A 144,179-nucleotide genomic window follows, 5' to 3' on the forward strand; every position below is an offset into this window, starting at 1 on the left:
TAAGGTATAGGAAGAACTATTTTATCAAAGTTCTTTAAGGCAATAGACAGAAAAAAAATGCATAAGGCTTAATGTAATACGTAAGAATTGCTATTTATAGACTTTATGATTCTGGTGTAAAAAGTTAAAAAAAAACAACAGGGATCCCTGGGTGGCGCAGCGGTTTGGCGCCTGCCTTTGGCCCAGGGCGCGATCCTGGAGACCCGGGATCGAATCCCACGTCGGGCTCCCGGTGCATGGAGCCTGCTTCTCCTTCTGCTTGTGTCTCTGCCTCTCTCTCTCTCTCTCTGTGTGACTATCATAAATAAATAAAAATTTAAAAAAAAATAAAATAAAAATAAAAAAATAAAAAAAAACAACAAACATTATTAAAATTAGTTAATGCACTTAGGAAAATCCCAGGCTACCAGGTCAATATACAATAGCAATCATTGCTCTGTATACCAGCAGAAAAAATTAATGAAAGTAGATATTTTTAAATTATATAATTTCAAATAGTACCAAGTATATCAAACACATATGATAAATCTAAGAAAACACGGGAAAGGCCTCTATAAATAAGCCTGTAAAATGTTATTGATAGAAAAATACGAAGGGCTGTGTTTTACTTATGGATTAGATAACATGATAGTGTAAAGATGACAATTTTTCTCAAGATATTCTGCATATTAACAGCCATATTAATCAGATTCCAGCAAAATTGTGTGTGTGTGTGTATGTGTGTGTGTGCGTCTATACATAACCAAGTTGATCTTGAAAAGGCATAGACTGGAAAGACCTATTTTTATAGCTATCAAAAGTTATTTCAGAGCTCTTTTGCCTGCAGTCTTATCTCAAAATGGCACCTCACTGAGGCATTCACATAGAAAATGTGTTGCTTTATGTAACTCAAATTTACATTTGTGACAGAACTTTGATGTTCTGGCCTATTAAAAAGCTCAACGACTTTTGGTAGTTTAACTTAGATGATTATTTCAATTCAAATAATCATCTCTAAATCTCTAAAATATAACATTGTAGTTTCCTTTAATAAATCAATTTGTGCCTAATTTTTTCATCAATTTTTAAACTACCTTAACCTTCACTTTATCAGCTTTATAAATAAATACAAATTTAATATAGCTGGCATTTAGTTATTAATATAGAAATTAAAATAGTGTAGTATTGACATAGATATACAAAAATTAGACTAATAGGATATAGAAAATTAGAATAATGCATACATGGACAGTTTACAACAAAATTATACTGTGCAGAAGAAACAAAATAATCTTTACAATAAAAATCATGCTGCATTAATTTGATATGCCTATTAAAAATATCTTGACCCCTACTTTACCCTCTATTAACATGGAGATTTTTAGTTATAAAAAGACAACATTAAAACAGTATGATGCTAAGTAATATACTGGGCAAAAGTATTTGTAATATGACAAAGTGCAAGTCTTCTGAATATTTAAAGGACTCCTACTTAATCAAAAAGAAGAAGAAAGAAAGAAGAAAGAAGAAAGAAAGAAAGGAAAGAAAGAAAGAAAGAAAGAAAGAAAGAAAGAAAGAAAGAAAAGAAAGAAGAAAGAAAGAACAAAAGAAAGATAGATGATAGATGATAGATAGATGATGATGATGATAGATAGATGATAGATGATAGATAGAAAAAGAGGGCTTTTACAAATCAATAAGAAAGGAAGAGAAAACAATTAATCTACTAATCAAACAAATTATCAACCCAATAACAAAATGGATAAAAGATAGAGGCATTTTCCCAAGAAAATATCCAAATAGCCCAATTATATAAAATCATGTCCAACCTCTGGAAGTATAAATTGAGAAACCTCTAGGAAAGGTAGTCCAGTTGCATCCACTAACGTTGGACATTTTTTCTCATTTGATGCAGCAATTCTACTCTACAGTTTATAAACAACAGAATTGTGTACATATATGCAGCAAAACATGTTTGCAAAAATGTTAGTAGGAGAATTATTTAATAGCCTGGAACTGGCAGCAAGAGTTGTGGATAAATTGTAGCAGCTTCACAAAATGAATACTATACAGTAACGAAAAAGAATTAACTATCCCTATCCACAACATGAATGAAAAGACAAATATCTTTGAGTTAAAGTCAATTGGCCATAAACAAATTGATTCCAAATTTTATTTATATAAAGTTATAAAACAGGAAGAACTAATATGAAGTTTGAAAACAGAATAAGAGTAACCTTTTGGATTATGGTAGGGTATTCATTAGGAAGGGGGCAGAAGGGAAGCTGCTAAGACGTTAATGGTCTCTCTCACTTTCTTTCTTTATTGGGTTACACAGTTAATCAAGCTATACATTTTTCATTTGTAAAATTTTTTGTATGCATGATATTTAAAATTTTTAGATCAAATACATTTAGTAATTTTTGGTAAATGTGTTAAAATTTAATATGTTATAGAATTTTTGCAAACCATATACTAACTTGTATTTTCTCTCTAAAAATATAGTACATTATGTACCATTTCTCAAATTTACTTCTAAAAATACATATTGGGAAGTTTTCATTTGTGTGCAGCATTATTTAATATGGCATATCAAGCTCTTTATGATCTCATTTTTACTAACTTTCTCAATCTCTATTTTATATATTTCTTGGTTATTCCCTATATGTAAACCCCACTCATTACATGTGTTCTTCAAATAAACTAAGCTATGTCTTTGTCCCATACTTTCCCATACAAATGATTCCTTTGTCTGAAATATTTCTACCTACAACATAGGTAAGCCCTAAGTAATTGCAAGGCTCAAATTGTTATCTCCTTCAGAAAGACTATCATAATTCACCTAATCTATGTTAAATGTTCTCTTTTTCTTCTCATAGTAACCTGACCTTATTCTGTCATAGCACTTATGATCTTGACTTGAAAACTAGAATATGAACACCATGAAAATATCTCATCCTTCTTTGTATTTGAGGCATCTATCACAGTTGGCACACAATAAATGTCAAATTGGTAAATTTATTACAAATTGAAATCAAAGAAATTATAACCTTCCTCTGAATTTAAAAAGTGGAAAAATAGAGATCCTTCCAAAGCACTGTGACTTTTCCAGTAGGCATATGTTACTAGAGGGTCTCAGAGTCTGTCAAAAACTAGATTTTGAGATTCCAACAACACTGCACTTTCATCTTCACCATTTTTGTAGAAAGCAACACAGTGCATTTGATCGTATGGAGACATTCACTTTATCTCTGCACTGATGCAGCATTTCTTTGGCAGTGGTAGCAAATATTTCCAGCTGCAGATTTCCTTACAGATAAGGATTTAAATATTTTCTATGAGTCTGTGTTTTTGTCAAATTGCTCTGTCAGCACATGAATGAATGTGAAATATACTTAGGTAAAGCAGCACACCAATGAGAGATCAGATGGCTGGTTTTCTGCTCTGTATTTGGTATGCTTTATTTGATTTAATACATGTGAGGAGCTTAGAACAATGACTGGCATGTAATAAAGGCCAGGTAAATTATCATCATTTTCTTATTGTACAGTTAGGAATTTGTCTTTTTCTATTGTGAAAACGACTTTGAAAAAGCATAAACACACAGTGTATGTTTGGCAAGTGGAAGTTATACCGAAATGAAGAATAGTTAGGTAATAAATTGAGCATCAGCACTGCAATGATCTCAATGAAGAATGAATGATGAACCTTAAATTAACACCAGTCTCTTCTTATTGCCATTGTACTAATGTGTGCAAAAGTTTATGTGTGCCTGGCAAACTGGAATGGATATAACTTAGCTGATAATGCCTCCCCCACCTCCTCTTAAATTCTCTGCTATAGTTGTAATGAAACTTTTTGTTCCAATGCTCAGGTGCCATTGACTGATTATAAATATGAGAAAATAATAAATCACACAGTTCTAAGGTTGAAATGGCGCTTTCTTAAAATGAAAGATTAAAAAGTGCCAATATCTCTGAAAACTGTGAAATATGTAGCTTTTCATAGCCTCAGGGTCATCCTAAAGAGTGCAAATTAGTTGGGAAGTATTATATGCCTGTGAACAATTTTCTCCAAAAAGTGAGGAGTCTGATATTATCTACATCAAAGAACTCTTAAAAGGGACCTTTCTATTCTTCTGTAATGATCTATAGACCCTTTTAACATAGCATATATTAAGAATCTTTAATTCAGAAAACTTAGTTATGAACTATACAAACCATACCAACACAAATACTCTATTTAAGCATGATATCAGGTCTTTATCTCCAAAAGAGGACTGGAAAATGTTAGTTCAGTTTCCAGTTTTCAGTAAAATATTTACTCTACCAAATAAAATGGATGGGATTAATGACACATGGGTATATATTATGGATTAGAAAAATATGTTTTTATTAAAAATGGTCTCAGATGATCTATATTCATTAGTATTCTCCTATTACAAAAATTACGTTTTAGACAATCTGTTTCTTTTATACCAGGAACTGCAATTAATTATCAATGTTTTTTACAGTGGTTAATTTATGCTTCTGCAATTGATAGAATTAATTATATGATTATATGATTTAATTTTAGAGCTGAAAGGTGTGCTATAATTTTATTCATTGCTAATGTTATTTTATAGTATTAGTTTCCTATGGCTGCTAAAAGACAATACTAAATATCAAGTGGATTAAAGTGAGAAATTATTTATTGTTCCACAGTTCTGGAGGCTATTGAGAAGTCAGAAAACTAGAAGATAGAAGCATGCTCCCTCTGAGAGTCTGGATAGACTTTTGCTGGCTTCTTTCTAGCTTCTGGTGGTCTTGGGCAAACCTTAGCATTCCTTAGCGTACAGTTGTGCCAGTTTAATCTGTTCCTTTATTTTTGCAAGACATTCTCCTTGTATGTCTTCACATGGTTTCACAATGCTTCTCACTTCCCCTGTCCCAACTTCTCCTTTTAGTGAAGACACCAGTTACATTGGATTCGGGCTCACACTAATGAATTTATTTTAACTTGATTAGCTCTGTATCGACCCTATTTCCAAATAAGATCACATTTTGAGGTACTAGGGGTTAGGACTTCAACATATCTTTTCTTGGGAGACAGAATTTAACCCATAATAACTGATGTCAATGTCATTTGAAGATGTGGACATTGATTGAGTTGTTTCCATTTAAAAGAAGCTGGGGGTAGGAAGCTTCTATATAGAATGTCAAATATAGTTCTTTTAGATTAAAATTGGATAATAACACATTTCAAATTTAAGAAAGTTTTCATATTCTCTCATTAATTTTTTTAATTGTTAAGAAGAAAAGCAAAACCTACTCTAACCTGTGTAATATAATCTATCCAGACATAGGGGCATGAATAAGCTGGCTAGGTTCTCTTGAATGCATGTTTAATGACATCAAAAAGGTACATATGTCATGAAAAGATTGTAATTCAGTTCCCAAAGATTATCCAAATTTTGGTTGAAATTTAAGATTTATTTATTTATTTGAGAGGGTGAGGGGTGGAGGGAGAGAAAGACAGAGAATCTCAAGCAGACTTCCCACTAAGATTGGAGCCCAATTTGGGGCTTAATCCCAAGACCCTGACATTATGACCTGAGTCAAACCAAGAGTCAGAAGCTTAACCAACTGGACCATGCAGGCACCCCTGAACTTTAATATTTTTGATATAATATAGTGATGTAGATGTTTTATTCTTTGAGATTTGTATTTTTTTATAAAAATATTCATATTTTTATTGTTTTTATTATAAAAACTATTGGTCAATTTGTAATATAATCTTTCTTAATCTGTTGGCTCAAATTTATATGCATTTCTGTCAAAAGCCATTTGGTACACACAAATTTATTCTCAAGCTTTAGCATAAAGGGTGAGTGTTAAAAATATTGAATAAAGTTTTTCAGGGCAATCGTTCTGTTAAGGTTTTCAATAATCCTAAATAAAAGGTATTTTTAATTGATTTATTGGTATCATCTACAAAATGAGTTAATTTCACTCTACTTCATAGAAACAGATGGAGCGATCTACAACTTGGGAGCTATCTTATAAAACCATGCTGTTACTGCAGCAAGAGAAAGCTGGAAAGGATCAGATGAGTACAAATTTATTATTCTCAAAAGAAAACACCTATCATGAAATTCTGTAAATTCTATAAGAAGTACATTGATAAACAAGGCCATGTTTAAGAGAGGTAATCTCTTACAAAAGGTGGGATATGGGATGCCTAAGTGGTTCAGTGATTGAGCGTCTGCCTTTGGCTTAGGTCATGATCTCAGGGACCTGGGATCGAGTCCTGCATTGGGCTTCCCACATGGATCCAGCTTCTCCTTCTGCCTAAGTCTCTGCCTCTCTCTGTGTCTCTCATGAATAAATAAATAGGATCTTTTGGGGCGAAAAGGTGGGTTATGATGCAATTTAAGGAATGCTGAAGAAAGAATTGAGTATGACATATCTAGTAATATGTATTTGGGTTATCAGATATGGAATATTGAGGGAAATATGGATCATATTTATCATGGTAATTCCTGTAGATGTGAAAGCTGCATTACATTTTTAAGTAATGATTTGAATAGTTATATAGGTTTTATGGAAGGGAAATTTTATTGAGAACCAACTATATGAAGTTTCTCAGCATCTCGACTGAACTTCATAAATATTCTTGGATTGATTATTAATATTTTAAACTTAAATTTCCCCAATTCTAACATCCAGGCTTTTTCATTATGCTATCCTACCTCACCCTTAAAATCTCTGCTTTGTGAATTTGTTCATATTTGTATTCATATGGGATGGTCTGCTTCAGAAGAGAGTTTTTTATGTGAATAGTAAAGCTGAATGAACTCCTGATAGGAATGCTCTCCAAGTGATTCAAACATAAGAGAACACATAGGGAAACAATGTTTCCAAAGGAAACTCACATTCTCATCCAAGACACATGTTCTTACTCCACATTTTTGGAACTGAAAACCTAATATTCTAAAATTTTCCAGAAAATTCCCATTTACACAAGCATTTTAGGTATAAAGTTTGATTACCATAGATTAAAGGATATGATCATATTATTTTAATTATTTTTACATTTGGATCCATCATCAGATCTAGGATTCAGTGTCACCAGAAATATTTGTAAAAATTTTCAACCTGAGGGTGACACAAAATAATGAGAAATAGAATAGAACTCATGGAAAATGGAGAGTTGATTAAAATGTTAAGAATGTAAGAAACCCAAATTCTAGGTACATAAGAATGAAATATTAAGACATAAAATATTATCTTTCCAACATGTTGGGTATATTTGATTATCACAAAAAGAAACTTTTAACGTAGTCAACAATTACCTTTCTAATTTTATAGATACATAAAACTGAAATCTAAAGTCTAGGCTATCAGATAGTTTAAGTGGCAGAATTTTGGTTCAAATTCAGCTCTATTTTCATAAACTTATGGTAATTCAATTATTTCTGTGCCCGACTTAATGAGAACTGTATGCCAAAAACCTAAGTGAAGATAAAAGGCATAATTGTATTTTCCTAGAGACATGGACCATAGGTTTCATAAGATTCTCAAATGGGTCTGAAAACCAAAAAAGCTTTTTCGCAGTAAATTTCTTAGGCATCAATGAGGAATCTTAGTTGAAACAAACAAATGGTTATAATTTATGTAAATTAGGGGTTTTCAAATTCCTGTCGATTCCTATGGTTATACTGAGATGCTGTTTTAGTGATTTTCTTTGAATTTCACTTTGGATATTTATTTTTAACTCTCCTAAAAGCTGCAATAACACATAATTAGCACACAGATGTGTTGCATGTGAAATTTTAATAATTTGCATCAATCAAAACATTAACTTGTAGTGCTGATTAATAAAATTTCTTAAGTCATCACTCATTGAAAATTATTCCAAGATTATAATGCAAGGTATCATCACAATTTACATGCCTGAGTCAGGTTTTATGGCTATTATACCACCTCCCACTCAAAAAAAAAAAAAAAAACCCACAAAAGAAAGCCTTTATAAATCAGTTACCTGATAAGGTAAAATCTTGTAGAACTAACACTGCAGCCTCAAAGTGTAGCTAATCAGCAGTTTATTAGATTGCTGGATTATTATATTACCCAGGTTATAACACTTTTATCTTCTACTCAAGTAGAAGGCACTATATTCCAGCTGCATGGAAAGGAGAGGAAATATGGAATCCACAGTGTTATTGACTGAAATTCATATGTTGAAATCCAAACACCCAGTACCTCAGAATATGACCCTATTTGGAGATATGGTCTTCAGAGAGATAATCAAGTTAAAATGACCTCATTAGTGTTGGCTCCCAATCCATTATAATTGGCATCCATATAAAAAGGACAAATTTGGAGACAGGTAAGCATATGCGAAGGATCTCATGTGAATACCAAGGAGAAGATCAGGGTGATGCATCCCCAAACTAGGGGACACTTAGAATTGTTAGCAAATCACCAGAAACTAGGAGAAAGGAATGGAAGAGATTTTCCCTCATCAACAGAGGGACTTACCTGCTGACACTTTGATCTCAGACTTATAGCTTCCAGACCATGATACAGTAACTTTTCCTTGTTTGAGCAACCCACTTTGTGGTATTTAATGAAGATCACTCCAGCAAACCAATACGAAAAACTCTTCACAGAGTCTTCTTTTCCCCCTAAGTTTTTATTTAAATTCAAATTAGTTAACATACAGTGTAGTACTGGTTTCAGGAGTAGAATTTAGTGGTTTATCACTTACCTATAACACTCAGTGATCATTCAGACGAGATCGGGCGCATTCAGGGTGGTATGGCCGTAGACTGATCATTCAGATCCATTTTGAGACTTAACTGTATCCTTACTGAATGTAAGAGTCCACATTCAATGGCTAATTGTTGTTGCCAATTTCTTAGGAAATTGAGGGTTTTGTGGCTTAAACTGAGTTACTCTTTATTTATCCAGGGTTGATAGTGCTTTCATAGGCCTAATAAATCAGTTACAATTTGTCTTTTTTTATTTTTATTTTATTTATTTATTTATTTATTTATTTATTTATTTATTTATTTATTTACAAGAGACAGAGAAAGAGAGGCAAAGGCACAGGAAGAGGGAGAAGCAGGCTTCCTGCAAGGAGCCGGATGTGGGACTAGATCCTGGACTCTAGGAATATGCCCTTAGTGGAAGGCAGATGCTAAACCGCTGAGCCACCCAAGCGTCCCAGTATAATTTGTTTTTTTATGTGCATTCTCTACTTTCAAATTTTTTACTTAGCATCTACTCCCCAATTTTTGAAGCCCTTAGAACATTTTTTTTTTATTTTAGTGGGTTTGCAGAAGGAGAGGTCATAAATTCAAAAGTTCCCTCTTATATCTATAACTGAAAGTTTCTTTAATTGGCTTGAAATGAAACAATTATAATCTGAGCATGTAAAGTAAACACCCAATAAAATATTTGTTTTACACTTAATGGTATTTTTTTACTGAAAAGGAGATGACTCTGCAAGAAAAATTTAACACTACTAAACTGTGTGTGGATTTCATGAAAAAAACCTTTGAATCTAATGATGTTGAGAATTATCGTTTCACTCTCAAGTACACATTTATTTTTCTTTTATAACATATTTATATATACACATACCTGAGTTAAGGGCACAAAGTGTGTAGATTTCTCAAAAATTATGGTATCTTTAGCCTTTGCCATAGCCTTTAGCTGTTAACCTTAACCTTTACCATTCATAACAACAGTCAGAATTAAATCAGAAATGGAACCAGGAAACTTGAAAATAATAAGTGCACATATATTTTTCTTCTTACAAGTGCCAATGGTTTTGCACTGATGGAATTTGATATTATTGGATAACAGTTTAGACCATTGTATATGGTCTTCATTGTATATGAAGGGCTTGTCTGTAAAATAAATGATGAAAGCATCGTTCATTCATTCATTCATTCATTCAATAATCTTTAGTAATGGACAAAATTACTAAACTTATGAGTTTTTGTGGAATGTCTCACTAATGTTCAACTGCACACACTTATAAAATGGCTGACTGAGATTAAGTCTACATACTATGGTTGTGGAATAGTTTTCCCTTCAGTCAGTGGACTGACCAAGAATTACTAACCAAGACACTAGAATAGACAGTCTTTAAATTATTATCAAATCAATGTGTGCTTACTTATCAAATGTGTTGCAAACTCTCAAAATAGGATTTTGTCCTGCTGAGCTGCCAGATAGTCCTTCTGACCCATATAGGGGAGGCTGTTTGTGCCTTGGAGACCTTTTGGTCTCCCTATTTATGTCTGATGGAACTTAAGTATCCATAAATCTGATTTTCCTTGAATGATTTCCTGCATTGTATTAGTTTGTATAATTTCTGGGCATCATATCTTAAAAGTTGACTATTGTTTTTCTTTAAATATCTGAAAACTATAGTGTTTGTGTCTATCTTGGTTCATATTAGGATAAACCAAAATATGTTTTCAAAAGATATTTTCATTCTAATTTTTTTGTGGTTATCAAATTAGATGCAGACTCTGTGTCCCTACTTAGCCACATGTGTGTCTTTGGTGAATATCTTTAAATGATTGCTGAGCTTGTAATAAGCGTAGTTGTAATGATCCTATTCCAATGCATAATTCCAAAAGAATTATGCATAACCAGGTCATAACAAGGGCTAAGTATATGGCATAAGAAAATTACTCAATGACAGAAGAACCTTCAAGCTAAAGCCAAACCCTTTATTAGTTTTTTTTGTTTATAGAATGTGGTCATCATGGCTCATGTGAACTCTGTAGAGAACTGCTTAAAACTTATGAGCTGGGAGCTGCAATGTAAGCTAGCTATCCATGTTTCATGTGTGTATGCATGGATCTATCTATCTGTCAACCTAACAACGTATCATCTATCCACTTATTTTTCTGCAATATCATCTGTTCCAGAAGTGAACTGTAACTATTACCAATGGGTCTTGTTTAACAAGACTTATGAAGATACTTAAAATCTGTGATTTATTTTAAGGATATTTTCTGTTATGTTGTAGATGTTAAATTGTTCCTTTGCATCTTATCCCTTAAGAATTATGCAGTTTTATTTATTTTTATTTTTTAAAAGATTTTTTTATGTATTGATTTATGAGAGACACAGAGAGAGGCAGAGACATAGGTAGAGGGAGAAGCAAGCTCCCTGCAGGAAGCCTGATGCGGGACTCGATTCCAAGGTCCCAGTATCACAACCTGGGGCAAAGGCAGATGCTCAACCACTGAGCTACTCATAATGCCCTGCATTATGCAGTTTTAGAGTTGATATTTTTTAATTTGAAAGTGGAAAAAATAAGAATGAAACCATTACCTATTGCTCATCCTTACTTACCCTAAATTACCAGTCTTGATCTCTCCATCTGACTGACCTTTATTGAGCTTTTAGAATTTTATTTTCTCAGGAATCTCCTTTATAAATTATTCTTTTTCTGCCACATAAAGTTCATTCCTTTATCTTCTTTACAACCATCATGTCCAATGGAACTCTGTTTACTCAATTGATTGATGATTACTGATTTGCTTTTAAAAATCTCAAGCTAGGACAGTGACAGTTCTAATGATTTATTTTCTCTAGTACCTGGAATAATGCTGCAGTTGGAATAGACAATAAATGAGTATTTGTTGAATAATATTTCTTGTATATGATTAGTCTAGCTGGATTTAATTATAAGAGAAAAGTAATGAAAGTCATCCAACTCCTTTCTTGTTTTTTAAAACAAAACATTGACTAGGCTTCAGATTTCATAAAATAAGAAAAAGAAATAATGCAATTCTTTAAACTTCTTAATGTATAGATACATTTTGAAGATAAAAGATTCATTGGATAATTAAAACAATACCATCTAGATTTCATTCGCTATTCCCCCAAATATAACATTTTGTACTATTTCTCTTCAATAATTTATATATTCCTAAAGGCATTTATATTTTATTTTTCCCTTCTTCTATGATTATCTGCCGCTCATTCACATCTATCCTAAGTCATGCATTCTAAGTGGATGGAGAGATCTTATTACTCAGAAAACCTAATTCAGGTTTATTAAAATTTGAACATTTTTATAAGTTATTAGTTTATTATTATTATCATTTAAAACTTGTCCAATTTTCTAAAATTTACATTTTACCATATAAAAATAAAGAACACAAAGTAAAAACTTCTTAAAAATAAAAATGTAGTCAATTTTCCCTCATTCTGAATCTGCATAAATTAAATATCCATTTAATTTTTATTAGTGTTCTACCTCACTTCCTCTGTTTTTGCATATTAAAACCTCTTGTATATTTTACAGTGTCTTATTAAATGACATTTTATAATGACATTTTATAATGTATCAGATGGGTGTGTGTGGACACATATTTATTTGCTCCTTTCTACGCTCACAACAGCTTTTATGTGATACTATATGTAAGCAAAAATGTACATAGCTACTATCCCAGTTATTCTATTAAACCATCTGAAACATCACCAGACAATAAAAGGCTTTTTAAAAATCCATATATTTTAAAGAGCCTTAAAAATATTTTCTGGGAAATCAAGATCTACTTTCATGTAAATTATTAATGTCATTAATATAGGTCAGATATATAACTTTTTAAACTTAAAATGTGTACATAGTTGAAGTATCATGACTAAATGAAGTTAAATCATAAACACTTGTGAAAAATATGCAGGTCAGCCCAAAAATTACTCTGTATGGGAATCTCATACCTTCAGTAACAGTCTATTTTTGGCGTTAAAAACCAGTTCGGTCACAATGTAAGTGGGATGACTGAAGGCTTCGGTAATGGGCTATAAAATCTTTCCCATCTAGGTCACTGATTGATTTGAGACTGTCACCAAGGTAGGTAGAAAAACAGTAACTGCTGCCATATAACAACTGTCAAATCATGTGAAATAAAAATATGGTCTCAATTCCAGTAGACATATTTCCCATTTACCTATCCAACACATGCCCTCACATGTGCAGGGATGGACACACACATGTATTTGCAATGCACACATGGGCACACAGCCTTCTTGTGTTGCTTTAGAGCAGAGTAAAATTATAAAATTATTTTAGGGTGATTCTGTTCCCTGAAATCATAAGACAGAATAAAAAAAAAAGTTTTTCTAATTTTGTCCAAGCAGTATTGTCAATTTCTGTTTTAGAATTAAAGTGGGGTGCTTCACTAAAGGAAATCTTAGCTCTGATTTTTATCTTTTGGTAAGGTATAGTTAAAGTGAAGTAAATTCCCTTGTTCCTTTACTATAGGGCTCTCCAATGCTATTAAATATTTGGAAGAAGCTACATTTTGTCTGAATGATTCTACCAAATAAAAACAAAAAAAGAATTTAGTTTGATCAGCAAAGAATGTAGAAATTTACTTAAGTAGTAAAGAATGTGGCTGTCTGACTTTGGTATTATGTTACACCTCATGGTTCAGGCATCTTGTTTGCCTTAAATGGTTTCACAAGCAGGAGGGTTGACCCAGAGCAGATTTCGCAGTGGCTGCACAGAGCGCAACTAAACAGCAGATTTAATGAGGTTGGAATTTCACACAATGCCTTATTCAAAGAATCCAGGCGGTGGGGAGAGCAGTTGTGGGGAATTGCAGTTGCCTATAACTTTGCATCAAAAAGTAAAACCTTTCTCCACAAACAGTTTATAAAAGATCAAAAATAAATGCCAATTGCATTTAGCTTTAAGGTTCAAACTTCAGGCGGGTGTGGGGCGGGGGCGGGGAGGGGGTTGGGGAGAGACGGAGGCTTCTGTCTTTTCTCTTTTAGAATTAAAGAATTTGGTTCATGAACCAAAATACAGATCTATATTTACTTCTCTAAAGTCAGGAAGGATCAAAATGTTTCCTGATCTATGTTGACATGCTGAAAGGCTTCCTTTTGTTTTCCCACTTAGTGCTTTTGCTTCCCTACCACCTTTATTTCATTTCTTGGTCGCTTGTGTGTCTCCCTGCTCAATTTAGAATTCCTTGAAGACATGCATTCCTGTAAACACTTAAGAAATGTAGAATGAATGTTGAATGAAAATAAATATAACTCCTTCATATACTTTATGTTACACTGAGACAAAATTTCAGACATTTTCACTCTATCATTCCCTTAAGGAGCATCGATGAAAGATTTTAATACATAGCTCGTCTTTCTACAAAGCTAATCACCAATCTTAATTTTGCAAATTTAATATTCAGTTCTATGAAATTTACCCTCCCTTTTCCCCATTGAAAAATTGTCCCAAGTTGGTCATTTTTATAACTCAGTATTTTAGACCTGGAAATAAAACTACAGTAACACAAGCTGACCACCTTGGCCTCTAGGTTATTGGTGTTAGGAATGAGAACATCCTCCTCTTAGATTAGAAGTGTGTGGCTCTAAGCATTTGTATGTAAGTATTGTCTGACCTTGAATCACACTCTCTCAAAAAAAATCATATGAACCAGAGGGGGTTGAGGTAAGGGTAAGAAGTAGAATGATCATAAAATTTATTATCTAGATTTGGGCAGTTTTGTTTGCTAAAAAAATAAAGAATAAATAAAGAGAGAGAAGGAAAAGAAAAAGGAGAAGGGGGAGGGTGAGGGAAGAGGAGGAAGAAAAAGAGAAAGACAAATTGGGCAAGAGGCCTGAAACAACAGGTAAAACAAACTTTCTCCAGGAAACCAAACCAGAGCATCCTGGGTAGAAGAAATGATCCAGTGAACAACGCTATGCCCATTCCAGTCGATTTCTAGTTTGTTTTTCCAATGTTTGCCTTTTTAATGTTTATATAAAGCCTTTATTCAGGCTTGACTGGAAGTATTGAATGGCTATTTCATTTTTTTCAGAAAGATTTTTTTTCCCCTAGTTGGTGTCATTGAATGGTGGTCCTCAAATTGGGATTAGACAATTTCAATGGAGTCAATTTATAGCTCCTTACCTTCTTACAGTGATGTTTTCCTAGCATGGCATAGATTGTTTTCCCTTAAATTCTTTTCCTTAATATAATAACTATGTACCAAAAAAAAAGACAAAAGCTTCCACTTATTCATCCCATGAGACATTATGAATTATTATTGTTGTCATGGATGCCTTCATTAAGGCACCTTAATCCCACTATGGAAGCTTTTATTTTTCCCTCTTTTATACCTACTTCTGTTAAGAAAGGACTAGGAACTAAATTGTCATACATTCCTCTACTTGTAGAATGTTCTTAAATCACACACACACACGCACATATATATATATATATATATATATATACAGTAGATTATAGGTAGTGAGATTGATGACAACTTTCATTTAATGGCCTCATCTCTGACAAATCCTTACCATTTTTAAAGACTGCATTATTCTTGAGAATATATATGCTTAGAGTAAAGCAGTGAGCTTCAGCAGGAAACAATAAACTCTTTAAAATTGCTTTCATTCACATATTTAATGTAAACATTTTTAAAAAGTTATTTCAATCCCTATCCCTAAAATCATGAGGAGGAAAGAAAAGAATCTATAAGTATTTGACATAATACAGATTACTTAGTCTAATATTTTTAAATGTAACTAGAATACAATTTTAGATACCACACTTGTCAAATTATAATGGATAATAGTTGTAAGTAATGAAATATTTATCTTGGATGTGATATGTTTTATTCAATGATAGAATTAAATCTTATCAAACACTATCTTGAAATATTTATTAATTATAATAATTGTTCATTTTACTTACTTTAGTTAATACATATTAAAATTTTTCTACTTGCCATTAATAAACTTCCAATACCAATTTTAGACTGTTTTTCAGTGGTATATCATTTCCTCCATCAAATATACAGAAAATTCTTGATCATGAAATCTAATTAAATAATGTACTTATTATCATTTAATTTTTCTCAGAAAGCTGAATATCAGAGTTGAACACAAGCATGAACATACTTTATAGAATGATATATTTATTATATCCTTTGTTTCTTCATCTATAATTTTTGTTTTTTGTTATGTGAAATTATTACAAGTAATGAGAGATAGCATAAAATTCATCTAACTTGAATTAATTATATAAATTCACATCATTTTCATTTTATTTAATAATTTTTACTCATTTATCTTTATAGAATAAGTTTTGGAATTTATTTACTTCTCTCTTTTCTATATGTTCCTTAAATGCATACTAACAGGTGCATTTCAGTTAAAAAGACAAAATTTTTCCTCATACAAAATGTCTTGTTTGGCTGATGTATATGCCAAGGAGGATAAGCATCGCCTCTACAGTTATGATTTCAAAGACAAGTGCCGGCAGCTCTTTCAGCCCAGGAACCCAGTCCCTTTATTTTGGTAAAACCACCTTTTTTGAACTGAAGACCTCTTAAGAATTCTTTCTTGGCCATCAGCTCTGAGTCCACCACTTCAACCCATACCAAAAGCAAGAAGAAAAACTAGGAGCTAAGGTATTTCATGCACGGGGTTTGTAAAGAAGGAGATAATTGTCGCTACTCGCATGACCTCTCTGACAGTCCTTATGGTGTAGTGTGCAAGTATTTTCAGCGAGGCTACTGTATTTACGGAGACCGCTGCAGATATGAACATAGCAAGCTATTGAAACATGAAGAAGTGACTGCTGCAGATCTAACTGCAAAATCATCTCTTGCTGCTTCCTCAAGTCTCTCATCGGGAGTTGGACCAGTTGTTGAAATGAATACGGGTGAAGCAGAGTCCAGAAATTCAAACTTTGCTACTGTCGGCGCAGGTTCAGAAGACTGGGTGAATGCCATTGAGTTTGTTCCCGGGCAGCCCTACTGTGGCCGTACTGCCCCTTCCTGCACTGAAGCGCCCCCACAGGGCTCTGTGACCAAGGAAGAATCAGAGAAAGAACAGACAGCAGTGGAAACCAAGAAGCAGCTTTGCCCCTATGCTGCAGTGGGAGAGTGCCGGTATGGGGAGAACTGTGTGTATCTCCACGGAGACTCGTGTGACATGTGTGGGCTGCAGGTCCTCCATCCAATGCGTGCCGCCCAGAGATCACAACATATAAAATCTTGCATTGAGTCCCATGAGAAGGACATGGAGCTCTCATTTGCTGTCCAGCGCAGTAAGGACATGGTGTGTGGGATCTGCATGGTCTATGAGAAAGCCAACCCCAGTGAGCGTCGCTTTGGGATTCTCTCCAACTGCAACCACACTTACTGTCTCAAGTGTATTCGCAAGTGGAGGAGTGTGAAGCAATTTGAGAGCAAGATCATAAAGTCCTGCCCCGAATGCCGGATCACATCTAACTTTGTCATTCCAAGTGAGTACTGGGTGGAGGAGAAAGAAGAGAAGCAGAAACTCATTCAGAAATACAAGGAGGCAATGAGCAACAAGGTGTGCAGGTATTTTGATGAAGGACGTGGGAGCTGCCCATTTGGAGGGAACTGTTTTTACAAGCATGGTACCCTGATGGCCGTAGAGAGGAGCCACAGAGACAGAAAGTGGGAACATCAAGCAGATACCGGGCCCAACAAAGGAACCACTTCTGGGAGCTCATTGAGGAAAGAGAGAACAGCAACCCCTTTGACAACGAAGTAGAGGAGGTTGTCACCTTTGAGCTGGGTGAGATGTTGCTTATGCTTTTGGTTGCAGGTGGGGACGACGACCTGACAGACTCTGAAGACGAGTGGGACTTGTTTCATGATGAGCTAGAAGATTTTTATGACTTGGATCTATAGCAGCTTTGCGTGGCGTGTGAACTGGTCTGCTGAGCCTCAGACAGTAGCTGTCCCCTGTGCTGGTGTGGCAGTGCCCGTGTCTCTCCTAGGCAGGCCTATCAACTCCAGGTGCTATCGTGATTATTTTTACCCAGGACCTGTCTTCTCAATCCCTCACCTTCCCCCAAGGAGTGTGTCGTTTTTCTCTGTTTAAAAAAAAGTTACAAAAATAAACCTTAAAGCTAGTTGTTTTTGTAACATGAAAAAAAAAAAGACATGTCCCTAAAGTGAGCTAAATTAGGAAACTCCGGCAGCCTGGGTGGCTCAGCGGTTTAGTGCCACCTTCAGCTCAGGGCATGATCCTGGAGACCGGGGATCAAGTCCCACGTCAGGCTCCCCGCCTGGAGCCTACTTCTCCCTCTGCCGATGTCTCTGCCTTTCTCTGTGTGTGTCTCTCATGAATAAATAAATAAAATATTTTTTAAATAAATAAATAAATAGGAAACTCCTATCTTAGACAAAACAAACAAAAAGTTTAAAACACATGAAAAATAATATTTTATTAGAAAAATTTCCTTGCATAAAGTGTCACAGTATTTCAGTGTTCCCAATCAACCAAGTCTAAGAATCTTATGTGAATCAAAGTGTCTATTAGAAAAAAAAATGCTACTAGTTTTAATAATGATGACTTGATGAATCTTGGAAAGTAGGGGTTTAAAATGGGTGGTAAGACCACCTAAAAAGGAAGTTGGCATTGCCTATACCGTTCTAAGTTTGAGCATTCAAAATGGTTTAGAATTTTACTCCTATGTACGCAACCCAGAGAGATACTTGCATATGAACTGTGAGAGATCTGTGTGAGAATATCATAATGGCAAAATCACGGAAACTAATCCAAATGCCCACCATGGAAGACTGGATGAAAAAACCATGCGTTACTCATACATTGGCACGTACTATAGTAGTCAAAATAAATGAACTATTACATTGTTCCATGACATGAATGAATCGAAGCAATGAACAAATTCCGGGTAAAACTTGTTTGAACTCCTTTACAGAAATGGAGAAAGCAAATGACGTAAAGGACTGGATCACCAAAAGACAAAACAGCATAAAAAACAATCTGTACAAGTAATTGGTTTCAAATTTCTGATTTTCAATATAAGTGAAAGAATTGCTAATTGAATTACCTGTTGGAATAGGTATGCAAGTCATACTTGACTTGAACTACCCCAGTAGTTTTGACTTGACTACACCATGGGATTTTTTTTTAATGTAGATGGCATTAAAGAACTGAGTATATCTTTGCAAAATAATAAAGTACTTTAAATTGGAATACTCTCAGTTTTCCAAAGTTGAGTCTGCTAAGATCATTGCAGCTGATCATGATCAAGGTGGAAAATATGATTATATGAATGATCATGTTTACCAGCTTTATGTATAATATTTTAGACTGTGGTCAGTTTCACAGAATTTATTTAACCCAGATTAGAACATTTTATTTTAACGCATTTGCAAACATTTTTGTTCACACACCGTGCAGCTCATAGTACAGACTAGTAGTTTGAAATGTTTCTTTATGAGATAAATTTAAATGTACATATAAACCAACACACCCATCCCCGTATACAAATATTGGAATCTTTTCATTCAAGTAAATATGTTCATTAAACCCTTGAGCTATCTGTTATTAAGAACAGAAATAATTTAATCTATTTAAGAACTATCGGAACTCTGACTACTGGGTGTGAAACAACATTTATTTTTCAACAGATGAAAATGAGTAATAAAATTCAGAATGAATTTCAGTTAATAAACATTTATTTGCTTATGGATGGAGAGCAATATGCATTGCAGAAAAGCAAGCACATAATTTAATTCCTCCCTCACTCTTTTGCCCAAAATTTATTATTTTTTACCAAATTGTAAAATAAAATGCTATAATACTATGAATATGCCATAGGTGTCATCATCTCTTTGGTTCTGGGCAGAACGAGCCCCAGGCAAGATTGTGAAAGAAAAGATTGGCATTGACATCACCAGACCTACTTTAGGCAGTTTTTTCCTCCTCTTCAGGTTACTTTTCTTTGCATCCTTAAGGAACTCCATATATTCGTGAAATTCCCTGACCCCTGCCAATTAAATCTGCTCTCAGCAAAGGGCTGTCTCTCTTGTTCATCCCTCACTGTCAATTTAAGGAAAGGTATTACTTTACCAGAGTTCTTGACATTTTAAAACATCCTTCTAATTGTGGAATCAGTGGTTTTGTTCCCAGGAAAGGCAGATCAACTCCTTAAGTGGACTTGTCTTCTAATGTAAAAGTCAAATCTGCCCTGGCTTTGTTGGGGTGGCAGAGGGGAGGAAACTTATCAAAAAGTCATTTCTATAAGCAAGCATGGCTGATTGAAAGATTAATGTCCAATTAGTGATTCCAGGGGAGTTACCAATGAAACATTCTGACCACTCAGTCGATGATGGCAGTTACTGTATACAGGGCTTGTTGTTGTTTGCAAATCTATTCTTAGCTTTATGACCAGTGAAACACATTGTTCAAACTGATCCCTGTCAACGTTAATTGTTTCACACTAGAGTAGCTCATCGGCTGCTATCACTTCCCAGGTGTTAATATTGATTCAAGCTCACTCCATTGTCTCCTGGAAACCTTTCTTCTTCCCACATCAGATAGGATTATTTGTCCTCTTTCACTTTGTTGTAGAGCAAATTTTTAACATTCAATGGTTTTCTGTGCCCACCATGTGATCAAAATTACAACCGAGAGCCTCTTTGGATTGTTGGCATTGACAACACCAATTCTTTAACTTACATCCTTTCTTAATTTTGTTACATTATAAATTTCATAAAGGCAACATTTAGCTAAGTTCCAAAGGGTATATATAGGGAGTATCCATTATATAAGTTGTCAAGGATTTTAGCAACAGATTTTCCTAAAAATAGAAGAAAGGAAACTATATACTTTTTGATTAAGACACTGTTTTAATTTAAAAAATGTGTCTGAAGAAGAAATTCTTCTGGTTCCCACCATAACTCATTCTAAACATAAGCAGGGATGGAGTCTGGGGGTTGCAAAGGATTATAGGAATCACATGTAATATTCAAAAACCGATCCACCAGGAGGGATGTTAAATAAATTTCAGAAGGATATATAGAAAAAAATCATATAAAATATTTTTTTCTGATTTCATATTTATATTATTGATAAGGGAAAAATGTGTGCAAGCTAACTAATATATGAGTATTCTTATATGGAGGTAAATGTGAATTGCCATCATGTGTAAGTACCTGTTCCCCCACACCCTCTCTCCCTTTCACTTTCTCTTTCTCTGTCTCTCTCTCTTCTTTCATCAGGGATTGCAAACTAAAGTACTACTTTTGGGGATTTTTTTTCCAAGAGGAGGAGAAGATTTGCATTTCTTCTTACTTTGTTTAATTCTTTTAGTAGATACATGCAAACATAACTAGTGACTCACAGCATGAAGTTCAAATACTATAACCATTTACTTCTTTTTCTTGATTTATATTATGAGGTTGGCTTTGAACTTGTGATCTAAAAGCAAAAAACTTTATATTGTATTATCAATATACTAAAGCATTCAAGTCTCTGTAAATAATATTTATGAAATTGTATTAGAGTATGTGAAAATCTGTTGCATTTAAATTATTTATTTTAATATACTTTCAGAAATTAATTAAGTACTGAATGTTCTAGCACATAACCTCTAGTACATAACCTATGTACTCAATATAAAATTATTAAAGAAGCAACATAATTAAATATCCGTTCATTAAGGAGATTACAGAGGGCACCAACAACGTAAAGGATTGTAGTAAATAAGGTTATGTTAAACAAACAAACAAACAATAAGACTAGTGCAATTATCATTATAAGCAGCGCTGGGCATGCAACAAATTTTTTTAACATGTCTACTAAAATTTACTTAAAGGTTGCTATGTTGATGGATAATTATGCCCCACCTCCCCATTCACTGCTGACCTTCTCCCCAGGGCCTGACTCCATGATGAAGATTCATGATGTGTTTGAACTTGTCAGTTTCGATTGTAAGAAAATTTTGTTTTTCCCAAATCTATCCTAACTGACTTTGGTAAATTATAAAGCTATAACAAAACTGGGGCATGGTTCAGTGCTTTTTAAATTTCAGTGAGTTTGGACTTCTATATTTGTGCAACTTGTATTTCACTGCATCAAGGAATCAACATTCTTCTTGAGAGATGCCAAGTTAAGAAGGTGGCATGCTGTCTTCTCATTTAAAGTCCATGCATACAGTAGGCTTGAAGAAAACCTACTTTCCTCTAGGAAATTGTGTGTCTGAAGAACTGACTTTTTAATTATGTATACGGATACCAACTATGTTCCTTGCTGTCACAATCTTCTTCCTATACATTTCTAGAATCTCTCTTTTAAGAGGTTTTGGAAACATTTGTGGAATACTAAGCATGTGGTAGAGTTGATCTCTTCATAGAGAAGATGGAAGATGAAGCACATATGGGTACTTGAATAATAGATTCAGAGCACCAACAGTTCAAGCAATATTTAATAATTTAAGTAATACATAAATGCAGATCTTTGAACAAAACAATAATGGTACACCTAGAGAATATCTTACTAAAGGAGATTTTTATGGTAATACAATCTACTCAAATGTATTGAACCTAAATATATATATATATAATATTTAATCAAATAGTTTTTCTTTCATTGTTCATGTGTACATGTATATGTAGATATTAATTTTGGAGCCCTCGTTGGTATGATTGCATTATGATGGCTATTATTTTAATTTTCAAATTATGGACTTATAAATAAATGCGTTTTTTGAAAGTCAAGTATATTCATTTGCTAGAGTGCCATCACAAGGTACCATGAACTGGGTGACTTAAATAACAGAAATTTTATTATCTCAGAATTCTAGTGACTAGGAGTCCAAAATCAAGGTATTGAGAATGATGGTTTCTTTTCAAGGCTGTGGAGATAGGATCTGCTCTACACTCTCTCCTTGGTATATAGATGGCTGTCATTTCATCATATCTCTTCACATCATCTTCCCTTTATGTGTGTCTCTGTGTATAAATTTCCCCTTTTTATAACAACACCTCTATAAAAACCCTACCTTCAAACAAGGTCACATTGAGATACAGGGATTTAGGACTTCAAGTTATGAATTTTGAGAGGATATAATTCAACTCATAACCAATTTATGAGGTATACTTTACATAGAGTAAAATGGACGTTTTTAAAGATCAAATAAAAAGTAATCACCCACAATCAAGATACAGAATTGTTCCATCATCCCAAATATTTCCCTATTGATAGTTAACACTTCTCATAATTTGTGGCAACTGTTGATTTGTGTTCTGTCCTATACTCTAGTCCATGTAAGAGTATCATGAAAATGAAATTATATAGCTATTTGTATCTGACTTCTTTCACTAAGCATAATGTTTTTAGATTCATCCGTATAGTTACATGAATCAGTAGATTATTCTTTTCTATTGGTAAGCAGTAGCAATTGTACGGATGCACCCCAATTTGTTTACTCTTTAATTTATTAGTGGACCTATGGATTGTTTCTAGTTTATTTTTTATTTTTTTGGCTATTCTAAATAAAGCTTTATAAACATTTCTGTATAGGTCTTTATGTGGGATTGTTCTTTTTTATTAAGCTTTTTGGGTGAGGTCGCTCAGTCATATGGTAAGTATACAGTTAATTTTCTAAGAAACCACTATACTGTTTTCCAAAAGTGTGATGGTGTTTAGCATGTTCCCCAGTAAATATAAATGTACTAATTGTTTTGCACCCTGACCAACAATTTATATCATATGCGTTTTGCTTATTTGATAATTTTAGTCATTTAGTGTGTTACTATGGCTTTAATTTAAATCTTTCAATGATTAATAAACACTCTTTCATGTCCTTATTTATCAATTGTATTTCTTTTGTGAAAGCTCTTTGCAAATCTTTTGCTCATTTTCTTTAGTGCTGTTTGTTTTCTTATTATTGAGTTGTAAGATTTCTTTTTACTTCCTGTCCTAAATCATTCACCACATATAACTTCTGTGAATGTATTTTCAAGTCATTGGCCATTTTCCATTTCTTTTGCAGTGTCCTTCAAAGAGAATATTTTAATTTTGGTGAAATGAAATTTATCAAAATTTGTCTTTTATGGTTTGTGTTTTTTGTGTCCTGTCTAAAAAAATTTGCTAAACATTTTCCTCTACATTTTCTCCTGGAATTTTTATAATTTTAGGGTTCACATGTAGTCTTGAATTAATTTTAATTAATCTCATAGGGTATGGAATAAGGTAATGATGAAAAATAATATTTATTCATTTTTAAATTCATTTTTGATTATGGTTATCCAAATGTTTCAGTAACATTTATTGAAAATATATTTTTCCATTAAATTACCTAGGCAACTTTGTTGAAAATCAATCAATGATATATTTGTAGTTCTCTTCCTAGAAGTACTATTCTGTTTTATTGCCCTATAGGCTTATTATTACACAAACAACACATTGTTTTAATTAGTGTAAGTTAAAAATAGGTTTTAAGATAGTGTGCCTTTTCCATCTTTCTTTAATTGATCTATATATTCACACACCATAAAAATCACAATTTTAATGAGCTATCATTCGATTCACAAGCTTGTACAGCTATCACCATTTCCTAATTCTAGAAAATTTTCATCATTCCAAAAAGAAACTCTGTATCCATTAGAAGATACTTCCCATTCTTCCTCCTCCTTTGTCCTCAGTGTGAGAGCTGGATCAATAGGGCCACTACTCTGGCGACTCAGGGGATGAGGCCCCTGACCCCACAGAATGAGAAGGTGTGCCCACTACCCTAGTAGGCCCAGAGGACAGAAACATCTAGTCACAGAGATTATTCTCAGTCCTTGAAACCTAATGGAATTGCTTTGCTGGATTTCAGACTTGCTTGTGACTCTTATTTTCCTTCTAGTTTTTCAGTTTTGGAATAAGAATGTCTATACTATGCTTGTTCCACCATTGTATTTAGGAAGCTGAGAACTTGTTTTCTCGATTTCACAGATCCACAAATAGAGAGGAGTTCTATGTGATGATGGACCATACAAAAAGTCACACATACCTGATTTCAATGATTTAGAATATGAGACTTGGCACTTTTTGGATTGATTATATTTAGGTAAGATTTTTGGACTTCAATTTTTTTAAGTCATTATTTTTTATTATTTTCTAAAGATTTTATTTATTTATTCATGACAGACACACAGAGAGAAGCAGAGACACAGGCAGAGGGAGGAGAAGCAGGCTCCATGCAAGGAGCCTGATGAGGGACTTGGTCTTGGAAATCTGGGATCAGGCCCTGAGCCAAAGACAGACGCTCAACTGCTGAGCCACCCAGGTGTCCCTTGGACTTAAAATTGATACTGACTGGAATAGAGTTAACACTTCTGGGGTTATTGGTATGGGGTGAATGTATTTTGCATACGGGATGCACACGAATTTTGGAAGTGGGTGGGATATTATGAGTTTGTGTCCCCCAAAAGGATATGCTGAAGTTCTAACATGCAATACCTGTGAATATAACTTTATTTAGAAACAGGGTCTTTGCAGATGTAGTCAAGTGAAGATGATGTTATACTGAATTAGGATAGGCTCTAATCCACTGACTAATGTCCTTATAAGACAAGGGTAGTTTGGACACAGACACCAGTAGAGAAGTTCACAAGAATATGGAGAGAAATGTTGGAGTGATGTATATACAAGCCAAAGAACACCAATGATTCCTGGCAACCTTGAGAATCTAGAAGAGGGAAGGAAGGTCCTTCTCTAGAGTTTTTAGAGGGAATATGGTCCTGCTTACACTTGGATTTTAGACTTTGTTGTCTTCCAGAATTGAGAGAGAATATATTTCTGTTTCAAGTCATTCAGTTCATGGTAGTTTGTTTCAGGAGAACATGGAAACCAATACAGATAGTTACTTGTATTTTAAAGTTATTAAAAATGAGAGAAAAATTCATGTTTGTCATTTGTAGTACTCTTTATTCATTCTTGTAAATAAATATCCATTTCTATTTGATGTTATATTTCTTATCCTTGAATAATTAAAATATTTCTTGTACTGTAAGTCTGTTAGCAATGAATTCCCTATGCTTTTTTTAATATCTGAAAAAAAGTGTTTCACATTTGTACATTTATTTTTTGGAAGATATTATTACAGGGCATAGAATAATGGAGATAGAATTTTTAGTTGACATTTTCCTTTTACTCTTTTTTTTTTCTTTGAGTATTTAAGAGGTATTGCTCCATTGTCTTCTGGATGGCTTCATTTATGATGAAAATTATGCTGTATTTTTATAGTTTTTGGTTGCCTTCAAAACTTTACATTTTGTTAACACTTTGTTGCTATGTCTAAGGGAATTTCTTTTGTCTTTTTTTTCTGTTTCTTGCTTTTTTCTTCTGCATTTATTTTGCACATAGTTCTATGAGCTACTTAGGTCTGTGGTTTGTAGTCATTTATTATACAGGAAAATGTTTGAGCACTGTCTTTACAAACATTTCTTCTGTTCTAGTTTTTGTTCTCTTTTCTCTTAGAGACTTTATGCCTATGTCAACAGTTTGATATCATAACACAGCTCTTGAATATTGTTATATTTTTACTGATATTTTTCTTCTCTGTGTTTCATATTGTATAATTTTTATTAGCCTATCTTCAAGTCTGTTCACTGATTTTTTTTTCAACTATATATGGTCTGTTGAGGATTCATCAAATGAATTCTTAATCTTTTTGGATTATTATATTATAAACTCTTTTCTTAAATTTTTTAAATTCTTAATCTTGATAACATATTTTATACCTAGTATTTCCATTTGACTTTTTCTATAATTTATATCACTCTCTTATAATTGCAAATTTGTTTATGCATATTTTATTTCTTTTTTATTAAATCCTTTAACATGCTAATCATTGTTATTTTAAGGATCCAGTCTAATAGATACTGTATTTGAGTATCCTATGAGTCTGGAATTCTCAATTGCTTTATTTCATGGTTAGAGTTTATGAGGCTTTTTATTTATTTATTTTTTTTGTGTGTGTGTGTATCCCATAACTTTATTGTTTAAGAAATGTCAAGTGCAGAAAGATAGTAGAAATTAAGGTCAAGTGTAATAATAGGGATCCCAGGTCCTCTGTCAAGCCATCAATATGGAGAGTTGGCAATTTGAGGTAGGTTTGGGATTTGTGGTTGCAATTTACTTTTAAGATTTATTTATTTATTTGAGTGACAGAGTGTAAACAGAGGGAGGGGCAGAGGGAGAGAGAATTCTCGAGCACACTCTCCAATGAATGCAGAGCCCAACATGGAGCTTGATTCCAGGGCCCTGAGATCATGACTTGAGCAGAAATCAAGAGTCAGATTAACTGACGGAACCAGCTGTCCCCCTTGTGGTAGCAGTCGTATCTTTGATATACTACAGGCTTCAAATTCCTCCTGTGGTTGGGTTTCTCTTTGTGTTTATATTCTAATCTCAGGATTCAGCAGTTCCTGTACCTTTGTGCCACAGATAGAGTCTTTCTCCATACTCTTACCCTCTTCATCAGTAGCCTTCTGTTGCTTGTTACACATACTAGGTTCACAATGGGGGAAGTTATTTTGTCCCAGCCTCAATCTGGACCTTCTTAGCATTACTGTCCTTTCCTACTATGGCATCCATCCAAAATCCACTTTGTATTTCTAGTGTGTTTCTGAGAAGAGATTGTTTTATGACTCCTCCCCAATGATTAAAGACCCTTGTTTTACACTCAAGGAGAATAATTGACACAGGAGTTCTTCTTAGCCACCTCCAATTATAATTGGATTTACTTCCTCTCCTCAGGAGTAGCATATCTTTGGGCCCTAGTACAAGGAAGTTTTGTTACCCTTCCTCTACTGGTCTGAAGACCTTGCTTTATATTTCAAAAGATCCCCAAGGCAGGGAATGTGTGGTACCTAGACCCCAGTGATAGCCAGTCACTTTCTTCATACCTGTGCCTGTAATGAAGACTCCCTGTAGTCTCTAGCCCTGCCATAGATCTTTCTTATCAACACAGAAGCCCATTGAAGGGAGATTGAATGTCCATGCAAAATATCTTCAGGACTTCTAATTATTTTAAACTAGTATATTAGCTCTTACTTAGTATTTAAGATTTCGTTATAATTTTAGCTGATTTAATTATTATTATGAAGGCCTCTCCCCCCACTCCCCACCCCAGCTGTCAAAACTTTTAAAATTAATATATCTCATTCATCTTTGGAGAGACTTGTCAGTCTTTGGAATTCAGCTATTGTGGTGGTCTTGTAACCTCGACCTACTGAAAGTTTTAATAGAAAGTACACTTTTGTAAATTATTTATTTCATTGTAAAGATTTTCTCTTGTGTCTTTCTACAACCTAAGTGAGAGGAGAAGTCCAATGACTTTTTAATTATTTTATATTTACTATAACCTGAAGTACAAACAATAAAAAATCACATCAAATATTAACCAGCCAGTTAAAAAGCCACTTACTTGAACTTGGAAGAGTGTTTTATTTATAAGATAAGGACATTCAAACAAGGAAAAATCTTCAATCATCAAAACTGACAAGAAATAAAAAACTATAGAAATAAGTTACAACCTTCAGAAAATTGTCTTAGCTTATGTCGTAAAAAATTAAAAATTCAGCAATATTATGATTTGTGTCTATACTCTTACAATTGCTGTTAATCACATTCTATTCCATTTTCTTATGTGCTGCCAGAGTGATGTTTCCAAATTAAAAATATGATTATGTCATCTCCTTGCTTCCAATTTTCAGTAGCTCCTCATTGCTCGTAGAACAAAGACATATCTCTATATCATGTCTCTTAAGACCCTATCAGGCCTAGGGGCTGTATATATTTCTGATGTAATCTGTTTCCATTCTTCTCATCACATTTCACACTCTGGTCATATTGACTTTATTTTAGTTTTTAGAATGCACCTGTTCCTTTTTTCCTTTGGACTTTCACAGATGCATTTTTCTCTAAATTAATCCATCCTCTTCCAGCCCTCATATAATCCTCACTAACTCTTTTTATACCATTATAAGTTAGTGTAGAAGTGACTTTTTCTAAGTAGGTTTCCTCAACCCCTAAAAGATCTAAAAGTTGGATGAGATCTTCTACCATAGGGTTCCATAACATTCTTCAATTCATCTATTATGACCGTTTATGTTATTATTGTTGTTATTGCTTGTTTGTTTATCTGTGTTACACTATCATAAGCAATGGAAAGTCTCTCCAGTGTATTCTAGAATTTTCCAGACAGTAGACAAGTCCTAGAAATATACTATGCATTTGCTGAAAGTGAATGAGTGAATGTTCTTCCTATTTGCTCATATGCTGCCTTTTTTTAAGCCATAAAATATTGAACAATTTTACCTTTGCTCTGATATTCCAGATGAAATCCTTTTCTTCAAAATCCATTGTTAGCTTTTTTTTTCCCTCAAAATTTACTCATTTTTCCCTTACTCTAGGGCTTGGTGAGTAATGTTAGTGGGCAAATGTGTTTAAAGAAAAACTAGGACTTAAAAAAAGGGTGACATCAGAATTGAATCTCTTTAAAACTATTCTCATATCTCAGTGAATGGAGTGACTCATTTCCATCAAATTGTGCTATAGAAATAAAAATGAACAAGTTGACTTCATATTTGAACACATTTGAACAAAGGGATGGCTTTGTTTCAAAAGGCTTACTCATCATTTCACATTTGCAGGGTGTATGTGTACATGTGCTTAACCCACAGCAACTTCCAATGAGGTTGAGTAATTCTATCCAAATTTGTTCTTCAACCATGGAGTATACCTGTTGAAAAGAAGTCTAATTTGTGGTTCTGCTCATCATGTTGAAATGAAGTATTGGCCTATTCATTTTTTAAAATAAGATCAGATTTCAGTGAAAATCATGTTTATGCATTAGAGGAAAATAATTGGTCTCAAGATTAACCATAAACAATTGAAAAATTATGTTCCTAAGGTATTTATAGATTTTTGACATGTTTAAATATGATCCAAGTTTCTTAGAGCTGCATATCAAAAACACATAAAAGCTATATTTTAAGATTATATAATTTAGAGAAAAAGGCACTGATACTACAAAGTGACTCAAGAAAATTTCATTATGCACAACACATGTTTGTTTTTTAGTAAGTTATGATATTCACAAAGGTGGATGTGTGTTTTCTACACTCCCTAAGACTCATCTCACTACTAGTGAAAGGAGATCTCAGATTTATTTCTATTCACACATACAGTCATTTACTAATCACATAATAACAAAAAACTGCTACCACACAGCCTGTTCTTTAATCTTGATACAATCCAATTCTTTACAATTGCATGTGCTCTGACAACACCTTGCATAAAAGATTCAGTTGAGTCAGCTATGGCAAGATCCTGGAAGCAGGCTTAGATTATCTTTCTAGTCAGCACAAGGCAACCAGAAATCTTCCAACCTTATGTTTGGACAGAAGACTGTTACTAATAAAATATTAGCTACCACCCCTAAGAGTGAAGATTCTAGGCCTGCATAGATTCTTAATTTACACCCTATTTATATAAATTTTAATAGAGCCTTGAAAATACATTATTCAATCCCCATACCTCAAGTATCTTTAATTTCACCAGGAGACTCTATTTCTGTTATTCAATATGTTAGTTAATGGAATGTTTTACCAATAAAACCTGTTTCTGCTCTAATGTTAGCTGATATTTCTAGAGTAAGTATTTTCTGTTTGGGAAACTGACTATAATTAGAACTATCTGCACTTTCTGCATCAGTGTAAAAGATAGTATGCTAGCTTGATAACATTTTTTTTTGAGTTGTGAATTCATTTGCACAAGACTTTGAGATGAATTCATAAGGAAGTGGGGAGAACTTCCCTTTTTCCAATTTTATTTAATGTGTGTGTTTTGTAAAGTACTATTCTATTTTAAATTTTACATTCACTTTTGTAATTACCTTAAACTTTGATGAAGGAAGTACCTACTTAATTGTAGCCATTTTCATTTTCAGGAGATTGAGTGTGATCCTTCAGGGACTGCCTAACTAAGATTTATGGTGCTCTGCTTTGAGAGTGGAGCAATTAAGTCTATTTTTGTTTTATAGTCAAATGAGCAAAGAAAGCTTCATTTTAGGGAATTTGATACTAAGTATATCGATTAAGTATGCCATTAGAAAGAGTCATTGTGTTTATAATATCAAAATTTCTGTATGTGAAAATACATACTATATAATCTTGTTTGAATATGGGCATATTTAGATTTCCTTTAAAATGATTAATTCACTAACCAAGCAAGATTTGCTGAATCCTTCCCATGAAGTGGGTGGACTCAGATCCTGGGCAAGAAAAAAATTAATTTTCAAATTTGCTAAGAGAGATTGAAAAAGATTGAGAGAAAGGGAGCAGAGACAACAGAAAGATGGAGAGACCAAGAGACAGAGAGAGAGAAGAGGTAGGAGTGGGGAGAGGACAAAGAGAGAAATTGTAAAACTGGTGAACAAAATGTGTTCAAGCTAATACAAATAGGAGTTGAGGAAAGAATAGATATTCCAGGTATCATTGGAAGAAAGAATTGACGTGGTCAAATTCACCCAGTTGTTCATAGAAGAATCTTAAATGTAGTCTTGATTCCTAGATTGTAAACAGCATCTGGAGTCATTTGATTTAGTTATAAACATTTATCTTCAAAAATAAGTTTGTTCTGTGTAATAGTACTAATAAAAAGTCCTGGATGATTTTTCTCCATATTTTATGGATGGTTATCTAGATGTAACCAGGTGATTAAGTTCTGGACAATGATGTATATGTGAAAATGCAAGTGTTTGGGGAAAGCAGTTTTCTAAGAATTGATAATTCAGGTGTAAAGTCCCTCTTCTTAATCATTTCCTTTTCTTTCTCTCTTAGGCTTGGGTATCTTATGTAATGACTGGCCATTATGGTGACCAGAAGGTACAACCACAAGTTAGAATGGCAAAGAACAGAGATGGAGGTAAACTCTCTGAAGACAACTGATGCCCATATCAGCTTGGCTGCTCATCTTCAGACTTGCTGAAGACTGCTCATCTTCAGACAAGGAATTAGGTGGTATTGTCATAGTGATATTTTTCAAAAGAAGCAAAAGATAAGTTAATCCTTTTTTCCAATAGTAAAGTCTGGTTTCAAATTCTATTTCTTCAGGATTTCTAAATGGACCAGCAAGTCTTGAACTATATTACCAGCCTCCTACTTTTATTTTTCCATTTCACTCCAAAGCAACAGCATTTTCAATAAGTGCTTGTGATTGTGTTCATGTCAGAATGCAAACAGTTTATATGGAGTTAATAACATCCCCTTGCCTGCTGATAGCTGAATATTCTTTTGATACAATTAAGTGATGCTTTCATAAGAAGGGTTTCAAAATTTAAAAAAAAAAGGAAAAAAGTAAAATAAGTTGATTTTAAATCATGTGAAAGAGTAATGTGGAGGGCAGGAAAGAGGTGAGAAAATATTAGTTGCTAGGGATTTGAGAATAATAAATGTAAGAATCACAGAAAATAGTTCAGAATAAGTGAAGTTTGTGAGGGATGGAGGGCATCAGGGGTCAGGTTCAGATTCATAGCCATGACTTAGACCAGTGTGAAATGGTCAAATTAGTCAAGGACCTTAGCTTCCTGGCTTCTGCCACACTACTCAGAGTAGTCAAAAGCACACAGGTATAAAGGGTAAAACTATTTTTTTTTTTTGTTTAGGTTATCAGAAGCATTACTTTGTTTTCTTAGGAACCAGCATGAAGAAAAACATATTAAAGAGGAATTTATGTGTGATATCTTGCCATCCAGAGAATTCCTACAGAGAATTCTGTAAACCCCCCCGCCTTTTTTCTGAAATCTTACCTATTTTCTCATAAAAATGGTTGATCTTTCAAACCAGAGAAATTAAATGAGTTTTGTTGTACACTAAACTCACTAAGAATTAATTTGTAAGGCTAATGGCTTTGGGGAAACAAAATGTACCTCTCTTTAAATAATAATAAAAAGATCTTCAAAAATAAAAATAAAACAACAAGTTTCCTTTTGCCCTGACAAAGAATATAAATTCAAAAACATTTTTAAAATAGTAGATACTGGGCAGCCCAGGTGGCTCAGTGGTTTAGCGCCGCCTTCAGCCCAGGGTGTGATCCTGGAGACCCTGGATCAAGTCCCAAGTCGGGCTCTCTCTATGGAGACTGCTTCTCCCTCTGCCTGTGTTTCTGCCTCTCTTTCTCTCTCTCTCTCTCTCTCTCTCTCTCTCTGTCTCATGAATAAATAAATAAAATCTTTAAAAAAAATAAATCTTAAAAGGAATATTCAAATTAATGTTTGTGTTAATAGAGATGGAATCAAAAGGGTCCTGAGACTTGATATTCTTTATATAAGGGAGCTATAGACATCAAAGAAAAGGAATGGTCCTAAGTTACAGTGTATAAAAGAGTTACAAGAACTTTGTCAATCACTCCCTTGTCTTGAAAGAAATTCTGGAAAGGCCACACATCTTGTGACTTTTGTATAGAAGTGCTAATATGCCGTTATAAACCACTAAAGACTTTTCACTCTGTCTTATTAAAGAAAAAAGTGAAGGAAAGAAAAAGAAATATTAAAAGCTTAATAAATATAACTGGATAAATTATATTACAGGTGTGAGAAAAGAGCTGAGAATCAGTGGGATATAACGAATGGCTAAAATATCCACGATTTATAATAAGATTACCTGGTTCAAATTCTACCTTAGTTATTATCCACACATGTCTCTAAGACTTGACCTTTTCTTTCCTGAAATGGAGTTGACACGAGTTGTAATGAGGTCTAGATGTGATAATATATAATGTGCCTAGGATGTTGCCTGCCATACATTGTTTAATAAATGTTATGATTTATCATCATTATCTATTATTCATATTTCATTATTAGCTGACGCTAATGGAATGATAAAATACATAAAATATGTGACTATAAATTATTATACCAACTTGGAATACCTTTTGGATTTTAGCAGGATTCACAAAATTTGAATATTAGGTGAAATGGTTATCAAAAAGATCTCTGAGAGGGGCACCTGGGTGGCTCAGTCGATTAAGCATCTGGATCCTGATTTTGATCTCAGGGTTCTGAGATCAGCCCTGAGTGGGGCTCCATACTCAGCAGGGAGTCTGCTTGAGATTTTCTATCTCCTTCCCCCTATTCATGTGTGTGCGTGTGCATGCATGTGGCACATGCTCTCACTCTCTCTAAATAGATAAATCTTTAAAAACTTTTAAAAATGATCTTTGACATATCTCCAATAATCTTTCATTGTACAGCCATCGCCATGTAGCATGTCACTTCTTGTGAGATCAAGAACTCACTGTTCAGCCTTAAAAGTAAGGTACATAAAAACAGTTTTATAGGCTTACCATATTTCCAAGGTGTAATTGGAAAAATGCAGGAGTGAATCTGGATTAGGGGTCCCTAAAGCTCAATGATGGATGAAAAACAGGTATGTATGGTCACAATCTCTGACTATGCCTCTGAAAGGATCACAAATCCCAGGGGTCCACAGACATCCTACTGTGGATGGCCAGGGAAAGACCAGAGCAAAGCTGAGGAAAGAAACTTCTGTTTTTAAAATACTAGAGGCCTCTGCATGCCCTTACCAAATAGAATCCCATGCTAGTCTTTTTTTTTTTTTTTTTTTTTAACTTTTATTCCCATCCCCTCCATTCCACAGTTACATTTCTCCTTAAGGATATAAAGATTAGTGAAAAATAGAGCAAGTTCTTCAACACTATATAATTGGGTAGGTACCACTGGTACAGAATAAGCCTGGAAGAGATAAACTATAAACTTAGAGCAGCCCAGATGAGTTTTTCCATTGATTCTTCTGTTAATTCAACATTTGTGCTAATTGCAGAAACTAGTGTGAAGCCTCCTAGGAGCCATAAAACCTATGCTATTTTTCCATACAAAAACTTCATCAGCTCTTAAATGACTAAACCAAGCAATCCTTATAGGATTCAGAATTGAGAAGGAACCCCAAGAGGCCCACAAAGAATTTATTGGTGTTCCTATGGATGTCCAGTAAGTCTGATAGTTTATCTGGGATATTTGCAAAAGTTGTCAGAGATCTCTCAGGATCCATAAAACTCAGATTTGCATAGATCACTCCTTTGCAAATTAAAGGGTGAGAGTGGCTCCCTGTGAACTTTTGCAGTATACCGAGCTCCAGCTACATGGGGTTTCACTTGCAGTAGGAATTAATGGATTTTTCTCTGATTATGTATATTGCTCTTTTTGAAGAAGGTTACACTGAAAGATTACTCGTAACACAAAGGTGTAACTTGGAAAATTATGTGGCTTTACAGAGGAAGAATAAAAAGAGAACTCAATGACCTTAAAGAAATAAAGTTGAGGAATAAGGTGATTTTTGAAAGAAACAACATTATCAACCTGCATTGAAAAAGAATATTTCAATTCATCCCAGTAATAAATTAATGTGTTTAATTTTTCTTCATATAAAATGCCTATTGTTTCTTAAAGCTATTAAGTTAATCGAACACTTTAATTTTACTTTTAAAGTGAATACTGTTAATGTTTAAAAAGAATTCATCAATTGAATATTAAATATTAAAGCTTCAAAAAGTGTCATTTATAAAATATATGTAAATATTATTCATAAAATAAATATAGATAAATGTGGACTAACAATAGACCTATGGTTCTACTCCAAATTTACAGGGGATTTTTAATCTGAAGCACAACTTAATTAATAAAGCTCCTAATCAAAATCTTTAAACTCTAAATATCATGAAGCTGCAACATTTTCTATTTAGGCTATAAACCTTCATATTCAAGGATCTTGTGTGATCTGTCTATGATGCTATTTATAAGCATGAAACACAGTACTGCTTTTTATCCAGAGGCATTATGGACAATGCTTGATCTTGCATGAAAATCCCATTATATGAAATCCTATTAATGATATATAAAAATCTTACAGTATAATTTTCCATCATATTAGTGATACATCATATCACATTATAGTTTTCTTGTCACTAATATTGTGTTTATGCCTTTAGCTAGAGCTAAAAAGGGAATTATTAATAAATTGTAACAAGAACTTTTCAATTGTCACATTGTTCTACATGTCTCTTTACATTCTAACAGAGTTACCTTCAAAGTAGAGAAAAAAAATGCATGTAAGTTTGTTTGACATATTATGCATGACTAACTCATCCTAATGTCCAAATAAAAGCTGTAAAATCAAGATGAAAACCAAAACTTAAAAATCTATGACCTCATAGTTAATGACTGAGAGTACCAATGAGATTAAGCAGTAAAATTAGCATTGCTCTCTAAAAGATTTTTTTATAATCAGAAATGTGCTGTTTACAATTTTTCCCCATTCTCCACTTTTTCTAGGCTCTTTTTTCTTCTGTTGATTCCCTGCTCTATCTCCTATTTTTCAAAGTCCTATTCCAACTTCATAGTTGAAGTTTTAATATGAACTTTCCCATATAATACTGTACAAGCAGTATTGACTTTGTGTGTTTTTATTTATCCTCTTTAATCTCATCATTCTAATTAATTTCACTCATCTTAGTGGTTGTGATTTGCCTTACTGAGAATACAATTAAGGGCTTTCTGACTCTAGTTTAAAACATTCTAAAGAATTCTGGGAAAGTGTGAGGGGGCATACCATATTCTGATCATAGAAATAGATAAGTCCACATGTTTTGTGGCTAACCCAAATATTTAAGGGTGGCACTTGTGATCTTGTCAGGTTCTGGCTAGTAATTTAGCATTCTTTTGTTTATTTCCTAATTAGAATGATATTAAATACTCAATATGGTGAAAAATCATACTAGTGCTCAAGAAATTTTTAAAAATGAAGTATGTGTACCAATTTCCGTCCATGTCACAATTCTTCATTTTTAGGTTATTTCTTTTCATCTTCATTTATTTCAAAACAACATAGAACTTGATCTAAGACTATGAAAAACATTTACCAAGTTAAAAACTATCCAAATCAAGGAAAATAAATTTATCATTAAGTTTAGTTAGTTGATTTATTGTTTGGATTTTTTGATATAGCTATATGGATAGATTAAAAACATGTTCTAAATTTGTTGTAGATAGAGTTACAAAGTCTCTTGCCTCATAGAGAAGATTAGGTTACCCTGTCTCAATACCTATGAACATGGTAGATCTTTCTCTAACCTCATCTGTAAAACAAGGGCAGCATAGGTATCTATTACACAGAATTTTTGTAAGGATTGAATTAATGTATGTTAGTCTTATAGAACCCTGCCTGGTTATATAATATATGCTCAATTAATATCTGCTGTTTTTGAAGGCATTGATAACACTTAACATAAAACATACATAAATTCATGGGCTTTATTTGCATAGTGACCACTTTAAAAAATTTGAGTCAACATGGAGATGAAAATGCCATGTAAGAGAAGTTACAGAGAAATATAAAAAAGGGCATAGGGTTCTCTGAATGAAGTTAAGAGGGTAAATTAGTGCATCCCCAGTGAGCTGATTGTAATTCAAAACCCCTTTTTAGTTATGCTTCTGGAGAGAAAATGCAAAAGTGAAACTTAATGCACTGTATTGTTTTCTTCCTTTCTACAATTCAATTCAGGCTTTTCTCTCCTGTGGTTTTGACAAAATGATGCTGAGTAATTTTTCAATTTTATTTTATTCTTGACCCTCTCAGAAACATTTACCTAGGATCTTAGTTTTATTTGTCATTCTATATCGTATCTTGTTAATGTTAGAAATGAGAAGTAAGCTGTCTATGCCACAGGATCCCATCGTTAATAACCATGAAATGTTATGAGCAGAAACACTGTCACATCAGCACTTCAAAAGTGAAAGGCCTAATAGTAAACAATCCCTCAATAACATGCAAATTCTTGTTTTTTAAAAAATTGTCAATGTTCCATTTGTAACCTTATTCTCCAATAAGAATCTGATTGAAGCTTAAAATTCTTTAAAACTGAATTTTAGCAATAGTTACTATAAGTTCAATATTTATTCTTTTACTTATCAGTGGGGGCTTCAAACAACTAATCAGCATATCGTATAAGGATCAATTTAAGAACATTAATTAATATAAATGACATTTCATAGAATAAAGGACCATCAAGACAGTCACGGTAGTTACTAAGCAGAATCCATGTGGGTGGCGTGAAAGGAGCATATAATTCAGAGTGTAGAGAAGCAGGTGGGAGTAAAGTGTATCATGTTACTTTGTAAGCAAAACAGAACATGCCCTTCAGTCACTGTTTCTCTTCTGCTAGAAGCTAATATTGCTCAATTTTTTGACCTCCCTTGTATTTCTAACTATCAACTTTAATGCAGCCACATAAGCAAATAGATAGTCATATACTCCAGCCTTTATAACATCTGGAGGTTCTGGTAAATATTAACCCAATAAGCAGATAAAGAAATGGTATACATATTATTTTATCACTAGCTGCTGGTGTATGTGTGTGTGTGTGTGTGTGTGTGTGTGTGTGTGTGTGTGTGAAGGGAGAGTACATCATTTGTTATAATGTGTTATTTGCTAATATATTTATAAAAGAGTATTAGAATGAGTCATTATTCTCTGGAAACCAGATTCTCCCCAGAGACTTCCTCTCTTTGGGTAAGTTAGCTGCTTGCCCGTTAACCATTTCAGGGCGCTGATGAGTCATGTCTATAAATAACACTCACCACTGCATCCTAGTCAAACTTCCAAACATATAGAGAACACTAAGGAAGGAAAAAGAAAAGGTGCTGCGATTTACATATTTCGGAATGTTTCCGTTTAAAAAACTCTCTCAACCTAGCTTCAGGACTTCCCTTTAAGATCCATGAGCCAGCCACAGGGTCTCTGAGGATGAGTTCATTGTCTTTCAAGCCACAGCAAACTTGAGCAAAGTGTGCTTGAAAACACAAATGTACTCTCATGAATAAATAAATAAAATATTAAAAAAAAAAAAAGAAAACACAAATGTAGACATTTACCTCTGGGACCTTTCTGGCCAGTGCTGATGGAGTCCATGTCTAGCTTCCTGGACACGGAATTGACTGCCATGGGTGGTGACATAGTTTAGAGATACTTGGCATCAATGAAGTCTGTGTGCTATATTCTAAAATGATATAACAGCCTTAGAATTTTTTTTAATTTTTTTTTAAATTTTATTTATTTATGATAGTCAGAGAGAGAGAGAGAGAGGCAGAGACATAGGCAGAGGGAGAAGCAGACTCCATGCACCGGGAGCCCGACGTGGGATTCGATCCCGGGTCTCCAGGATCGCGCCCTGGGCCAAAGGCAGGCGCTAAACCGCTGCACCACCCAGGGATCCCCACCTTAGAATTTTTTTTAAAGCCTCTTAGTTCCTTCCCCCTGTAGTTATTTTATTTTTTTATTTTTATTTTTTTCCCCTGTAGTTATTTTAGACTTAGACTTAAATATATAGAAAATTTCTCCAGGCCTGGCTATAGATCAGTCTTTCTATGTGAAATTAAAGTACATAGTAAATCCTCTGTTTCACTCATTTTCTGATCCTCCTTTCTACCCATAACCAAATTAAGCTTTTAAGTGTGCTTGGAAAATCATCTTGGGTAGAACTTTTTTTTTTTTTGTATGTTTTTCTCCAAAATACCTGGCCCGCTAGTCATTTTTGTGGATGACAGGTAAACAAAATTATCTAATGGTTAGAAGCTACTGAAAGGTATTTCATCACAGAGAAGAAGGCTCTGTTGTATAAAAGTTCTTTTTTGTTCCTCGGACATCACCTCCACCCACAGGAAATAATTGCTGAGGATTTCCTACTTGATTATGTCATTCTATCTTCCCTCCTGTGTTCACTGGAAAAGAGGAAGGAGCCAGCTGGCTCCATATTATTTGCATCATAATGATCAAATAGTTGGAAAACTTCATCTAAAGTAACAATCAATATCATTATAATAGTATTTGCTATCTGATATGCATGTGTATAATAGATGTATGGATTGGATTTGATTTATGCCAGGGCCATTAAGTTCAATCAGGAAATATAATAGCAACATCATATATAAGAAGCCTGGACTGGGTGAATAGATTGGGAATCTGAATTTTAATAGGAACTGGTTGCCCAATTAGGAGACAGGTGCTGAGATGGAAATACATTCAACTAGATCAATGCCTTTGGAATCGTTTTTGAAAACATTACTGGTTAGTTCTTTTGATAGTTATAAAGTTATGGGTTTTATGTTTGTCTACTAATATGGATGGACATATATGTACAATGTGTATACATCATCATATTTCACAGAACCATATATAATAGTAGTTTGATTTTTAAAACAGTAATAGCAACAAAGATGAATTGAGCTATCTCTAAAGTTATATATTCATCTTTCATCATTATATCATGTTGGTGAAGAGCACAGGCTTTGGAATTGGGTTCAAGCATTACTTCAGAAAGGAATCCATCAGTTGAGGCTGATTCTAGAGACCAGAAAGCTCACAAACCTGAGGCAAACTAACCAAGTGTAAAATTACATTCAGGGGTAGAGGAAAGTGGTGAACTAAATAACACTTCATCAAAATAGGGTTGCTTCCTGTAAATCATCAATGCTTCATTTGATTTGCCATTCAGTTGATGGGGTACAGTCTGATATTCAAAATTTTTTTTTCGGGAAAAGTCAGATAAGTTGGTTGTATCTGAAATATGTAGAATCAGAAATTAAGCATTTATTCAACAATATAATTACACATTTAGCTCTTAGCTCTGAGGTTTTCCTTCCTTAAATTTTACGTATGCAGAATGAAGGCATTAATGTTTAACCCATGGCATTTTCGTGAATATAAATCAGTTAAAAATTGTTTTTGGCATCTAGTAAGTGTTCATTAAAGTTAGCAATTATTATCCTAACTAAAGTATTATTATGTTCAAAATGTATAATTTATTCAAGAAGTACTTTCTGTCTATTACTTTTCAGGTGTTATGAAAATTTCCAGATGAACAGAAGAAACTGTGGAACCAGCTTCTTTTCTTTATTGAAAGAAAGGATATTGAGTTGCTGCATATCAATTGGGACCCCGATTTGTGTTTGTCTTAACTTTCTTATAGAGTAACCTCATTTAGGATCTGCAAACTGAAGTTTCACAGAGATGCGCTGGTAAATGTTTAACAACTGGCTGTCCAAAATGAGAAGGAGAGGCTCTCTGCTCCTCCCCATTGGACAGACAGCCACATCTTCTGGTGCAGTGCCAGCCGCATCCCCCAGACACTATGGTGAGGGTCGGAGTGAATAAATTAGGCCGTATTGAGCGCCTGGTCACCAGGGCTGCTTTTAACTCTGGCAAAGTGGATATTGTCGCCATCAATGACCCCTTCATTGATCTCAGCTACATGATGTACATGTTCCAGTATGATTCTACCCATGGCAAATTCCACGGCACAGTCAAGGCTGAGAACGGGAAACTTGTCATCAACAGAAAGTCCATCTCCATCTTCCAGGAGCGAGATCCCGCCAACGTCAAATGGGGTGATGCTGGTGCTGTGTATGTTGTGGAGTCCACTGGGGTCTTCACCACCATGGAGAAGGCTGGGGCTCACTTGATGACCCCAAGAGGGTCATCATCTTTGCTCTTTCTGCTGATGCCCCCATGTTTATGATGGGCGTGAACCATGAGAAGTATGACAACTCCCTCAAGATTGTCAGCAATGCCTCCTGCACCACCAACTGCTTGGCTCCTCTAGCCAAAGTCATCCATGACCACTTCGGCATCATGGAGGGCCTCATGACCACCGTCCTTGCCCTCACTGCCACCCAGAAGACAGTGGATGGCCCCTCTGGGAAGCTGTGGTGTGATGGCCGAGGGGCTGCCCAGAACATCATCCCTGTTTCTACTGGCACTGCCAAGGCTGTAGGCAAGGTCATCCCTGAGCTGAACGGGAAGCTCACTGGCACGGCCTTCCGTGTCCCCACCCCCAACCTGTCAGTTGTGGATCTGACCTGAGGACCAGGTTGTCTCCTGTGACTTCAACAGTGACACCAACTCTTCCACCTTTGACGCTGGGGCTGGCATTGCCCTCAATGACCACTTCATCAAGCTCATTTCCTGGTATGACAATGAATTCGGCTACAGCAACCGGGTGGTGGACCTGATGGTCCACATGGCCTCCAAGGAGTAAGAGCCTCCTGGACCACCAGCCCCAACAAGAACAAGAGGAAGAGAAAGGTCCTCAGCCGCTGGGGAGTCCCTGCCCCAACTTAATCCCCCAACACACTGAAAATCTCCTGACCTCCAATTTACATCCTAGACCAGAGGAAGGGGAGGGGCTCGAGGAGCCCTACTTTGTCATGTACCATCAATAAAGTATACTGTACCCAGCCAAAAACAAAAACAAAAACAAAAAACAAAACAAACAAACAAAAAATGAGAAGGAGAGCAAGACAGTGAGTATGAGAGCAGTTAAGAAGTCCAAAATTATAGAAGCTGCCAGTTTCCATGGTGTAAATACTCCTCCTGTATAAAATCTGAGCTGATTTTAAGTTACCAGAACAAGGTCACTGAACACAGATTTGAGAAGAAATCCTACAAATCACTTTGGGATGGCTACAGTATACCCTTAAATATAAAGCTTGCAAGTGATGCTCAGCAGCAATTTGAAAGAGAGCAATTTTTATGTTCATGATAAGGCTTGAACTCCCAACAGAAGTGACTTGCCAAAAATCAAACAGAACTTTTACAAGACACAATAACATCAAGTAGAGTTTAAAATGACCTCATATGGAAACTAAAAATAAATAAGAAAATAATTTGTTTTGGACTAGAAGGAGAAATGCAAAATAATTATAAAGATGATATATTTTAACAGGCATGCTTCCAACAACTTTGTAAATGCTAACTGATTTGAATATTAATTCACTTGAAAAAGTAACTCATTAAAATGAAGAGTCGTAGAATATAATCCACTTTGAAAAAAAATAGCCATGTTCTACCAAAGATTCGAAGTGATTTTGCTGTGTGGGAAATTAGAGACCAGATCTGTAAGATGGGAGTTGTAGTCGTCCTCAAGAAGAATAAGAGTCTGAATGAGGAAAATTATGAGCACAGAAGGAAATTAAATTATTTTAACTGTAAATAATATAATAAATACAACGTGAAATAAATAACAATAAAATAATATCACAATGAAAACAGTGGTAATTTATAAAGCACGCATGTCTAGACTGCTTTGCAAGTATTTTTTCAGTGGTTCATATTTTCATTCATATTTTGAGCACTTTACTATGTGATAGGTACTGAGTTCATTCACAAAACTGACAGCACGGTGAGTGGGAGAGATCACGCTTCCTTAGAGCCCTTAGTATAATTGAGAGCTTATATTCTTTGCAATTTAGGGTTTGGAATGTTAGCAAGTGTACCCAAAAAAATCCCCAAAACTTGTCGGCTTTTAAATAAGTGTATATCTTATATTGGCCCAAATTCTAACATGGATTTTCTTTTTCAGCAAATGATCTATGCCACAAGGTTATTTAAGAAATCAGGAAAATTCCACCATATGGCTCCTATCCTCTGATCCTAAACGTTCTTTCCATCAGCAGATGGAGAAAAAGAGGTATTTGTGGGTCATGCCAGGGGATATTAAAGGGCAGTTATGGGAAAGACACATATAACCTGCACTCACACCCCTAATGGCCATATCCAGTTGCAAAGGAGGTTGAGGGAAGCCATCCACCTGCGATCTCAGAGGAAAGAAAAATGAATTTGATGTAACCAAAGTCCTGGCATATGCTCAGTTTCTCAGTTAATGCTTACAACCATCCTGTGTGTAGATAAAATGTTTGCATCCATTTTACAGATGGAGAAACAAACTTAAAAAGAAAAGATTAAATAACTTGCCCAAGTTAACATACTTTTTTATGTCAAAGCTGGGATTTGATACCAGGTCATGATTTTACTACAGAGGATCAACATGTGGAGGGTTTTTGTTCTTGTTTGAGTTCTTTCATTGTGCTTTGTTTTAAACATTTTGGGAAAAATAATTTTGGTGACTTGAATCAATTTTTTTTCCAAGAAAACAAACTCCTCAACATTGAGAATTAGCTCCACTCTCAGGAAACCAAGACCAAATTACATAAAAACATTTGCCTACCCTTTATTTTCCAATATGGAGATTTTACACAGATAGTAGAAATTTTTTTGATAAAATCTCAGGGATACACTTTATACAAAACATACTCTTCCAAGTAGAATGTCACTTGCAATTAGTATCAGTAAGACATAAAATGCTTCCAAGGATGCAGCCATAAACTTTAGTGATAAATACAGAATGATTGTTTTATTGTGGTTCAGAGAGGTATTTGACATACCATTCTGCTGTCTTTGGAAACTAATAAAATATAGTTTGAGAAGGAGAGTAAATAATTACAGATTTTTAAGCTCACATTTCATATGCTACCCAGCTCATGCCAATCTGAAAGTCACTAATTTTATTTAAGTCTATGTAGTGAAATTCCATTTGTCTTTGAGTTGTCATTCAGCTCTCTATGACAAATTCTTAAAATACCTTCCCAGAGCATGTAGAACTTGATGAAATATCCTTAAACCATTTTAAGCAGTTAATAGAGATAAGAATATTGTGAAAACATTTATTTTATTTATCTATTTAATTTTATCAGAAAAATGTTAATTTACAAGCAGGTATATTCACATACACCAAGTGGTAACTGCAGTAAAGGAATTTTACACTGTAATAATCACATACTTTTATTAAGCTTTTAGACTTACTGGAAGTGTATTTTCTTTCTACTTTGATAGGATGGCAATAGGCACTTTAGATCTCAGATCAATAGATAGAAATATTTATTTTACACAGAGAGAAGCAAGGAGATTCTATATTGTTTTAAGATTCATTTTGCTGTGTCATATGAACTTATTTAGAAGCCTCCTTGTCAGCAAAAATATTTTGCTTCAAACTAAGACAAAATGTGTTTCTCTTTCGAGAAAGCATCTTAAGTAGAGCAAAACTTCAAAGCAGCATGTTAGAATTATTTTTATGACTAAAAGCTTTAATGTTCAAAAAAAAAAAAAAAAAAGAGAGAGAGGGTATAAAGACAGGAGATTTAAACTTCCAAGCAATGGAATTCCATACCTGAAATTTCCTACAAAAACTACTAGCTGACTAAAGATGGTACCATTGTCTAGAATTTAGCACCGGGAAGAAAATAAGCTAGATTCAAGCATTTATAGTTTATACATATGTCTATTTAAAGGACTTCCAACCCCATAGCCCTTTGTTGTTGTCAGGAAAGAAATGGAAAATCCAGTTACAATCATCTACTTGGTCTATCATTATTTAGGATGAAAACACAGTTTAGTCATTCACTAACTCAGAATTCTCTCTTTTTTAGCAACTTAATACAGTATCATGAAACAACTGCCCCAGACGGTTTATAACAAGACTCTGTGCCAAAAATACATCACTTGTAAGGAAAACAGGAAACAGCAAAGAGAAAGTCAACTTTAACCAGTTTTCTGAGTCACCTCTTCCTGTGGATTCATCTGTCACAAAACTCCACGTATTTAGAAGGTTTTAAAGTGTGAATTAGAGGAAGAGTTAGAGCCTGAGAGGGCTGTTAATTGATCTAAGCCACCAGCTCTTATAAGGACTAGCTCTAGGACAAATGATAAAGTGGTGAATGGCTCTTATACACCATCTCATCTCTCCTTTCTGTGCTCAAATCCCTGCTTTCTGGGCATCCAGAGGCCTCATGTCTTTATCTGGCTTCCCAGGACCTCATTCTTTATTTACCAAAATCAGTGCAGTTAGGTAATGGAGTAATTTAGTCAATTAACATGATAAACTAGTGCCAAGATCAAGCACAATTTGAGATTTTTTGAAAGATTCTTTGGCGTTACACAAACTATTTTGGAACTACTTCAAGAAAGATGGTCAATTGATAATAGTAACCAAAAATAACAATCTGAATGTGTTCAGCATTTACTATGTCCAAGGGGTGAGCTACTTGTCTTAGATCATCTGATTAAAGCATTATAGCAACAAAACAAAACTGTTAGGTAATTATTATACATATATTTAAATTACATATGCAAAAATATATTTTAGTACAGGAGGAGACTGAGATTTGAACACAAGTAATATTCCAGAAGATTCCTAGCTGATACCTACTGAGGCAGGGAGTCAAGTACAGGCTGGTTTGGTCTCAGAGTCTGTCATTGTGTTGATCTATGTGGTTATTCATGGGGATTTGCTTGAGTATCATATCAGAAGTCCCAGGGAGTGCTCTCCAAATTCACAGATATGAATGAAAATCTCCTGACTCATGTCATTGGTGTGGCAGTCACGTATGTCACAAAAATTTCCCAGATGACTTAAATACACACTCTGATTGAGGACTCACATACATGGGGTTATTGGTATGTGAAGACATAGGTGAATACTCGTGTCATTTATTTATTTATTTATTTATTTATTTATTTATTTATTTATTTTTACTCGTGTCATTTAATGAAGACTTTCTTTCTTTCTTTCTTTCTTTCTTTCTTTCTTTCTTTCTTTTCTTTTTCTTTTCTTTTCTTTTCTTTTTTTCTTTTCTTTCTTTTCTTTTCTTTCTTTTCTTTTCTTCTTTTCACAAAAGAAAGAGTAACTGGGTGACAAATCCTACAATTCAAGTACTAGACATGCCTCCCTCCTGCAGGTACAGCCCATTTCAGGCAGTGCTGGAAATTTTGAGAGTTTCTCTGGATAAATTTCAAGTGCAGCAGGGGAGAGGCACTATAGGACCCATTTCAGACAGATTTTTCAGTGCAGATGAAAAACTCTGTGCTCCAAAGTGATTGAACTTGTCTTTCACTCTTCAAACCCAATGTTTCCATCATAATCCTTTGCTAACAACACTTGCCAGCTACATGGTTCTAATAACATGGTACCTGAAGTAGGAAATCTAGTTCTCATTCTTGCCCTACCCTTGTTTCTCTCCTCTTCCTTCACCTCCTGCTCCCCTTTCTTCTCCTTCTGCTTCTTCCAGCTTCTCTATTTGAGGGGTGACAGGGACTCTGGGGTTCTATTCTGGAAGGCTATATCAAAACAGCCGTGGCTATAGCTGAGACACTCCAATTTGAAGAGTCTTGGACAACTCTCCCTTGCTCCCAATTCCAGCTCTACTGCCCTGGGTATCCAACAAAAATTGTCATCATTTTTAGTATTCTTATTATTTTCTAGATGGGCTGCAAGTGCAGTTTTATCTTTGCAGCTGTTTTTCTGATATCAAGTGAGCTCTGTTGCTGATTCCCTTACATGCTATGTTTTATTAGTTCATTGGATAATTTGATGAGGAGCAGTGGGAAGTGCAATGAATTATTCTGTTCCAGGCTAGTTATAGAGCATCAAGAAGCCTTAATGCCAACTGATTTAGGCTCCAGAGAAGGCCTCTCAGTCCCCCTTACCTCCTTAGGGTCACTCAGTCTCATGGGATGGTGGGGACTTAGCCCATGTCTTCATATCCTCTTAAGTGCCTTCGAAGTGGAGACATGCACCCCAGACTACTGTAGACCTTCTGCCAGAGCCCTACATAAGGGTGCAAAACAGAAACTAGTCAAGATGCTAAAGAACATTCAATTGTAAGGTCATAGGTCATAGTTTTTTAAAAGATCTTATTTATTTATTCATAAGAGACAGAGAGAGAGAGAGGCAGAGACACACACAGGCAGAGGGTGAGGCAGGCTCCATGCAGGGAGCCCAATGTGGGACTCGCTCCCAGGGCTCCTGGATCATGCCCTGGGCGAAAGGCAGCACTCAACTGCTGAGCCACCAGGGATCCCCGAGGTCAAAGTTCATATTTGTATGCTGCATCCAACCACAACAATAATGGATTGAGCTTCTAGGAATAATAACATTTTAAAACACTTGTCCATCTTTTACACCCCACTCTTTTCCTAATTGTTCCTTTTCCTTTTCTTGTTCAGGCAGGAGGGGCCAGTAGGGTGACGATGTGAAGGATGTGAAAGTACCTACTTCCCTCTGGACTGCTCAAATATAAGTCGAGGCCTAAGGGTCAAAACTGTTTGCCATTGCTCAGCACCTTGGGGTAGAAACAAATGTTTTCAAAAATATGAGGGCACTAGAGATTTAGGCAATGGGGAAAAGATTTTTGGGTCAAAAAATAAGAATGCTTCGTGACTTGACCACCCAGAATCAGATGATAGAATGTTAACTACGGATGATGACAGTGGATAAGAGAGTACCTCAGGCCACATGTCCTTCTATCCAATTCAAGCATTCTCTATTTTCATAGGAAATCCTCAGTAAAGACAGGGAAATCCTTAACTGGCTGATGAAAAGTTACCAAGACCCAATGACATAAAAAAAAAATTAGTTAAATTATACATTATCATACAAAGTTACATCGCATACATGCTTGTTTTTCAGACTGAGGTTGTTATTAGAAGACTGCTGTTGTTGATAATGACATCACTGAAAAGATATACTCACCACCATATGCAGTAAGAGTGTACAGGTGGCAGTGATGAGCTTAAACTACATGTAAGTTAGAATCCAATAAGCTCTGGGGCCTTGGAATAATTTGAATATTATCCAGGAATCTTTGCAAGCATGTTTGTTTGCTGCTAAAAAATTTTCCATTAGGACAATATCATCCAAGATTTTCAATTATAAAACTTTCAGTATAATGGATTGTCATAATATAGTGTCATAATTCAGAATTAAAATTATTTTAAAACAACTATTTCATGTAGATCATATTTGTGTAAGAGAATAATCCATTTTTCTAGCATTTATGCATAAGGTGTGAGCAAATATGCAAACATGCAAACAAAATAAATATAATTTATGAATGTCAACACATTATTTACACTTAAAATGCAGTAGACTGCAGAGAAGAAATATGAATGAGAATTTGAGTTACTTAGAAGACAGTCATTTAAATTACCAAATCACTCTGTTACAGGAAATTTAGCTTAATTATTTAAGAAATAGGTCACCATTCTATTTCTTATTGTGGCATTATGCATCATAATGGACTGAATGATTTTCTTTCAGCTTTTTTTCATATTATTTTGTGTGACTGGCTTTCATTGACTATGCATAAAGGACATTTAATAATTTCATATATATTACAGATTCCTAGTTAATTAAATATGTACAATATAAATTGACTAGAAATATAAATATACCTTTCCAGTTTATTTTAGATTACCACCTTCAAGGTATTATAAGTATATTTTTCCCAATGAGTTAATGAGGCAGAATGATATACTGATGTGAAGAACACATTAGGGACTTTTTTCTTAACTTGATTTGGATAAAGTATCAGAGTAAAAAAGAAAAGTTACTTACAAGTTTCCAATTGACATTTAAATTCTCTATTATGCTATCTTCATTTTCATATCTCTCCATCATGTTGTATTAATTGGACAGCTTCTCTAAAATATGGGCCACCTCTTACTTACGTTAGAATTGCCAGCATCCACTACAGTGAGTGGCACGTAGCAGGTATGCTATAATAGCTCTATTTTCTACATGAGCCTCAACAAAATCTTTGCATTGAAATAACAATTATAATATATTGCATTGCCATGACAGAAGGAATACATGAAGCAGTATATTAATTTAAATACTTTCAATTTATAAAACAATACTAATCTTATTAGATTTCATTATGTAGATTCTATCTATCCTTTAAGATGAAGTTGAAAACATCTATTCTCTCTGAAGTTGTTCTGATTACCCAATTTTACAATTATTTCTTCCTTTCCCATGCTCCAATTTTCTTTTTTTTAGACAATGATTTTAAAATAGGCTAATGCAAAAAAAAAAAAAAGTAGGCTAATGCCATTTTAGAAACAAGACCTTAGTCCAATACACACATTATGTGGAGGAAGAGGCTGAGGCCCAGAGAAACACATGGGAAGAAATGAAATCTTTTGACTTGGGTGACTGCTCTTTCTATGATTGTACATGATTAGGAACTGATTGACAGATCATGTTAAAAACATCTCAATCTCTTTATCTGTAAAATCAGCGGACATTAAAAGAGACTGTCTAGAGAATGTTGTGTTTCAGGACTGATCACAATATGTATGCCATATTGATTCTGTAACACAATTGTTCATTCCTATAGCTGTTACAAATAAATTATACACCAGGGGAAACTGCCTTCAGAAAAAATGCATCTATATTAGCAGATGGCATTCTTCCATTTCATAAGGAAAATGAAGCCGTCAGGCATGACCAGCTTTAACCCTACTCCCTCAAGGAAATAAACAGCAGTACTCTTTCCTATGATACTAAGGTAAGGGGAAAAATCTTCATGTTTGTTTCAGATAGAGTTTTCATTCTCGGTCTTTAACCAAATCCTTTTTTATCTTCTCTGGTACTTTGTTCCATAATTCGTAATTCATCCCCATTTTCTATTGAATTTTCACCTTTTCCCTCCCTAATACAACATTTCCTATAAAAACCCTTACTTATTTCTTCTAAATAAGATTTCTTGACCTGAGGTTGCCTATTGCTAGCATCATCTCTTCCTCTTTCTTGCCTCTTGAAAAGTTTCTTTTTCCCAACTTGATGCTTACTATCTAACCCATTGCTTTTAGGCATTGTATCCAGGTGTTGCAGGATGTTATTTGATTTAATGTGACAATCTGATTGGATCATGAGTGCCCAAATATTTGGCTAAATATGATTGCTGGGTGTGTCTTTGTTTCCAGACAGAATCAGCATTTGTATTGGTAAACTCAGTAAAGAGGTTTACACTCTGTGGCATCTTCCAATCCTTTGGGGATCTGAATAGAACAAAAATGTAGAGGCAGAAAGAATTCATCCTTTCTTGCCTGGTTGTTTGAACTGAGACATCAGTCTTCTACTGTTCTTGAGCCTCCTGGTTATCAGTCTTTCCTATCTGGGCTGGAATCTATATCATTGGCTCCCCAGGTTCTTCGTCCTTTGAACTAGGACTTAATTACCTTATGGGATCTCCTGGGCCTTCAGCTCGCAGACAGCAGATGGTGGACTTTTCAGCCTCTATAATTGTCCAAACCAATTTCTTACAATACATATCTTTATACATACACACACATATACATACACACACACAACTATTGTTTCTGTTTCCCTAGAGAACTCTGACTGATATGCTGAAATGCAGGGTCTGAAATTTATATGCAAGTGTAGAGCTTTAAAGTTCAAGCTTCAGTGGCTTCATAATAAATTTGCTTTTGTCTCCATGCTTATGTCTCTTTCACCAACTATCAAGAATGCTCTCATTAGGGTCACCAAATACTTGTCGATGTTAAGAGAGAAGGAACACTTGAAAACTTGTTTGAATGAATTTGTAATTATATATTCAAATTCAATACCTATCCCATAGGGCGTCAAAGGTGTTGATTTTTGTCATCTAGAGTCAGTACTAATTCAGCTTGACAGCCATCTGATTCTCATTCCATGGGAAGTAATCTTTTCTCCTGCTCACCCAAAACTTTCCTAAGGTTTGGGTTCTTATGTTTATGTTCATTATTCTGAAATTCAGAATGATCTCAGCGTGGGTCTGTGTATATACATAATGCTCTACAGTTGGTGGCTTCTTACCATACAAACATTCAGAAATATATCTAGCTCTTGGAAATTTTCTTCTAGTTCACATTAATTATTTTTTCTTAAAATTTGGAAATAATATGAGGCATTTTATAAGTACATAAATATGTGCAAATATGTGTACACAAAATTATTTATATACATTTATTAAAACATATGAAAAAATGACAAAAACAATTAACTTTGATAATCTTTGGGGAGATTTGTATGAGTGAGGAGAGAATAAAGGGAAACATTTACTTTCAGTTTTTTCTTAAACAACTTGTTAAATCATTGAAATTGAGTATACTGGACATATTTAAACTGTATGCTTAGGTAAGTTTTGACATGTGTACAACCATGAAACAATCACCATAAACAAGATAATGAACATATCCATTCTTTCTAGCAGTTTCCTCCAGCCTCTTTATAATGTCTCCCTCTTTTTCCTCCCATCCACTTCTATTCCAAGGTTATTACTGATCTGTCTCCATCTATTAGTTTGTATTTTCTAGTATTTTATGTAAATGAAATCATAGAGTATATATTCTTTCCTGTCTGGCTTCTTCCAGGTCATTTAATAATTTTGAGATTCACCATGTTACATCAATAGTTAATAGTTCATTAGTTACTCGGCTGAAATTTTTATTAGTATTGCCCATAGTACAGATCAATTTTGAAAGAATTGTCATCTTAATATTTGATCAATGTCCGTATTTAGCCTTTCCTTAAAATTCTAGTGGTGATGGGGCACCTTGGTGGCTCAGTCAGTTCAGTTCCACTCTTGATTTCAGTTCAGGTCATGATCTTGGACTCCTGGGATCCAGCCCCACCTCATAGAGCTCTGTGCTCACTGGGGAGTCTGCTTGAGATTCTCTCTCCTTCTACCTCAGCCCTTGCCCCTGCTTGCACTCTCTCTCTCTCTCTCAAATAAATAAATAAACAAATAAAATTCTAATGGCAATGATTTTTAGTTTGCAGTACATAGGTCTGACACATCTTTTGCCAGACATATCCCTAATTATTTCATGTTTTTATGTGAAGAAATATTATTTTATATATCAATTTTTGATTATCTTTGATAATAAATTGAAGTTTAATTTATTTATGTATATTGATCTTATATCATATCCTGTAACTTGCTAAACTCTCTTATTATATTTGGTAACTTTAAGTTCCACTGTATTTTTACATATATGAACATGTAGTCTTCAAATAAAGAGAATTCCTTTAAAACCTGGATAAATTCTATTTTTTTCTTTTTTACCTTATTTCACTGGCTACAATCTTCAGTATAATATTGCAAAGAGACAGTGAAATCAGGCATGTTCTTCTTATTTCTGGTTTTAGAGTAAAAGCATTCGATTACTCACAATTATGTCTTTTTTTTTTGTGAAAGTTTTTTATCAGGATGAAAGATCTCCACTCTATTTCTAACTTCCAGAAAGTATTAAAAGGAGTGGATGTTAAATTTTGTGGCATACTTGCTCTACTTTTATTGAGATGGTTATTTTTGAAATTATAATTTGTTAAAATGGGGGGCTATTAATTGCTTTTTAACTGTGAAACCAATTCTACTTTTCTTCTCTTGATTACAATCTATTATCATCTTTCTTATTGTTGAATTTAATTTGTTAACATTTAGTTTAAAATTTTTGTATCAAGAGGAGTCTTTATTTATAGTTTCTTTTGATATGTTTGCCTTCTTTTAGTAAGATGGTTGCTTCACAGAATGAGTTGTGAAGTATTTTCTTCTCAACATTTCTCGAAGAGTTTGCTCAGAATTGCTACTATTTCTTCTTTTAATTTTATTGAATTGTCCATTAAAACCAATCAGATCTGGGTTTTTCTTTTTGGAGTATCTTTAATAACAAATTCAATTACAGATATTAATTATTCAAAATATTTCTGAGATTGGTGGTTTGCTTCTTTCAAGATATTTTTCCATTTATTCCACATTGTCATATATGTTAGCATAAAATTATTTACAATACTTATCTATTATTAAAAAGCTAATAGATAATAATTTTACAATATTATCTATTAACTTTTTAATAACTGAAGAGTCTGTAGTTATATTATTTCTCTAATTATTGCTGTTGATAATATGAATCTTCTCTCTTTTTTCATGATCCCTCTCACTCAAGCATTATAAATGTATTGATCTTCTCAAGGAATCGATTTGGCTTCATTTTTTCCCATTGTTTATCTGTTTTCCATATCACTGATTTTTGTTCTATTTATTTTCTTTTTACCTTGGGTTTAACTTCTTTTTCCCATTCCTTGTGATTCATGCTGAAGTGCCTATCTTGTTTTCTAGTATAGGCTGTTAGTGCTTTAAATTATCCCTCTAAATATTGCTTTTGATATGCTGTGTTTTCATTTACATTCAGTTCAAATTTCTTATAATTCTCTTTTTGGTTACCTCTTTAATCCATGGATTATTTAGAAGTGTGTTATTTAGTTTCTAATATTTGCACATTTTCCAGAGATCTTTCTGGTATTGACTTCTAATTAATTACACTGTAATCAGAGAACATATTTTGTATTGTTTGAATGCTTTCAGATTTATTGAAATTTATTTTGTGGTGCAAAATGCAGTCTAAATCCTTCTTAATTAAACAGGTTAGCCTCATTCAATATGAGAATGGGCTCTAAGGGCATGGATACCAGGGTGTGTATCGGCAATTATAACTGTTTATTATGTTCTAGTCCTCATGCAACTGGCAACCCAATATGCTCTTATGAAACTTACATTGTACTCAGGGAGGGGCACTAAAATAAAAATGTAAACCAATAAGTGAATAAATGAATTATATATTGTAAAAAGTATAACGGAACATATATACAGGTTACGGTGGCAAAACAGATGCACTGGATGGTGCTGTATTACTAAGGACAACCAGACTGTCTACAGAAGAACAACTGGGTCCTGAGGGTGCAATAAATCAGCAATTCAAATATCTGAGGAAGAAAATACCAACAGAGGGAATGCTAGAAAGAGCCTGGTGTTGGAGTGTCCAAAAGTGTGGATTAGAAGAGTAGGGGTAACTTTAAAGAGTATAATATGGCATGTATTTGTAGAAGTCAATAGAATCCATAGGATAAGTTACTTCAATCTTTTCCCAAGTAAACTAGAAAGTGAGAGAAGAGTTTTAAGCAGGGAAAGTGACATAAACTTATTTACCATAAAAAAAAAAAATAACAATCTGGCTGTTGCTTAGAGGATCGAAGCCTAGGGTGAAGTAGAGATAATAACCATTTTGCTGATTAGAATAAAAGTTGACACAAAGATACCAGTTGAGAGACTACACAATTTTCCAGGAAGACTAGGCTACTAGAAGTGGATTAGAGATGTGGATAGATAGTAAATATATTTTTTTGAGATATAGAGCCAACTAGAGTTGCTGATGGATTGGATATGGTGGGCGAAAGAAAAGGCAAATGAGTCTCAAAACCATTATACTAAGTGAAAGAAGGCAAACACATAGGACTACATATCTGTATGGTCCATTCATATGAATTTATAGAGAAAGCAAAACTCTAGTGACAGAAAGCTAATCAGTAACTATCTAGGGCTGGAGGTCAGAGAAGGGGTGAAGTCTAAGGTGTCAGAGGAATGTTTAGGGTGATTGAATTTTTCTATATCTTGATGGTGGTGAAGGTTACATGACTATATACAATTACTCAAATTTGTATAACCATACACCTACCCTGAGGAAATGTTATTGTATGTAAATTATACCAAAATATGACTATTAAAAGTAGTCAAATGTAAAACGGAACATATTTCCACCTGCACTATAGATAAGAAGATTACTGTAAGATACAAAAATAGGTAGAATTTTAGTATGCTAAAATGTTCCATAAACACATCTTCTAAGAATATGAAGTATTATAAAAATGGACTAAGCATATAAGAACATAAGAATTATCAAAGAAATTTAAATGGTCAAGGTATAGAAAAATAGTCTTCTGGTTTCATTATTATATGTAGAGTTATTGGAAATCATTGCTCTTTTCCTTATAACATGAATAGGCTGGACAAGAAAAGCTAAAAATCAATGCATTTTCTTAGATTCATCAGAGAATTTGGGTCACAAAGCAAACTACCTTGAAATCTGAAGGTACACTCGCAGAGATAGAGTGCCTAAAATCAGCTCTCCTGTATCAGAAATCATCAGACTCTGTAAAACAGTAGAAGGACTTAAAGAATATTTTGGACAAATTTCTAGAGGCTGAATGTGGATTATTGTGAGGATAAAAAGCTCCTGAGGCTACAGAAAATAATACAAAGTACACTCACAGAGCAATTAAAAACTAGAAATCAGGAAAAAGGAAGTAACTTAAAAATACCCAAATATTTGGAAATTAAATAATACATTTCTTAATAATGTGGGTAAAAGAAGCCTCAGGAGTTAAAAAAAATTGGAATTAAATGGAAATAAAGCTACAACTTACAGTATTTGTGGGATGCATTAAAAATAGTGCTTAAATGGGAATTTATAGCTTTAAATAATTTATATATTATTTATATGTGTGTATACACACATATATACATATATTGAAGATATTCATTATATTATATATGATACAATTATATAATATTCATTATATTATATATATAATGAAGGTATTCATTATATAATATTATACCTTAGAAAATGAGGTAAAAAAAAAACAAGACAAAGATCATAATGCATTTTAAGTAGAAATCAATGTTATTGAAACTAGAAAAGTGATAGGGAACACCTTTGAAACCAAAATTTAGTCCCTAGAAAAAAAAATCACTCAAATTGATAAAATTCTAGCCATGTAAACTAAGAAAAAAATAGAAGACAAAGGACTAAGAGTCTTCACTACTGATTCCATTGACATTAAGAGATAATAAGGTAATACTTTAATCATTATGTTTGTATTTGGATCTCTTAGATGATAAGGATTACTTCATTGAAAGACACAAACTACAAAAATTCACTCAAGGCAAATTAGATAACTATTAATAAAACTGAAGTAATTGCAAAAAAAATTTTCAAAACTCAAAATACCAGACCTAGATGGCTTCAACAGTGAATTGTATCAAAGGTGTAAGGAAGAAATCATATTAACTTTATGTAATGTCTTTCAGAAAACAATGAAGGAGGAAACAGTTCCCAGTTCATTTAAGAAACCTGCATTTTTTAATAGATGTTGACAAACTGATTCTAAAGTTTATATGGAAATAGTCCAAATAATACTAAAGAAGAGCAAAGTTGTAAGCATCATAGTATCTGATTTCAAGAATTACTATAAAAGAACATTAATAAAGGTAATGTAGAATTATGAAAGAAGAGACATAAATAAATGCAACAAAATTGAGTACCCAGAATAGACCCAAATATAGTATATTGATTTTTGCAAAGGATCAAAAAGTGTTTCTGGAACAAATGGGTATCCATATGCAAATAATAATAATAATAATAATAATAATAAAATTTTAAAATTAAATTTAATTTAAAAACAATTTAAAAAGTGAACTTAGTCATGAAGTTTATACCTTACACAAAATTAGCTCAAAATGTAGAGTGGACCTAAATATAAAACTCAAAAAATAAAACTTTACATGGAAATAAAGGAGGAAATATTTTTGACCTTGAGTTTGGTGTTGAGTTTTTAGATATAATACCAAAAACATAACCCATGAAAACAAAATATGTTGGATTGGACTTCAAATAATGTTAAAAACAAACAAACAAAACTTCTGCTTAAAAAGATACTATTAAGAATGAATAGAAAAGCAACCCAGGCTTGAATATTTTGCAAATACAGAAAATATTTTACAGAATACTTATCTGATAGAAGTTTTCTATCAAAGAACTCTTGAAACTCAACAATAATAACCATATTTAAAAATGAACTAAATTAAAAAAAATAAAAATAAATAAAAATGAACTAAATTGCTGAAACTCACCAAAGTAGATAAAACAAATATGGCAATGTAAGTATACGAAAAGATGCTCAACATCTCTTTTTTTTCCCATTAGGGGAATGCAAATTAAAACAATACAGAGATAATACTACAGAGCTATTAGAATGCCTAAAATCCAAACAACTGGTCATATTCAGTGCTGGTAAAAATATGGTACAACAGGAGCTCTCATTTGGTGCCTGAAGAGGCAAATGATAGAGCTTTGGAAGAAGGCTTATCAATCTCATATGAAGCCAAACCTAAATTAACAAATGACACAGAAGTCATACACCAGGTGTTACCCAACTGACTTAAAAACATATGTCCGTACAAAAACTTGCATGCGAATGTTTATGTCATCTTTATTTATAATCACCAAAACTAGAATCACCAAGATGCTCTTTAATTGGTGAATGAATGAATGAGTTAAGGTACATCGATACTATGGAATGCTGTTCAACAATCAAAAAGAACAAACTATTATTTCACACAATAATAGGGATGAATTTTAAAGGCAAATTTCTAAGTATAGAATCCAATCTGAGAGGGTGATATCTTGTGTAATTCCATTTATGGCATTTTGGAAGATGCAGAACTAAGAGATAGAGAACAGACTAATGGTTGCGAGGAGTTTTGGAAAGGGGAAGCATTACTCTGGTGAGGCACAGGGGATTTTGAGGATGGTGAAATTATTCTGCAATGGTAAATATATGACACTATTTGTTTCTAAAAATTATCACTTTATAGCATGAGTAAAACTTAAAATTTGTAATTTAAAAACAAATCTACTAGAAGGGTGGGGGATTTCTGGATGGATTTTAAACTTTAGCAAAATATCTAACTGTCCTACAAATATATGACACATCTATACTGAAGGCAACAGGAAGAAGAAACTGTAATTCTCATGACAAAAGGAGCTATACATAGTTAATAAAGTCCTTTCTCACGGGGGTATGTATGAGTTAGCAAATTTGAAACTGCGGTGCATAAATACTGGAATTGATCAAATGAATGAATGGATGGTGGATGTTGGGAGCCATATATGTGTATTACGAATATGTGTGGTATATACATATGTGCTCAATATATTTGTATGTGTGCACATGTGTGTATGTGTGTGGACTAAAAATGTAGAGTTTTATAAATACAGAAAGCAGGGAATTAGTATTAGCTAAATTTCAAAATATGCTTATATCATAGTTCTTTTGAGTTTTACAGTAAGGACAGATCATTTGTTTATAGTATTTCTTTATTTCTTTGCTGCAATTGATACTCCTTGTCTTGTTTAATAGCTGTAGTGATAGACTTTATGTTGCTATATGCTGAGCGCATTTTGACAGATTCAGCAAGGAAGTTATTTTGCACATGCTGGTAATTAGGTTTATTGTCAGGCAATACAACAAAATGGATCTTTAACCAAATAATGCAATGCACAGTGTGTTAATTCCAAATGATTTCTTTTGAATGTTAATTTGCTTCTGATTATATTATTATTACCGGTTTGGAGTGTTGAGATTTTTTTTAAAGACCATTTTGAGTAGTTTTAAAATCATGACGAATTTGAAAGGAAGACACAGATTTCCCACATATCCTTTGTCTCACAAATGCACAGCCTTCTGTATTATCAACATCATCCACAAGAGTGGTACATTTGTTATAATTAATGAACCTACATTTTCACATTATAATTACTCAAAGTCTATAATTTACCTTAGGGTTCACTTTTGGTGATGTACATTTTATATATTTGAGTAAATATGTAATGATATGTTTCTATCATTATAGCATCATACAGAGTATTTTCACTGCCCCCAAAACCATCTGTGCTCCAACTATTCATTCATGTTGGGTTTTATTTTGTTTTGTTTTACTGACTCTGCAATTTAATACGATTATATTTTATACACCTTAATATAATTTATGAGCCTTAATATGATGACTTCCTAGGAGCTTTTCTTCCGCCTAACTAAAACTAAATTTATTTGCATCATTTTCAATTCCTTCTGGATATGGTCAATACCTGAGGAGTCATGTGGTTCACAGCCAGCAGTATACTACATATAAAGCAAGAGAGAGAACAAACAGCCTTTGATTGAGAATAAGCAGATTTCATCTCTAAGTCTGTGGTCTGGCTTTTTGGATTCCTGGTTTCTGGATTTCTTCAATTGACAAACATCTATGTTTACTTCTTTTAGTATGTATAATTTAGCTTTATCCTTTATGCTACATGATGGCCCTATGTCATTTCCAATTTTAACGTCTTTCAGAATACAAAATACATTGTGGATTGGTCTGAAAGTTTAGGTCTTAGGCTTGACCTAGAATATGGGACTTTTAGGAGTCCCAACTTCCTGACTTTATAGTAGACTTTCTTGAATTGCAATCATCTATCTAAATGATAGTCTAAAATGGCTACATCTCTTCAATTTTGTAAACCAAACTGAAATCACAATATAGAAATTGACCTAGAATTTAATTAGTCTCTAAGAAATTAATGGGGAGCTGAATCAAGTGTTTTACTTGCCCCCTTTCATTTGTTAAACCCTACAGCAATATTTTTATCTGATCTTACTTTGCTTCTAAAATACAGCTACAATGATAATTATGCAGCACAAATTATATGCTTTTTTTGTATTTCATATGCTTGAGAAGTTTCCCTATTTTGAGTTATCCTATAGGCAATATCTGTCTTAAACCGTGTCTCATAAGACACTAGAATCATGTATCCTTACTTGATTATATTCATTAAATCAAGAAATATTTATTGTGTTTAAAGATATTAGGAATAAAATAAGGAGAAAGAAATACATAATTCATGCCTCACAGATTCTATCAATTGGAAAGACAGATCTTATCAATTGCTATGATAGAAAATTTCAAGGTTTTGGAATCCATTTTTGCACAGTACTTTGAAAAAGCATTACCAAAAATAAGGGTTATGTAAAAATGAGGTGCTGTAATCAAACAATAACCCAAATCATAAGCTGCCTTTCAAAAATCAGATTATAAATGTCAATCCAAACTGAATTTATTAGACAGAATTGGAAGTTCCAGGTAAAAATAAACCTGAACATATATTATCTTTAATTAAAATTTTATTCACTTTTAAAGATTAAAATATTTCCATCAAATCGAATCCCAAGTGAGTCTCAAAACACTCTAGCTTTCCATAATAACCTATGTCTCACCACCAATGTATGTATGAAAAATACCTGGTCTACTGTAGCTATATTTTAGCTTCTACAATTTCTTAGAAGTAATACACTTCATTGTATTGTTACCTTTTGTGTGAAATATTGTTTATTTTTCCTGGATGTATGTGTGTGAAACAGTAATTGCATTTATTTAGTGTAAATTTATCAAGGGAATGACTCCCTTTGTACTGCTTTCCTACTCAGCCCGTACCCCTTTTACCAGGGTTCCACAATAAATAGAATTTATAAATTTTTATATAAGTATACTTATATAAATATACAAACTTATAAATTCCTTAGGCACCAATTACATACTATAGTAAATCATGTGGGATCAACAATAAAAATAATAAGCTGGGTTCTTATTTCATAGAACATTGAGCTTCATTTTGATGGGGAGGGTCTCTAAATACAAATAATTAAACAAGTAGCTATTTACTTGTTACAAGAGATATGAAAGACAAGTAAAAAATGCTATCAAAGTGGTAATATGTAAATCAATAAGTTTCACAGAAATTAATTCTAAGTAAAGGAAATTGAATCTAAGACAAGAAAGGTAAACAGATGTTGAGAGGCACTGATTTGGATGCAGGCTGTAGGAGGTTTGGATAGAATGGAACAACAGGGGAAGGTTGACTATAAAAGGATTGGGTGCTGTCCAGAAACTCAAAGAACTCAAAATTCTTGCAGTGAAAGAGCAAATGAAAAGAAAAGTATCTGTAACAATAGATCAGATCAATCTGAACTTTGCAGATTATGCTTAGTATATTCACCTACTTGAAGAATACTGTATTTTTAAGGAGTCAATTTACATTCATTGTTTATGTTTTCTTAACCTTTCTTGCTTTGTTATTTTTCTTTATTTTAATTTAAATTCAATTAGACAACATATTCTTTTTTTCAAGTAATCTCTATACCCAATGTTGGGCTCAAACTCACCACCTCAAGATCAAGAGTCATATGCTTGGGACACCTGGGTGGCTCAGCAGTTGAGTGCCAGCCTTCTGCTCAGGTCGTGATCCCTGGGGATCTGGGATTGAGTCCTGCATTTGGCTCCTTGTATGGAGCCTGCTTCTCCCTCTGCTTGTGTCTCTGCCTCTCTCTCTGTGTCTCAAATAAATAAATAAATAAATAATAAATAAATAAATAAATAAAATCTTTAAAAAAGAGTCATATGCTCTATCAACTGAGTCAGCAAGGCTCCCCAATTATGTTTTTTAAATGTTAATTTTACTGCTGTCTTAGCAGAGTATTGGAGAGAGACAGGAATAGAACCAGACATCAATTAGAAGGCTTTTAAAATATTTCAAATAGCTTGTAATAAGAGAAAAGAAAAAGAAGAAAAGAAGGGGACATTTCAATAGAAATTCACTTAAGTGGGAATGGATTAAGGTGCGTGATGAGACAATGGTTTCTAGAACACTTTCCAGATTTCAACCAGGAGCCCTGGATATATAGTGGAGTTCATTGCTCACATTAGGAAGACAGAGAGAAATATGCTTGGGGGATGATGCTAAGGGTCTGGTTTCACACATGATATATTTGTGACATTTCTTAGTCACTGAAATGATGATATCAGATAGACAGATGTGCATTCCAGAGCTTAGAAGGGAAGTCAGAATAAAATGTGTGAGTCATCTGCATATTCATGGTGTATGGAGTTATGGTAGTGGACAGTACCTAAAGAGAGGATACAGAGTAAGAAAGAAAGTGGCCTCATATGGAGTCCCAGGTGATGGAAACTTGACTAATTTCCTGAAGCATTCAAGTTGAGGGAAAGTTGACAATAAAGATGTTAATAGACCAGATAGTTGGGTGAAACTACCTGAAGAGTTTTGTGACTCTGAGATGAAGTAAAACGTTTCCAGATAGAATGATAAACTGTGCCAAATGTTACTGAGAAATCCAGATATTTTAAATAAAACAATAACCTCCATTGCCCTCATTCACATTTTTATTCCCCCACTATTTCTCCCTAACCTAGTCCATTTTCTAAAACAAAACAGAAACAAAACAAAACAAAACATCTCTTGATCATTTTCATTTCTCATTTTTCTAGGAAGGTTACTCATGCTTCTAAATAATTTGTTTAGACCTTTAGTTTTTGATTCATTAGCTTAAAATATATTCAAATTTCTTAAGAAGTATATCTTTTTCATCATATTACAGAAATAGTTATATTTTAATATGTTTATTTGTCAACTATTGAATTCTTGAGAATACAATTTCTAGGCCTGATTTACTGGAATCATCCTGTAATTTTGCTTGTTTGCTTCCAAAAACATGATGACATCTGGTCCTCATTTTCAAACAATAATTTATATCAATCTACATTAAGATCTTGTTATCCTTTATACTTCTTTAGAACATATATTGGTTTGACCTTCATTTTTCCTATCATTTTTTTCAACTTCTCTTTCACTTGACTTTGTCTTTCAGAAATTAGAATCTTTATTCTGCTTCTATCCATACCTACCATCTGCAAATACACACAGAAGATGTGTTTATTTTGTGTTTTGTACCTATTATTCCAAAGCTTTCAGGAAATAAATTTACATGCTCCATATTTTTTGAACTAAAAAGTTGTCCATTGCAACATGGGCTGTCAGAGTGGGTTTAGATACTGATGCTGGTGGGAAAGTTTGAGTCCAGAGTAAGTGAGCTACTGAAGATGCAGGAGAAGGATAAACACAGAAGTGTTTTGATCAGGAAGGAAATTACATGATGTGGAGCTTCACCAGACAGAATTAGCTTTTTCCTCTGAAGTTTGCAGTCCTCTCCTTTCTTGGGAAATTTTAGATGCTTGGAGATTTGGAGATTTCGCATATATGTAGCCTTCTAGTATAGTATAAACGCAGAAGAGTATTGTTAGTAATTTTCCAAATAGCTTGCTTAATGATGATAAGTATTTGCTATATTTAAGTACAATCATTCCTCTTTCTTTCTGTCTTGAAGGATATGTTTTGTAACAATGCCAAGGTCCATGACCTATGTAAAAACTGATATTTACAAACTGAGCATCCTCTGCATATAATTTTAATTTTTTTCTAAGTAAAATGCTCCAATTTAAAATTATTTTGCCATTTATAAGCCAAATTACAAAATATTCCTGAGATCACTTAGCTCCAGCAAGTTTGCACTACATAGAAAATCTTCCACAATCTTTGAGATTCCCTTATGCACTTTTCTTCTAAATCATTTATAAAAATGTTAAATAAGGCATATGCTGGCACTGCTCCCTAAGGAGCATTGCTGTTTACACTTCTTTATTTAGAAAAGTGACTACTTATTCCCAACCTTTCCACTTGTCTCTAAGCTAGTTTTGTATCCATGACAAAACAGTTCCCTAGATCCCATGTTTTTTAAATTTTTAATACATTTTGGTACATAATTTTATCAATGAATTTTTTAAAAAGTCCCAGTGGTTATTATTTTTATTGACATGCTTTTGCACTTTTTTTTATCTCCCTTTAAAAGCCTTTGTGATTTACCTTTTATAGCTCATTTATACATCCTTTTTATGGGACTCATTAACTATTATACTAATATTTTTTTTTTCTCTCTTTACTAGACAATCTACTAGTTTTCTTGGAATGTCATTGGAATCTATTATTTAATTTATTTTGGAACATCTTATTCCAGAGGAATGAGAGACCATCACCTTAGTAAGACATAATGATTTTTTTTAACTTCTTAGCTATTTCCCTACAGCTCAGACAGGGCTAGACATGTCCAAAGTATTTACAACATTATTTCATGAATTATTCCATATTTTTCATCAGTACCATGCAAGGTATTTCCTTTTTTGATGTATCCTAAAAGTATAAAATCCCCAACCAGAATTATTGGACTGAAACTTCGATTATTTGGCATATCTTTAGCCCCTTATTCACTAGTCAACCCACTTGAGGAGGGGTTGTCAGATAATTTCAGCAGAAATATAGTAGGTCTCACAATATCAAAGCACACAAATACATTTTGTCTTATAATGCATAGTACAAACTTACAGAGTAAGCAAAAAATAGTTGCATGCAATCCATTTCACACAATGTCCTTGATTCTCAAAAACAAAGCTAAACTATTTTTATCACACAGTTAAAAGAAACACACTTGGGTGTTTGATATGCTTCTATTCTCAGAGCTACAGCTGATAGAGGCAGGTTAATACAAAGTTACTGGTCCAATTTACATTGTTTTCATGAATACTCATTTAGTGCATTTATGCTGGATTGAGGGATGTATATATATATTTCTTATTCCTGATTGCCTCTTTGTCTGGTGCTCTGACCAAGGGATTACACAACATGGTTCATTACAGGTATTTTGTTCCAGATTCTGATTCCTTTAACCTCTCCTACAAGCTGCACGAGCTGCTTCACTACCTATCTCTTCTACTTTGTGACACCCAAATTTTATGGGAATGGCAATCCATTTATAAAAATGACATGTAACAAGAATATCTAGCCATTTAAAATTAATAGATTTGGCTTATTAAAAATTAATAAATGAGGTAGAGAGACACTAAGTCAAGAGCCTTGGTCTTAAGAGGATGGGCAAAGCAGTTGGGACAAATTTGCTTTCAGTCGGCTCTGCAGAATGGTGTTCCTCAAATGACTGCAAACAACCCAAGCACTAGTTACCAACATGGAAGGCAATTCAGGCTTATATGTCTTACAAGTAATGAAAACCTTTCCCAGATTCTGGTTGCAGTTTGGCTTCTACTATTGAGAGTCAGTTAAAGGTTACGTATGTTTTTGAGTCTAAGGATTTTAAGGATATTTTGGGATACTAAAAATGATATTGAGCCAGAAAACTGAATGTGTGATTTTTGACATAGAACTTGAAGAATACCTAAAATTTCAACCAGGCAGAGATGGAATGCGAGTGAGGACATCTGAGGTAAAGAAAGCAGAGTGTGCAGAGGAGCACAAAACAAGTAGTGTTAGGAAGAAAATAGATGGTTCAGTTTGACTGCAATGTAGACTATATATGGAGCATTAATGGGAGGTCAGGATAAAAATGTCACCGCCATTTAAAAAGTGCATTGTGAAGATTGGGAGTGTGTGTGTAAGTGGTGGCAATGGGAAGCCATTAAAAGTTTTGAGAGCTGGAGTGATGATCAGAGGTGGTCATTTGAAGTCCAAATCTGATTACTGTATATTATGACAGTTGGACCACAGAGATTCTGGAGGCAGGTCATTCATATCAAATATCGGCCTTACTAAGAGGTTATGAAATATAGAAAAAGGATAATGTTTTGGAGAAAAAAAATAGTCAATTGACATTTTATTTCCTGTAAATCTTTTTACCCAGTAGGTTTCCACCTATTGAATATATGCCATGTATTACTTCTGAGGGCAGACAGGTACCGTTTAGTTAGAACAAAGAAGTCATTGCTTAACTTTGGCTTTCAAATCATAAATATTTCTCAGATAAAGTTTAGAGCTTTTAGTACTTTTGTTCATTTTCTCTGAGAATTGATTGGGCAGTTAAGTTGCCATAAATAATTTGGATGTGCATGCTCATCAGATTTCCTAAGGGTGTGTGTCTATAAGACATACTTTAGCAATTGCAGCCCTATGTATCTTTTAAAGAAGGCTGTGATATTTCTTTTGTTTTTCTATTCCAAATCTGACATTTTCTTTCAAAGGAAGTTTGTATTGGCTCACTCTCACCTTGTTATTTAGAAACAGAGCTTCTGAGAACTACACTCCCCAGAGGGTGATAGATCAATGTGGGAGCTCACATTTGTTTGAATGTATGTCAGGTAATCATAGTACAGCCCCTGACTATTGACTGAGCAAAGAGAAAATGAGAAATTCTGGTATTTTCCATTGGAATCACAAATTCTAAGGATATTTCTGCAATAAAATGAAAAAGGTGAGTTTTTCTGCTTATGTTCAAAACACAACTTGTTAATCCATGATTCATATAAATAAATCGTGGTTTGGATGATCATTATACCTGAAAGGCTTTATTTAACATTGCACTACTTTATTTCTGTATTGCAATTTTCCCATGGGTAGCTAAAATTACTATTTAATATTGCTCATTTCTATGCTGCCAACTTCTCTAAATATGCATTACTTAAATATTTTGATATATACTAACGCTATTGCTTTCATGTTTATATATATCCCAAAATGGAAACCTAAAATGACTAATAATAGACCATAAAAAACATAGCAAAGTTATAAGACATGAGATTTTGTACTCTTTCTAATTCCCAAGGCCAAGTGTAAAGGCTCAATTATCAGTCAGTTGGTTTCCCTTTCATATGAAATAATTATTAATAATAGGGACAATTGGGTGGCTCAGTGGTTGAGCATCTGCCTTTGGCTCAGGGTATGATCCAGGGTCTGGGGATTGAGTCCCCCATCTGGCTTCCTGTGAGGAGCCCGCTTTTCCCTCATGTTATGTCTCTGTTTCTCTCTCTGTGTCTCTCATGAATAAATAAATAAAATCTTTTAAACAAATATTTAACTAAGACTTAAATAATCCTTTGTAACTTTTCAAATGTTTTCATATGAAGTATAATATTTTCATGATATCCCTTCATAGACAGTATCCTTTGCTCATTTTCCCCTTGGTTCCTTGAACCTCAGTGGGATTAAGTTACTTTTCCATGATGACACTTAGAAACAACCAACAGGTCTCCTTCTCTGGAACAGGTTTTCTTCTCTGCTAGCTGTGCCTGCACTCTTTCCCTAATAATACCTCTATGTTGCCTCTCTCCATCCCTCACCCCACAGCATCACTAGTTCCCATTTCTGAGCTTCTCTCCAATCAGCTGGACCATGATCACATCTCCTAGGCACAAGATCACATGTCCCGGGCACAAATGGGCCGATACATGGGCAAGTAAAGAGGAAATATCTCATAGCACTATTTTTTTTAGCAAGTCAGTAGCATCATCTTTGTGGATGGCCTCCCGCCTGCGTATTTGTTTCATGAGTGAAAGCATCTCTACAGCTTTTATGCAAAATGAAAGCATCATTATGAACACCAATTTAAATCAGAGTAGGCAGCGTAAATCTGTAAAAGACCAAAAGAAATTAATCACCTGTGGCAACTGTCATTTGAAGTTATCCTTCCCTCATTCCACCCCAGCTCATCCACATAAACACAAAGAGAGATCATATTGTTTACTGGTATCAAACTGCAGAATTTGGCTTGCCTCAGGCATTGCTCTAGCCCAGAATCCAAGCCGCCACAAATATCAATTTGGAATGCAGCTTCAGCTCTAGTGGAAAAGCTGTCACAGGCAAGTCTAAAATACTGAGAGTGCTGAGCTACTGACATTGCTAAAGATGATCATGAAGACATTTATCCAGCCTCTCCTACCTCCCCTTCGCCCAGCCCTTCAGAAGCTTATGTCAAGTGTGACAGGCTAGGTGATGAATGGGTAGAAAGTTGACAGGTGACGACAGGCGGCTGAGTAAGTGAAATCCTCTATCGTTAATTCTTGTGATTTTACCTTTCTGACACAATGAACTGATATTAGAATATGTGACTAAATAAACCACACTGAGAAAAGTCATTCACTAAAAATTAGAGTCCAGAACAGAAAGCCATGTTCTCTGTTCGGTCAGGCTGCTTGATTGCTGGACCTTTGGAATACACTACACAATCAAGTATACAGTCTTTAGACTTAAGTGGGATGATTAGCTGTGCTGTTTTTCCCAGGAATATGTATCTGGCATACTTAGCTTAAAGTCATGAGTCAGAAAAATCCCATTTCTCATAAATCTCTTCTAGACTAGACTAAAACAGAAATCAGCTCATTGGAATTTTGATTAATGAGAAAAGGAGAAAGGTTTCAGGGTGAGTGCTTTGTTCTATTGATGTCCATGAAATGTTGGTGACTGCCTGACACATCCCAGTCCAAAGCAATTGAAAATCATTTTAACTTTGCTTTGTTTTGAGAGGCTTAGGGGTTATTGAATTGAGAGAAATTGGACTGAAACAAGTAATTTTTTTGACACAGGCCACTAAACAGCTCGGAGACCAAGAGCCTTAAGGCGCCAAGCAGGTCATTTAGTATAGAGTAGTGCCTTTCTCAGGGGGTGCTTTTTTATATAAGTATCCTGAGAAACAGAGGTCTTAGTGATCTTCCAAATTTCTTTATGTCTTTATACTTGCAATTAGCAATTAATAAGGCTTTTGCCTATACCTCTATCACAATTGGGATCAGTATGGACAGAGGAGAGGATAAAGTTGTAACCCTCATTGAAGTAGGGAAAAAAATTTATAATTCAAGTTCACCAACATAAATTTCTATTGTAGATAACGTATCATACTCTTTGAGGACCCAAAGGAATTACATTTGCCAGGATTTTTAAATATAGTAGTACTGGGGTAGAGACTAAAAACAATTCTTACATTTCTTTTCTACTTTTTAAATAGTTTTATGACTACAGTGTTTTATTTTATGCATTCTTTTATTTGAAAATTCTCATTCTATTGAAAAATATATTTCCATTGGTAAAATAAAAGTGCCCTAATAAAACCAATTTTCAATTCTTTTTCCTCTTTTTCCTGAAAAAATAGTATCATATTATGATACTATGACTTGCTTGCTGATTTCTTCTTGATTTAGGACATTTTATTTTTTATAATACCTTAAATAATTTATTGCAATTATATCCATAAGCTATATATGTTATGTTTCCTATTTTGGAGGCTCCTATAATGCTCCTTCTTGAAAAGTATATTTTGCAATATCTATAGTCCTTATAGATTTATACCCTTTTTTAGTTAAAAACTTTAATGTCAGTTATCTGTTTTTCTTATATTTATGTACCATCTTCTTGGAAAAACTATATTTTTATTATACATGCTCAAATAATTATTAATACTATATATTACAGTATATGTTATGATGGTAAGATATTTTATATATAGCTTTACAAACAAATTCAGTTGTAATCACTGGATTTTTGTTACTATTTTTTTTCTTTTATACCTAAATTTATCTTATGCTTATTTTAAAATTTATCTTTCTAAATTTTATTATTGCCAAATCCTCATTGTCCTACAACTGAGGCAAAGTAGAATTTAAAGCATTATTCCCAATTTATGCTTTCATGTATCTTAGAGGAATTTTATGATTCTCTTTATTCTAGGGTCAAATCCTTACCCATGATGTCATAAACAGGTTCTAGATCTTTGAGTTTGGCCCAGAAAATTAATGACTCAGAACCTCAAGTTTCTTCTGGAAAATTAACTTAATTATCCATAGTGAGTCTTAAATAACATGAAATGTACCCAGTGCTTAAGAAATAGCATAGCAAGCCTTCACTAATGAGAAATTATTACTTTTCTTCTAGATTCTAGGAATGACTTACAGATTACAAAATGAATTGTCTCCTCTCAACTTAGTTTAAATAGTTTTATTGTGAACCAATTTTGTTTGGGGCATTCTGCACGCCACTGGTGATAGTAAGGAGAATCAAGAACTGTTTCTACTTTCAAGGAAATCTCAGACTATAAAAGAAAAAGAACACATTCTAATGGATAATAGCTCAATATGATGTGTATTTTATAAAAGCATGTAGCATACAGAAGTTTATAGGGGAAGGAGTGATTCACCACTTTGGGGGAGGGCAAAGTTGTAATAACAAGCTACTTATAATGAGCAAATTTGTCATTTGAGCAAGTTTGAGAGGAATGAATATTGTTTACTGGCTATCAAGGTGTGAAGAGGGGAAAAAATTGCAGGTGAAGTAACATCATATAGATAGCATATGTATAAAGCCATATAGTATGAAGATTTTATATGTAATAGCATCACAAATATTACAATAAAACTTAGTCAAATGTGTTGTATATATTTTAAATATTAACGAAGAAATTTATTTGGTTTATCATGCATTTATGTAAGCCTTTTAAGCATAGAGATATACATCCTGACAGTAAAAAATGTAAACTTCACAAAGAAAAGTATGAAGTATAAAATTAAGGTCACCTATCACCATCAAAATATTGATATCTATTAAGAATTTTTCAGGAAGCCTTCTAGAAGTACAGATATCCTGTATCAGGATTCACCACTAGGAGTTTGAGGAAAATTGTTCTTGGTTTTGTATGGGCAATATGGTAGTTTAAAATTTTAAAACTAAATTTGAATTCATTTAAGTGTGAAATTCATCCTACATCCTACCACTACTTCTTACTCTTTACTTAGCTACAGATATTACTAACACTTGCCTGGTCTTTGAAAGATATCTGTGGAATTATGATCCTTGAAGCAAACATGCAAGATTAGAATGTGAGCAGGTATGAATGTGTGTGTGTGTGTGTGTGTTGCATGTGTGTGTTTTATGTAAAGAATTGTGTTATGTTTCTGTATTCCACTTTGCTGCTTTTTAATATTATTTAATGAATATTTTTCATATAAGTAGATATAAATTTACATCATGCTTTTAAAATAATTATACAGTATCCCTTTTTAAGGGTATAACATTATTCATTTAACTGGTCCCTGACTAATAAGCATTGTTTTCTTTTATCTTGTTATTTCAACAATTTTGGAAGCAAGAGTCTGTATATATAAATTCAGGCATTTATACAAATGTATCTATAGATAAATGTATAGAAAGAGATTTAATTGGAAGTGTTTGGGATATTAACCATTTGCCCTTTCGATGTGTTTTAACAAATGGTAAAGAGAAACACAGAGGAAAGGGAAAATATAAAGAAAGCATTTATTAATGATGAGAAATGTGCCAAATTCCATACATTAGGGGTTCTTTGGGAAGCTATAGTGAAACACACAGCTGGACTCTGAAGCCAAATAGTCATCTCTCTCTACCCATTACTGTCTAGACTTCATACCACTCCATGAGAGAGTTTGGCCCTGCCAACCAGGACAAACAAGTAGCCAGATGCATGATTGCACATATCCCACCTGCCTTTTGACTCTGGCTCTAGGTGATGACCATATTTAAAGAGGAGATTTGAGTAAGCCAAGCTAGGCCTGCTGACAGACCAGGAAATAGGCAGGCCCTGGGTGAGATCTAGTCGAATATGCTTCTAAGGGAAAATATCTTATCCACTAATGGTGAGATCACGTGTTTCTTTTTTATGTGGATAGTAATCAATGATTGCTTTCAAAAAGCAATTGCTTATAGCAATTTAGGGTCAACTAAAAATCCTCAGCAATAGTTGGTATTACTTAATATTTACCAATCTAATGGGCAAAGGAGACTTCTCTAACTGTTTAGAATTGTACCACTTTAAATATCAATAAAGTTGAGGAGGATTTTTTCTGTAAATTTATTGACCACTTATATTTTTTACCTCTAAACTTTTATATACATAAGTACTCATTTTTAGGGAGTTAATATATATTAAAGCAGCCATAAAAAAGTGACATCTTGCCATTTGCAACAATTTGGATGGACCTAGAGGGTATCCTGCTAAGTAAGTCAAACAAAAACAAATATCATATGATTTCACTTACATGTGGAAAAACTAAAAACAAACAGTAACCAAACCAAACAACAACAACCACCACCACCCAAAATCAGGTTTATGAATTCAGAGAACTGATGATTGCCAGAGGTGAGGGGTAGGGGAATGGGCAAAATGGATGAAGGAGAATTGGATACACAAGATTCCAATTACAGAATGAATAAGTTATGGGAATAAAAAGTACAGAATAGGGAATATAGTCAATGATGCTGTAGCAGCGTTTCCAGGGACAGATAGCATATACACTTGGGGTGAGTCCAACATAATGTATAGGCTTGTTAAATCACTATATTGTATACTTGAAACTAGTGCAACATTGTGTGTCAACTATACTCGAATGAAAAAGAATAAGTAAGTGGGTCATCAAGAATAAAACACAGACTAGACAGATAATTGTATTAGGTCTTTAGTTTTCCTAGGAAACACTGACCAAAATGAAATGTCACTAAATATGCTATAGTGATAGGAATATTGGAGAAAAATGTCACATACTCTTTAGTTCATTGATATTGAGTAGAATCTTCAGATCTTTCTATATCTTTCAGTAAAATTGAATTTCATAAATATGGGTGTTTGGAAAAAAGGAATGAAATGGAGAAAGCTTCAAAAAATGTGTGCTCCATTTCAAATACTACTTATTATAAGGAAAACTATATTGTTTTCTGGCTACTCCATTTTACCAATGCTGTAATGAATAATCCAAAAATGTTCATCTTTATTAGACACTAAATTCCCATATAAACTTGGAGACCCTTCTTTTTAAAAAATATTAATTGACTTTTCTGGTTATTTTTCTGCCTATACCATGCTCTTTATAATAATGTAACTTTATACTTTATTTTATTACTAGTAATATCTTTTTGTTTTGGTTTTCCTCAGATCTTTATTTTTCCAGGTGAACTATCAGAATCATTTCTAAAGACAGTTGATAATAATTAAAGAAATTAAAGATCATTAACATTTTCACAGCACTGAAACTTCATATCCCAAAAAAGGTTATTTGTGTTTTGATTTTTTAAGGAAATCTTGTACATGTTTATCATTTTTTTTAAAAATGTAGGTTCTGTTACATTATTGTTTTCAGTATATTTCACAAAGAATAATAGAAGAAATGTGTTTCTATTTGCCTAATTTTGACTAAATTTGCAGTATCAATTTTTAACTATGTGTTCCTGAGCTTAGTTCTTGTCTCTCTCATGGTTGTATACGTTTTAAACACTAGTTTAGGCTTCAGTTTTTTGTTGGTGGTGGGATGACTTAAATTATCTTCTACGACTGGTTCTAGGTTACTTTTCCTTTATGCATCAGTGCTCTTAAAGTTACCATGAGTTTTATCATGAAGACCTCTAGAGATGTCACAATGGAAACGCCATGAACTTCCTTGACATATTCAAATAGCTCATTTTATTTCTTTATTCTGCATTCATTTAGAATGGATATCTTAGTCGTATTTTTACATTTTAGTCTCTATCTGCTGACAAAACGTTACATGAAATATTCAGGGTTACATTTAATATGTAAGTACTTTTCCAGAACTAATATGAAAGTACTCTTCCCGAACTCCAGGTAAGAAGATGGCTAATAAGCCATCCTACCTTTTTCCTTTCATCTTATATGATTTTACAATAAACTTCATTTCATTATCTTGTTCTTTCTATAAAATAACCTCTCCTGAGCTCATCCAGCAGTAAAAACAGGTCACTTGGGAAACAATTTGGGTGTCATATACTTTTAGAGACAATTATCTAAACTCCAAGGAAAAAAGTAATGTAATTTGACATATAAGATGAAGTTGGTACTATAGTGCATGGAAACAATAGCATTATCTAGTTTGGAGCCCAAAGCATATTCTGCACAAAGAATGCACACAGGGCTGGTAGCTATGCAACATCTCCAAGACTGTAGAAAAGTACACCGCCATCTTTTCTGAGGGGATTTGTGTAGTCAGCATGTACTGTCAGGTCATAAGCCAATCATGGGAGAGAAGGGAAGAAAAGCAGCCTCTGGAAAGGATATTGAAGATCTTTTACAGCTGGGTTAGCAAACAGGCCAACATTAGTGATCAAGCAAGCATGCTACTTGCAGAGTAGCATACATTTACTGTGTATCATAAACACATACACACAATTGTAGTTATCCAGTGGACTGGACTTCTTAAGCATTTAAAATTGTATACTGTTAAGATAACATTGACCACAAACCTTTAATAATCTGTTTTGTTTTGTATTCCAACAGGGCTTTGAGGCTATCCATTTTAGCCTGTTTCATGTTTTGAGATTATCTTTTAAAAGTTTTATCTTTTGCAATTTGCCATGATCTCCTTGAGAACATGGACCTGTGTAATTTCAGCACTTAGTGAGAGTCTGAAGTTGTAAAGCATTAACAGGAGGTCTTTTATTGAGAAAAGTCCTCTTCTTAAGGGAATGGCTTGAGCTGCAAATATCCTGTACCCTGGAAGATACCATGACACCTCCTAGGTAGAGTTGCCCTTCTTAGGTGTATGTAAAATTTATATACTTTCTAGGTATTAGAGATTTGGAAACTTAACTGTAATATTATTCTTTGCAGAAAATCCCCTTCACACTATGAATAACTTTCTAACTTTTTTGAACTCAATTGTGAAATTAAACACATACTAATTTTGTACTCTACCATGCTTCCAGATGAAGTTGAACAAAAAAAATATCAAAACTGATCACTAAACTGATGACTTTAGATGAGTGTAATTTTATGTAAATTCTAAAAGATTTGGTAATTAAGAATGAGTTTGATTTTAACTACATTCTTCATTTGCTCTTAATTGTTATAACAATTTAATTCCAAAAATGATAAAATGGCATCTTTCCCTGATACACCTGCAAGTTTTTAAAAATTTGTTCAAACTTTAGGCCAATTAAGAAATAAAGGGGGGAATACCAGACAAAAATCATGATGTATTTGAAGATTACATTTTCTGGCTCTAAAACACTGAGTTTATTTATTCCTGTAAAGTTATATCAATATCAAATTCATCTATTCAAATTTCTGATTTTGTATCAAATAGGAAAATTGCCCCCTCAAAGCAGGAAAAAATGTGGAGTCATATTGTTTTCAATTTATAAAATATATCTCAGTTGCCTATAGCAGATATTTATTATCGTAACAATTCCTATTAATATTAAAAATTTAAAGTGCTTTTTCAAACATCTCCTTTGATTCTGAAATCATATATCTGCAAGAAAGGTTTATTACCTCCATGTTAGAAATGAGGTAATTAAAACACCAAGAGTCAAGCTAATCAAGGAACCAGGGTTATTATATCAATTGATAATACAATCCCCTTTTTCTGCTGCTTTCTCCACTGTTCTCTGCTGTAATCTGCATGACATTTGAAATGTTAATTAAACTTTAAAATCTGCCAGACATACAAACAAATAAATATATATCCCACATTAGGAAGATACAATAGTTTATTTAAAAAGTAATAGATTGGGGTGCCTGGGTGGCTCAGCGGTTTGGCGCCTGTCTGGCCCAGGGCGTGATCTTTGAGACCCAGGGTGAAGTCCTGAGTCGGGCTCCCTGCATGGAACCTGCTTCTCCCTCTGCCTATGTCTCTGCCCCTCTCTGTGTGTCTCATGAATAAATAAATAAAATCTTAAAAAAATAAAAAAATAAAAAGTAATAGATTTTTGTAACAACTCTTATTAAATTATTTGAGACTAAGACCTAACATTAGACCATGAAAAAAGAATTGCGGAAGATGTTAAATAAGTATAAACAATAACAACTGTGCTAACTAGGGCTGTTACATAAACAACATTTAAAAGCTATTATATAAAATGAACTTTTGGCATTAAGGAAATGGCAAGAACCTTGGGCTTAAAAAATGTATAAAAAATAAGTGGGATACTTACGGACTAGATAGAGCCAATAGTTTTCCCTAAAATAACTAGGAAAACGTCATCAAATATCCTTTATCTCACATATTAATTTTATTTTAGAAAAATACATACTCTCTTAAATGATTAAAAAAAGACAAATAAAAAACATTTTATGATAAAAATGCAATGCAACTCATTAAGAGATAATTATCTCAATTAGAATATAATTTTAAAACATTCTTTAAGGGAGATCTTATTTCTTCTAAGAAAAATATTTTCATGATTTTTGCTTTTATTTCCCTTGCTCGGGAAGAAAACATATCTAGAACATATCTAGAAAAAAAGTTGTTATGGCTTATGTCAAAGAAGTTACTACCCGTGTTTTCTTCTAGGATTTTTATGGCTACAAGTCTCACATTTAGGTCTTTAATTAATTTTGAATTTATTTTTGTGGATGATGTAAGAAAGTGGTCTAGTTTCATTCTTCTGCATGTTGCTGTCCAGTTTTCCCAACACCATTTATTTTTCCCCCCATTGGATATTCTTTCTTGCTTTGTTGAGGGTTAATTGACCACATAATTGTAGGTTTATTTCCAGGTTTTCTATCCTGTTTCATCATTTTCTGTTCTGTGTCTATTTTTGTGCCAGTACCATACTGTTTTGATTACTACACCATTGTAATATAACTTAAAGTCTGGAATTGTCCAGCTTCGTTTTCTTTTTCAGATTGCTTTGGCTATTCAGGGTCTTTTCTGGTTTTATACAAATTTTAGGATGTTTAGTCTAGTTCCATAAAAAATGTTGTTGGTTTTTTATAGGGATTATATTAAATTAAATATGTAGATTGCTTTGGATAGTATGGATATTTTAACAATATTTGTTCTTCTAAACCATGAGCACGGAATGTCTTTGGTTTAGACATTTGGTTAGGTTTATCCTAGGTATCTTATTATTTTGGTGCAACTATAAATGAGATTGTTTTCTTAATTTCTCTTTCCGATGCTTCTTTGTGTATAAAAGTGAAACTAATGTAACAGTATATGTTTTCTAACTGGAATTAAAATAAAAACTTTAAAATTATATTTTTCATTATTTAACATTTTACTCCCCATAGGGGTATGTATATCTCAGTGGAGCTCATTGAAAGTCAATGAAAAATTTAAGAACATCCATGCCCTGAACCAAAGGCAGACACTCACCATTGAGCCACCCAGGCGTCCCAGAATTGCCTATTTTATTTATTTAAAGATTTTATTTATTTATTCATGACAGACACACACACACAGAATGAGAGAGAGGCAAAGACATAGGCAGAGGGAGAAGTAGGCTCGATGCAGGAACCCAAGTGGGATTCCATCCCAGGTCCCAGAATCATTCCCTGAGCCGAAAGCAGATGCTCAACCTATGAGCCACCCAGGCATCCCAAATTTTTAACTTGGAACTAGGAATTTTTTTAAATTTTTATTTATTTATTCATGAGAGACACAGAGAGAGGCGGAGAAAGGCAGAGGCAGGAGAAGCAGGCTCCATGCAGAGAGCCTGATCTGGGACTTGATCCCAGAACTCTGGGATCATGTCCTGAGCTGAAGGCAGATCTCAACCACTGAGCCACCCAGGCATCCCAAATTGCCTATTTTAAACATAGTTTTAAAGAAAATATTTTATTATTTAAATTTCAATTCAAACTTACAAAAAACTATAACAGGGAAAACAGATGAATAAATAAATACATAAAATTCAAAATTAAAGCATCTAGAAATAACCTGGTTCTATATTTTATTAACATCATTCTAAAATTTACTTTATGTATACATACAGATTTTTTTTTAAGATTTTATTGCTTATTCTTGAGAGACACACAGAGAAAGAGCAGAGACACAGGCAGAGGGAGAAGCAGGCTCTACACAGGGACCCCGATGTGGGATTCAATCCCTGGACTCCAGGATCACGCCCAGAGCCAAAGGCTGACACTCCACCACTGAGCCATCCAGGCGTCCCGCATACAGATTTTATAATAGTATCAGTTATACTATAATTCTATCTAATAAATATATGATTTATTTTTGTTTAATTAAACAAAAAACTGAATCTGAAGAGGATTAGAATGGCAAATATTAATGCTAATTAATGTTTTAGCTATGTCAAGAGATATAATTTTTAAAAGACCCTTTTAATATTAGCAAAACAGTTTCATTGTTTTAATGGTTTTCTTAATAAAGTTTTAATTACTTTTACAGAATTTATTGAGTGTTGCTGTAAGAAATAACATGATTGCTACTGTTATATTTTCTCTTCTTCCACTTATTTTCCCATTATTTTCCCATACATAACAGTAGATCCACATGCAATTGAAAGAAACAATACAGAGAAATCCCATGGATCCTTTTCCCAGATTCCCTCCATGGTAGCATTTTGAAAACCCATAGATGATAATACTGACATAGATAAAGGCAAGACACAGAACTTTTCTATCACCTGAATCTTCACAGGTTTTTGTGTGAACACAACTTTTCATTTCTCTGGATGAAAGACCAGCAATGCAATTGCCGGTTACATAGTGATTTCATATGTGGTTTATTAAGACATTGACAAACTGTTTTCAGAGTAGCAGACCATTTTATATTTCCACTGGCAATATATGAGTGGAAGAGTTTCTCCATATCCTCACAAGCATTTGGTGTTGTCATATTTTACTTGAGGAATTCTAGTAGACACATATTCATGCATAATTAAATATGCATTTGCCTAATGAATGATCATGTTGAATATCTTTTTATGTGCTCTTTGTCATCTATATATCCTCTGTAGTAAAAGGCTCTGTCATTTATTTTGCCTAGTCTATAACTGGTTGTCTGTTTTTTATTGTCAAGTTTTTGGAGTTCTTTCTTTAAATACCTTGATAGTAGTCTGGAGTCAGAGATATGGCTTGGAAATATTTTCTCTAAGGCCATAACTTGTCTTTTCACCTCTAAACAGCATCTTTATCAGTTAAAAGTATTTAATTTTCAGGATCCCTGGGTGGCTCAGGGGTTTAGCGCCTGTCTTTGGCCCAGGGCTCGATTCTGGAGTCTCGGGATCGAGTCCCACGACCGGCTCCCTGCATGGAGCCCGCTTCTCCCTCTGCCTGTGTCTCTCATGAATAAATAAATAAATCTTTTTTAAAAAAGTATTTAATTTTAATTATATCCAACTTATCATTTTTTCCTTATATGGGTTACAATTTTGGTATCAATTTATATTTTCGTCTAGATATAGATCATGATTATTTTCCCCTATAGTTTTTTTTCTAAAAGTTCTCTATTTTTACATTTTACATTTAAGTGTGATCTATTTTGAGTTAATTTTTGTATAAGGTTGAGATTTATTTTATTTTTCCTACAAATGTCCAATTTTTCCAACACTATTGAAAAACCTATTCTTCCATTGGATTTCTTTATTACCTTCATGAAAAAATCAGCCAGACATATTTATTTCAATCTATTTCAGGGTTCTCTCATGTTCCACTGATCTGTGTCTACCATTGAACCAGTACCATATAGTTCTGCCTACTGCAACTGAATAATAAAAGTTGAAACTTGGAAGATTTATTTCTCTCATTTTATTTTTTTTCCAAAATTGCTTAAAAATTGAATTCCTTTAGTTTTCAATTAAAAATTTTGAATTATCGGGCAGCCTGGGTGGCTCAGCGGTTTGGTGTTGCCTTCAGCCCAGGGTGAGATCCTGGAGACTCTGGATCCAGTCCCATGTCCGGCTCCCTGCATGGGGCCTGCTTCTCCCTCTGCCTGTGCCTCTGCCTCCCTCTCTCTCTGTGTCTCTCATAAATAAATAAAAATCTTTCAAAACTTTTGTTTTGAATTATCTTCTCTATAACTACAAAATGTTGGAATTTTCCTGGGTATGGTATTAAATCTGTGCATCAATTGGGAGGAATTGGCATGTTTATTATGCTGAGCTCCTGATCCAAAAACACGGTATGTTTCTCTATTTATTTTGATATTCTATTTATTTTATCAGCATTTTTTTATTGCCCAAATAATTCCACCTTTGGCCACTGGGGGCTCTTCTGGTTGATTCCTTGTCCCTTTGATTTAGCCTCTTGGTGTGTGTGTGTGTGTGTATGTGTGTGTGTGTGTGTGTGTGTGTACAGGCTTGCACATGCATATGTGTATTTAAACTTCCTTACTTTTTTTTTAAGTTTCCTTTTTTTTTTAAATAATCTCTACATCCAAGGTGGGCCTCAAATTTATGACCCTGAGTTCAAGAGTTACATAGTCTTCTCACTGAGCCAGCCAGGAGCCCCTAATTTTCTTACTTTTAGACACTACACCTGGCCATCTTGTACATGTCCTGCTCCAGACCTGCAGTCAGCCATCTGTCCAAGAATCCTTGGTTCCTTCAACTGGAGAATGGTATTAATAATCAATATCAAGTTACTAGGTATGCTCATGGCTACTGGGTCTTGTTGCCTCTCTGCCTGTTCAGTTGACAGAGTAAGGAAATATACATGTATATATTTACCCATGTATATACACATAAGCTAAAAATTTCTGTATTCATTCATCTATATTTATATTAAAATAAACTAGACTCCCACCAATTTCTGCACTCTTCTCCATTAAACTACAGGGATCATTTTAGCCTTCTGCTTTGCTTCCTTGGTAATCTTCCACACCAAATGAAAAACCTGGTTTCAGTCTTCCGCCATCTGTTTATGTATTGTTCAACTCCAGTTAACAAACAATGGTTTCAAAATTGCCAACCCATACCCTTATAAGACACAACTTTATTACTGGTTCTTATTCATAGTTCTCTTTATCTTTAATCTTATGTTAACCCATCATTTCCAAAATTACTTAGGTCAACTGAATTTTCCCCTAGCCCCCCTCAGCAAGTTGTTTCATACATTTGTGGTAGATCGATGTCTTTTGTCACAATCTGAATTCTACTCATGGATCTCCTTACTTCTAGCCTGTATTTTACAGCAGAGCCTTCTGGCAAGCGTCAGAGAGAGGTAAAAATCTGTTTGATATTGAAATTGCAGTGCTATAGTTAATTTATTACAGTTACTGGTGATATCAGAATGAAGGAACATATAATTTCCTGTTGAAGTATAATACATAACTTTTATATAAAGACTTGGTAAAGCTTTACACTAAGGTTGAGGGTATTATGGACAGTGAGGTCCTTCTCATAAAACACACAATCTCTGAAATATTGGTATTAGCACTATTTTTCCTGTACAAACTTAATCTTGGGAAGACCGAAATTGAGCATCTCTTTGAGTTGACAACTCTTCCCATACAAATATTAACATGGTGCTGAGCTAATTTAGAAATATGAAGCATACAAAACAAATCTATTTCTACCATCTTTATTTTTATAAAATGAAATATTAAAACTTTTTTTTATTTTCTAGGAGCTCTTGTTACATCTCTAAGATAGTTTTAGAGGTAAAAGAAATCATGAATATGTTTTCTTTATTCTATTTTATTTTTTTGATCCTGTTACTGACAAGGTAAAATCAAAAGAGTGGGATCTTGCTCCAAAAGCAAAGGCAACAAAAGTAAAGAGGGACTACATCAAACTCAGAAGTTTCTGCACAGCAAAGGATATTATAAACAAAATGAAAAGTCAACCTACTGAATGGGAAATTATATCTGCAAATAAGGTAGTATCTGATAAGCACTTACCATCCATAATATATAAAGAATCAATACAGCAAAATAGCATAAAAACAAATGATCTGATTAGAAAATGGGCAGAGGAACTGAAAAGACAATTTCCCAAAGAAGACATAGAGATGACCAATAGGTACAGGAAAAAATGCTGAACATCACTAATCATCAGGGAAACACTAATCAAAACCACAATGAGATATCATCTCACATCTCTTAGTATGGCTAGTATCAAAAAGACAAGAAATCGCAAGTGTTGGCAAGGATGTATTGAAAAAGAATACCTTTGTGCACTGTCGAGCATGTAGATGGTACAACCACTATGGAAAACAGTATGGGCTTTCCTCAAAAAATTAAAAATAGAATTTCCGTATTATCCAGGAGTTGTTCTGGGTATTTATCTAAAGAAAATAAAAACACTAATTTGAAAAGATATATACATTCTTATGTTCATTGCAGCATTATTTACAATAGCCAAAATATGGAAACACCTAAGTGTCCATCAGTGGATGAATGGATAAAGAAGAAGTGAGGGATATTATATATATATAATATATACATATATATAATGGTATACTATATATATATAATGGTATATATACACACATATATATATATAATGGTATACTACTCAGCCATAAAAAAGAATGAAACCTGGCCATTTGCAATAATATTAATGGAACTTGAAGGAATTATGCTAAGTGAAATATATCAGGTATAGACAAATATAGTATGATTTCACTTATATGTTGAATCTAAAAAAAATGTAACAAACTATGAGCAAAAAACAAGCTCAAAGATAGAAAACAGACTGGTGGTTGCCAAGGCAGGGCTGGAGGCAAATGGGAGAAAGGGGTGAAAAATTATAAACTTCAAGTTATAAGTAAATCATGAGGATGTAATGCACAGCATGATGACTACAGTCAATAACACTGTATTGCATATTTGAAAGTTGGTAAGAGAGCAGATCTTAAAAGTCTATCACAAGGAAAAAAAGAGAAACATTTAAGTAACTATATATTATGAAATAAAGAGGAATTGACAGGAGATTTGATTGATTGCTTAAAATATGCTCATGGAGGGAAGCCTGGGTGGCTCAATCGTTGAGTGTCTGCCTTTGCTCAGGGCGTGTCCTGGGATCCGGGATCAAGTCCCACATGGGGGTCCTTGCAGGGCCTGTTTCTCCCTCTTCCTGTGTCTCTGCCTCTGTGTGTGTGTGTGTGTGTGTGTGTGTGTGTGTGTCATGAATAAATAAATATAATCTTTAAAAAAAATAAAATATGCTCATGGACACATGAGAAATAGTTACTTGCATTTCAATTTAATCAAAGTGACAATATTTTAAAGTGAAAAAAGGATTAACACAAGTGAGGAGCCTTTTTAAAATTATTTTATAATGTTTTAAAAAATTATTGTTATATTTTGAAATAATCAAGCACTGCTATTTAGCCACCACAAAACAAAGAAATCATTCAGGTGAGATTTGTTATCTCTTTGATAGTCATATATTAGTTAGGATTTAGGGAATACTTTTCATGTGACTCCTGGGTGGCTCAGTGGTTTAGCATCTGCCTTCAGCCCGGGGGATGATCCGGAGTCCCAGGATTGATTCCCACATCGAGCTCACTGCTTGGAGCCTGCTTCTTTCTCTGCCTTTGTCTCTGCCTCTCTCTCTGAGTCTCATAGGAATAAATAAGTAAAATCTTTCTTTTTTTAAAGGAATACTTTTCATTAGCCCATGTTGAGATTTCTAAGACCAATTTACTATTCTAATAAGAAAAAAGACAAATTCTATGTAGATATCAACATAGTGCCTTCCAGTAAATATTTCATGTTTCTCTCTCCAATTTTACACAATTATCTTGTCAATAAGCCCCAAAGTAGGACATGTTAAAAAAATTAAACCTATTTCTTAACTTTTTTACAGACTTACCCATTACAAATAAGAAAAATGAAATTACATTTACCCAAACCCTGTACAACTTGAAAAAATATTCAGGTTTTGTCCTTTGCTATGCTTTCTCATATTTTAGATAAATTGATACTATTTGGGCACAAACTTTCCCTCCTTTTCCTTGAAAAATAAACTCAGTTATCATATATAAATAGTTGTATTTTGATATCACCATTGCTTCTAGAATAGCCTCAATCACTATTACTTGTAAATTTTAATAAAGTAACTTTCAACTTCTATTTGAGGGACAAAATGGTATAAACTGTCGTATGTAGGATTTTAGCAGGCTAGAGAATATTACAATAGAGGTGAAACTTTTGTCAGTCACGTCCATCCTTTTTATAACTTCTTAAAGTGTCAAAAAATATGTCAGTTTAGCACACGTCTCAGTTATAGCCTTCTATAGCATATAAAAATAAGAAGCAAACATGTAAGAACTTTTGTCTGCATTTATTTTTGTAAATAGTTTTATTTAACATAGTCATACTTGTTCATTTCGCCTTGACTGTGCCTGTTTTTGCATCACTACTCATATTTAAGTAATTGCAAAAGAGACCCTATCTTCTGCAAAGCAATACATATTTACTATCTGGGCCTTTATGGAAAAAGTTTGCCAACTCTTCATTTAGGCATCGGAGGATTTTAAATGTGTTGATTCAATTATCCTAAGGTTTTTACACCATTACCTATGAATCTTAGAAATTATTTTCAAGAAATGCGCGGTCAGTTCTGTTCCAACACTTGTTCTAAAAACATGGACTTGTTCCAACGCATTTGATATATTAGGGGACAATTTGAGCATACTGCAAATTTTGCTTTTGTTTCTGCACAATTTATTCTCCAAGAAACACTACTTGAAAACAGAAAAAAAGAAAAAAAAAAAAAAAAAAAAAAAGCTGTACCCAGCTGAGCTGACCTGCATAGGAATACACGAAATACATATACACATGCCTCAAACATCTCCCAACTATTTCTGTTTACTGTGGTGTTGTGAGCCACACTTCCCCAGCTGGTGTTACAACTTCCCATCAGATTTCACATAATCCTCCTTCTACCAATTCATGCTAATCACAAACTGCAATCCCTTTCACACCCTCTTCCCCAAGCAAACTTCTGGTCCTTTCAAGGAAAAAGTGCCAAAATAATTGTAATATTTATGTATCTGTTAATCATTCCGTATGTGAAAAACAGTACATTATTTTAATAGGTTTTTATTCTGTGTATGTGTGACTGTGTGCCTGTTACTAACAAAGTTTCTGAATGTTGTAGTCTTAACTTTATCTTTTCTCATATGCCTTGTGGTTTTTATTGTGTGATTTCTGCACAACAGAGTAATTTTAGAAATACATATTTTCCAGTATAGCAAACTGGCTGTTCTATACCTCTGTTTCTTTATCTATGCATCCATCCACCATCTATCTGATTTCTCACAGAGAATTCAAAGTTTTGTTTTTGTAGTTTTAAGATTTTATTTATTTATTCATGAGAGACACAGAGAGAGAGAGAGAGAGGTAGAGACACAGGCAGAGGGAGAAGTAGGCTCCATGCAGGGAGCCCGACATGGGACTCAATCTGGAGTCTCAGGATCACTCCCTGGACTGAAGGCGGCACTAAACTGCTGAGCCACCCGGGCAGCCCGAGAATTCAAAGTTTAACAAGTACTTTAATCAAAGAATGTATCATACAATGGATTCGCATAATGTTCAAATTAATGACTCTTCGGGGATCCCTGGGTGGCTCAGCGGTTTGGCGCCTGCCTTGGGCCTGGGGCGTGATCCTGGAGTCCAGGGATCAAGTCCTGCATCGGGCTTCCTGCATTGAGCCTGCTTCTCCCTCTGCCTCTCTCTTTCTCTCATGAATAAATAAATAAAATCTTTAAAAAAAAATGACTCTTCAGTACTGCTATTTTTTCAATAATATTCATGATTGTTATATTAAAGGCACATTTCAAAGTAAATACATATATTTTTAGATTTGTTTATTGGAGCACCTGGTGGCTCAGTTGATTAAGTATCTGCCTCTGGCACAGATCATGATCCCAGATCCTGGGATCAAGCCCCACATCTGCTTCTCCCTTTCCTCCCTACTCATGCTATCTCTCTCTTTCTCTCTCTCTCTCTCTCTCGAGAGAGAGAGAGAGAGAGAGAATGCAAGTGATTGAGGGTGGGTAGAGGGATAAGGAGTGAGCAAATCTTAAGTAGACTCCATGCTGAGTGTGGAGCCCAACATGGGGCTTGATCTCATGACCTGGAAATTATGACTTGAGCAAAAACCAAGAGTCTGATGCTTAACCAACTGAGCTACCCAGGTGCTCCTGAAGGTAAATATTTTTAAAATTTCCTATTAGACTAAAACTTTTAGAATTTATGGATTTTTTTAAGGAAATTCTCAATGTTGGATATTCCAAATTTTTTGAAGCACCAGTTTGGAACAAATATGTCTACAATTTCTTCAAGTAGCAATGTTTTAATCGACATGTTTTTAAGCATGGTCATCTGTCTAGTTGTACCATTGTGAAGATATAAAATCAGCTTTCCTATGAATTATATCATGGAAGCCTACTGTAGGTAATCTTCAGTATCCTGAGAAGAGTGTCTAAAAAAGTCTGAACTTTGAGATTTTGCACACTTGTCAAATTCAAAGGAAAAAAGTACAGAATATTTTTGTTAAAATATTTTTAACGTGAGCTAACTTTGTATTAAATTAATTAATGAAACATGTTTCCCTTAGTGCACAGCATGTTTAAACTGATTAGTTAATTGGTTGTCTCTTTTTTATTCTGATTACAAATCAAAAAAGAAAAAAAAAGCCAGGTTTCTTATCAGCATTCATTTTATTTTGTGTTCAGTGAATGCTTTTAAAGAATTAAAAACCATAAATACATCTACATTCTCAATCACCTTAGTACTTTATATAGATAAATTATTATTAGAACTAGAGGTGTTAGCTGACCTGACAAGCATTATAGTAGGTGGAGTTAATTTTCTGATTCTGTGGAAAGAAACTTTTAAGTTTGGTAATTTTTCAACTGATTGAAGAATATGGAAACAAACTTCAGATTAAATATATAGTGTTGCTTAGTGAAAGCAGAATTCTTACTAACTACTCTTCAGAGGTGACTGATTTGTGTGTATATGTGTGTATATGTACACTTAGTTAAAAAGAAAAAATTGGGCTTCAATCAATTCTGTTGTGTATTTCCTGGAGTTCCAAAAACCATAGGTTCTAATAGTGTAAAAAATAAGAAGGTGTCTTTATTCAACTTACAACCCATAATTTAAAACAATGAATAGACAATTGTGTCAAATATCAGATTTTAAAAATGTACTCTGTTGAGCCCTGGGGTGGCTCAGTGGTTGAGCATTTGCCTTTGGCTCAGGTCATGATCCCTGGGTCCTGGAATGCAGTCCTGCTTCTCCCTCTGCCTATGTCTCTGCCTCTCTCTCTGTCTCTCATGAATAAATAAATAAATAAAATATTAATTTTTTTTGCTATGTCTAAAACCATATAGTGTTTCCTTTGAGTATTCTAGGTTCATGAAAAACACAAGTGGTTCTGAGTTTTTAATCAAGTAGCTTTTAATCACGTTACTTGTATAATGGAGTCAATGAAAGCTCAGAATTTATTAGAATGTAGTGATTTTATTTTGCTTTCCCTCAAAAAAATTATGCTTTTGATTGTTGCAGGGATTAGATTATTAAGTCTAATATTTATTATAACAAATATAATATTTTGAAAAGTAAACACTATTCTTTTAGGTTTAACTTCTCAACAAACTTAATAATATCAAATTAAAAATAAAATAAAGTGATGTTTGTTTCATATGCTTCATATTCCAGATTTCCTTTCAACTACACTTTTAACATTTTGTTTGTTTGTTTGGGGTTTTGTTGGTAAAGTCCAAAATTAAGAAAAATCTTAAAATTGTTAAATGTATGTGTGCTTACTCTCTCTAGTGAATACTGTAAAAAAAAAGTAAAACCTCTGTTCGAGTATTGTGATATGCAAGATATTTTGCATTGTTTACCCTCATAAATGTTAATACAAACAAACAGGAAAGGATATTTGGCTAAACGGTATAGATAGTTATCACATTCTATTTTCAAAATAGAAACTTTTAAACTGAGAGTCAAGCTCATATTTAGTGTTCTTAGACAACTAATTTGTAAATGGCAAAATTTATAAAAGGAAATCAAATTTTTGAATGAGAGATACATGTGAATTAATATAATTTGTTTCATGCAACAGATGGATAATATGTGAAACTAGAAAACAAATCTAATTTACTCAATGATCAAAGGATAATTCAGAAAACAATCTGCCAAAAAACAAGGAATAAATCCAAAGAAATAAAATATAATCTATCAGCAGATGAACATTAAGTACAAGAACTGACCCTAGGAAAACCACCATCAGAACTTTCTTGACTTTTGAGGGGTCTGCTGACATATATGTCACCCCTAAACATTTTTTAAGTGTTCCTGAGTGCCTGGCACAGAGACAAAGAACCTAAGTAGAAAAACAGTGTCCTCAGAAAACTGGAGCAAAATGCCCTTTTTTTCTTTTTCTAATTGTAAAGAAATCATTTTCACTTTAAACTTATTTATAGAGATATCTACAATTTAAAAAATCTATGACTATTATCCAGAAAATGATCTTGAGTAAAAGATTTATCAAGTCCATATTTCTTCTGTTTAAACCAATAAACCATTAATTTGTCCTACCAGCTAGACATTAGAAGGAAATAAACATATTTACATAACTCTGTTCATTTTCAACTTGGGAAAAATTAGAAAAAAAAATTTGACCATTTTATCAACCAGTAATCATAGAAATCTTTTCTGGTTGTAAGAAGGAAAACAAAATTGAAGAACAGGGATTTGAGTAGAGATTAAATGTGTGTGTGTGTGCATGTGTGTGCATGTGCATGTATTTATCAACATAATGCCATGCTGCTTTAATCATCTCTTCTAAAATTTTACATATTTCAAAAAGACTCTGATATCTAAATAAAGTAAAATACATTTCATTACTGAGAAGCCTACCAGGATCTAAATATCTAAAAATTATCTTTTTTTCATGATTCCGTTTTTATACGTGAATTGGCTGCCACTAAATCCACTCACACATTTATACTAGGGCTTCAGCATCTCTGATTGCCCTTTTCCCCATGTTTCTGCCTTGGCCATTTCTACTAAATCATGTTCCTGCCAACCTTTGTCTACAATGAATGCCCTATTATTTAGTAATTGAATGTTTATGATGAGTTGTAATCCCATACTGCAACAAAGTGAAGTAGCTCTTGTTTTGATGAAGGCCCAGTCTCCATGCCAGAGACCCCAGAGACAAATAACAGCAGCCTTGATTCACAACTCTTTACCACTTTGGGCCCCTTTTACATTCTTTTTGAGTTTCTGATCTAATTACATATCCCATGGACTGTTTGTAGTTGGTATACCATCTTCCTCTTTTGCCTGTCTCTGGCATCTTTCTTTCTTTTTTCTTTTTTCTTTTTTTAATGTTCATCCTATTTGGCTCACACTTTAATCCTCCATTGGATTCTTTCTTGTCATTGACAAGTCAGTGCTGATCAAGATGGAACCAGGAGAGGTGAAACCCTGAGAATCACAAAGTGTCACTTTTCAAAGAGATGGTTCTAGCTTGACAAAGGTTTGGCTATGTTTCTTAAGCTTTAGATTGGTTTTAACAAGTCTCCTTTTCTTATTTTGGGACCATAAGTGGGGAAATTTTCTCATCTCTATTCACTTATGGATCTGGCCTTGACACGTCTTTCCTGACAACTCCAGGGAAGATTTGTGAATCTAATAGAAATCACTGAGATGCATTCTGTAATAAATGATGGAATCTTAGACGTTATTTATGCAATAATTCATAGTATTTATAGAATCTTGGATCTTTCCTCCACTGGCCTCCTGGTTTATCCTTCCCAAATTCTTTTTTTTTTAAGATTTTATTTATTTATTTATTCATGAGAGACACAGAGAGAAAGAGGAAGGCAGAGACATAGGCAGAGGGAGAAGCAGGCTCCATGCAGGGAGTGGATGCCGGACTGGATCCTGGAACCGTGGGATCACACACTGAGCCAAAGGCAGATGCTCAACCGCTGAGCTACTCAGGCATCTCTATCCTTTCCAAATTCATGAAAGAGTGATTATCTATCTTCTTCCTTCCTTCTTTCCGTTCTTTTTTTTTTTTAAAGATTATTATTATTATATTTTTTTACTTATTCAGAGAGAGAGAGAGAGAGAGAGGCAGAGACACAGGCAGAAGGAGAAGCAAGCTCCATACAGGGAACCCTACATGGGACGCGATCCCGCGACCCCAGGATTACACCCTGGGCTGAGGGCAGCCTAAACTACTGAGCCACACGGGCTTCCCATCTCCTATTTTTATATATCTATATCTGTATTAGTCTGTTACGTGAAATCTATTTTGATTTTCTTATCAATTTTATGTGACTTTTAGATCTCAAATCCCTGTAGAAGCCCACCAACTGAATTAGTACTTTCTTTGAATACAATTCCAAAAAATATTTTGGCTTTTTAGCATTTAGGACAGACTTTTAGTATTTTAATTTTTAGTAGGGAATTATGTTTGCTCATAGTATGTGTACTGGGATAGATATTGAGCTGTGGTTGGCTTTGTTTAGGTAAGAGATCTTGGTGATATATATGCTTATATGATGTGGGTTAATTATTTCTCATTCTAATTATACTATTTATTTTATTTTTATTTTTTAAAAAAGATTTTATTTATTCATGATAGACATAGAGAGAGAGAGAAAGAGAGAGAGAGAGAGGGAGAGAGGGAGAGAGGGAGAGAGGGAGAGAGGGAGGGAGGCAGAGACACAGGCAGAGGGAGAAACAGGCTCCGAGCGGGGAGCCTGATGTGGGACTCCATTCCTGGACCCAGGATCATGCCCATAGCCGAAGGTAGATGCCCAACCGCTGAACCACCCAGGCATCCCTGATTTTACAATTTAAAGAATATAAATAATCAAGATCTAAAATAAAGTGAATTATATCTTCACAATTTCCCAGCCAATTATTAAAATCCAAAACATTATTATCATGAAAAATATCTCATAATATTCAAAATACAGTTTATTTAAACATAGCAGAAATTCAAGGAGAAAATGGATTGCAGTCAACAATATTTTCAAACTGAGCATTATTGGTCATTACAGAGTCAAATGAGGTTCATAATATGTGATTGAGTAGTGAAAAGCTCTTTATCCCATTATCAATCCCTTGAGGCAAATGAAAACGATTGGAAAAGGAACCCTAACGCACTATAAATAATATGTGTATATGTGTTCAGGAGTAAGGAGCGATCTAATGTGATTTTGTGGTGGTATATATTAGGGGTTTGCATGGCATATAAAGAGAGTTTAAATTCTGTGGTGTTCACAGATTGTGAACCTTCATAAAATCAGTGGTGCAGGCAGTAGGCACCACAAATGTTTCAAGGGAATTGGTGTACTTATCATAAAGCAGTCACAGATGATAATCTGAAAACTCTAATTACAGGCTTATCGCAGTGTGAAATCTTTCATATTGAAAATAATGCCACAGTATACATTTAGTTGGTATGCGTAAATATCAATGAAAATATCAATAGATGGAACCTGTCCTCTTAATATTCATTAGACACTCCAAACCACAGTTCACCTTTTTCTGTAAATGATAATTATTTTTTGTTGTTGCCATGAGGAGCTATAGAAAAATACCTTATTTTAATTATAAACACTCACACATTTCTTTGCTGCAGAAGTAGGTCACACTAGCACCTCAGTGTGATTAAAAATTTTTTTTTATCCTATGGCTTTTTTTTTTCTAACATGTGTTGGAACTCCTTGACTACCATATGGGAGCCTGACATAAGCTGCATTCAAAAAAGCTGCACCTGTATGCCTCTCCCGGCCGACGTTGCATGTTGCATGTGTTCATTTTCCAGAGATACAAATGGTATGGAGCGAAGGGAGCATCACCTTTGGGTATCCATTATTCTGGCGATCACCTGGGGATGGCCAATTTGAAACCACCTTGGAGGTAAGAAATCAACTAGGTTTGCAGAAGAGGGTGACGGCTGCAGGGCTTCACTTTTGCTGGATGTCATTTAACATGGATGAACTGTAAGTGCCTAAAATGGGGGTGCTTATCATGGAGAAGCACTGGGTTTATATGGCCACACAGAAAGCTCAGTGCAATATTGTTCAGCATAAAAAGGGAGGAAGGGCAGCAAGCAATGCAGAAAGTGACAAACCATTAAGCTAATCCTATAAAGATCTGGCCTGTCAGGCAGCACATTTCCTGAATACTTAGAAAGCATGAGAGAGGCTTATTAATGGTTCATCACAGTTCTTACACTGCTTACATGGCTAATATGCAAACACTGCCCTTTCTTAGTTGGGATTTTCAGCACATCAGGACGTCACTTCCATGGCTACTGTATTTTTTTTTCCTCCTGGGTAATTGAAGCATTACCATAGAAGACAATGATTGATGATGTCTTTAAAGGTCTAAAAAAGCACAGGCTATTTTTGAAACTGTGCCATGTCTATATAAGGAGAGAAGAAGGAACAGTCTGAATTCTACAGTCTGCTAGAGCAACAGCAACAAAGCGCTGAGGCATATGCAGAGCACAGGGCTACTTTCGTTTTTTTGTTCCCACTCTGCACCCTTTCCTTCCCCTTTTTGAGTTACTGCCTGCTGCCCATTAGTGCAGGGATGGTCTGGAGTTTGTCACATGCTCAGAGTAATTAGACCACCGGTGCCAGGAAAGTGTGACTCCACACCTCATCCTTAGGAGCTGCAAAGCTCTTCTCACCTTTGAAGGCTGCTGGAGTGAGTTGAAAACAAGAAATAGTGGTGGTGCTGGTGGGATTACCATAGTTTTGCATTTAGCACAACAGCTTTCTTTGAGGTATTTACAGCACTTTGAAACTACCACCTTATGTCCACGCATCCCTTCCCCTACTTTTTATTTGTCGTTTTCTTCTCTTCAGCTCTTCTGTCAACCTTTATGGGTGTTGGTTCAATCCAGTAAACATTTAGGAGGAATCTGCAACACCTTACTAGGTACTGAGAATATGAAACTCTTTATGTATGCTTTTATTTAATTCCTGGAAACAGGATTGTAAGATAGGCACACATGGTAACAAATGTCATTTTAAAATCACTGTGTGTTTTTTTTTTTTCTTTTTTCATCCTTGTACCAATAATGGGTAAAGACACAGAGAGAGGACTTATTTTTGAGGGATAGGAGAGTGAAAGTTGGGAACAAAACATTGGTTTAGGTTAATTCATCTCTATGCCCTCAAAATTACCTTAAAAGATGGAAAAGCTAGGGCCTCGTTCACTAAACCATTTGAGCTGCTCTCCAGTGTTTGATTTAATACATATTTAGTACTTGTCAAATATATAACTAAAGTCATAAAACCTAAGGAAAACAATAGGAAGCACACTATTAAAACTGGTTTTTGTTTCTGTTTGTTTGTTTTGTTTCCCTCAGAGCAATTCTGGCCATGTCAGTTTGGGCAAGTTACCCAAATTTTCTGGGAATTCAGTCCCTCATTTATACAATGAATATAATAATAACTGGCTTAAAAAGTGTTCAGACTATTAAAAGAGAAAATAAAGAGCACAGCGTATGACACACGGTAATGAATTCATATTCCCTTTGAAATTGGGAAGAAACTGTTTTTGCTCAGTATTATTTGGGGAAAGATTCTTTTATAATAAATACAGAACTGTATTTTTCCTCCTCTTTTTGACTATGAAACTTCTTATAACCAGGAATGATATATTTTATTTGGGGAGTATTTTTTTAAAAGATATATTTATTTATTCATGAGAGACAGAGAGAGAGGGGGCAGAGACACAGGCAGAGGGAGAAGCAGGCTCCATGCAGAGAGCATGACGTGGGCCTCGATTCCAGGTCTCCAGGGTCTGGCCCTGGGCTGAAGGTGGCACTAAGCCACTGAGCCACCTGGCTGCCCTATTTAGGGAGTATTTTTCGTTGGTTGACTATTCCATATTTTTCATGCATCATAGAACGAGGAAGTGCCTAATAATATTATAAGTGAAAATTAGGATGCAGATGAAGCAGTTGAAGTGATTTTTTTTTGCAGAGAAATTGAGGCAAACAGGATAGGTTGCCTAAAGTCACATTAAAAGATAATGGAAGAGAGGAAAAATAGAAGAATAACAGAAAAAAATTAGAGGACCAGAATAGAGGCTTCAGAACCTTTTCAGCTAATGAGTATTACTTTTGAGGCTTGACCAATACTTTCACAAAAAAAGGGGGGAAAGGAGTAGTGTTTGGGTGGCCCAGTTGGTTGAGTGTCCAACTTTTGATTTCAGTTCAGGTTATGATCTACCAGTCTTGAGATGAAGCACCATGTTAGGCTCTGTGCTTAGCGTGGATTCTGCTTGAGATTCTTTCCCTCTGCCCCTTCCTCTACTCCCTCTCTATCTCTCTCATAAATAAATAAATAAATAAATAAATAAATAAATAAATAAATAAATAAATAAAAAATAAATCTTTAAAAAGAAAAGAGGAAGGAAAATTACTCTTCTCTGAATCATAAAATCCTGGAGCATAGCTTCACCACAAATTAAATCAGCTTACAATGTAATGTATCTAAAAATACCACTTTGTGTTTCCAGTTTTCTTCCTCATCATTATCTTGTGCTAATGCTCCTTTTCATATTTTTCTTCTTTTCATATTGTTAGCTAGGCCTTCTCCAGCTATGTGCTTATGACTCATTTCAAAAAACGGGTGTATGAGTTCATTTGGAATCCAATACCAGAAGTTAGCCCAAATATTCTCTGACCTTCAGGAAATCAAAACTAACTAGAAATAAAAGAAAAAAGAAAAGGTCTCTTCAGACTCAAACCTAATTCAAATACATATTTGATTATTATACATTTTTTAAGTCTCTGACAGTAGTGACTATGAGAATATTGCCAGCAGATTCACATTAATCTCTCAATATGTTTATTTTCCCATCTGGGCTTTAAACCTAAAATTAAATTTTTATATAATTCTAACCAAGTTGATATCATGCATTCTTTCCATTAATAGTTTTATTCAACTGTCAGTATACCATGCTTTACATGGCAATGGAAAGTTAATTTGATTCACTTGTGATATGCTTTTAGGCTCTGAAGTTCTAACATAATGAGGTAGTGTCTCCTCTGCTTCAATGTACTACACTGCAGGGTGATCCTGTGGATACCTCAGCGTTCTTGTTAAAAATGCTTTATCTGTATGCCCCATCCCCAGCATGTGCACATACCAGATGTATCATTAAAACTTCAGAAAAAATTGTTCATGGCACAGGGAAAGAGTCTCCAGAATGTCTTGGGAAGAAGAGCAACATATATAACAACTGCTGTATACACTTCAAGCATCAAGATATTTTGGCCATTTGGTGATAGGGGTTGGAGATAGGAAACTTCTTTACAAGTCATCTGAGAGGTTTTTCAATTTCTAGCAATCACATTTTTACAGTGATAGGAATTGGATGACTGTTAGAATCCATCACAAACAGAATAAAAATTAAGCCCAGTAGTTGAAAGAATTTTTGTTTTAATTGATAGAAAGGATTAATGAATAACTAGCTGACTACAAGCTCTCCAGGAAATCTGGATATATCCAAAATAAAATCCTTCTTAGGGCCTGACTTGCATTCCTCCAAAATTCATATGTTGCAGCTCCAAACTTCAGTAGCTCAGCATGTAACTATATTTGGTGTTTGGCCTTTAAACAAGTAAGTAAGTTAAAATGAAGCTGTAGGTGCACCTGGGTGGTTCAGTTGGTTAAGTATCTGCCTTCGGCTCAGATCATGATCCTGAGGTCCTGGGACAGAACCTGTATTGGGCTCCTTGCTTGGCTGAGAGCCTGCTTCTCCCTCTCCTGTTCCCCCTGCTTGTGGTCTTGCTCTCTCTCTCTCTGTCAAATAAATAAAATCGGGACACCTAGGTGGTTCAGCGGTTGAGCATCTGCCTTTGGCTCAGGGCCAGGTACTGGGGTCCCAGGATCAAGTCCCACATCAGGCTTGATACATGAAGCCTACTTCTCCCTCTGCCTATGTCTCTCTCTCTCTTTCTCTCTCTCTCTCTCTCTCTCTGTGTGTTTCTTATGAATAAATAAATAAAAATCTTGAAGATAAATAAGTAAATAAAAAATAAAATCTTTAAAAATAATAATGAAATGAAGCTGCAAGAGTGGGCTCTAATCCAATTCAACTAGTGTCTATAAAAGAGGAATAGAAAACAAAGAGAGACCCCAAGGGTAGGTTGCACAGAGAGATGACTCTAAGGAGATAGCAAGAGGGTGGGTGGCCATCTGCAAGCCAAGGAGGGAGGCCTCAAAAGAAACCAAACCTGCAGACACCTTGACCTTGCACATCTACATTTCAGAACTATAAGAAAGAAATTTTTGTTGTTTAAACAAGCCTCTCTATTATGGCAGTTTACCAAGCTAATATAATCAGAAACATGGAATTCTTTTATCTTTTTAAGATTTATTTATTTATTCATGAGAGACACCAAGAGAGAGAGAGACAGAAACATAGGCAGAGGGAGAAGCAGGCTCCCTGCAGTGCCCCCCATGTGGGACTTGATCCCGGATCCCAGGATCACGCCCTGAGCCAAGGGCAGACGCTGAACCCCTGAGCCACCCAGGCATCCCAGAAACATGGAATTCTTTATTAACATCTACATGAGTTGTTCAAATTATTTACCATATTCCTTAAACTGTAGCATAGCCCATACAACAATATTGATAAATCTAAAAGCCATTCCTCAACCTTGGTTTCTGTTTCATTTTGCATTACTTTTGACCCGTGGATTTTTTTTTTTTAACTATTTTCAACCACTGCTATGCAACACTGAATGGCTTTTCAAATTAGTTTTTACTGCAGACTTGATGACTTTTTTTTAATGAATTCAATCTAAAATTACAAGGCAAAACAGTTCTTATATGCAAAACTTACATTGCTGTAAAGTCATTTTGACAACCCAAGTTTTTTGTTTTGTTTTGTTTGTTTTTATTGAAGTATAATTAACATACAGTGCTATATTAGTTTCAAGAGTACAATATAAAGATTTAACAATTCTTTACATTACTCAGTGCTCACCATGATAAGTGTAGTCACCATCTGTCACCAAACAATGCTATTACCATCTTATTGACTATATTCCCTATGCCATACTTTCCATCTATGTTTCTAATTTTGTTACTAGTTTGCACCTCTTAATCCCCTTTATCTATTTCACCCATCCCCTATTCCTTTTCCCCTTGGCAACCACCAGCTTAGTCTCTGTCTTTAGAAGTCTGAGGTTTTTTTGTCTCTTTCTTTCTTTGTTCATTTGTTTTATTTCTTAAATTCCACAAATTAGTGAAATCATATTGTATTTGCTTTTCTCTGTCTGACTTATTTCATTTAGCCTAATACCCACCAGGTCTATCCATGCTGTTGCAAATGACACGTTATCACTCATTTTTATGGGTGAGTAATATTCCATTGTATTTCTATTCCCTTCACTTCAAGATATGATGTTCTGTATTTTCCAACTTTCACACTAACTTTTTTCTCCCTTTCTTCATTGCAGGTTTGTATTTCTAGGATGTTGTGTTTATATTCTTTATCTCCCTCTGCATTCTCTATCAAGGAAATTTCATATACTCCCACATGCAAAACCTCCAATATTCTATGAATATCAGTGCATTGCCTTACTTCTCTTGTGGTAAAATTAGTTTTTTTCTTTGCTTTTTAGTAATAGATATCTTGACAGGATTTATTAGAGTGAAGATGATATTCAAGGAAGGCACTGTTGGTGCTGCTGTCATTAGCTTTGTGGCCAGGAAGGAATCTTCATCCACTGTAAGTGTTTGTTTTAATAAAGACAAGTTCCTCCATAAAATAAGGGTCCAATGGAATCAACATGCCATGTGGGGAGGGGTGGTTGCTCCTGAAGTAGGGTGTTGTATTAGAAACTCAGGTTTTGTTCAGCTCTGACCAAGCAGTGGCTATATTCTGATTGGTCTTAGAGATGAGAGGTTTATAACACTAGGTCAAATATAATTTTTATGTACCATGGCCATTCTGTTATGTAATCCCATTTATAAGCCCTAATGTGATTTTCTATCAAAACCCTGGCAACATTGCTATGATCCTCTCACTGAGACATCAGTGGGCTCCATACAACATTCTGGCACTTCCAGCAACATTGGATCTGCTGAGGTTTAAGAGCAAGGAGTAGAGTCATTCATATTACCATGTAGGTTAGCCAGACAACCATCATGTTCTTTGGATTTCACTAAATGTCAGAAGCATATGGACTAGTTCATCACGAAGTAGGTCTCCTACCTAGTGGTAAAAGTTAACTGGTATAGTAACAAAGAATATTCTATTATGACTCAGACACTGCACCCTAGAAATATCAGATACAAGACAGTACTTCCTGTGTGATTCTATGTACATCAAGCTCAAAATCTGACAAAATAAATGGCTATTGAAGTCAGGATAGTCTTTGTCTTTTGAGAAGATGGGTTATAGTGAATTAGAAGATACACAACATAACATGCAGAGGACTAAGTAAAAATATAAAGTGTATTAGTTGGTGAAGAAAAAATAAAAAAATATCCAACAATAAGGGAAGATGTGGGTATCAGAGATGGACTATTTAATTTAGATAGGAGCATGGTGAGTCTTTGCTGGGAATGAAACAAATGAGGTCAGAGCATACCATGGTGTGATCTAGAGCAGGATCATTTCTGGAAGAGTAAACAGTTCTTTTACCTGTGACATTTGCTGTATAATGGTCTATTATCACATCAGATTAAAAAAAGCAAAGAAACAACAACAAAAAACTAGAATTGTCCACTGAATTAAGAAAATCATTTGGCATAATATGATTCCATTTATTATGTTAGAGAGATTTTAAATCCATTTAAAAACAGCTTATTACTAGATTTAAAATTACATTGTGCTCTATTTCATCAGTGATAGTATATTGACATGTTAAAAAGCAAAGTTTTAGGATACCACTCTATCAGCAGAATTCTGAGGAAGTTATTCAAGAATGGCCTGCTGAGATATTTTCCCACAGAAACAGCTCCGTTGCTATGTTCATGAAGAGACCCATTTAAAATTCTTTAAAAATATGCTAAATGTGCTACTTCTTTTTATGTGCCAAAAGGTCATTGATGTACATAATTGATAGATGATTATCCAAATATACAACTAGATTGATATTTTATCATAGTAACATTTATTTTGTAGAATCCATTACAGTTTTGAAAATGATCTTATATATTAGCCTTCTTGATCCTTATATTAATGCTGCAAGTAGACAAAAAGGTGTCTGTGCTTTATACATCTCAAGTAGAAATTCAAAAAAATTGAGGTTTCTCAGCTTGCAGGTAACAGTATCAAAATCAGAGCTAGAAGCACAAGCTTTCACATGCCTCTTGTAGTGTTCTTTCTACAAGTCCTGCTGCTGACATATTTCAGAGCATCCAACAACAGAAATTCCTGATAGGAAAAGAAAAATGAATCCAAGTGAATACATTCTTGTCAGTTGTGAAAATTATGAGGTTTCCATTTTCTTTTCCAATAAAATCTTTGTCTTCATTAGAAATGTCTTAATTACTGTAAGTAGAAAAATATACAATGTACTATGGCAAAGGGAATGATTTTAATAGATTACATAAAAGTGTGATCTCTGGATGACTCAGTGGCTTAGTGTCTGCCTTCAGCCCAGGGCATGGTCCTGGAGTCACGGGATCGAATCCCACATCAGGTTCGCTGCATGGAGCCTGCTTCTCTCTCTGCCTGTGTCTCTGCCTCTCTCTCTCTCTGTGTCTCTCGTGAATAAATAAAATCTTTAAAAAAAAAAGATGTGACATAAAACAATGCATAAACTGTATAAAAATATGTATGACAAATTTATATTTTTATATAATGAATATTTTTAAATGCATGATATGGAATTTAAAAATCTCCTCATATTAAAAAGCAAAAGGAATGTGTTCACATATCTATGTTTAAGTGTTATTTTTTTCATCTTGAAATCGCTTTGGAAAATTGTATATCCTTTCTGCCCATTAACGCAAGATGAAAAATTCTGTGTTTGTCTTGCTCGGCTGGTGTACAATTTTAGATCTGAAGTCTTAGAGTGATATTTCCTGGGTCTTAGAACAAAAATAATCTCAATACTTCATCAAAAGTCGAATGTGAGTCAAATATATTTAAAAAATAAATGCAATAGCTTCTGGGTTCAAATTTTAACACAATAAATGGCAGACAAGCATAAATATTTCCAAAGGTTATTAGTGACAGTAACTAGTAAATTAGCTCCTTGTGGCTACTCTAACACCACAAACTTGATTACTTAAAATTCCAAGAAAATTTTTCTCAGTCTCTGGAAGCCAGAAATCTAAAATCATTTTTACTGAGCCAAAATCAAGGTGTTGACAGGACTGTGCTCTTTCTGAAGGCTTATAGGGAAATCTGTTCTTTGTCTCTTCCAGAATTCTGAAGACTGCCAGCTTTGCTTGACTTGTGGTCACAGCAAGCCAATTTCTGCCACCCTGGTCATGTTATCTTTGCCTTTTTTGTGTGTATTAAATCTCCCTCTGCTCAATTTGGTAAGGAATGCCAAATTGGATGTAGAGCTGACCAGAATAATCCAGAATAATCTGGCCATGTCAATATCCCTAACTTAATCACATCCACAAAGACCCCCCCCCCCTTTTTTTCCCCCTTACAAGGTAACATTTACAGGTTCCAGGACATGAGACTGGGTATGTTTGGATGGTAAGTATTCAGCTTAATATGAGTAGTCTTAAATTAAAAAAAAAAAAAAAAACTGTGTAAGAGAATGGAAACAAATTTAGATGGCAGAATGACAGGAGTGTAGCTCTCTACCACCTTACCAGGGGTACCTTAGTCTAAGAAGGAATGTACTCAATAAAAGAAGATAGTATCTTTTATATAATCATCAACTGATGATATATTTTAATCACATTTACATTTTTTAATTTTTAATTTTTATTGGAGTTCGATTTGCCAACATATAGTATAACAACCAGTGTTCATCTCAAGTGCCCCCCTCAGTGCCCATCACCCAGTCACCCCATCGCCCCACCCGCCTCTCATTTATAATTTAGAAACTCTGAAAATCAAAACAAGAGTCCAATTTTCATCTATTAATGCTTAATAAAAAATATGATATTCTAAATTATGGCACAACTGCCAGACATTGCTCACAGCATTTTACATTGGCATAAACTTTTTGAAAATATTATAGGTATATGCGTTAAAAAAGTTTATAATTTTTTTTAAGATTTATTAATTTATTTGAGAGAGAGAGAGAGAAAGAGAGAGCAAGAGCAGAGAGATGGGCAAAAGGGACAGATAGAAGCAGACTCCTCACTGGGCAGGGAGCCCGATGAGGGGCTGGACTCCAGGAACCTGGGATCATGACTTGAGCCGAAGGCAGACACTTAGCCAACTGAACCACCCAGGTACCCTTGTTTAAAATTTTTGACAAACTAATTCACTTCTGGAAATATTTCCTAAAGAAATATCCTTAAATACAGAAAATTATAGATTTTCTGTAGAAAATTATGGATTTTCTGTATTTAAGGATATATACATTTAATAATATTTTATTAATAATGCTTTTATTATTAATATATTTTAATAATAAAACTTTGGAAACAATCAAATGACTTTAAAATAGAATGTCACTCATGTTATGGTATAAACAGTCAATTGAGTAAAACGCATCCATTGAAATTATGGTTTTGAAAATAATGAAGCAATAAGGAATAGAATAATAATAAAATAGTGAATGTAGTGAGATAGTATAATAACTGACTTTAAAATCTATTTTTATTGTTATGTTTGTATTTTATTACGAAAACATTTTAAATGTATTTGCTTTGTTTACTGATGTCTTACCTTTAACTCATAATTTTTTAGGATCTTCATTACAGTGTTCCTAAAATCATTATTATACATGCATTTTATTTTGGAAAAGTCATTATTGTAATAGATTTTTTTTTCTGGCATCTTTCCATGAAACTATTAGCTCATTTTTTCAGCTCATGTTTTGTCATTACAAGCAGAGAACACTTTCTATGAATTCCTATGCCCATGCTTAAAGAGGTAGAACTTTCACAAACCAAAGACAGATACAAATTTTCTTTGGAAATCAAGTCCACAGTTAGTAACTGCATACATATTTATTGCATAATAAATAAGTTTTAAATAATAATTCCAAATACATCCCTTTATGAAATTGTGTTTTTTTACACAAAATTTTATACAAAATGTTATATGTAAATACAGAATTTTCCCTATTTTTGTCCCTATGAATACATTTCATTATCTTAATGTTATTTTAAAAGTCACTTCCTCTATCTAACCATTTTGAGAAATCTGAAATCATTGGTTTATTCATAACTTAATCATGCTATTGATTTTTTAAAATTTGTTTGAAGAAAGTTCTACCCATTAAAGTCATAATCTGGTTTGACATTCACTATTTCTAAATGACTGTATTAATATTTTTTAAATGCTCTTTACAAGTATTTTGGGAGATTTATTCTAGTGTTTGATCATATTCAGACATAGATTCTGGTTTCTTTATATCCTAACTCATATTGAGGGATTCATCTGGGGAGAGAATATTATCTCTTTTTCCTTCCTTCCTTCCTCCATATGGATAGGCCAAATCGCAAATTAACCAAGTAACCCTGAATGATATGGGAATAGGGACAAAGGGGACCCAGACAGCAGAGGTCCCAAGCATTCACTGGCCAGTTTCTCTAGAGTTCTGAAAGTCTTTAAATATTCACACAGTCAATGGACTTGAGACTTTAACTGCTGACTGGTATCTAGAGGCTTAGTTTATCCGATTGCTTAATAGCTAATGCCTATACATGTTTCAAATGTCCTTGTCTCTGTACATGCGTTACATTTAGTTGGCTTGATCCTTACTATTGCTCATGAAATTCTTAGATCAATAAGTTTAACATTATAGCCCTATGCAGCTTGCAATTCTGCAGACAGTTGGATTTCTTATGCAAAACAAGTCACCTATAAATAGATCCCATGGCCAAAACTTTAGCCTGGATTCTCAGAAAAGTAATGTTTCATGTAAGTTTCATGTTCCTCAGAGTTTGTATTCACTTTGTCTTCATCATTTATCTGCAGTGTTAGTTTTAAAACAGTAATATATTAAATAGTATGGATTTGATCATTCTTTCTAGGTTGCTCTACCTAATCTATTTCGACAATACAATCTTGATGCATCATCGTAACTTCCCTTAGTTTTAGAGGAAATCTGTCAACATTTTCTCAGAAGAGAAAGCTTCCAAAGTTTCCCTGAAGTAGAAAGTTATTTAAAACTAAATGAGATCCTTAGACATCTCTATTTATGTCTTTTATATTCTTCATAGCACTTGGTTTACTGTTAAGGGTGATAACCAAGTTTATGTATGAAATTATGAACTAAAATGAGCAGAGCTCTTAAAACTATAAAATGAAAAATTGGCACTATTTTAATGATTTCTAATGTCAACATGGAAAAATCATGTACAAAAGAATGTATGGAAAATAATTTTTGTTCAGAGATTGAAGGAGAAAATAAAGATAACTTTGTGGCCTTCTGAAGCTATTCAAACAGCATCAGATGAATTATAAGAGGACCTAGCCCCCTTATTCAGGATTTCATAGATTTTAATTGTGTGCTTTCTTCTTTGCTATCACAATGGCTATTGTGAAAGATTCAGTAATACAGTATCCTTTAGCTAATGCAGGACCAAGATCATTATTTTAGAGCTTTCTTCTACGTTAATTTTAGAAATTTATGGCTCGAAAGACTACTACTAGCTTTATAATGTATCTCAAGCTACTGCAAAATTCATTTATACTAAAGATTAAAGACAAAAAAGATGCATTGTTCTGAGTATATTAAAAGCACTAGATTTTTAAGAATTACATTTGAGGTTTAAAAAGTTTGATATTTTATGCCGTGTAATATAGACTTACTTATTGTGATAAACTGTACAGATGTAGTAGGTAGGTAATAGATGAGAATGCAGATAGAGCAACCAATAGAATATACTTTACTTTCAAAAGACCCATGAGAAAATTTAACACTTATTAATTTGTTTTCCCTGTATTCATATTTTAGGTAAAAAATTTGCATTACTAGAAAAGTAGATGGTTATTTCTAATTAAAACACAAATACAGTAATTACAGTTTATATGCTATTATCCTGAATCTACACTGGATGAGTTTAAACAGCCAAACAGCTATTAATTTTACTGTTCAAAGAAATGCTTGTAATCTTTTTAAAATGTCATATAAAATATTCATTTCTAAATGCCCTACGGTGATTTTTGAATTTATTTAAAGTGGGCTGTTGATAGCTCTTTTTATAAATAAGCAATTACAGTGAATATATCATGGCCCATCACATTATACATTCTATAATTTCATGGATGAAAGGCCTACAGCTGATCTGCATAAACACAGTGCATATCTCAGCAGGTGAAGGGTTTGATTACACAGGATAATCAGTGTTATTATTTATAGTAACTATTTATGTCTGTTATTTATTAAATCTCTACAAATCAGGTATCTATTTCCCTAGAAGATATATTCAAGGAATATATGAAAAAGGTTATAAACCTTTTGAATATTTTACAAAATGGCCTGAATATGGCCTTTTACATCTGAATTCCCAGTTTCAAGTACTGTTAAGCTGGACATAAAAATTAGGTTTTAAATAATATTGGCTAAAATTAGGTTTTAAGTAATATTGGCTCCCCAGGTATTTTAGAACTTAAGTATGTTTTTATATATTCAATAGCAAGAAGAATTTTCAAATTCAAAATACATACCTGATTTGATAAGATCAAATTTGGTACTGGTAGAAATCTCACCCTCACTGATAATGATGTTAAAGAGATAAAAGGACTCCCATTTTTATAACATTTATCTAATTACAGTCATTTTGCATCTTATGAGGAAAAGATACAGTGAGAACAATAGTAGGACTTACATAGGTAGCAAGAGAGTGAGAGAGATCTGAAATATGGGTAAAGACTAGTCAGTGTCCAGGGAGGTGGCTGTGTATATGTGTGTGCCCAGGGAACTGGAGAGGAAGGAAGAAGATTGGAAGCTCAGGTCATTGCAAAGAGAAAGAGCCTCCTTAGGCTATGATGTAGCCTCATGTTCTCATTCTCTCTCTGTCTTTCCGTGTGTGTATGTGTGTGTGCAGATGTATGTGTGGTGCACAGGTGTGTGTGAGTGTGTGTGTGTGTGAGTGTATCTCTTTGGTTTGGCAGTATAGCAGGTTAGTGACCCGGGGGCTACTTTATTTACAAATGTATAGAGCATACTTTTAATGCATTGCTGGGTTTATAAGAAGTAAGGAATACACTCTCCCCAAAACAAACAAAACTTGTAAATTGACACCAGCTGAGAACCTTAAACAAAGCAATATGCTGGTTGCTCTCAAAGCAAATAACAATATCAGCAACAACCTGATGAACAAGACTTGATAATGATTTTCACAGTAAACTTGAGACTTCAAAGGAGACTGGCAGCCTACTCTACCCATATTGGATTTCCCAGCCCTAGCTCAACTACTCTCTGTAGACAAACAGCTTCAATTTAGACCTTCAAGTCTCCCAAAGTTCAAAAAAACAAGTTTATAAATAAAAATCAATAAATACATGGAAATTTAAGTCACCTTGGATGAGATTCGGGAGAAACAAAACAAAACAGACTTAGACATTCAAGAATATTACAAAATGAAGTTGCCAGTTTAGAAATATGGCCTAACTATGGATTAAATGTTTAAAGTACTAAAGTCAAATGAAATAAATAAATGGATTACTTAGTCATCAAGCAAAAAGGTACTATTAAATAAATGACCAGACAGATTTAAAACAAAACTATAAAGATACAATAAAAACATACAGTATTGAAATAAAAATAAAGCCTTAATAAAGGAGATAAAGACAAATTAGCCCCAGCTGAATGATGCTAGAATATAAGAAATATTCAGAATACAGGAAGAGCAATAAAGAATTGAAAAATAGGAAAGCAAAAAAAAAAAAAAAGAAAGCAATGGTAAAAACATAAAAGGTCAGCAGAAGATTTTATTTATTTATTTATTTATTTATTTATTTATTTATTTATTTATTTATTTTAAAGATTTTATTTTTTAAGAAAGACTCAGAGAAAGAGGCAGAGACATAGGCAGAGGGAGAAGCAGGATCCTTGCAGGGAGCCTGATGCAGGACTCCATCCCAGGACCCCAGGATCACTACCTGAATAAAGGCAGACACTCAACAACTGAGCCACCCAGGCATTCTTCTATCATGTATTTAATTGGAATCCTCAAAGGAAGACATAGAGTGAAGAGAAGAGAGTAATATATGAAAAGTTAATTTCTGAGACTTTTCCAGACATTTATCTACAGATATAGAAAACTGAGTATATACCAAACAGAAAAAAACATTTAGACTCAGTCACATTTTAGTAAAAATAAAGTACATTAAATCAAAAAGAAGATATTTAAAACAATAATGAGAGAGAAAATAATGAAACAGCTATGAAGGAATAACATGCCACTAGCAGTCTGTACAATATCCACAATAGAGCCTTAAAATACAATTACACTTTATTCAAAATGTTGAAAGAAGGTAGCAGTTAACTTAGAATTCACTTAATAACAACAAAGAATCTTTTAAGAGCAAAAGGATATTAAGGACATAGAGATAAATACAAATTGAAAAGACTATCAACAACAGGTATTACTAAGATATTATTAAAAGAATTACATAAGAATGCTCCTCAAGTATAAATATAAGTTATCCTAGATAAGAAGACTGAAATATAGGACATACATTCAGAAAATGAAAATGTAAACATTTAAGTAGACCTTAGCAAACCATATAAGTTATAACCAAACTAATGGCTAATAAGGAGCTAAGAAAAGACAGAACAAAAATACAGAACGTAAAACTATGTAAATTTGGAGAGGGGTAGTTGAAGTAAAAAATGTTTCAATTCCTCGATTGCTAAGACAGATATATAACGTAAAAATACTGTTCATTTTTAAAGATTCATTATACTTTTCAAAGTTATCATTATAATTTTAAAAATTAGGCTGCAAATTTTTTAAATGAGAAAAAGGAAAACAGAGAAATGAAATGCCCCCAAATCAAATATAACAAGGCAATAAAAGAGGGGAGGAAAAGACCTAAAAGTTCCACATAGGAAAACAAAAAGTAAGATAAGAAAAATATACACTGACCATTAATAATTAATGCAAATGGTTTAAACTCACCAGTTTAAGGCCAGAGATGTCATATTTTAAAAAAATACATTCAAATTTTTTTATTAAAGATCTAAAACATGAAAATATGAAAAATAAACAAAAAAGACATCAACAGAATTCTAACCAAAGGAAAATGGAGAAACATAGAGCTTTTCACTACATAATGACAAAATTTCTGACTTATCAGTAAGGATATATAACATCTCTAAATGAGTAATCACATAATAAAATTGCCTCAAATTATACTGAACTATATTCCAGAGAAATAGCAAGAAGTTTTTTTAAATATATTATCATACTTAAAGATTTCAATGTAGCTTTATTATTTATGATCACTTTAAGACAAAAATTATCAAAGACATTTAAAACTTGAACAAGGGGACGCCTGGGTGGCTCAGTGGTTGAGCGCCTGCCTTCCGCCCAGGGCATGATCCCGGAGTCCTGGGATTGAATTCCACGTTGGGCTCCTGCATGGAGCCCGCTTCTCTCTCTGCCTGTACCTCTCTTGTGTCTTTCATGAATAGGTAAATAAAATCTTAAAAAAATAAATAAATGAAACTTGAACAACATGGCGAATTAGCTTCATTCAGTAGATATATATAACCCAGAAACCAACAATTAACAAATAAATATTGTTTTAAGGAAAACATAGTCATAAAAGCCATATTCTCTATGAAATCAACAAACCAGCAAGTGAAACAAATAAAAAAAATTAAGTAGGATGCCAATAAAAAAGAACATACAAAAATATCTCCATGTGTTTGGAGATTACCAATACACATTAGTAAATGTGATCAAGAAGAAATCATAATGGAAATCAAATCTTACTTTGAATTTTTTTTAAAGGTTTATTTATTTTTTTGTTCATAATAGACATAGAGAGAGAGAGAGAGAGAGGCAGAGACACAGGCAGAGGAAGAAGCAGGCTCCATGCCGGGTGCGCAATGCGGGACTCGATCCGGAGACCCCAGGATTGCGCCCCAGGCCAAAGGCAGGCGCTAAACCGCTGAGCCACCTAGGGATCCCCCTTACTTTGAATTTTAATGAAAATAGGTTATAAAACTTTGGACTCCGTGAAGGTGGTTCTTTGAGGAAAATCCTCTAGATGGGTTTGTTAAAAAATCAATTTTCTGGGCAGCCCTGGTGGCTCAGAGGTTTAGTGCCGCCTTCAGCCCAGGGCCTGATCCTGGAGACCCGGGATCGAGTCCCACATCAGGCTCCCTGTATGGAACCTGCTTCTCCCTTTGCCTGTCTCTGCTTTTCTCTCTCCATCTCTGTGTCTCTCATGAATAAATAAATAAAATCTTTAAATAATAATAATAATAATAATAATAATAATAATTTTCTGAAACTGAATGACCTAATTTTTCAACTTAAGAAGTTAGAAAAGAAAAAAAAGAAGATACATATACAAATAAAAAATAATAAAAATTTTCAGATATAACAAAAAAGCAAAAAGTTTTTAGCAAAAATAGAACTAGAAATTTGGGCAAAACTCAGAGAAAAAGAAAGGGAGGAGTATGGGGTTGGGGGGATATTAATAAATTTTATTATAAGTTAAACTGAAGATATAATTATAGCCCCTACTAAGAAGTTAATAAGGTAGTTTATATCAATAAACTTGAAAACTTAGATGTAAGAAACAAAATCTAGGAAATATAATTAAAAGTGGAATAAAAAATAGAAAGATTGAATTGAAACTGTCATTTATTTTCCAGAAGGAAAATGAGTCAAAACTGCCTTACAGCCAAGCCCAACAATTTTGAAAAGGTATCTCATAGCCAAGTGATACAAACATTTGTGGAGAGAATATTCTCCAAATCATTCTATGAAGATAGCAAAAACCAGTCAAGGACAGTGTAAGAATGGAAAATCACAACTCAAAATTACTCATATACATTTATTCTAAATCATAAACAAAATATTAGCAATCTAAATCCAGCAATGTAAATTTAAAAAGCGTGATAGATATATATTACTTTGCTCAGGTTCGTATAAATATTGCTTAATCTTAGAAATTCCACAAATATAATTAATAACTTTTACTAATTAAAGGAGAAAAAAGAGATGATATCAAAAATGCAACAAATGCAGTTGATAAAATTCTACATCTATAGATGGTACAAACTATATGATCTATAGACTTATCCTTATAAAGGTTGTTACCAAAACCTACACAACATTGTTAATGTTGAAAATTAGAAATATTCTCTTTAAAAAAAGGAACCAAACAAGGGTGTGCATTACTACCATCTTGAAGTGGTATTCTAGTGAAGGTCCTGACTAGTTCAGTAAGATTCAGAGAAGTAGATAAAGGGTTGAAAATGGAGAAGAAAAACTTTATTTACAAAGAATGCATGATTACATAAAAAGAGAATGAGGATCTATAGAAAGAACTAATCTAAATTACTCTGTATACTTAACTTGGAAGACAGATTTCAATGAAGTCTGAGGAAAGTGGAAGGGTGTCAATTCTTTGCAAAACTAGGTTGTGAAAGGAATGAGAAGAGCTTGGGAAGCAGTTAGAGAGTTAGAGAGAGAGAGCTCAAGTGTTAAGTGTAGATTTTGTGTTCTCATTTTTCATATTGTTTTGTTTTGCTTTGTTTGAGACTAAAGCATGCTTCTATGCTGAGGGGAAAGATTTGACTGAAATCATGAGCTAGGTTATAGCCAAGTACCCTAAGCTAGAACTCATGACCAGTGGTTTGTAGTCTAATGCTCTTACCACTCTATTGCTCTGATTTTCCTTATTAGTCATGGTAAACACCTGTATGTTAACATGATTGTTCATATTTCTTTTACATTAATTTTTACCCAACCCATCCATCTTTGATAATTTGGGGTCATTTTATTAAAATAATCTATAGTATTTCACATATCTTCATTGTGTATATGGAAATCTGCGAATAATTTTCTCATTTTATAGAAATAAACTTTTAAATGTACACATTGTAAAATGTAAAACTTAGATATTGGGATCATTTACAACCTTAAGTCTATATCTGGTTACTGTGATCATTGCAATGATTCAACAGAGATATTCGTGTTGCTAAATTCTTTTCTACAGATAGTCTCACATCAAGAATTAAAAATTATTTGGAACTTAGAGAGCTAAATCCACCTGTTATGATCTTTCATCTTAATATTATTTAAAACCTTTCTGACTTGTCCAAGAGAAATTTCCAACCCTGCAGTAAATCAGTAGCTCTTGGGTGACAAGAATTGGTTTGTGGGGCTGGCTGTCTTTCCTGCTCACTGTGCTCCTTCTGACTGGTTCACGGTGTAACCTATACTCAGTGTTTACTAACTCCTATCTGCCATCAGTTTAGTTGGGCAACTAAATTTTCTGAAAATGTAAAGAATATTCAGGTAAAATATATAAAATACTCTGGTTTAAAATAAATATACTTTGTCATTTTTTTTTCTTTCAGAGTAGACTATTGCCCTCATAGAACAATATGGGAACAGAGATAAAAAGACCCGCTGATAAAAGAAGAAAAATAATTGCCAAAATTAAAGGAAGTATTAAGAGTTGCCACCCAAATTCTGTATCCAGTGAAAATGTCTTTCAAGAATGATGGCAAAATCAAGACCGTTTCAGTTGAAGGAAAACTAAGGCAATTTATTGTCAATAGCTATATCTTAAAGAATGGCTAAAGAAAGTTCTAAAAATAGAATGAAATAATGAGAGATGGAATCTTAAAGTGTTAGCTATGAGTGAAGATGAAAAGAAATAGTAAACATAGAAGTTAAATATAGTAAGCAATATTTTTTGACTTCTTTAAAATGTGTTTGACAGTTTAAAGCAAAATAATAAAAATAATATTTTTGTTTTATGGAGTTTTCAGTGTATGTAGATGTAACATATAAGACAACTATAGGTTAAAGCGGGGATAAAGCAATCTGTATGTTAGAAATTTTTCTACATTTCAATAAAAGTAAATTTTGGTTCTAAATAGAATGTGAAAAGATAAGCATGAAATTTGTCATCTTTAGAACAATCATTAAAAAGATTTTACATAGTTAATCAAAATCACAAGTGATAAGGAAAAATGAAATATTTAAAAATGTTCACATAGCCCATAGAAGGCAGTGAGTGGGATACAGAAAAACAAACACAATGAAGAAAATAAATAGTAAAGTGGTAGACTTAGATTCAAACATATCAAATATTGCATTAAATGTAAATTGCACATGCCAATTAAAAGAAAGAGATTCATAAAATGGATTTTTTAAATTAACAATTCTATACTATCTACCATACACTTACTTCAAATATACTGATACAGGTAGCTTCAAAGTAAAAGGTAGAAAAAGATACCATAAAATATAAAAAAAAAAAAAAAACAGAGTGATTATATTTAATATTAAGGGAAAAATGATTTATGGGCACAAGGAAATTATCAAGAACAAAGAAAAACATTACTTAATTATAAGATTAATGATACCTTTGATAAAAGGATTAATAAGGTAGCAATCCCAAATGTATACTCACCAAAGACTTCAAAATACATGAGCCAGAAACTGATAGAAATAAAAGGAGGAAAAGAAAAATTCATAATCATTATTGAGAACATGAACATCTTTCTCTCTTGTTAATTGATAGACTCACTACACAGAAAATCAGCAGAGAATATAGAATAACACCATCAAACAATGGGATCTGATTGGCATAGATAGCATATTCCAAAACAGCAGAACACACATTCTCCTCAAGTTTACATGGAACATTCACCAATACAAGCCCTCTCTGGAATTATAAGACGATAGATTTTAAATAATGAAATTATACAGTGTACTCTATAACCATAATGGGATTAATTGAATTCACTCAGAAATCAAAACAAAAAGAAAATGCTCATTTCATTGGAACTTAAATAACACAATTCTAAATAATCCATATCATGGAGTGAACTGTGTCTTCTCAAAATTTATATGTTGAATGCCTCTGAATGTGATGGTATTCAGAGATATTTAAAGAGGCAATTAAATTGAAATGATGCCAATTACAATGGATTCTAACCCAATTTGACCGATGACCTTTTATAAAGATATTTGGATACAGAGAGAGATACCAGAGGTTCCCTTGCACAGAAAGAAAAACCATATGAAGAGGCAGCCAGAGGGTGACCCTCTGTGAGCCAAGAACAGAATCTTCAGGAAAACCAACCCTACTTGTAATCTTAATCTTGGACTTCCAGCCACCAGAACAGTGAGAAAATAAATTTATCTCTTTTAAGTCCCATCAGTCTGTGCTATTTTGTTATGGAAGCCCTAGCAAATTGATACAATTCGAGTTAAAGGAGCAAATCTTAGGGGAAATTAAAAAAAAAAAAACCAAAAACAAAAACTAGTTGGGTAGAATGGAAATAAAAATGAAATATTGTTCATAGGGTTCAGGTAAATGGGTACTTAAAGGAAAATTTATAGCCTAATATAGCTTATATTATAAAAGAACAAATATCTCAAAAGAATGCTCTGTTTCTATTTTAATAAATTAAGAAAATAAGGTCGAAATGTACCCAAAGCAAACAGAAGGATGAAAATAATAAAGTAGAAATCAATGCAATTTAAAACCAAGGAAGAAGGACTGTGTGTGAGTGTGTGTGTGGGGGGGGGAGGTTAAAAGAGAAGGTCTTAGAAATCAAAAAAGAGGTTCTCTAAAACAATCAATAAAATTGGTACTCCTAGCAATTCCAACAAAGAAAAAGAGTGAAGACATCAATAAAAGGAACTGAATGAGGAGGTAGAATTACAGACTCCAACAGAGATTCAAGGTATTTAAGAGGAGAATGCCATGAACAAATTCAACAACTTAATATTCAAACTACCTATGTTCTTGAATATTAAAACAATGACATTTAAAACTGTATTTGTATAGGATTCATTCAGTTGCTCGGAAACAAAGTCTAAGGCCTAACTCATTTTTCTGTATGAGACTGTGTGTCTTCCCCTCAAGAGAAACCCTAAAGCAATAAATTCTGAAAACTCAGTGGGGCAGACATGGGGATATAGATGGGGAATTCTATGGGAGAGAAATAAGGAAAACTATTTAATCACTCTAATTTTCATTCTATAATTTTAATACCCTCCTGCATTCAGAAGCAGAAGAGCTGATCACTTCTCCTTAACAGCCTAATTCAATTACAGTTGTAAAATCATACCTTTTTACTCTCTCTCCTGAAAGATGAGCAAATACTTGTAATTTTCACAAAATTTTTACACCAGCTTGCAATGTAACCTCTTTTGCAATAGAGTTGGTCAAGGAAAGTGGCTGCAGGGACTTTTTGAGCTCAATCATGCACTACTTACTCTATCTTGCACTCCTCAATCCATCACATTCAGGTCAAATGGATTATACTTTCCTCAATGTTTTTAGGAAAAATTTAAGACTGGGGAACTACACTAAAAATGTGCATTTCCTTTTCTCCTCTGCATCTCAGAATGTGAAAAAGACCATAAAGGTGATCTTTTTATATATCTCCTAAATTAGCTACAGGCTTGAGACATCAGAAGAGAAACTTTTGCAGCTCTTGAGAGAGTTTTTCACTCTCACCATCCCAATTTTTAATATAATTGTGTTTAATAACCCACTATTTGTCTTAATAGAATGGCTTAATAGGGGGCAAATGATGAGGATTTCTATGTTGTGCATTTAAAATAGTGCTGAAGATAAGATCACTTGAAACATATTCAACTAGATTGATGCCTGCCTTTATAGCTTCAGGGATACAAATATAACATTTTTGCATATCAGAAAATTAGGAATTTAAATGACAATTTTAGCTCTAAACACTTTCATGTTATTGATAAAACACAGATAAGCAAATGGGAGGCTATATGCCCTTAGCACTCTTCCCATGTTCTCAAAACTCCTCCTACAAATACACAAATAAGAATGTTTTCACAAATGCATCATCGGGTAAATATTTAAAATATCTGCATTCTTGCAAATCTGAAAATGATGGTTATACAGAAAAAAACTTTCATTGAGTCAGTATTTGCTTTCTTAACCATTAGCAACGTCAACATTTTTAATATAATATCCATGTATCCAGAAAGCAAATAAAGGCTTATGGATATAAGCCTCTATTAAATACAACATGGACTACAAAGTTATCATTTATTTTTTTTTCAAAGTTATCATTTGAGTAGTATATATATGTAAGTTATAGATCAAAATATTTTGTTGATTTTGGGGAAGATATAGCAGTTTCTGGGGTAAAGTGTTTCCATAAAGGCATCATCACAGGATAAGCCTTTGTTCCTTTTTGTATATTCCCCTTTACAATGGGGCCATAGTTGTCAAAAATGACATGAAAAGCAGTCCCAGAATCAGAAGGGATACCCTGAACTATGAAAACTGGCTAAGACATTTCCTGGTTCAGCTTTGAATATTCCAATCACTCTGTTTCTTAGAATTTATACTCAGTTCTGTGACACTATTTCCAGGTATATAACAGAAAGAATTCTAAGTACAACAACAAAAGAAAAAAACAAAGGGAATGGTCGATACAATTTTAGGTGCCAATAACCATAAAGTTAACTTGATGCTATAAATATCTTTTGCAAACTATATTTTCCACATATTGTTGCTTTTCTGACTCCTAAGCAAATATTTTTCAAAGGAAAGGGAAGATTAGAGCATCATTCATTTTCAGGGAAATCATCCAGTAGTAACCAAGTCTTGTGACCTATTCTTATCAGAGCAAAAACAAATAAAAACATAAACATGGGATCCCTGGGTGGCTCAGCGATTTTGAACATTATTTTCATGCAGGAAATAATGCAGGAATTATTTTTCATACAGCAATCTCAATTCATCTGGCCTTGTCAATTCCAATGCTCTTCCTAACTCTTAGAATGGTTATTATAGGTCAGCTAAACTGAGAATACCTACCATGGACTACATGTTCCACTTACTATCTAGCATACAGATCATTTATCATCAGTTCATTTAAAAGTTGGATGCCCGGGCAGCCAGGATGGCTCAGCGGTTTAGTGCCACCTTCAACCTAGGGCATGATCCTGGAGTCCCGGGATCGAGTCCCACATCAGGCTCCCTGCATGGAGCCTGCTTCCCCCTCTGCCTGTGTCTCTGCCTCTGTGTGTGTGTGTGTGTGTGTGTGTGTGTGTCTCTCATGAATAAATAAATAAAATCTTTAAAAAAGCTATAAAATATATGTGTATATATACATATACACATTTGCATGTATGTATTCATAACTAGTCTTGATTTACTAAAGCAGATAAATTTTTAAGTTTTAAATATTTTTAAGATTAAATTTTATTTTTTTATTTTTTTACCTAAGTTTACATTTTAAATTAAAATGTTTTCTAAGGTAGCATATAATTTAAAGATCTCTTACAAGTTTTTTCCTGTAGAAAAAAAATAATTTATTAACTATTCCTGATTCTACTCTTGTTGCCTAAAAATTAAATAAATGAATTAATGAATAAATAAATAAATGAAAATTAATAAATAAAAATGTGAGTAACACTGTGCCATTCCCACCAGAGTTCATGCTTAACGTTAACAGAGCCTTAAAGGACAACTTTAAATGAAATAGGGTAAGTGCTATGATAAAGACATGATCCTGGAGCTAAACACACAAATAAATGAAAATGATTTTTCCTACCCAGGCCTTCTACTAAAGGCTTTCCTCAGGAAAAAGTGTAGGGAGACAGAGCCAAAGTGGGCAAATAGGTAGTTAACCAGGCAAAGAATTAGATATTATTTGGAGACACTAGGAGCCACATGAGCAAAGGCATAGTATATTAGTTTCCTAATACTGTTATAACCAACTACTTATACTTTATTGTCTTAAAAAAACACCAATTTATTGTCTTATACATCCAAAAGTCAGAAATTAGAAGGTCAGAAATTACTTTCTCCAGGCTAATGTCAAGATATTGGTAAGGCTGGTTCTTCCTGGAGGCTCTGAGGGAAGCATCCAATTCCTTGCCATTTTCAGTTTTTAGTGGATATTTACATTCCTTGGCTTGTGGTCACTTCCTCGATTTTCAAAATGCATCACTCCAACTTCTGCTTCCACCATCCTGTCACTCTATTAGCTGTTTCTCTTTCTATCTGAAGCTTCCTGCAACATTATAATTACATTAGGCTTCACATCATTCCAGGATAATTTCCTCATCTCAAGATCCTTAAATTAATCACATTTGTAAAGTCCGTATTGATACATAAGGTCACATTTACAATTTCCTGGGATTAGGGTATAGGCATACTTGGTGGTCATTATTTAGTGTACCACATACAGTTTGGCAGGTTTAGACAGAGAATTCTAGATTACTAGAACGATGACAATTTGGAATGTAGTTTAATGAATCTGAAGAAATAGTTAAAGATTAGATGAGTTTTTCTCAAAATGGGAGTCAGTAACCACTACTAGTTCAAAGATACATGTCATTGAATTTGGGGGAGGAACACAGCATATGAAATATGAGAATCCTACAGAAGATGTCTTTTTAAAAAATGTGTTTACCTTTAGAAGGGACTAACACACAATATATGCACAGTTTAGATCTTTTGAAGGTTTATTGATAACTGAGCTATACAATTATACATTCATATATTGAATATCAATGACTCATGTTCAACTGTTTGGTTTTGTGGTACACCTTTAATTAAGAAGGTTAAACTGGACTTAAAACATAAATGATATTCCTGCCAAATGAAGCCTAATTATATTGTGTGTAGTTGAACAAAGGAACTCTCACATAGAGAAGTATGTTTGGAGGGTTGAGTCATCATATGGCATATGAGCTATGTAATATGGACATACAGATCTCAACAAAAGTACCTTGCTGCTTTCAGCTTATCTTAGCTCTGTATGTTTACGATGAGCACTAATTCATTTAAGAAAAACATCCTCATTGATACATTAAATTAATATATTTATTTTGAATTGCTTTAGTTTTTTGTCCACTGATTTTTGACATAGTTATATAAAAGTTATATAAAAATAAGAGCATCATGTTTGTACTTTTCAATAATGCTTTAATAAAATAATCAGTTTCTACTTGGCTTTTTATGAGATTTGTTTTCCTTCAAAAGTGATTTATTATTTAAGTTCGAGAAAATTTAGGTATTAAATGTTTATGTTAGAAAAAAAGGCCTCAAAATAATAACCTAAGTTTCCATTTTAAGAAACTAGGGAAAAGAGATCGAAATATACCCACACCAAGCAAAAGGAAGAAAAGACAGAAGAAAATAGGAACTGAGAGAATAAAGTCCAAACCTGACTCTGGTCTTTTTCAGCCCTGTCACATATAACTTCCAAGACCTTAGGCAAGGTACTTACCCTCTCCATGCTTCCACTTCCCAATCTGCAAAACAGAGTAATAGCACCTACGATAATTTTAAGTTCTGTGAAACATAAAAACGTTAGAAATGAAATGCAAAGTGCTTAGAACAGTTCTTGGCATATAATAAGGTGAATCAAAATAGGGCAATCATATGTTCCAGTTTGTCCAGGGTAGTCTTAGTTTAGAATTTGTTATGAGTTTTTCATTTAACAATGAAATGGTAGTGTTAATCATTGCATCAAGAGAAGCCACTCCTGCCATGGCCTCATAGATGAGTCTGAAAAGCACATTTACTCTTACATGTGGAAGAACACCAATGATCCCTGTCTGTTTTGTTTCAGTGAAGGGCAACTAACAGTTTCCCCCTCAACAAAAACATATGGTGTACATCTGGTAAAACAAAATATTAGATAATGCTTATCTGTAAGCTACTTGGTATAATAGTTAGCTGTATTGTGGTTCATAACAAACTTATGAGAGATAGTAAACTGCAAGTTGTAGAGATCAATGAAAAACATTAAAATTATAGGATAGAGATAATAAGATAATTGTGGGAAATAAAGAGTGGGCCATCTTAGAGTGCAGAATAAACCCTCTTGGCTATCATAGTATTACCATGAATATACATTGAAATTTTTTTTAAGATTTATTTATTTATTTCAGTGCAAGAGAGAGAGAGAGAGAGAGAGAGAGCAAAGAGGGGAGGGACAGAAGAGGGAAAGAGAAACTCAAGCAGACTCTGTCCTGAGTGGGGAGTATGACATGGGGTTTGATGTCCCCGCTCTGAGATCAGACATGAGCTGAAATCAAGAGTCAGACACCTAACTAACTGCCACCCAGGAGCCCCTGAAAAATTCTTAACAAAATATTGGTAAGCCAAATGCCAGCATTGTATAAAAGATAACATATTATGCTTAAGCCTTACAAGTTTACCGATTTAAAAATAAATTACTATATTATCACAATGATTATCCTAATAGATGCAGAAAAATTTTATCATAATAAATCAGTTATCAACTTAAAAATAGAAGAAAATTCCTTAACTTTGCAAAGTCATTTACAAAAATGCATTCGGCACATATCACTTGCAATATATAAGCACTGATAGTATTCAGGAAGTAAACAAAGCAGTCAGATATCATCACCTATTCAGCTATACTAGATCCCTAAAGCCAGAATATTAGTGGCAGGTACAAATGTCAAGAAAAACAAATTAAAATTGAACAAATTCATTATGCTAACATCTAATTATCTATGTAGAAAAAAAACAGAAGAAATTACTGATAAATTATTGTAAAGAATTAGGAAATTTTAACAAAATTTTCAAAACCATAAGGTATAAAGTCAAAGCACAAAAATCAACTGCATTCATATACACTTGTCTTAATCAAATGGAAAACAAAATTGTGAAAGTAATATATAATAGGATAAAAAGTGTAGCTCTAATTTCTAGTTTAAATTATTTACACACACAAATAAATTTTATTTAAAGTCTCCACAGGGGGCAGCCTGCGTGGCTCAGCAGTTTAGCGCTGCCTTCAGCCCAGGGCTGAAAATCCTGGAGACCCAGAATCAAGTCCCTTGTCAGGCTCCCTGCATGGGGCCTGCATCTTCCTTTGCCTGTATCTCTGCCCACCTCCCCTTCTCTGTGTCTCTCATAAATAAATAAATAAAATCTTTTAAAAAAATAAATAAAGTCTCCACAGGATTACTTTTATTTTGTTCATTTTCTGTGTTCTTTTTGTGTGTGAAACTGAAGAATTAATATAAATCTATAATTAATAACACCATGTACTATTGAAACAGATAGAAAAAGCAAACAAATGAACAGACTTACACATATGTCAACACTTGATTTCTAATAGTATTTTACTAAGGATTAGTGGAAAAGAATAGACTTTTCAACAAATCCTACTGACACAATTGGTTATTTATATGAAGGAAATATATAATTGGTCCCCTGATTGTATATAAATGACTAAAAGATAAAAATAATGTTTTATGACAATTTAGGATCATATCTTTATGAAATTAAACAGAATATAATTTTTTAAACCCAATATCACTGATGATTTCAAGTACATTCAGTATCAACCACTGTAGCATAAAAAAAGAAGCCCTGAAACAGAAGAAAATACACATGACACATAGAAGTGATCAGTACAAATATTCAGAATGAAGGAATACCACCTATCAAACAGGTAAAAAATACACACTATGATGGAAATGAGAAAATGTATAAACAAGCACTTCATACAATAGAAAACCCAAATGACCAATAAGCATATGGGAGGATTTCCAATCTGATTTATAATCAGGAACATGAAAATTAATAATGACATTTGCCATCTTATGCCTACTAGACTGGCAAATATGAAGAGTCTGGCAACATTAAGTGCTGGTGAGGATATGGAACAATGGGAGCATTTAGATACAACTGTTAGAAATGGAGATCACACTTCGAGAAAAAATGTGTTGTCATATGGGACATTTGAAGATGTTCCTACTCTAAGAGTCCCAGAATTCTGCATGTGCCCCAGGACCCTATAGTGGAAGAACATCCTCCATAACACATATAGTGGCAAATATGAGAATTAAAAATATATTAAGACAAAATCATAGAATAGAAAAATAGATATACATGCATGCAATTATATAGATGAATTTTCAGAACATAATGATTAAGGAAAAAAGCCAACTGTGAAAGAGCACACACTGCACAATTCCCTTCTATGCAAAAAAAAAAAAAAACTAAAAAAAACTAAACAGCATTTTGCTTAGAAATACAAATTTTGTGGTTAAGTAAGCAAAAAAAAAAAGGAAATTATGAACACATATTTGGGTTACTGGGAAGCAAAGGGTGAGCTGGGTAATATACACGGAACTACAGTGATGAGGGTCTCACTTTTTCTCTTTAACATTGACCTCGCTTCACTACCATGTAAGCAATTGTTCATACCATCAATGTTCTTTATACCTTAGCACACATAGTTTAAAATATTCCTCTAAATCTACCCCTATTTCATAAATTGGAAAAGAAATGTTCCTAACATGTATTTTAAGCTTTAAAGTAAAATAGCATACCTTTCAATAGGCTGCCATAGAGATGCAAGCTTTTGTTAATTCCTTGTCTGTTCAGGTTTCTTGGATGTGTGAATCTCATTTGACTTTCGCATACCCCTGATGGAGCTCAGAGCATATCTAAGGCATTGTGTTTATTTTAACAGTGTCAAACAATTAAAAAAAATTTCACAGATAGTGTTGTTCTTTTATTTAGTAATTTATTCATCTGTCAAGTATGTACTATTTTTAAGTCTCTTCTGTATGTTGAGCATGAGGAAGGCTATTGCCCTCTCACTGTTTACAATTTTAGCGGCAGAGATAAGACTAGTCCAAAGACAGCTCTTTTGCAAAGCAGTAAGGGAGAAGCACTGCCCGAGGAGCAAAAATGCAGGTGCTACAAGAATTGAAAGGTGGAAGAATGATTGCTAGGGTAATCATGCAGCTGTTTCAATACTATAGATGCCCGGGGAACTTCATATGCAAATCTCTAAGGCTGGGATCAAGAACTTGGAAGAAAGTCTCAGGAAGGAAATTGTAAGGTCATAATAAGGAAGTGAGTGGAAGTCAGACTTCCTTTAAACAACAGCTGTCAGATTCTCTCTGATGAAGCAAAATGCTGCCTGAGACTGATGGAGTGGTGACCATCATCTCATCTGTGAGTTAAATTTAAATTGACATTCTGACCCTATCTCACTATGCAAGCTTCTGTGGTGTACTGTAAGTTCAGGCACACAGCATGCTGTATGCTGTATCTACAGGGATTAGGCAAAGTTGTGCATGTATGTGCACGTGTGTGTGTTTGTGTGGGTGAGTAAAGGTATGGAAGTATGTATGAGTATGGGATGGGATCCCTTCACAGTGAGTAAATAAAAATGCAGCAAGGAGTATTCAGTACACTAGGCTAAACAATATATTCTTGGTCCAGTCTTTCCTTTGGGGAAGTCAAGCATTACCCTATCTTAAGAATCATGCTTAAATAACTGATTTCTTGATGTAGACTTCATATCTTAAATATTTGCCTGATCTTTAGATCAGTTCAAATTTCTTGTTAGACATTTGCACATGATTTTACCAATAAATATTTCAAACTTGATATGTTCAAACAGAAATTTTTCATCTGAGGATGCCTGTGTGCCTTAGTGGTTGAGCATCTGCCTTTGGCTCAGGTAGTGATCCCAAGGTCCTGGGATTGATTCCTGCATCAGGTTCCCTGTAAGGAGCCTGCTTCTCCCTCAGCTTATGTCTCTGCCTCTCTCTCCATGTCTCATGAATAAATAAATGAAATCTGTTTTAAAAAAGAAATTCTTTATCTGTCCTTCTATTAAGTTCTCCCTCATCTTTTTTTAAAATTAATGTTCATGTCATTTTCTCAATTCTTCAAACCTATAGAGACATCTGCAGTGATTACTTTTCATTTACCACTTGCGGCCAGTTGCTAAATTACTTGGTTTGTCTCTATAAAGTCTTCTTCAAATATCTCATCCTTGGCATTTTCATTGACATTGCACCGATTTATGTACTCATGATTTTTCTCAATGTATGTACAGTTTCCCGTTTTTCTATACCCTCTCTCATCCCATCCAATCTCCTTCATAATCCCTCAAATATTTTGTCTAAAAAGTAAATCCAACTGTATTTTACTCATGTAGAAAATCCTTTAATAGCAGTCTTTTGCTCTCAAGTGAAGACTCTGTTATTCCTCAAGGCCATCTAAATATGGCCCACTCTAAATTTCCTCTTGTCAGGTTTTCTATTCTCTAATCCAACTAGTCAGTTTGATAGTGCACAAAATGGTCTATATTTGTCTCTTCTGATTCTGTCCATGTTCCTTCTATATGGAATTCCCTCACTCTATATTTATCTATCAAAGTTGTATCAAGCCTCAAGTCTACCAGATAGAAAGGGCTTTTATTTTTTATTTTTAAAATATTTTATTTATTTATTCATGAGAGACACAGACAGAGAAACAGACGCAGAAGGATAAGCAGACTCCCTGTGGGGAGCCTGATGTAGAACTTGATCCCAGGATCCCAGGATCACGACCTGAGCCAAAGGCAACACTTAACCACTGAGCCACCCAGGTGCCCCTAGAAATTCTGTATTTCTTTAAATTTTAAAACTCTTGTTTGCCACTTAGCTATTCATGGCCTTCCCATAAGAGCACTTACCTTCTTCTTGTTCAAAATTTTAAGCTCCGCAGGCTCAGACACTTTGTCATTAATACCATAAAATTCACTACACAACCTACACATACCATGCACAAAATGAAATGGAGAAGCTGGAAAGACAAATAAGACAGCCCTACAGGCAAATATGCCATCAGTATTATGTGTATTATCTCAGCAGAAAGTCTTAGATGTTATAGGTATACATAAGCTATTTTGCATTTTTTTTATGTTGATAGTATCAGTGAGGCCACTCACTGATCAGTTAGTGACACTCTCCTTTAGTCTGTGATTAAGTTTCTTTAAATCTTTCCTCCTCCAAAATTTCAATATTTCTTGATTTAAAAGAAAATTCTCTCCCCTGATACATATTTATGTAGATTTTTATTGTTCTTAGATATAATGCCCAATATTACATCTATAGCACAATCCTGAGAGAAAGGTGCATTAATAGTTCATCTGTTTGTATCAGTAAAAAGAAGTAAAATTATAGCAACAGATATTATTTTGAAGGACATGATCCAGGATGAGAGGTTCCAGTCAATAGCACTAAGTCATTTGACTTGCTTATTTCACTTCACAGATATTACCCAACCTATCTACTGAGTTCCTTTAAACCTCTTGGAGAGATCAGAAACTATTGTTTACTCCACTTTTCCCTTTATCCGAGAAATGAGCAAATGTTAAAAATATTTATGGAAATTTTTAATGCTACTAATTATGAAAAGAAAAAGACAACAGGTAACTAAAAAATGTCAAATATTGGTCTGCATTGAAAGACAAGAATAATTATGAATCTCTTTCCCCAGGGGTTTTTGACTTATTAATTTATGTGTTTTTTCAGATTGAAATAAAATACAAAACTAAATGCTCTTTAATTCCAAGTGTTATTAATTTTTATAATATTACTTAAATATATATAAACAAAACTTATTTTACTTGTAGCTCTGAAACACTATTAAACCACACTTTCAAACACTAAAACTTCCCACCAAACCAATAAAATTCAAATTAACAACATTGATTTAATATGACATATATTTCAAGATATTAAAAAAACATAATTAGTAATGAATTTAAAAGTATAAAATGGTGCTTTTTCAGTTTTCTCATTTTTATTTAGAACATACTGCACCATTATTTGAGTTACAATTGTATGATTGCCATATTTTTTTGCCTCAAAAAAAAAAAAACTAATAATTTTAACTATCAGGGAATTATTTTGAAGATTTGGTTAATTTAATCATGCTCATAAAATATAATAAAAATAATTTGAAGTGTGAAGTCCTTTATTACATATTTAGGATCATAATTACTTGTATAAAAATTAAATCTAACAACACATCTGGTCATGAAATGATTATGCTATTGACTGCTATAGGACGGGTTCTGTTGAGTTCTGCAGAGTTCAAAGACTATGTGCCATTTGATGACTTAATTTCCCCACTACTCTTCCTCATGTAAATGATTGTAAAAGCTTTTATTTATACAGCTTGCCATGAGGTAATTTGTCCTTTACATGGGGCCAATGAAAATGCAAACTCCAGAATTGCAATAAAGTAGCAGAACATGGTCATAAGTTGATCATACACACAATTTGTGATATGCCTATGTATATTTTAAGATTACTAAAACAAATGCAGAAAATTCAATAATGTTTTTAAAACCAGCAAGTAAATCTTTAGAAATAAGTGTAGCAATCTCTTATTTTATAATCACTCCTTGGGACTTCCTCATTTTCTTAGTCCTATGAAGATAAATATATATATATATTTAAATATATATCATTTAAGACTTCTCCAGATCTGAATGTTATTTACAGCACAAGGTAGATCCAAATTAAAATGAGAGCTTTTTTGTTTTACACAGGAAATATCTACTTAGGTCATTTCCTGACAGTTGCCCAATCCAAAATAAACTAAATATATCTTAGATATTTGAAGGAAAGACGGATTTAGGTAAGAAAAATGAAGAATGAGACTTGTGGAAGAGCAAGATTTATCTGTTAATTAATTAACAAACAATCCATCCAGTAAAGGTTGCTAGAATATCTATCATATGACAATTTTGGAGTAATTTTATCATCAGATAGCTTTATATCCTTTGATTTCCATTCCCTGGAAATGTTACCACAAAAAGTAAGCAAATAGGGCTCTATGTTCTGTAATTCTATTTATGTTCTATTTGCATTGTTTTCCTCTCTTTTCAATAAACTTCAGTCTTTAAATATATAGGGATGTAATGTGTGTATGTATCTATGATTCTACCATTGTTGCCAATATATGAAATTCAGTACTGTAGTATATTTTACACATTTTCTAGACAAAAATAAGATGTAACGCATTATTACATATAGTAGAAATTCTCAAGTTCTGAGGCTACGGATGAAGATTGTGTGAAATAAGTCACAGAGAAAGAATCTCAAAAGTCATAGGCAGGTAAAAGAATAGAAATGTGATAAAGTTGAAGGGAGAGTAAACTATTATTATTATTTCTATCAGATTACTTCTGCAAGAAATTTTTTTTCAATTAGCAGTGGAAAAGGATGGCCCGAATTCATATTATTCTCTCTGAAACATGTTCAATTCAGGCTCTTGGAGCTCTTTCATTTCAAGAAAATGAGCTTCTGATTTAATAATTTGGGCAAAAATAGTATTAACTGTATCTTCAGTGTAACTCTATACTCATAAAGCAAAAAGCATTAAAAGGAGAAGAATTTGTTAATATCTAATGAAAACACAGAAGCAAGATACTCATTCAGTTCTGAAATATAATCAATTTTTAAACAATAAGAACAAATTTAATCTTGGAGACCAGACAATTTAGTTTACTACATATTTAACTGTTTCGTTTTGGTTTGGTCCTGGTAAAATAGTATGAGAAAGAAAACCATATTTGGTGTTGTTAAAAAGAAAACCACAGGCCCAATAAGGCACCCCTTGTGTTAAGGCCCCAGTCAGTAAATTTGCTGAGAAATTCCCTCTGTTCCCCTTAGGAAGATGATCTTGACTAAAGCAATGGATTGTTTGCTAATATTTTTTTCTACTCCCTCCATACTTTTAAAAATCTTTCATTTGCTGTAGCCCTTTGAAGCTCCCCTCTACCTGCTAGACAGGGTACTGTCAGATTCATGAATCAATTAATAAAGTCAATTAGATCTTTACAATTTACTCAGTTGAATTTTTGTTACTTAACAGTATTTACAAACTCTGTTTAACACATGGCTGATCTTATGGTATAGATTAATTTCTTTAGCAAATGGCTTCTTAAAAGCAAGCTCTTGTTTTTAGATTATTTTGCAAGTCTATCATTGATGAGGGGAGTGAGTGAAAGGATAGATCTGAGTAATAAGAAATCCACCTATTGCACCAAAGTTTCATTCTCCAGACTGAATTTGATTGCTGATGCTCTCTTCATGACCATCATTTTATACCCTGCTACCTTCAATACAGCCTTTTAAAGATTTAGGCTATTATTTTAAAAGTTGCTTGTCATTCTTCCTCAGTTATCCATTTTTCTTGATTTTATAGGCTTACTGAAAGTATCTCAGAATTAAATATGGCCTGTAAAATCTATGGCATATGCAAATTCACAGGCATATGGCATATATGAAGTTAGATGTAAAAGACACTTTTCATAGATTACATGAAACGTTAAGAAAAAAATGAGTAAACTATTCAATCCATTGTTATGAAAATGGGATCTATTCTCTCCCCTTTGATCCAAGGCAATATTACTTTAAGTAAACAACTTGATTTAAAGACGTTTGTCAACTTTGCACACTGTTCAACATAGTCAGTAATATTTCCTTCCCCTTAAACTGACTGTACTCGTGCCTCTAGGACATAATGTAGAGAGATAAACTTATTGTTATTAAAAAGGAGGATTTAGCAATTTCCCAATTAATTTGATCAAGTACTGAAATGAAACTTTATAATTCATGCCAATATCTGATTTATTTTAAATTATCTTGTTTGCCCATAGGCCTTGGAAAAATTAAACAGATAGCAATATCCTCTTCTACTTTTTCATACTGTAAAAACCATAGTCCAAATAAAATGAATCAACACAATAAGGTGGAAATAAGGTTTGCTGTCTTGTAATCAATCAGCATTCAGGGCATAAATATATTATTGACAAACTTATATGTATTATAATAATTTTTTTAAAGATTTATTTATTTATTTATTTATGATAGACACAGAGAGAGAGAGAGAGAGGCAGAGACACAGGCAGAGGGAGAAGCAGGCTCCATGCCGGGAGCCCGATGCGGGACTCGATCCCGGGACTCTAGGATGCCGCCCTGGGCCAAAGGCAGGCGCCAAACTGATGAGCCACCCAGGGATCCCCATATTATAAGAATTTTTATCTACCTACCTAGTTCAAGAGCAGCAAGATCTGTCCTCAGGAGTTAATTTTACTATTAATAATTAAACAGACTTACATAAGCTATTAAAACTGAAAATCATTACAGTTGATTATGTCCTCTTTTACCCAAAACAGGTTCACTCACTGCAAACCAAGATGTTGATATAAGCTAATTCTCTTTCTGTCTCCTTATTTTTCCAATGATGAATTTTGCATATGTATTACCCAAATTACCTTATTTTTGTACAGATCATTGTTTTCAAGAGATCAAAGGATTTTTTGAAGATAAAAATTTAGATAGTTTCAGCAATGCTTACACCACCTCCTAAATTTGGTAGTAACTAATCATATTATAGTTTGAAGGATAAATGATGCCAGTTGTAGAGCTAAAAGTCTATCTTCTAATGTTCTCTCTAAAAAAACATAATTGCCTCTTATTTCATTTAGTTAACTCTTTAGCAGTCTACATTATCTTGCCTACATCTGAAGCATGAGATACTTTCTGAAAAAAAATTAAATAATATACATACATAACATTTTAGTGCTTATTGAACTCAGCCACTCTAGGTACTTTGTGAGTCCAGGATGCAGGTGAGCTCCAGCTGCTGCGGTCTCCAACACCAGGTCTTGGGGTATTGGCTTCCTCCCTGGTAAGCAATGCTGAAAGATGATGAGCAGTTGAAGAAGCAAACCATTTTACTTCTTTGTTAAAAATGAAAAATAAAAAAAAAACTAAAAAGATTCCATTTTAATATGTTTCCCTTGTCCTTTTAGAACGATGAATCTTTTTACTACAATCATTGAAATTAATTTCCAAAATGGAATCTCTTTGGAGAACAATTGTATGAAAATCAGTAGGAACAAATTTTTATCATCAGAAGTTTATCAACAAAGGAAAATATGGAGTATGTTCCTTCTCAAACTTGAGGTCAAAGGTTGACTGTTCTGTTGACTTGATAATTTTAACTTAAAGTATCTTATACTTTGAAAAGTTCAATCAATGTTCAAATTGCTTTAAATTTCTAATAAATTATTGAATAAAATGTAGCTTTTGTTGCTTAACCGACTAGGTAACTTATGGTTAATTTATGTCTGGAGTTTCAGCTTTGTGATCTGTATCATAGGGCTCAAAATACTTCTTCCCTCACAAAGGTGTTGTGAAGATAAAATGCAACTACATAAGAAAATGTTAAAAGAGTGGCTAGCATCTATTCCATGCTAGGTAAACTGTAGGCATTACAAATGCAAGTTCCATTTAATGTACATTTCAAAATTGTCAAAGGGGCTATCTTGAATATAAGATTTGTTTATTTTAAAACTTTAAAAAGTAAATGTCACCACTCCGCTGGGATAGCCAATCCAAAAGGAAGAGAGAGAGACAGAAAGATAGACCTAGAGACTAAAGCAAGTAAGCCAAACAGGTGTGAAGAATCCTGTCAATGGACTTTGCTCCAGACTGGCATCCACTTGGAAGTCTGAGTCCAACACTTGATTTCACAAAGAGTTTTTAGAATGTACATTCCCCAACCATTTCAGTGTGCACACAATCCACTTACCAAAGCCTGGGGAGAAAAGGATTAGAAGTAGCCTTTTATTAAAACTAAAAATAGTAACTAATAAAATATTAACAAGAACAAATCTGCACTAAACACAAACAGCAATCTTTTAGGAATATAGGCAGCTTTTCATGAAAAGGGAAGTCAAGCAGAAAAGGAAAATTCATGAAAAGCAACAATATGTACTTCTGAGATCCTTTATACCAACATATTGTAAATTGACAGAAATCCACTTTTCCGAATTGTAAATTCATGTGATATTGAGTTCATATACGCAGTTTCACAATAAGATGACTGCCAAGTATCTTATGAAGATGTTATTTTACTTACTTTTGAAGACAAGTAAATATTGGATTTTGATAATTTTTAAAAGATTTATTTATTTACTTTAGAGAGAGAGCATAAGCAGGAGGGGCAGAGGGAGAAAGAAAGGGAGAGAGAATCTCAAGCAGACTCTGAGCTCAACACAGAGCCTGATGTGGAGCTCCATCTCAGGAACTGAGACCATGATCTGAGCTGAAATCAAGAGTCCGATGCCTAACCAACTGTGCTAGCCAGACGTCCCTGATTTTGAGTATTTTCAAGGTTTTTTTTTTTTTCCCTTAAGGCATATGATGTATAAGATGATGTATGAAGTAAAAGCTAGTCTCTCTTCTGTACCTATTATGAGCTAGGCCATTTATCTGTATCATCTTTAGTCCTCCTACCTCCATAAATCAATTATTTTTCCCATAAATCAGTTATTTTAGCATTTGGCAATGGAATAACCTGAGGCTCAAGAAGATTCTACCTCAAACCATGTTAAAAAATAAAATACACAGAATTAGAACATAATATTTTCAACAATAAAATATATCTTAATTTCAATATGTATTGTTGTTTTCACTCAGGGAATGTAAGTTACTTTGTTTGCTTTTGTCCATAATTGATCAAAAACAAGTTATAAAGTTTCATAAATCTCTGATAGTGATATTGAGTAATTTTCCCATATTTTGCAAAAGAAACATGAAATTGGTTTCCTGATAGTTTCTGAAGAATGTTTCCTTATTATTTGACAATTTTAGCATATCTTATTTATGTAATAATATACTCATCATGGAAACACAGTGCCCAAAAAGAGAAAACTATAATGGCCACAAGTTCAATAACCAATCAGAGTATCTATTTTCTAAATCAAACACGTTTCATAATGTTTTTATAACATGATCTTTAAAAAATTAACAATATGTCAAGTACATTTTCTGTGTCAGTATGTTTCTAAATGAGTAGATTTCATATTTTAGTGGTAAAATTCTTTGTTCAAAGAAATCTGAAGGCAAACTCTTAATAGATACAACCATAGATGTACAGCTGATCTCGTTGAAGGGAAGAAGAGGAAGAGTTTGCCTAATTTTGCTGCTGCTCATGTTGCGTTTCTTCCCACCATGGCTACCTGAAGAATTTCAGTGGAACTGGGCTTTCATGGGGAATTTTTTTCTTTTTTTTTTTTTAAGATTTTATTTATTTATTCATGAGAGACACAGAGAGAGAGGCAGAGACATAGGCAGAGGGGGAAGCAGATCCCCCCTGGGGAGCCTGATATGGGGACTCAATCCCAGGACTCTGGGATCACGACCTGAGCCAAAGGCAGATGCTCAACCACTGAACCATGCAGGTGCCGCTTATGGGAAATTCTTGGAAACTCTTCTTCTGTATCATGTTGTCTAATGTTTATAACTCTATCTGGTTGAATATCCCTAAATAATTTTAACACAGCAAAACTGCTATGAAGACTCAGAATAATTAAAAAAAGAAATTCATTTTTATTAAAAACAGAAAAAGAACTAATGTCTGTTCATGACTTAAAAGAGATAATCAATTGATGACTAAAGCATTCCTATGCAATAAACATGAGGAGATTGTGGCATTGAAGTGCTGTAACTCCTGAGAGAAAAGGAAAAGCCTCACATTCTACATGGAGGAACTTTCTGGGACTTAAGACAGGAAGGGAAACTCAAGCAAAGCACAGTGATTTCATTGAGTAGAGAAGACAATAATCAACGTCTTAAAACGCTGTTACAGCTGGAATTTATGGACCAGAGCGTGACCCTATACAAGGAAAAAGTTCTAGAAATCTGCACACGGGTTTGGCTCCACATGCGGAGGCAGGGTGCACCAGGCTGAGCAACAAACTATTAGGGATCTGTAAACTGAGCAGTTCCTAAAGATAATATGGCTGAGAGATATTTGAGATACCACCGCCAATGGGGAGATATCTTGTTGAACATTCACGGCTTCCAGTAAAGGACCTAGAAGGAAAAACCTAACAGGGTTAAATCTATCGAGTAATGGTTACTCTAGACTCACCATTACAAAACTCAAAAAACAAACCTTGAAAGGACCAAGCTGATTCTTAAGTAATTCAACTGCCACTTGCCTAAATAAACCTCAGAATCCAGATAGTAAACAATGTAAGCATCAGGATTGTTTGGTTTAGTATCTAACCAAAAAATAACTAAACATCCAAAGGAGCAGGAAAATATGACCAATAAACAGGAGAAAATAAATCTCAGAAATGTGAGAGACAATGGGATTAGCAGTCTAGGACTTTAAATGATTCAATTTTGAAAAAAAAAAAAAAAGATGTACAAATTTAGTGAAATTTTAATAATGATTGTAATATTTATTATAAAGTTGGTATTAGTCAATACAGTAGGACATGAGGATAGATAAATAGATCAATGCAATAGAGTAAAGAATTCAGAAATATGCCCACTCATAATGGTCAATTGATTTTTAAAAGCAAGTGCTGAAATGAGTCATTGGAGAAGGGCTGGCTGGCTTTTCAACAAATAGTGAGAGAAGAACTGGATTTCTATTTGTTATTGGAATGTTATTTGGTGAAAGAATGAAACTTGATCGTTAAAAGATAACATACCCCCAAATTAACTCAAAATATAAAAATTAAAGATTCTAAATAGAACAGAAGTAAATTTTGAGGTAAACTTCCTTGAGGTCTCTTTCTTAAAGGGGACTTTGAGAGTACAAACCATAAAGAATAAATTGATAAATTGGATTTAACTAAAATTAAATATTTCTGTTCTCTGGAGAACATAATAAAATGGCAAGTCAGAGACTATTATTTCATATAAATATATATCTAACAAGTCTTATATTGAAATATATATAAAGAACATTTAGAACTTAATATTACAAAAACAAACCATTTATTTTAAAAATAAGCAAAATAGTGAACAGCTTATGAAGAAAGATAATGAATAGTCAATCTGCATATGTAATTGGGATGTATAAAGTAAAACTAAATGAGGTATAACACACCACTTTTAAACAAAATAAAATTTAACAGACTTAACAAGTATATGGAGCAACTGAAATTTTTGAAAGTTGCTGGCAAAAGGATGAGACTATGTGACCATTTGGAAAACATATTGTCATTTTCTTGTAAGATTACACATGCATATACTATACATTCAATCCTTCCACCTCTAAATACTTGCCCAATAGGCTTTTTAAAATAAGTCTACACAAAGACTTGCACACAAATGTTCATGGCAACTTTATTCATAATAGCCCCAATGTAGAAACTACCCAAATATTCAGTAATTAATGAATGAATCACAAAAATATTATATGTCTAATAAGGGTAATACCCCTTAGCATGAAAAACCAAATTACTTACATATACAACATAGATGAACATCAAAAGTTATATATTGAGTGAAATATGCAAGACATAAAATGGCACCTACTATATAATTCCATCTATATGAAATTGATAGAGGAAGAAACTAACTTCTAGTAACAGAAAACTTATTGATCAATTTTGGGGCCATATATAGAGCTTAAGAATTAAATGTGAAGAGGCATAAGAGAACACTTTAGGTGATGCAAATAATATATATGTTAATGGTGGAGATTACTTTGAGCTCAATTATTTGCCAGTATTCACTAAACTGTACACTTCAGATGAGTCACATTCTTGAAGGTAAATTATACTTGAATAAATTGTTAAAAATACATAAATTAGGAGACTCTCTTTTCTCATGCTATAAAAGGAATATAATAAATGATTTCTTTCTTGAAAGTCTGAAAAAAATCACGGGGGAAAGCATAGTGTTTAGGTAACCCTGTTGAAGTAGTTGGCTTTTTGTATTCTTCAATTTTCTCTAATAGATATATTTTCCTCCTTTACAAATATTTTTTAAATTTATATCTTCTAGACAATTAGCTACTTCTTTATGCCTTCCTTATTTTATAAGCAAACAAAAAAAGTACCTTCTTCTTTTAAAAAATATCTTTGTTAAAAAAAAATCTTTGTTACCTATATTCTACTTCTTATTTCTAACATTTCACAATCTGTTTTTTAAAGCTATTTTTTATGGGATAGACAGCAGAGAGGTAGTTGAGGGCACAATTAAGGATACACATTTGTGATTCGGAGAAACTGAAGTTCAATGTCTGACTTTCCTCACTTGCTGATAGTACCCAACCTCACCACTATTGGGATTTAGCCTTTGCTCACCTCAGTGTATAGGTGCAAATTCATACCATTTCCATAATTTAGTTTACTGCCTCTTTAGTTTTTGCTTTTTCAGTTAGCATGATCATTATTTACATATTATCCAGTCTCTTTTTTACTTTCCAGTTGGTTTCTCTAAACCTATGAGACAAAAATATCTCTAAAGTTCACCTTAGTTATTACAAACCTATCCAAGTTCTAATCTGTCCATGAGGACCATATAGCATGCAATCTTTACATAGCTTTTCATATCTCCATATTACTAATTTTATTATATAATCAAAGCACCTTCATGAATAGACTAGTACAAACTCCTCCTCAACTTGATTATGTGTTGAAGATGACACCAGATATCACTGAAAGTTATTTTTTTTTCCATTTTTTTCTTTAAGGAAATAACTTTTATTTGTAATTCCCATGATACTTGGTACTAATAGTCTCCATAACAAAGTGTTATCTAAATTTTTTTATTTCTTTTTTTTGTTAATAATGCCTCTCTCTGATTCTATCTCAATATAATAAAGCTTCTCTCTCCTTTTTTTTTAAAAAATGACTCATTTTAGATTAAAAAATAGAGCTTTAAAAAGGAGTGAATATCCATAATCCCTGGTTTCAGAGTGATAAGAACTTGATTTTTAAAAAAATGAATAAATAATGCAGTTAAAGATGGTTACAATGTGGTAGCCGTCTCTTTCCTGTGAAAAGACCGCTTTCAAGAGCTGGCAGCAGATAGGTAGTGTCCCATTCTGAAGGTTTTACTAAAAAAAAAAAAAAAATACTGGCAGAAGGAAGGCAGCTGGATTGAGTGTCCAACATATGTATACCTATTTCCTTCATATTTATATGTTACAGGGACATTTCTCTGTGGAGTGTAATCAGTGAAACATTTAGGAAAAGAAGGCAGGTGATAGAAAAATATATCAAAGTCATAATGAAAGGAAAAACAGAAAAAAAGTTTTAACGGGAATATAGGGAGAAGAGAGTTAAACTATTTCTCTCTTAGGGATGACCTCATATTGGTTCTTTCTTGTGATCCAGGCTTCTTCATACTCTCATGAGTGGCTTCTTTTAAAGATAGCATTTAGATGAAGCCAGAGGAAAGGAACAATGAAATCTCATTGGCATTTCAATTGAAAGCAGGTGAAGGACGTTCTCCCTACACAAATATTAGTAGGCATGAGTTTTAAATTAATTTTGGTCATGCTGCATCCTCTGCTTTATTCATTGCTTCCAACATGTGGAAGTGAGATATCTTCCTCCTCATTACATACTAAACATCTACAAAATGTGTAAGGCACTCCATATTGGAGATGTAGTTCAACTTGAAATTACCACTGTTGATTTAGGAAGACACATTGAATGATGAGCAGTCTCTCTCAAGATTCTGTTCTACCTTCTATTGCTTTTTTGCTTTGAATGTCATACTGATAGGCTACAAAAGTATTTCAGTAATTTTAACATCTACAAATAAAATCGAGACCTTGAGATTCTGACCTTTCATTCTTTAATATTTTAAAAGAATTTTCTTGGAGAAATTGCTTTGAAAAGCAATGAACAGATGCATTGACAAATCTTTTCTACATGAACTAAAAATATGTCAATGATAGACTTATTTAGGTCATATTAAACTTATTTCTCATGTTAATAATGGTTGCATATTTGGAAGTATTTCCTGGGAACTCTACTTACCCGGTTGTGGTTTAAAATATTACATATTTCCATATTCATGAGATGCTTTAATAACTCTGGTTAGGAGCGGAACAATGAGATAGATAACTCCATGATAATACCCAAACTTTCTCACTCTTAGTTACAATGTCAGTTCTGCCTATGTGAAAGAGAAATTCTTGCCACTATTCATTTAATGTTTAAATCAGTAAGTACTGATAATGGCATATATCTGAAAGTTTTACATAAGCTTCAAACCAGAGTTAAACTGCTAAAATCCATAGGATTTGCAAAGATAAACTAATTACATACTACTCTTAGTTTACATATTATATATTTTGGTACTCAAAATCACTAGGGGGCCTTATTCCAGTTGTGGATCTTCAAATTTGCAATTTAAAGTTTTTGTTTTAAGATTTTATTTATTTATTTGAGGGAGAGTGAGAAAGAGAAAGAAAAAAGGTGAGCATGAGTGGGGGGAGGGGCAAAGGAAAAGGGAGAAGCAGATTTCCCCACTGAGCATGGAGCCAGATGCAGAGCTAGATCTCAGGACCCTAGGATTATGACCTGAGCCCAAAGCAGATACTTTTAACCTATTGAGCCACCCAGACACCCCTAAAGCTTTGTTTTATTTTTTTAATGTAGTGATTATTCTAATATAAAAAAAGAATTTTGTTTAGTCAACATACAAAATAGCATTTTTAGTGAATTGTTTGATATTTAAGAGAATAAATAATGTATTTAAGTTTCATTAATTTGGGCTAATTTAACCCACATTGTTACCAAAGCAATATCTATGTTGCAAATGAAACCAAGAAGTTTTATTATATATTCTATGAATATGTGAAATCAGCAAAAAACTTCAAGGAAGAATAGCTTCTTCTTTTTTTAAATGTAGCTTTTGTTATAGTAACCTTCTTATTTACCATTTCTTTTTTGCTTCATTTGGCCTGTGGATTCAAGTTACTATCTGGAATCATTTCCTTAGCTCAATACTTACTTGCAAATACCATCTTTGTGATGTTATTGGCAAATATATTACATTTCTTCCCAATACACACTCAACAAAACATTATACACATATTGTCCTATTTAATTGCTTTCTAAATCAATTTAAGAGAAGAAATGCAAAATATATGCACTTGTACTCTATTTTATGGTTCCATAATTACCTTTTTCGATGCTATTTGTTTTTCTTTGTGGATTCAAAATACTATCTGGGGGTCAGTCCCCTTTAGCCTGAAGAATTTCCTTTAGTATTTATTTTAAAGTGCGCCAGCTAGTAACAGATCTTGGGTTTTTTTGTTGCTGTTGTTCTATGAGCACTTTGAATATGTTAACCCACTGTTTTCTAGTCTTCACGTTTTCTGATAAGGACTCTTGTTAATTTTGTTGGGGTTCTCTTGTAAGTGAGGAGTCATTTTTTCTTTTACTGTATTCCATATTTTCTCATCTTTGGTTTTTAGTATTTTTATATCTGTCTGTGGATCTTTCTGCATTCATCTTGATTGGAGGTCATCAAGCTTCTTAGATGTGTAGATTATTGATGGCAATAAATTTTGAAAGTTTTCAGTCATTTCTTTGAACATTTTTTTTTTTACTTCTTTTGTTGCTGTGTTTAGTGGTGCTCATGTTTCTATGAAGTTATCTTTTTATTTTTCTATCTCTTTTTCAGCTTGCATGATCTCTATTAACCTATTTTCAATTTCACTGATTTTTTTCTCCTGCTAGTTCAAATCTACTGTTGAGCCCCTCTTATGCAGTTTTCATAATAGTCATTGTACTTTTCAATTGCAGAATTTCCATTTGATTATTTTATAATAATCTCTTTATTATCATCACAATTATTCTGTAATCATATTTCCTTTATTTCCTTGAATATTTTATAATGTATACTTCAGCATTTTTGTTGATGTTATTAAATGCTGCATTTGCATACACTCATAGTTTCTGTTGCACATTTATTTGTTTTTTCTGGTATATGAGTCACTTTCTTATTTCTTTGGATTTCAGAAATTTGTTGGAAATTGGATATTCTAAATAATGTATAGTAGAGTAACAATTCTAGGTACTCCCTGACTTCAGGCTTATTATTTTTGTTTGTTTTTTTTGGTTTAGGGTCTGGTTGTATTATTTTAGTAAAGTCTATTTCACTCCCTTAGTATTAAGCATTTGATTTTATACCTTAGGAGTACCCTAAGTCATCTTGTAAATAATAATTGTTTTTGCAGAGCTTCCTTTTACCATATCTTCCTTTGGACTATGTTGAGATCCATTAATTGCTGTTGAAATCTAGTAATTGAGATTCTCATGGTTGAAATCCACCACTTGCTAGCTCATTGCTTTATCTTTTCTTTTTCTTTTAAACTCAAGTTTATTTGAAGGCATGGTTACAAATATCAGCTTTTGAGATTTATTCTGACCCCAGGAAGGCATCTTCTAGCACTTTTCTCCTAATTCTCTCTGGAAAATGAGCCAGCCAAATTTAGCCTAAATCTTTAATGGATTTATAAATCTCCTCCCTATTTCTTTCCACTACATTCTTTTCTGTTAGTGACAGCACACTTAGCTTCAATTTCACCACACCCTATTGCAAATGTAGTGTGTCATTTTTGGAAGAGACACAGAGGTGTTTTATGATTTTCTCTCCCTTCACCCTCACAAAAATTATTTAAGCCACATCTGTGGATCTTGGGGTAGAAACAATGTGCATTTCTCTCTTAGTGACATCCCGGTTTAGGAACTGAGTGCCCGGTGGAAGGAAGAGTAGCATGAAGTGTTCTCAGCTTGCCTCTCCAATATGGAACCATTGTTTTATGGACCTACAAAAGGGTAACTGGGGCCCCAAGCTCAAGACAAAACTTCCTTCCATCAGTGTGGGCTAGGCCTAAATAAAAGAGAGTTATCACCTCTTGCCTGGATATTTGACTAAGTTATTTGTAGGGCAGGATGAAAAATACTGACATTCTGACCATCTGGGAAAGTAGACCTCCAACTAGAAGATCAGTGTAGAGGGAGTCCTGAGTTCTTGGCTGCACTAATTTCTATTGACTAAATTCCTTTTGTTTAAGTTACTGAATTACTGAATTTTTCATTTGTTTTCTTGAATAAATATTTCTGTGTTAGCTATATAACTTAAACACCACTTCCAGATATTTTAATGGTTGTTGTCTTGTTTTGTTATGTGTATGTATATGTGTATGTGTAATTTTTCACTTATTCCACTGGTAAGTGAGTCCACAGACCTCATCATGCTGTTATGCCAGTAATTGTTCTTTAATAGATCACTTTTCCTTTTTTTAGTTTACCTGTTTTGAATAGCTTTATTTTGGTGAGTAATCTTCAATCTTCAAATGTCTCTTTAACTTGGTATTCTACAAAATGGAGCATAAGACTGGTTTGTCATCACTCATACAGACTACATCATTAATTCCATATTCTCTACTTGTAAAAACCCATTAAATTATTATATTAATCAAGAAAAGTAAATAGTTTTATAAGCACCAACAATTAATGTTAATACCAGCACTAAGAAATAAATGGTTAAACTGCAGTAATGTTCTTGTTTTAGAGGTTCATAGAGGCAAATATGTTTCTAATAAATGTTTAACGGTCTTCATTAAGCTCTCTTAGAACATTAAAATCATCTAAAATTGCTACAATAATTAGTCTTCTAAATAGCAGAGTGAGCACAAGTAGGATTGATCACTTGCCCAGATTAAACAATGCAGCCTCCAACATTTGATGACTCTCACTAAAAACAGAAGCCATCATCATATGCCCTTTTATATAGAAAACAATAATGTCAAGAGAATATCAATCCTTGGACACTCATTCTTTCAGACAGTATCATATCAAGCAATAGATGAAATATTTCAGCCCAAGTACACATGGAAGATCAACACGCTACTAGAAAAAAGTATTTTTCTGGAGCTAACATAGCATGAAAAACAGAGAAATAAAATAACAATCTGTGCTGCCATTGTTAGGGTTGCAGTCACTTGGATGATTATGGAGTTTTGAAAGATGGACATATTTTGACTATTTCAATCATAGAAGATACGGTCAATTGACTTGTAGAAAGGCTAGAAATGGAGTTTCAGATTCCTCTGTTCTATTTTTACCAAACTAAAGAAGGACAAAACCATTTATGACTTATCTTCAGTGTTTTGAGGTTATTTTATGGGCATTTGAGTTGCAAATTGTCTATTATCATGGAACTTAACTGAGGTTACAATTGCAAAAAAGGTTTTGAATTTCATGTAGAAAAAGAAATAAAGTTGCAATCAAAACAACTTTTCTTGATATTGGTTATCTATTTCCTGAAGCAAAATGAATTTAAAAATCTCTCTTTGCTAAACTGAATCAATGCCAATTAGTCCCAGTAGTAATAATGTAAGTTCATATGAGTTTCGAGACTGAGGTAATTTAAAAGAAAATATCAAAAGTCCAATGGATGCTGATAATATTCCTTCACTAATGACTTAGATGTGCACTGATGACTCTCAGGGAAATGGTGCAGAGCAGTTTTCTGAACTTACAATATATCATACAGAATGCTCCTCAATATATCACCCAATCTTATTTCCTATTGGGGTGTGTTTTAGTCTTTGCACATTTTTGGATATTAAAATTTTATCCATCTGAAAAATTCAGCATCCTTTATAAGAGATGTTTGTATTTCCTTTGGAACATTTTGTTATTTATAGCATTTTATGGCCTTTAAACATTGGAATAATTGTCTTGAGACATTCTTTCCAGTGGCTAAAAGGACTAGATTTTTACCCCCTATCATGCACAAATTAACCATCTCTTTGAAAACCAGGTAATGATTTTTTAAATGTGCAATTTAAAATTTCAAACCATATTACCATTTTCCTCCCAGAAGCTTCACTGTCAGTGACTTAGTAAAACCATCATTAATCACAAGATAAGCTACAGTCATGTGGTGATTGTAATTTGGTCCCACGGAACCAAAGACAAATGATATGGAATACTATTAGCAATGATAGCTTTAATGTAGACATTCATCATGGACTCAGGTTCACTTGATGTGACTTTGGGATAAAAACAGGGGAAATTGCCTAGCTGTTGAAAATTCTATTGCTATTAAATCATAATTTTGACAAAATTGTACAAAATAAGAGTGGTAGATTTTGTGTTTCCCATTTTTCACTCTTAAAAGACAAAATTGCAGGGGACTTTGAAGAACACAGATGCAGTGCAATTAGAATAGTGAATCCTGATTAGTTCTTATCTATCTAATTGCTAATAATAGAAACTGAAGTTTTGGCAAGCTGGCTATTTATAGGAATCACAAGGCTGTTCCAGCCTCTCAGAACAAGTAGTCTGCTAACAGAATCTAAGACACACACATACATACATGCATATGCGCATACGCTACACACGCAATCCCCCCATACACACAGATTCTTTCATGTGTGAAGTATTTTACTGTCATAAACTTCTTGAGTATACTGCATTATAAGCTCCTAAAGCAAGAGAGCACAATGTTTAGGAAGAGACCTTTGTTACCTACTTCAACTTAAGTACTATTCAGTGGTAACATTTAAGAAGATATTTATATTTACAAGGACCTACCCATTATTATTAAATACTTCCCCATTAAGAAATCCCTAATGTGAACTGAATGCAGTATCAAAAGTAAGATTGCTGTTCACAACTGGAAATAAATAATGACTATGGCCTGCAGCCATCTCCTAAAGAATATATGAGTTGAGCTTTAATTCTTCATGTGGAAAAAAATAAAGTCTGCTACTTTAGGAATAAATTCAGGCAATGTCACTGTGTACTTTATTTCAGTTATTTTATTTCATTTATTTTGATTGTTTCTGCCACCCAGCCTACCTGTGTAGCTTGTTCAACTATGCTGGGTCTCTGCCCATATAAATTTAGCTGTTTTTTTTTCCTTGCATTCTTTAGTTGGGTTATCCAATAAATTTCCATATTCCCAGGGAATCAAGGTAATTTTGTGACATAGATGAAGCAGATCTGCAGTTAAACCATAAGATCTCTGCAGAGTCAGATTTGAGGTCTGACCCACCAAACCTTTTGGTCTTTCAGAGTTGCATTCATGAAGAAAGTGAGAAGGATTCTAACATTTTATATCCCTGAGTATTTTAAAATGCATATGTTTTTGTGGTTTAGAAAGTGTCTCAACATTTCATTTGTATTGCTGCCATATAGAAATTTATCTTTTAGTTTCAATGGATTTATCTATATTGAACTTAGTTTAATTTTATCTATACTTTGCCAGCTGAATTCTTAGATTATAGGGAATATTCCATAGTTTTGGGGAACCCTGAAGAATCAATGCTACATGTGCTTGAACATATGTCTTGCAATTGGCCCTATGATCAAGTTCTTAGCATCATGAAAAGGTGCTTTCAAACATCTAGACTACAAAAAAAAAAAATATGAGCTTTTTAAAAACTGTTGAAAAATCTCTATGGTGAAAGAAATTTGAAATTGAAGGTGCCTAATTTTTAATTCTCTTAAAGAATCTGTCTGCTGCAGTAACATAAACGGCAGAAGGGTCTAGTGGTAAGTATAACAACTTGGAATCTAACTGCAGACTATTATAGACACACTATAGATTTTGTGAAATTGGAGAAACTATTACATTTATACAGCAGATATTTGTGAGTACTGTCTTATTTTATTAGGGCTGCCATGACAAAGTACCACACAGTGGACGGCATAAGCAACTGAAATGTATTTCTCACAGTTCTGGAGACCAGAAGTCCAATATCAAAGTATTAACAGGGTTAGTTTCTTCTGAGGTCTCTCCTTGACTTTCAGATGGCCATCCTGCTGTTGTAATCCCCACATGGTCTTTGCTCTGGATGTATGTATGCATTCTGGTGTCTTCCTCTGTGCGGAAATGTGTCTCTCTATGTGTCCACATTTTTTCTTTTGGAACTACACCAATCAAATTGGACTAGGGCCCACCCTAATGGCCTCATTTTTAACCTATCACTGGTTTAAGGGCTCTATCTCCGAGTAGAGTTACATTCTGAGATACTAGGGGTTAGAGCTTCAACATACAAGTTGGTGGGTAGCATAAGTCAGACTATAACATTAACCTTAATGTAACACTGAGAATACAATACTGAATGAAATACAGAAAATCTCTGCCATCCGGGAACTTACATCTTTCTACTTAATATCTGTTAAATCCTCAATTTCCTCATTTATATAAAAACCTTACAGCTTGTCACTGGCATTATGCTAGATAATGGTGGAGAGCAATTAAGATAGTTCCTGGCCCATAGCAAATCTCAACAAATCATCATGTGATAATAAAATATGTTGATAAGCATAGAACTGTGATAATAAAACATGTTGATAAGCATAGAAAGGTTAGATTTTTAAAACCTTCACACACCCTCTCCTACAATTTCAAATGAGTTGGTTGCCTTCAGGCAATGACAAGGTTGCTGCCCCAAGTGCTTTATTCATAGGCCCTATGCATTATTTCACAAAGTCTCACTAAATTTATTGCATTCACCACTACTACAATCATAGGAGTCACTGAGTTTCTGTAAATGATATGAGAAATTTCATCTAATTGGATGCTTAAATTCCTCTTTGTTTCTTCTTGAAGGGAGTGTAAAGTGCTATTTGTTGAGTTCTAGTTTATTATGCTTGGGTCCAAGGTAGAATGGTACTGACCCCTTCTGGTTAGCTCTATTACAAATTCTGGGAAATGTATTTTCATTTTGTGATATCTCAGTTTAAACAATTCCTTTCAACCTTGGTATCTTTGGTTACAAAAATCCTTCTTAAGAAGTTTTCCCCTTATTCACTGCGCATATCCACTTACTCAACAAAAATATAATTTGTGTCTACTATGTATGGGCAATGTTCTCAGTGTTGCAGATACAAAAGTAAATAAAATAGATGAAAGTCTCTAACTTCATGTCCCTCATAGTTAAGTGATGATTGGTAGAAGTTTTTCTGTGGAAGATGCAGTGTCCATACACACTGCTCCACTTTTAAGCAGTATCAATCATTGCTGTAACTTAGAAGGTACTGTAGTCTCCACTGCAAAGTTGAATCTAAATAACATACTTTCATTTTTTTTGTATAATCTTTCATCCTTGAATAATAATCTGAAAATAAAAAGAATTGCAAATGTAGTTTTGTCCAGAATCATTTTGCTTTAGATGTTTGAACATGATAGAATTTCTTAAATGCACTCTTAGGAAATTATCAAATTGCATTATGCTAAATCTTAGCAAGTATATCTCTTAAATATCACTGGTTTCTTACTGCTGTTTAAGATCATCCCTGCCATTATTTTAGTTCAATCAATTGTCATTTCTTATATACATTAATGCAAGTTTTCAGTCTTGATCTGTACACATTGCAGAAAAGATTTCTGTTTCAAAGTTGTCAACTGACTTTCACTTCTCACTACCCCCTCATCATACTATCATTTTCAACAGGAAAAAAAGAGGAACTTTCAGTTCCTCAAACATGACTATCTGCAACCCTAATACTAACTATATTTCTGAAACAGAAAATTGTACCGGAATCCATTGGTGGATTTTTTTTTTTTCTTTTCTGTTTTTAGTGGTAGTGGGCAGTGTTTTGTGGCTATCTTGTCTCTCTCACTAGATTCTCTAAGCTGGGAGCTAATAAAGGTGGTGATCCTGCTCTACTCATCTTTGTATGATCACTTTTAAAAAATATTTTATTTATTTATTCATGAGAGACACAGAGAGGGAGAGAGAGAGGCAGAGACACAGGCAGAGGGAGAAGCAGACTCCATGCACGGAGCCTGATGTGGGACTCCTGGGTCTCCAGGATCATGGCCTGAGCCAAAGGCAGGGGCTAACTCTGAGCCACCCAGGGATTCCCTGATCACTTTTTTCATAGTTCCTTCTTCCTCCCCCTTCGCTTATTTTAATAAGCCTTCTGAGGCATATTTGCCTACCATATAATTCACTCTTTTAAATGTACAATTCAGTGATTTTTTTTTGTAAATGCATTAATTATTGTGAACCATCACAATAAATCCATTGTAGAACATTTTATCCCCCCCAAAATGAACATGTACTGTTTATGATTATGCATTGTTTATCCTTCTTCCTCCCTCCCCACTCTCTGGGTAACCAATAATCTATCTGCTGTCTTTATAACTTCATTTTTTTCTGTGGATTTCATATAAATTAAATAATAAAGTATGTGGACCCTTGTGTTTGCACTTTTTCACTGAACATGTTTGGGCTTTTTTTCACTAAAATATTTTTGAGATTCATTCATGGGATAGCATATATCCCTAGTTTGTCCCTTTCTTTTCTGAATAGTATTTTATTTTTTACATTTGGACTATTATCATATCTATAATAGAATACTTATAGATATATAAAAATAGAATGAGAGAATATGTATGAAGTCACTTCTACCAGTCTCTACTCAATCAAGGATGTCTTAATTACTCCTTTATTTATGAAGGATAGTTTTATAAGATATAGAATTCTTGGTTGACAGTCTTTTTCTATTAAAACTAGAATATAAATTCCTACTGCCCTGTGGCCTCCATGATTTCATGATTTCACATGGATCAGCTGCAAATCATATAAAAAAATCCTTCTACATGATAATTTTTTCTCTTTATACCTTCAATCTTTTCTCTTCA

The 144,179-nt window shown here is 33.7% G+C and overlaps 2 long non-coding RNA genes and 2 pseudogenes across 3 annotated transcripts; 3 read left to right on the forward strand and 1 right to left on the reverse strand.

The window, feature by feature from the left end:
• The first annotated feature begins 16,430 nt into the window (after positions 1–16,430).
• Positions 16,431–17,890, forward strand: LOC611622 (annotated as a pseudogene).
• A 23,116-nt stretch (positions 17,891–41,006) lies between these two features.
• On the forward strand, positions 41,007–42,007 carry LOC106558957 (annotated as a pseudogene).
• Positions 42,008–67,777: 25,770 nt separating this feature from the next.
• LOC106558612 lies at positions 67,778–110,683 on the forward strand. The gene is made up of 4 exons (XR_005353599.1): positions 67,778–67,917; positions 91,421–91,515; positions 97,253–97,359; positions 110,279–110,683. It is a non-coding gene; the product is annotated as an uncharacterized LOC106558612 (long non-coding RNA).
• On the reverse strand, positions 98,731–120,384 carry LOC102157010. Of its 2 annotated transcripts, XR_005353598.1 has the most exons (5): positions 120,258–120,384; positions 117,170–117,194; positions 115,737–115,948; positions 111,343–111,371; positions 98,731–99,012 (listed from the first exon to the last, which is right to left on the reverse strand). It is a non-coding gene; the product is annotated as an uncharacterized LOC102157010 (long non-coding RNA). The 2 variants fall into 2 exon arrangements; XR_005353597.1 differs by lacking the exon at positions 115,737–115,948.
• Between the last annotated feature and the right edge of the window lie 23,795 nt (positions 120,385–144,179).

This window comes from Canis lupus, chromosome 1, assembly GCF_011100685.1.
Source record: "Canis lupus familiaris isolate Mischka breed German Shepherd chromosome 1, alternate assembly UU_Cfam_GSD_1.0, whole genome shotgun sequence".
In the NCBI taxonomy this organism is placed as follows: domain Eukaryota; kingdom Metazoa; phylum Chordata; class Mammalia; order Carnivora; family Canidae; genus Canis; species Canis lupus.